Source organism: Arvicanthis niloticus, chromosome 29 (assembly GCF_011762505.2).
Source record: "Arvicanthis niloticus isolate mArvNil1 chromosome 29, mArvNil1.pat.X, whole genome shotgun sequence".
In the NCBI taxonomy this organism is placed as follows: domain Eukaryota; kingdom Metazoa; phylum Chordata; class Mammalia; order Rodentia; family Muridae; genus Arvicanthis; species Arvicanthis niloticus.
Genome location: NC_133437.1, coordinates 25516813 through 25654897, shown reverse-complemented (window position 1 = coordinate 25654897; position 138085 = coordinate 25516813). Strand labels below are relative to the sequence as shown.

Sequence of the window (138085 nt, the reverse complement as noted above, 5' to 3'; positions counted from 1 at the left end):
AAATCTTTTTAAAAAAAATCATGGGGCTGGAGAAATGGCTTAGCAGTTAAGAGCACTGACTGCTCTTCCAGAGGATCTGAGTTCAATTCCCAGCACGCACATGGTGGGTCTCAACCATCTGTAACTTCAGTTCCAGAGAATCTAAAATCCTCTTCTGATCTCCTCAAACACCAGGCACACAGCCACAAATGCAAGCAAAAACCCATATACATAAAATAATTTAAAACAAAATAACATGGAAGTTTCTAAAAAGTCTTCATTTTTTTTCAGCATTACATTTTTTTTTAAATTATGGTAAAAATACCCGTAAATAAAAATTACATTTTAACCATTTATCATTCACAGCAAATTATCCATTCAGTGGTATTTGGACCATTTATACTGTCAGCAACTGGCACCAGATGGTACCTTTCAGTACCTGAGGACTAGTCAACTCAGACTGGGCTGTTTTGTGATTTTATCTGTTGTCATTTGGTTTTGAGAGTCTCAAATACCCCACGCTGATCTTGAACTCTATGTCGTAGCTAAGGATGACCTTAGACTCCGACCCTCCTGCCTGAGCACAGTGCTGTGTTGCAGGCACGCATCTCCATACCCAGCTTACCTCAGCCTGTTTTCTCCTCTCCCAATACTCTTTGCTTTTCCTAAGAGTGATCTGAAGTATACTTACTCAGGAGAAAAAAGTCAGAAGAAATCCCTGCCTGGTTTTCTAGTTAACGTTTGCCCAGATAACAACATGGACAGCAACAGCAGTAACAGTAACACCTACTGTGGCTTCCTTCCAGGTCATGTGCTAGGTTGTTCTTTTGGGAGAAAGTCCTTTAATCCTCCAAGTACCCCTGTCAGATTAGAGTTGAGAAAACCGAAGCACAGAAAGGTCATGAGAAAGTGTAAGATACAGACCTATTTCTGCTGTGTAACCCAGGCTGGGGGTTTGCCCTCCCTGGGCCTTGGTTCCACTTTCTCTGGAAAGGCTTTGCTAATATGCAGCCAAGCAGATGGGGTGAGAGGACAAATGACCTGAGTGGCTGAGAAACAGGAACCAGGAGAAACAGCAGTAGGAGCAATAGCCTGCCCTCCCCTGGCCCAGCCCTCCAGCTGACTCACTTCCCCTCATGCCAGTCAGCTCATTTCCAAGCTCCCAGGATTCTTTGCTTGGAGGCCTGGGACTTTTCTGTGGCCTTGATCCGAGGGAGGAAGAGTGAATGCCTGCTGACTTCAGGGTCCCCTGGGAGTTTGTTGAATGAATGAGGGAAAGTTTTGTGGAGTTTCTGAAGATGTTGAGTTGGGGTCCAGTTCTGAAAAGAGGCAGTCATTTGTTCCAAGATGGGAGGACAGGCTTGGGACATGCAGGCTTGGGACGCACATCTTATGAAGCATTCCTGTGAAGTCCTTTGAGACCTCTGCATGCTACATCACCACCATCTCCGCCTTGTCCCTGTGCCCTCCTCCAAAGTTCACACAGCACAATTCCCCAAGATAGCTGTGGCATTTCTCAGGCCACTTCTGTACCAGACATGTGTCCAGTAATGTCACCTGCAGTGCAATGTCTGTCCCTTCTTACTTCCTTTTGGGGTTCAGGATCCCCAAGTCAGATAGTGGATGCGAAAGGGGGACGGCAGGAACATTTCTGAGAGAAGTTACTGGAATTCCTGTGTCCCCTGGGGATCTGGGGTGGGCAGCCAGGGGCCCCCTCAGTGGAAAAAGAGAGCAGACACTCTAACCCCAGCAGACTGGAGTCCACAGAAGCTGCTGGGAATTTTTCTGCTCCTTAAATATTTAGACAGTGAGATGGATGGAGGAGGCCAGGGACTAGAGCAGCCTGCCCAAGCCCTGGTTATTTTGAGAGAATCCTTCTTGAGAGCCACAGAGCCTTCGGCATCCCTCACCCTCTTCCCAAGGCTTCTAGCCACCATACCAAAGGAAGAGAAGCAGCAGCAGCCACCCCCAGACTTTGGGGATCAAATATGGGGTTTCCGCTATCATCAGCTGAGTCCCTGATCTTCTGGCTTCAGGTCCCATGACACCGGGCTTAGGATGGCATGCAGGACCAGCTTAGGTGTCAGCAGAGAGAGCAGGCAACCATGGCCTCTGTCTTGGATGGCATTCCCACAGAACAGCCGTCACCACCAGACAGAGGCACAGCAGTCAATGGTGCCACCTGTCCCGTGCCCCAGAACGACAGGGGCACCCAGCTCCCTTCCTTAACCTGGAGAGAAGTGGGAACCGATGGGTCTCTTCTCCCCGATGAGGGCCGGGAAAGGGGCGTCTGCAAATCCCTATGGACAGAACGGGCACACAGGCAACACAACCAGAACTTGAGGCGCTGGAAGACAGCCTTTCGGAAGAGAATGAAGACCCAGGGGTCCAGGATGGGGTTGAAGGCATTGAAGCGGAAAGCGTAGAGGTCCCCCATTTCTCTGCTGTCCGGGGCGATGGCCTGAGTGAAGCCTCGGATCTGAGGGGCAAGGCAGGTGACAGATGCATCATGGGTGGTTCTCCCCCATCCTTACACCCCACCTCCCACTTCTTACCCACAGGGATGAGGACTTACGCACTCAGGGGAAGGAAATGAGATAAGATGAAGAAAGATGCAGGCTGAGTTGCTAATGTGTGCAGGCATCCGGGGAGCAGAGGACAGGAAAGCCCCAGGAGACAGTTAACAGCCGGCAGAGGAAAGAGGGTCAGGCAGTGCATTCTCACCTACCAGACCCACTGTTTGCAGCTGAGGCAACTCCCCCTCCCCCAACCCCACCCCAGCCGGCACAGATGCCTGAGCCCTCTCAGGTTCCCAAAGCCTCATGTGGAGCCAGCCTTGGAGATGAGTTTGTCAGACTTTGTTAATCCTCAGAAGGCTTCAGCACCCCTAAATCCATCCCAAACCCTATTCCAGGACCCAGCGTAAAGGTGTGGCTAACCACACTGGCACTGGCTGCTATAGTGGGAGGGGACAGCACAAGGTCCCTGTGAGGCTGACAGGGTGTGGGGGACAAGGGCAGGGCCCGGGCTCAGGGAGTGGGTGGGGTGCTCATGGTTATACAGCCAGGCTCCGGGATGGGAGAGCCAGAATGGAGACTCAGCCCGTGTGATCTCAGGCAACACGCACTATCATCTTTCTATAAAGAGGGTGACAGGCCAGGACCTCAGTGTCATTTCCTGCCCAGTGCTTCTGAAATGATTGTGTAAGGTCAATTTGGAACTCATCTGAAGAGGCATTTGGAAGCCATTAAGCATTGTGTCAGCAGAAAGCAAGGGTTCCTGGAGTTGTGGATTCCGTTATCATCACAACAGTGTGTTTGATTGGGGAGCCACTGAGAGGTGTTGACAGGGGACAACTAAGGGCTGAGGTTTGTCTAGTGGAGCAAAAGAAAGTGGAGAGATTTCTTCCAGTACTCTGGAGTGCATGGTACAAAAAATCACTATCTGACCCTTTTTGCGCCTCAGTCTCCACATCTGCAAAATAAACACAGCAGGTGGAGAACAGAGATGGATGCTGCCCCCACTCCTCCCACTGCACCCCAGCTCCAAGGGACACTCACCGTGAGAGGCAGGGAGCACACTGCCATGGTGACCGTCATGAGGGCCAGCAGAATCAGGTGGTAAACTTCATCCTCTCGTGCAAAGGAGCTATGGTGGCGTCTCTGTTGGCGGTACATGTGACAGAGGCTGAGAGTGACGGAGCCGTTGCAGAAGAAGATGGAGGTCACCAGCAGGGCCATGAGACTGGCATAGGCCAGGGAGAAGGCACAGCCACCAGGCTGGGTGGAACGCATGCGGATAAAGCACCAGCTCCCGGGACAATACTGCTGATGCTCACCCAGGCCCAGCAAGGGCAGTGAGCAGAAGAGGCAGCAGAAAGCGTAGATGGCAGGCAAGGTCAAGCGGGCACAGCGGGGCCCGTCCAGCTGGGCGTACAGGTAGGGGTGACTGAGTGCCAGGCATCGCTCCACAGCCATGGCAAAGAGGATGAGCGTGGAGGCCAGGCCGAAGAAAGTCATGGCAAAGGCGAAAGTGTCACACAGCATTGTCCCACCATGGGCCAGGCCCAGTAAAGAGCTGTTCCGAGCATAGGCCACGAACACTGCAGGGCTCAAGAAGCACGTGCCGAGCAGATCCGTCACCGCCAGCCCAGTGACCAACACCGCAAAGGCCGATGGGTGTGACCTCCGTCGGGCTCCCAGGATGCCCAGTGCCAGCCCGTTGCCCACCACACCAGCCACGAACATCAGGGTGCTGGTGACCGGTCCTACCGAGTCTTGAACGTAGGTGATGTTCCAGCAGGAACCTGCCATGCCCTGCCACTCTCTGCCACCTGTAACGAGAGGGCTCCCGGGGGTGACAGAAGGGGGGCCACCAGGATGTCCGCCGCTGGCCACCATCCTCACAGCAGCTGGGGTCCGCCAGTCAATTCCCCGTTCCCCGTGTGCATGTGTTTCTGTCTTTTGTTTCCGTCTTCTCCAGTGTCTGTCCCTATCCTGTTTCTTTCCTTCTCTGTCAGGTCCTTGTCTCTTTGTGCCTCAGTGTCCCCTGTCCCCTCACCCCTGTCCTCTACACTTCTCTGGCACCTCCTTTACTTTTCTGCTTTCTGGACCCTCCAGCACCTCTGCCTTCTGAAGTCTGTCCCTCAGTCTCTCCTGTCCGTCTGTGGGTTTGTGTAGGTCTCTGTCAGCTTCTCCCTCCTAGGGCCCGCCCTCCTCATCTTGCCTCCTCGCCCCAGCTTTTTTCATTTCCTCTCTGCCCCGCCCTCCTCCCCCTGTGCTGGTCTCCAGAGGCTCCCTTGGGCTCCCTGCCTGCCTTCCCTGGCTTGTACCCCATCCCCTGCCCTGAGCATCCATCTTGTCTCTCTGCCTCTCCTCCTACCACCTCCTCATACAGTCCCCAGCACGGTCACCTGCTGCCACCACCACTTCACTCAGTCTCTGCTGTTTTTCTCACACACACACACACACACACACACACACACACACACACACACCACCCCAGCATCTCATTTCTGTGTCTGTCTGTCTGTCTCTGTGTCTGTCTCTATCTCTATGTCTGTCTGTCTGTCTGTCTCTCCAAACCCATTCATATCTAAGTCTCTATTCATGTCACCCAGGTTCAGAACCCCCTCCCTCTGCCCCACTCCCCCAAGAAAGCCAGACAGGTCCTAGTGCTGAGTGGTTCTCCAGCTTAGCCAAGGCCTGAGCTGTGTGTGAACAGCCTCTGAGAGCTATTCTGGGCTTCAGGCCCTGGGGTTAGGCTCTGGCCCTGGGATTGAGAAATGACCAGGAAATTCCTCCATGATGTACTGTTTTCCAGACACCACGGAGAGCCCTGGTCCCTGGACACAATTCACTCCTTCCAGGCATTGAGGAAGGAGGCCACCTAGCCAGACCTCATCCCTGAGCTCCTGGCTTAGGATCTCAGAATACTGTGTCGGGACGCACAGTCTATCCACGGTCTGCAGTTCAAGGTGCTTTGGTGACCCACCATTAAAGGCTAACCTTCACTTATCAGCATAGCACTTCCAGGCCTCAGGCCACGCGCTCAGGACACTGACCTCCGATAGTAACACTTGGCGATGGATAGGCTTCTCAGGCTCCAGCCCTGCTCCCACAGGCAAGACTCCATCCCACACACAAGACTCCATCCGTCCATACTCCCTCAGCATTCTCCCCACCAACCCGCACCATGCCTTCTCCCTCTGACCAGTGTCAACCCAGCTGTCAGTACAGAGGTGATGGGACCTTCGCTGACTCCACAGTTCCTGCTTGAAGGTCAGAGGGGACCTTAGAGACCTCACTCACCCTGTGTGGCTTTTTAAAAATCTGATCTTCCTGCTGCTGCTGTGCTATGTTTTTTTCAGACAGGATCTCATGTGGCCCAGGCTGGCCTTAAACTCTCAGCAAGTCTGTTCCCTCAGTCCCCAATATGCTAGCATTAAAATTCTGTGCCCCACCTACACACCCAGCCGTGACAGCCTTGTTTTTCAGGGAAACTGTTTTAGTGAAGAGGTTACACATCCATTTGACTTTTATTTCTGTACCAATGTGACCACCTTCTGATGCATTTTGGTCCTGGGCAAGGGGTGGCTTACCCAAATCCGTTCCTTTATGATATGGGTCCTAGGTATGTGTCTGAGTGTATCTAGCATCCCACCCACCTTGTAGCAGGGAAAAGGCCAGTACAGAGATGTTTCATGTTCAAGGGCAGGGGAGTTCCTGATGCAATGCTGGACTGTAGGCAGCTGCTGCCTTGCCCTCTCTGTCTCCACCCCCATAGTGACCACATCTTCCTATCACCCATGCCCAGCTGCCACCCAGATGGCATTCCTGGTTTCCGACAGGATGGATCCCCAGTTCCAGCTGCCCTAGGGATCCCCAGAAGACCACCCAGCCCTCCTTTGGGGAGTGAGGAGCCTGATGGGGTGAGGAGTAGGGATGGGAGGCTGTGAGGGGCAGGCCTGCAGGCCATGTGGTCCCTGTCATGAGCTCTGGTTCCCAAGCAGACCAGAGGGAACTCAGGAAGTCATATCATATTAATGAAGGATGATGCCTGGCAGGCTTGGCGTCCTGTCTCGGCATCAGGGGAGTTTCGAGGAGGAGGTGGGACCTCGGCTTCCCGGAGCTTTCTCCTGCTGACTTCCTGTCCCATCACCATCACTTACTATTGGGGAAGTCCCCTGGCTCTTATGCCCAGGGACCTCGGACAAGTCCTCATACTCTCCTAGGCCTCGGTTTCCCCTCTTACACCTCTAGGAGTCTTTACCCTGTGGATGCCAGCCTCTGCTCCTAGGTTAGAAGAGATAGCTTGGGGTATGGAGCTGTGCACTCCGGGAGTGTAGTTAAGAGGATCAGAAGTTCAAGGTCATCCTCAACTACACAGTGAGTCCCAGGTCAGCCTGGGCTGCACAAGACTCTCTCCAAAGGTCAGAGACTAAACAGAAGCAGGCAGGGAAACACCGGCCATAGCTCTCTCCTGAGGAGGGGACAAAGGGACCCTGGGTTCTATACCAAGGTTACCCATGGTTCTATGTGCCCTCTTGTCTGGTGCCTTCGTGTGAGGGGTGGGCGATCTGCACCGATCACATGGTTTCTGGGAACAGAGCACTGCCCTGTGAGGGTGAGTCAGCAAAGCTTTCTACCCACCAGGGACAACAGGACTCAGCCTCCCCAAGGGACCCCAGGGTTCTTCAGAAGAGGAAGGACAGGCCAGACACAACAGAGAATGGGGACTTACTCAGAGACACAGCTCTAAGAGGTGAGGGAGACAGGGAGCAGAGAAAGGATGATGGGAACTAGGAACTTAACATGGGAGATTACAAGTTAGGGTGTGAGTCTGTGTGTGTGTGTGTGTGGGTGTGAGAGAGAGAGAGAGAGAGAGAGAGAGAGAGAGAGAGAGAGAGTCTGCACAGCTTCTATGGGTACTTTCATTAGCTCTTCATTGGCCAGGTCTTTAGCTGGCTGTTTTCTATGAGGTGGGGATAGAGTATGCAGATAGGAGTCACAGGCAGCGGTGTGCCATGTGCCATGGCTAGATGGGTGGGCAAAGGTATAGCCAGGTATACAGATATGTAATTTGCAAAAAAAAAAAAAATCTATTCATTTTATATGTATAAGTGCTTCTGCTTACATATATGTCTGTGTACCCCACTCATGCCTGGTGCCCGAGGAGGTCAGAAGTAGATGCTGGATCTCCTGGAAGTGAAGTTATAGACCATTATGAGGCACCACGTGAATGCCTGGAGTCAAACCCAGGTCCTCTGCTAGAACAAGTGGTCTTATCTGCCAAGCCATTTCTCCTCCACAGATACATACACTTTTGCTACTGTGTGTTACCCACAAATAGGCACGTGTTTGTGAAGTATATGAGGACATTTGTACTTCCAGTTCATAGGTAGCTTTGCAGACATGTGTTAACATGTCATAGCTCACAATAATTTTATATATATATATATATATATATATATATATATATATATTTTTTTTTTTTTTTTTTTTTTGGTTTTGGTTTTTCGAGACAGAGTTTCTCTGTGTAGCCCTGGCTGTCCTGGAACTGGAACTCACTCTGTAGACCAGGCTAGCCTCGAACTCAGAAATCCGCCTGCCTCTGCCTCCCAAGTGCTGGGATTAAAGGCGTGCGCCACCACTGCCCAGCATAATTTTATATCTTATTCATTGAGTTTATGTATATTTTGCTCATGTGCCAAGGCATACCAAGATCAGAGGACAGCTTGCGGCTATTGGTTCCTTTCTTCCACCATGTGAGTGAGTCCTGGGGAATTAAACTCAGGTCCTCAGACTTGGTGGCAGGTACCTTTACAAGAAGAGCCATCTCCCCAGCCCCATCTCTCACCATTCACTGTGAAGTCCTGGTGCTCTTCAACAAATGTCCATGCATGGGGTACTGTGTAAAAGTAAGAGACTCTTCATCCTCTCTCGGGTAGCTGTTGGAGCTATTATTCATTCAACAAACCTAACAATCATTGTGTAGTAAGGCCAGAGGGACAGAGATGGGCTCAGAAGACACCTTACAATGACAGTGTGTACTGCCATGTGGTGTGCAGAGCCTGGGTAAGGAAATCCCAGCCGGGTCAGCTCCTGCTGCAGACCCCACTTGCCCTGACGCCTTGGTCCCTCCTTCCTTCCTGGGACCATGTTTGTGCCTCATACCACCCATGTGTTCCATATATGCTACCCACTGCCTGTGCCTGTTCTTGGGCCTGTCTTGTCTCACCCTGCCCTAGCACTGCTTCCAGAAGTTTCTAGACCCTTCCAGGCTGACCTTCTCCATTGGGCTTTGGGCTTTTTCGTTTCTCCCAGGTCTCCAGAGCCAGGCCAGCACTGCTTCAGGGGGCGTGGAGTGAAGAGCAGGAGAACTTGGACATGAGAATGGACAACCAGCGTACTGGGGTAGAGATTGGGAGGGGCACTTCCTTAGGCGTATACACACCCTGCCTCCACCTCTCAGCCTGTGTCTGACTCCAGCTAAATTCTGGCCCCCGAAGCTGACCTCAGAGCTGGGGGTGACCGGAAAGAGCTGGGGTGACCAGAGACAGTGCCACTGGGAGTTGTGAAGGTAATGAGATGAATTAATCAAGTGCTTCTGGTGTCTGGTGACGCTAGGACTAGCCTTGTCTCCCTGCCCCCACTTCAGGTTTCTGCCTCCTCCTAATTTCTGTCATTCCCCCTCCCCCATCTCCTGACTTCCCTCCTGCCAACTAGTCCCCAGAGCTTTCCAACAGCCTCCCCCAAACCAGCAAGGTACAGGAGGAAGTGGAGACCACACAGAGTCCAGTCAGGAAGGGCACAAAATTCCAACAGTCTAGGCCAATGGTTCTCAATCTTCCTAATTCTGTGACCTTTTAATACGGTTCCCAATGTTGTGGTGACCACCAACCATAAAATTACCTTCATTACTACTTCATAACTGTAATTTTGCTACTGTTACAAACAGTAATGTAAATATCTGTGTTTCCCGGTGGCCCCAAGGCAGGCAAGTGAGAACCACTGGTCTAGGCTCTCCAGGGTCCTTTCTCACAAGGCTGGAGGACTCTGGAATGTGAGAGCCTGGTGGAGTCTATACTTCTAATCCCAGCACTTGGGTGGGGGGGCAGAAAGATTCCTCTGAGTTCAAGGCCAGTTGAGCTACAGAGTGAGAAACTGTAAAAACAAACAAACAAACAAACAAAACAGATATAACAGTTTGTCTGTAATCACAGCACCAGAGAAGCTAAGGAGGCAGGAGGATTGCTAGGAGCTTGAGGCAAACAAAATTGATACTAAATTGGGATCAAGTAGCTTTGGGAAGCTACAATAGCTTTGGGAAGCTACAAAGCCAGATCCCAATTTAGGGGAAAAAAATTCCGACCTGTAATCCCAGCATTCAGGAGCAGAGGAACAAAAGGATCATCATGACTTCTGTGTTAGCCTGGGCTACATAGTGAGTTCCAGCCAGGGCTACATTGTAAAAGTAAGACCAGAGAGAAAGAGGGAGGAAGGAATGGAGGGAGAGAGGGAGGGAAGGAGGGAGGAAGGGAGAGGAAGAAAGAGAGAGAGAGAGAGAGAGAGATTTTAAAGAGCTAGTGAAATGGCTCAGCAGGAAAGGCACCTGCCACCAACAGTTTCATCCCCAGGACCCATGAGGTGGAAGGAGAGAATCAACTCTCACAAATTGTTCTCTGACTTCCATACACATGCACACTCCCACACACTCGCGTGCGCACACAAACACACACACACACACACGCACACGCACACGCACACACGCACGCGCGCACACACGCGGGTGCATGTTCCATCAAATGTAAAAAAAAAAAAAAAAAAAGGAAATAAACTGAAACTTGGGGTTCATCAGTTCTGGGAGCCCAGAATCTCTCATGTTCTAAGCTGTGAAGGGCTGGATTTGTGCCAATCCAGCAGCCTTGGGGCCTGTGCTCTGCCAGGTGTCCTTTCCCAGTCTTTCCCCTACCCCCAGCTCATCCTTGGCTCTCTCACTGTCCCCCTTTTCCCTCGGGGCTCCAACAGACATGATGCAACCAGACTGGAGCGGGCTGAGAGGTGGGAGCAGGACCGAGATGTAATTACAGCTGCTCTGGCCTCCATTTGACAGGAAGCTCAGAGTTGGGGCCCAGGGGACCCTAATCCGATGCAAATGCAGAGCACTTACCAGGCTCATGCAAGGCCTCCTGGGGAGGAAAGCCCAGTGAGCCACTTCAGGAGACAGAAAGTCCAGTCTCCATCAGCAAAAAGAACAGACTCTGAAGCAGGGTGGTGTCTAAGGGAGCCTGAGGAGGGAATGGGTAGATTTGAATTCAGTGAAAGTATAGATAACTAGATAAATCTCGTCTGATTTTCCCCTGGTTGTTTGTTTGTTCGTTTGAGATGCTGTCCGTCCCTGGGACCTAGGGCTTATGGATTTAGCTAGAGTTCCTGAGCAGCCAGTGTCAGCAGCCCCTGTCTCTGCCTCCTCAGCAGTGAGATTACAACTGAGTTTCACCAGTCCCAGCTTGTTACAAGGTTGCTAGGGCTTGAACTGGGGCTCCTATGTTCATGCGACAAGCACCTCACTGCCAGAGCCACTGCACCAGCCTCCTCCCCAGTTTCAATGGAAACATTTCCTTTTTCATTTCCACTGTAAGAAGTCCCTAAGCAGCCCCCAGGGTGAATGGCAACTCTGATTCCTTTCTACTGTTCCGTAGCTGTTTCTCCAACCCAAAACATTCTCCTCAGGAGGGCAGAGGGAGGCACATAAGACACAGGAAACAAAAGAAACTTTAAGGCCCAGGAAATTCAGAAAGTCTCAAAATCCATATGCACACACACACACACTGCATACCAGTATGCACACACACACACACACACTGCATACCTGTATGCACACACACACACACACACACACACGTACAATGTACAAACATGTACCTATGTACACATGATCGTGCATACACACTCAATGCAGCCACAACACACACAACCCACGTGTACACACAGGCACGCACACACTCCAGAGGAGAATGATTTATTTGTTTGGCGGTACATTTACTGAATCCAAAACCACCATTCAGTCCTCAGACTCCCGCAGTCCCTTTACAGGTGTGGAAGCAGTAAACAGTTGCTGTAGAAGACACTCTTCCAGGGAGCCGGGGGCTGGGAGCTCCAGGAATGCAGTTTTCCTGCATCATTAACTATCCTCGGTGGGCTTTTTGGTAATGTGGCTGCCTTTGAGTCACCAATATTCCTGTAAGTGACCTCAGTAAACTAATTGGGTCCCCAAGCTAGATCCGGGTAGAATCATTTCTTTCGTCTGCCATTGATAAACAAATACTTGCTCATGTGTGCCTCTCAAGAAAAAGTTATGCAACAGGGATGCAATAGGGCATTGTGGGGACACTGCCCAGCTGGAAAGCCCAGAAGCCTTATAAAATCGCAGGGAAGCTCAGGCTTGTTGGCATATACCAGTAATCCCAGCACTCAGAGAGGACTGAAGCAAGAGGATAGTGGGTCTGAAGCCAGCCTGGCTGCATAGCAAAACCCTATGTTAAAAATAAATAAATGAGGGCTGGAGAGATGGCTCAGGGGTTAGGAGCAATCCTAAATCTAATCCCCAACAACCACATGGTGGCACACAACCATCTGTAATGAGATCCTATACCCTTTTCTGGCGTGTCTGAAGACAGCTACAGTGTATTCATATACATAAATACATCTTTTTAAAAATTGCCTCTAAAAATAAATAAATATGAAATAAAATTTACCCTCAGGGAAGCCGGAAGTAAGGATGTTGATGAGAAGTCCTTTCTGCGTCACAACCAAATTAAGAACGTTTAAGCATCATCTAAGCCAAAAATAGCTTCCAAACCACAATCGCAAGCTACATATACACTGCTCTAGAGTGTGTACTGGGAAATAGAACAGGGGTCCTCACAGCTAAGAAAAAATGGCTGAATTGCAGCCCACAGGACCCCAAATTGAATTAGAGCCCACAGGACCCCAAATTAAGCTAGCAGCAGGAGGGGTGCAGAGGGAGCTCCTGAACATTGAGTCCTTCATTTGTTTCTCCCTCTGTCATCTAATGACAGGACTTTCTCTTTTGTGTTTTTGTTTGTTTTTGGATTTTGTTTTGTTTTTGTTGTTGTTTGGTTTTTCGAACAAGGTTTTCCTCTCTGTGTAGCCCTGGATGTCCTGGAAGAAGTCACTCAGTAGACTAGGCTGACCTTGAACTCAGAGATCTGCCTGCCCCTGCCTCCTAAAAGCTTGAATTAAAGTCAGGATCTCTCTCTCTCTCTCTCTCTCTCTCTCTCTCTCTCTCTCTCTCTCTTTCTCTCCCCCTCCCTCCCTCCCTCCCTCCCTCCCTCCCTCCCCCTCTCTCTTTCCCTCTCTTTCTGAACTCTCTCACCTCATCTCTGCCTGGTGGAGGCAGCATCTAGATCCCCAGAACCAAGGCTGTCTCTGCCACAGTCATATCCCCAGCATCGTCCAAGTCAGGAAGGCTCCAGGGATGTTTCAGAAGAGTAAATAGGTGGATGGATTAAGAACAAGGTCAGTGCTTGAAGACAGAAGTTACAGAGGACCAGGCCTGGTGCCACAGGCCTGCAACCCTGGCTTCTCAGTGAAACCTGGTCTCTACGTTAAGAAAGGAGCCAAATGTGGTGGCTCTAGCACTCAGGAGGCAGAGGCAGGCAGAGCTCTGAGTTTGAGGCCAGCCTGGTTTATAGGGCAAGTTTTATAGATAGCCAGGGTTACACAGAGAAACCCTGTCTTGAAAAAAACAAAAAGAACAAAATTAAAAAGAAAGAAAGAAAAAGTAATGTACAGTAAAATGTACAGTAAAATGACGACTGGTGAAATGGTTTAACAGGAAGCATCTGCCTAGAATCCCCAGTGAGGGGCTGGGGGCGTGGCTCAGTGGTAGAGCCCCTGCCTAGAATCCCCAGTGAGGGGCTGGGGGCGTGGCTCAGTGGTAGAGCCCCTGCCTAGAATCCCCCAGTGAGGGGCTGAGGGCGTGGCTCAGTGGTAAATTGCTTGTTTACCCTGGGTTCTAATCCCCAGTACCTAAAAAGGGGCATGGGGAAGCCAAGCACTCCAGAAGCAGAGGCAAACAGATTTCTGTGAGTTTGAGGCCAGCCTGGATTACAAAGCAAGTTCCAAGACACCTAGGGCTAGGAAATGAGAGCCTTTCACGGAGGGACATGAGGGCTTCGTGTTGGTGTTTCTGGAGAATTTGTTCAGTAGTTAAAAACACATACTGTTCTTCCAGAGGACCAGAGTTCGGTTCCTAGCACCCACATAACAGCTCAGAGTCCCTCTAACAATAGCTCTAGGGGGATTTGACACCCTCTCCTCTTCTGGCCACTCTGGACACCTGCATTCATGTGCATATACCCATACACAAACATATAAAAAAAAAATAAAAAGAAATCATCAAAAAAATTTGTTTTTAAAATAAGCCAGAGGTATGGGCAACACCATGTGAAACCTGGATGGCTTCTTCAGGGGATGAGCAGAGAGGCCTGTAAATCCCGTCCAGGAGGAAATGGAAGACATGAGGCAGCCGAGGCTCCAGGGAACTTAAAGTTGGTGCCTCAGTCGGGACCTCTCAGCTGTATAACTGAGAAGGGGACCTTCAGTTCTAACAGCAGTGAAATGGCTATCATGCAGATGTTCTCAAGCTGATGGGAAAATGAAAAAAAGAAGCAGGCTACATTACGTACTCATCTCGTGAGGGGCTGCAATGCTTCGCCATCCACACAGCTCTCCACACACTCTCAGAAAGAAAGAAAGAGAAGAGACGGACGCAGCCTCCCCACCAAAGCGGCCCCCACGTTCTGCCCGTGCCTCGTTTTCCCCTACAGTGCAGGCATCACCAAGTCACCAAGTTTATTGGATTCATACTTCTTCGGGGAAGATAAAGCTGTCTTGAGGGCTCAGAGCAGGGTGCAAAACAGTCGCTTGTCGCGGAAAGGATTCTCGGCGGCGGGGACAGGAGTCACCAGTGGGTCATCCTTAGCATGCGTCTCGCAGAAAGCCAAAAGCTCGGCTGCCGCCTGCGACACCTGCAGGCGAGAGATAGAGCTACAGTTGACCCGCCCTGGTTTGGTCCCTGGGGAGCGTTCAAATCCCCGCCCAGTGACCTAACCACGCCTCGACTGACCACGCCCCCGGCCCGAGCCCCACCTTCCCATCCCGAGTCAGTGCCACTCTCGGCCCTCAACGGAGCCTAAAGCAGACCCTCAACCTATTTCCCCATCGGTCTGTGCACCTTCATGCGATCGATGTTCACCTCCAGCTTCAGCTGCTCCACCGTCTTGCGGGCCTCAGCGATCTTGGCCATGTTGTTGGACATGGCTGCAGCAAGAAAGGGGTTAAATGCCTGGCAGGAGTGTGGACTGGGGGCTGGAACACTCTGGATCCCCCGGGGAGTATGTGAGAAGGGGTGGTGTGACCCAGTAACAGGAGAAGTGGTTGGGACTATGAGTGAATGGGATTCCAGAGACAGGTAGAGGAAAGGGTGACGACTCAAGAAGACAGGAGGATGGAGGGGTGCCCTGATGGAGGTATCACGAGGCTGCCGGAGGAAGAGCAGAGGGGCTGGGGAAGAAAGGAGGGATGGAGGCACAGGATGGGAGGCTGAGAGGCAGGTGGAGGAGGGAGGGCCAGAAGGACAGGGCCACAGGTGCTTGATCAGAATCTACTGATCCAGGTGCCCTCACCCCCTGGGGGATAAAGCCTGAGCCAAGAAGGGGGGCCCTTCCCCAGGCCAATTAGCAGCGACTCCAGGGAGAACTGAGAATTAAGATCTCGGCGGGAGGGGCACAGAGGAGGCCTCATTAGGGCCTCAGCAGCAGCTGCCCCCTCTGCCACCCTCAGGGACTCACCCCCTCCCCAGCCCTGGCTGCCTCAAAGGCTCCTCTGCTCATTAGCAGGCAGAGGAGAGGGTTGGGGCAAGCCAACCCAGCCAGCCATGCAGAGGGGCAGAGAGGGTGACAAGTGGAAAAGCCAAGGGAGGGACAGTGATAGAAATGACAGGCATAAAGAGGGAAAATGGACTGAGGATGCAGATAGAGATACTGGGAGAGAGATGATAAGGAAGAGGACAGGGGAGAGGAACAAAGGAGGGGTAGAGGGAGCTACCGACGGAGCAGGAACGCAGGAGATAGGGAGCCGGAGCCGGGAGGGGAGAAACCTGGACAGAGCGGGACATGGCAGGGTTAGAAAGGAAACGGAGCAAGGAGAGAGGAGAGAGATTGGGAGGCACAGACAGAAGGACAGAGGGGGAGATGGAGACACACGGAAGTATAAAGTCATTGCTTCTCTCATTCATCCATGCACTCATTCAATCCCACACAGACAGATAGTGGCCATCTACGCAGCTACTGGGACCCGGACAGGAGCCTCCTACCTACCTGTTGCAGCTCAGGGCTGGGATGGCTGGCGGGTGACAGAGGCTGACAGAGGCAGCAGCTAGTCCCCTTCCCAGCCCCGCCCCCTCCCCTGGGGTGCAGCCCTTCAGGACCGCCTTCTCCTCCTAGGCACCACCTGTCTCCATGCCCTGAGTCTGTCTGAGTCCTCTCCTTACAATAATGTATCTTCCCATCATCGTTCTCTCTCTCTCTCTCTCTCTCTCTCTCTCTCTCTCTCTCTCTCTCTCTCTCTCTCTCTCTCTCTCTCTGTTTTTCAGTCATTCCTGTTTCCAGCATGTCTTTCTCTGGAGTCTCTGTCACACTTGCACTAAAAGATGGGCCCTGCAGGTGTATACGCTCGGGCACACAAGCCTCTCCTCTTCCCATGCAGCCTCTCATTCCTTCACAGGCCTTCAAACCAGCAGCCTCACCCCATCACAATGACCCTCTTGCAGCACACAGACTCACACTCAAAAGTTGCTCACATAGGGATGCACTCTACTTTGCTGGGTCATTAAGTAATGCCCCCCAACACACAATGACAAAGGTCTCAATATACCTGCCCACTGCTGTCACTCATGATTTCTCACTGCAGAGCTGGCATCATTGCACGGTCAGGCAGGTATCTTAGAGAGTCAACTGTATACATTGTTACCTACAAGTGCAGTTTTAGCTTCTGAAGTTCTCATTCATACTATCTCCGAGTCTCACACATCTACATACTCGTGCAGCCTCTCTGCCAAGCGCTCCAGTGCCTAGTGTGACACAGAACCATGTGGTTTTCTTTCCAGGGGGTGCCTTTGTGTGGTCACATTTATTCCTGGTCAATTTCCTGATACACAGTGGCTCATGTTTTGCTTCCCCCTACACTGTCATATGTCATCACTGTCATAGCGGCACAGTGTCTTTTGGTGTCATACATTGTTGACATTCGATAGCATGGTGTTTTACACACACACACACACGCGCGCACACACACACACACACGCACACACACACCGTCGTGGACATAGCATTTGCTGGGCCTCGAAGTCTGTACCACAAACGCTTGTCATTCTCACATACTGTCTCTCTCTTCCTCATTCAGCATTCTGTCCCGCAGACCCTGTAACCTTACCTCTGCCACCCGGAAGAACCACACACCTTTGCACAGGCAGTCACAAAAGCAAGTCAATCTCTCAGCGTCACACGTGGTCACCCAGTTTCTCAGGACCCACCAGTGTGGCAGACACACTGTCTCACATCCACACAGTTGGCCACACTAGGTCCCTCGGCCGAGCCTCCCTCCTGCATTACTGACTCATTCCATCACTTGGGCATCCCAGCCTCCCCTGACTCACTCTGTTCCTGTAACTCGCGTAGCCTCCCTTACGTATGGTCAGATTTATTTACGAACACTCTTCAGGCAGTTCCTCTCTCAGATCTGATGCCAAACACAGTGGCCCACAGTCTCACCGCTAAACTCAAAGTGTCACATGGTTAGGCACACATCACACCTACTCTGACAGTCCCACTCAATCCCTTCTTGTCATTCCTAATCTCACCTTGTCACACAGTCACACGTCATCTCCTGGCGTCCCACACAACCTCTGAGGCGTGCCCTTACATTGGCGTGGGTCGCACCACCTCTGGATGTCGCGTGCGACACCACAACATCGCTTGCTTGGGCGCTCACCCTCGCCGCCATCAAGGCCTTCATGATGGCCGCATGGGGGCGCCCGTGAGCCAAAGTCGCTGGAGGAGCGCAAGCAGAAGCAGCGAAAACTAGGCGTCCTCGTCCGCTCTGCAAAGATAGAAACTGGAGATCTGAGGGACCAGAGAAAGATAAGAGAGGGAGATGGCTTCCTAGGAAGGCGAAAGAAGTGAAGGATCAGAGTGAAGAGGACAGAAAATGGGACAGAACTTCAGAGAGAGGTGAGAAGTGCAGGGAGAAACAGGAGAACTAAGTTCGGAGACAGACACGCAGGATAGATGGGATGCACACAAGGAAAGGTCACAGGAGACAGATACACAGATTGAGACTTGGAGACAGACTCTCAGAGACCGAGTCAAGCCGGCCAAAAGACAAGAGAGACAGAGGGAGCCTTCCCCGCTGGACCACACGGCGGTGGCGGTGCCTACAGGGAGCGAGCATGCTGTGGGTGTGGCCAAGGGCGGGGCTTTGTGGGGTGTGTTGGATGGGGCGTGGCCTGTAGGGTTGTGCAGGCGGAGTTTGACGTTCCTTTTCATTCTGGCTCTCTGGGATGCTGGAATCCTGGGAAGTGGCAGAGTAAGGAGAGGCGTTTCTTTTGCAGACAGCTCAACAACCCTAATTCGGTTTTCACAGCCTGGCTTGGGAAGCCAAACGAGTGAGGAAAAGATACTAGCCTCTGATAATTCCCACCTGCCAGTACTGGGGATAGAATCCAAAGTCTCACATGTGCTAAGCAAGAGCTCTACCACTGAGCTGCATCCCACGGCCCTCTTTTTGCTTTTTCATTTTGAGATTCTCCTATAGTTGCGCCAGACTGGTCTTGAACTTTCTCTGTGGCCAAGGCAGGCTTTGAACTTGCGACCCTCCTGCATCAGCCATTCCAAGGGAGCTGGGATGACAAGCCAGAGCCACCCTGATAGCTTTTTGGAGTTGGGAGTATAGAATTCTGGCTCCCTGCCCCCTCCCTCGTGGGCTCACAGGGCCAGGTTGGAAGAACACGGCCCACATCTGGAAAGTATCAGGCGCGCCGGACGTGCCAGGGCCCGGGGCCGGGGCTGCGGGAGGGGGAGGGGAGCCAAAGAGCAGTGTCTGCCGGCGCCTAGGAGGGGCCTGGGCGCGCGCCGAGCTCGGCGCCTCCCGCAGCTGGTTTTCATCCCCGGATCTGGCCTAGGCCGCCACTGGGGAAGAAACCCAACTTATTTAAAGCTGGAAAGACAGGGGTGACGACCCCGTCTCGCGACCAAAGGCTAGAGAAAGGAAGATGGAGGACAGACTGACACGGCCTGGGTAACCTCCAGCTCCATCCTAATCTGCAGACCTCAGCTGGCTCTTTATTATTTAAATATATATTTACGTTGTACTTATTTATTATGTGTATGGGAGGTGTGTGCCTGTGCCACAGCCTTGGTGTGGAACTCGAAGATCACCTTGTGAGCCTCGGTTCTCTCCTCCTATCATGTGGGCGCCAGGGTGGAACTCGGGACCGGAGGCTTGGTGACAAAGGCCATCTTCCAGCTGAGCCATCTCCAAGTCCTTAATCATTAAGCAACTTAAAGCAAGTCCAGAATCCAGTTTCTTCCCACAACCTCAGTCCAGCCTCACTATTTTCCTGGCTTCCTCATCTGGCTTCTGCGTTTTGTCTCTGACCCCGCCAATATGTTCCTTGTAGAGAAGTTGCCAGGATTTTGTCCAAAACCAAGTCCCAGGGTACCTGTAATCTGGGCAACTGGGGATAATGAGCCTGGAGGACTGGAAATTCTGGGATAGCCTGTACTACAAAGAGAGTTCCATCTCAACTGGTGCTGTACAGTGAAACAGCCTAAAAGGGGGAGTGGGGGAGGGGAGTGGGGGTATATTTTAGTTGGTAAAGGGATTCCCATTTACAGGTACCACATACCAGTAATTCCAGGATTCAGCATGGGGCCAGTCTTGGCTACATACCAATTTTTTTTCACTTTTTAAAGATTTATTTTATGTATATGAGTGTTTTGCTTCTCTGTATGTATTATGTATGTGCACCATACAGGTATCTATGAATGGTTACGAACCATCATGTGGGTGCTGGGAACCAAACCCAGGACTTCTGCAAGAACAGAAAGTATTCTCAACCACTGAGCCATTCTCCTATCCCCAAAGCTTAATTTTTATTATTTAAAACATGGTTTTTATTTTATGAGTGTGTTTTGCTTGCATTGCATGTCTGTCTGTGCACCACTTGTGTGCCTGGTGACTGCAGAGGTCAGAAGAAGATGCTGGATCTCCTGTAAGTGGAGTTGCAGATGGTTGTGAGCCACCATGTGGGTGCTGGAAATCAAATCCAGGCCCTCTGCAAGAGCAGACAGTCTTAACTGCTTAGCCATATTCCCAGCAACCACAGCAAGTTTAAGGCGGATGGGAACCGCCGGGCAGTGGTGGCGCACGCCAGCCTGGTCTACAGAGTGAGTTCCAGGACAGCCAGGACTACACAGAGAAACCCTATCTCAAAAAACCAAAAAAAAGAAGAAGAAGGAAGAGGAGGAAGAGGAGGAGGAGGAGGAAGAGGAGGAGAAGGAGGAGAAGGAGAAGGAGGAGGAGGAGGAGGAGGAGGAGGAGGAGGAGGAGGAGGAGGAGGAGGAGGAGGAGGAGGAGGAAACCAGGAAAGGTCCCATGGGGCTGGTGAGGCCCAGTTCCCCAGCCCTGCAACTCGTCATGTAGTCTAGGCCGGTCAAATTTAAAACAATTCTTCTGCTTGTCTTTTGAGCACTGGCACAACAGGTACGTTGATCATGCCTAGCTGCTGTCCTCAAGTTTCCTCTCAACTTTTAAGTCACCCCCACCCCTGCCCAAAGATCTCTTCCTGGAACCAAGGAAGAGATGAGCATAGCAGACATGTTGAGAAAGGCAGCATTAAGGGTATGGCCATTAGCCAGGTGTGGAATGGGCACACAGCTGCAATACCTCAAAAGGCTGAGGCAGGAGGATTGCCTGATCAATGCCAGCCTGTCTACAGGATGAGACCCCGTTTCAAAGACACATATATAAAGAGAGAGGTGGGGAAGACATGCTTAGGGGTACACACCTACCATCCCAGATCCCACCACAAGGAGACGGAGGTCAGGGGGATCAGGAGTTCAAGGCCATCCTCAGTTACACAGAGAGTTCAGAGCGGCTGGGACGGAGCAGAATAACCATTCCCAGTTATCTCGAGCATCTCTAAGTGCCTGTGGAGCCAAATCCCTTCCCCCTTCTGACCTCAGCCTCCTCCTGGGTGGAACAAATATCCCCCAGGGACCAACAAGGAAAAACTTTTGAGACTAACATGGAATGCACACCCTAGTGCTGAGGAGAACTGTTCTGCTTCAGAGAGGCACCTCCAGCTCCCAGGCTCTCAACACCCATCTATCATCCATGTTCTTAGTTACCCTTCTATGAGTTTCATGTAGCCCAGGCTAACTCCAAGCTCATCAAGTAACAGAAGATGTGCCTCAATGTCAGATCCCCTTGCCTCTACCTCCCAAGTGCTCAGATTACAGATGTGCAGGCCACACCTGGTTTCTGAGTGCCGAGCTGGAGCCTAGGCCTTCATTTATGCCACACATATGCTCTACCCACTGAGCCACACCCCATCCCATCATTCCCTATTGTCTCCTCTGTCCCCACTACAGTGGGGCAGGGACTCTCTTTTGTTCCCTACTGTGCCGTCTCCCCCCACCCCACCCCCGTCCCAAGCATGTGCTAGAGACGAGCACAGATCTGGACTCTTTTCTCTCAGTGTTGTAAGGAACATACCCAGACAGACACACACATCCCACTCTTCTCATTGTGGAAGCAGGCAGAGGTTGGATCCAAACCCTGACTGTCCTAAGGCCTTGTGACCAGAGCTAGGAATGACCTCTCCAGGTGTCTATTTACCCAATGAAATGGGCATAGTCTCTGGGATTAACCAATAGCAAAAAACGTGGAAAGGCCACAAAGAGGCAATTCACATTAAGAGGAAATTCAAGGACTAAATCCCACACAGAAGGATGTGCCTAGGCAGAGAAATAGGAACTAGAGAGATGGCTCAGTGGTTAGAGCACTGGCTGCTCTTTCAAAGGGCCATAGTTCAGTTCCAGGAGATGACTTCTAGCCTCTGTAGGCAACAGGCATACATGCAGACAAAATACCTGTACACATAAGAATAGAAAGTAAAGGGGGCTGGTGAGATGGCTCAGCAGTTAAGAGCACTGACTGCTCTTACAGAGGTCATGAGTTCAAATCTTAGCAACCACACGGTGGCTCACAACCATCTGTAGTGAGATCTGATGCCCTCTTATGGGGTGTCTGAAGACAACTCTAGTGTAATTGCATACAATAATACTAGTAATAAAAAAAAGGCAGGGCGGGAGCAAGAGAGAGAAGGAAAGGGGGAAAAATAGACACAAAAATAACACAGCCATCATCCCCCTATCTCCTGCCATGAAGGTGACTGGAAGATACATCGAGGCAGGCCTGTGTTTCCAAATCCAGAGGCTGAGGCAGGAGGACCTCCGGCTCCAGGCCAATGTGGGCTACATAAGTTCATGGCCAGCTCAGGCTGCTCAGTCACCCCGTCTCAGTTATACAGGGTGGTTGTTATTATTTATAAATGTTATTTTGAGACAGGGTTATGCAGCCCAGGCTGGCCTGGAACTCACTATGTAGACCAGGCTGGAGATCTGCTCACCTCTACCTCCTTGGCTTTTCCTAGGTGATCCTCGTTCAGGTCTTCATGCTCACACATGATGACTTCATAACTATTTAATGTGTATGTGATGTGTGAGGTATGCACAATGATTCATGTGTGGAGGCCCGAGGATAATCTAGGGTGTCGGTCCTGGCCTTCTACCCGACCACAGTCTGTTGTTTACCACTTCAATTACCAGGGTGGCCGGCCTGGCCTTTGCGCTTTCAGGGAGTCTCTTGTCTCTGCCTCCTACAGCTCCATAGGCACACATATGAACACTAGTGAGTTAGGCTTTCCAAGGGATCTGAGGACCAGCACTCACGTCCCCACCCCTGCACAGCAAGCGCTTGACCCACTGAGACATAGCACCAGCCCTGATCTTGACTTGCCCTTCTTAGGAATACATAACAACGTCCAAATATAACCAGAAGGTCAGAGTCGCTGAAAAAAATAAAAGTGGCCATGGAGTGACGTTCCACTACCTGGCTCTGCTCACTGCCAGAGCAAACATACATGCAGGTTGGAAGAAAAGGGGACAGAGCTCCCATTCAATGCAGAAGGAGAACCCAGGGGATATGTAACATTGTGCATTTATTTACAAAGAGGTTAGAGAAACACACAGGATCTGGCCCCCCACGCACTGGGGAGTCACCATTGTCATAATAAATACAGTAATTTTTTTTAATCAAAAAAAACAAATTAAAAAAACCCACTGGATTGGAACAGCTGAGGGTCATTCAGCCTCCCCCACTCCTCGTGGGGGAGAGGCACGAGATTGAAACCATCTTCCTTGCTCTCTCTAACCTCCCAATCCTCCATGACTGTCCAGGGATGGAGCAGAAAGAGTCCTTTCCAGGTGTCGGCAACTCCTACTTGACCCTCAAAGCCCCTAAGACAGTGCCACTTCCTCTTCCAGGGCACTCTGTAGGCATAACCTGAGTCAGATGGTCTCTGACTTGAGGGCCCCAGGGGATATCCTAAGGGTCCAGGGACATGGAGGGGGCACTTTGTGAATGAGAAGGGAGCCCTATCTGGGCAAGGAAAAGAGGAATGAGAAGGCTATGTGAGAGAAGTGGAGAGAGAACAGACTAAGCTTCTAAAATTAAAACGGGGTGGGAGAGGGCAGACCCGAACGGAATTACTGCATTTGCATACATGGACACCCATTGTACAGATGGGGAGAGTGTGACCCACGGAGGGGCGCCTTCTGGTTCAAGGCTTTGAAAACCAGCGGTACTGGAACAATCTGGGCGCCTCTCAGTGCAGGGAAGACGGGCAGCCTCTCCAGGAAGGCTATGGACGGCGGGCAGTGAGTGAGAAGGGTCTTTGGAAGCAGAGAAAACCGGTGGTCTTTGGAAGGTGGGTATGGAGGGGGTTGGAGGATGAGAAGTGTAGGGGTGCGGAGGCCATGGAGGTGAAGTTCAAGCCCATCCCTCCCCAACTCACACAGTTGTCATGACCTTCAGAGAACCCGACCGGAAACGGAGGATCTTTTTTTTCAGCGCGTGTGATGCCTTGATCTTCACGAAGACCTTGGCGGGACCCGCGGGAGTCCCCCCGCCCGCAGCACCCCCGGGCCCCGTTGGGGAGGCCCCGGCGGCCGCCACCAGCTGCTGCGGCCACACGAGACCTCCGCTGCCGTCGGAGTCGCTGGAGGCAGAGCTGAAGGCGGGCGACTCGCCCTCGCTGGCGCTCGACTCGCTCTCGCCATAGCCTCCGGGTGCGCATCCAGACGGCATCCGACGGCCGAGCGGCACGGGCCGCCCTGCCGCTGAGCACTCGGAGTCGCTGCCTGCACAACCGTACAGCAGCCGGCGCGGGGGCGCGGACGGTGAGGGTGCGGGGCCGCGAGGCGCGGGCACGCGGGCTCGGGCGCGGCGGCCATCCGGCGCGTCGATCTCAGCCGTGGAGCGCCACCGACGGCAGGCCTGGACCGTCGGCGTGGGCGCTGGGCCACGACGGGGCCGGGGCGGTCGGGGCTCGTCTCGCTCGGCCGTGGGGTACTTGGGCGGCGGAGCGGCGTGCGCGCGGCCCAGTAGACTGGTCTCAGACTGTGAGCGCGCCGCTTTGCGCGCCCTCGGCGATCCCCGACGCCCTGACGGCTCTGCTAGGCGGCCCCGACGGCCCGCAGCGCGCGGCCGCTCCCTTGGCGGGGACTGCTCCACGCTGCGACCTCGCGTGAGCGGCGGGGCCCGGCGGCGCGCGGCGCGGCCCGGGAGGCCCCTGGAGGCCGTGGGCGCACCCGGGATGTACTGTGCCTTCACGAGGCGGCCCTCCGCCGGACTGGAGGGCGGCGACGTGGCGGCCGGAGGCGCGGGTTCAGGTGGAACCTCCGCCTCCCACGCCGCAGCCCAGGCGCGCTCCGTCGACGGCTCCCGCGCGGGTCGCACGCCGCCGGGGGGCGGGGACGCTTCGGGCGGCCGCGGGCGCGCGCCGTTCTGGCGCCGCACGCCCCCGTCCGCGCCCCCCGGACTTGTGCGCGGTTGGCCCGCCCCCCGGCGGCGGCGCCTGCGCAGGAGCGCCGAGATGTAGCCGTCCAGGGGCCGGCTGGCCGCCCCGTCGGGGGAGCCACATGGCACGCGTCCGCTTGGCCGTGGGCTGCGCAGAGCCACCGCGTGCAGCGGGCTGGGTGTCAGGAAGGGCCCGGCACGAGCCCGCCGTTCCGCGGACGAGCAAGTTTCAGCTCCCGCCGCTGCCGTTGGATAGGGAGCTGAGAAGGATCGAGGCACTGCAACCCGGGCACTCACGGACTCGGGAGCGCTGGGACTGGCGTCGCCTGCAGAAGAGAGGCAGAGGAAGAGAAAGGAGGGATTCTCAAAGGCCTTTTTTAGCCTAGAATTCGAAGTAGCTGAGGATCACCTCCAGTCCTGGGCCAGCCTGAGCTATGTAGCAAGTTAATAGTGTAAAATAAATAGATTAAATAACAGACTATGTGGTGAACGTCTGTGATCTATCACAAAACTGAGATGGAGGCCATGCTCAGTTACTCAGCATGTTGGAGACTCCACCCTGGCCCCCACTCCCACCAAAAAGAGAATAAAACAAGTTGGGCATACTGGTACAAGCTTGTAGTCTCAGCACAGGGCAGATGGAGGTAGGTGGATCAGGAATTGAAGGTCGCCCTCAGCTACATAGCAAGTCTGTGGCCAGCCTGAGCTACGTGAGAGCCTGTCTCAAACAACAGTTAAGTTGGGTGTGGAGACCCACACCTGCCAACACTTCCAACACGGAGAGACTGAGGGCAGAACTGCTGCAAGTCCAGGGCCAGCCTGATCTACACAGGGAGTTCAGGTCAGCCAGGGCTACATAGAGACTAGAATAAAATCAAGGCTTCTCTCCCCTCCCCACCTCACCCCGGGCCTGGATAGGACAAGCCACGCCCCTCCCACCCCATCCTCCCTGAAGACCCACCCTCACTCATCCCCTCCTACATGGTTGATGACAAAATCCCTTCAAGTCTCCATTACCTGTCTTGCTTTGACCTCTGACCCACTGCTTACACTGCACATCCATATCCCTATATCTGTAGCCACATTGATCTCCTAGATGCCCAAAATTGCCAGGCTCTGGCCCCAGGGCCTTGCATTTGTGATTTCTGCTTCCTGGCCTGTTCTTCAGAATGTCAGTTTGGCCTATTCCTCTCATTTCCCTCAAACGTCAGGGGTCAGGAGCTCAGTGAGGCTTTCTAAAACAACCCCCTCTTGAGACCAGGCTTGGTGGTGGGAACCTTTAATGCCAGCACTTGGGAGGCAGAGACAGGTGGATCTCTGTGAATTTGAGGCCAGCCTGGTCTATATAGTGAGTTCCAAGACAGCAGGGCTATATAATAGAGAGGACCTGTCAAGAAGAAGAAGGAGAGAGAGAGAGAGAGACAGAGACAGAGACAGAGAGACACAGAGAGACACAGAGAGACACAGAGAGAGGGAGATTAGGGAGTCTCGGTGGCCTGGAACTCGGAGCTCTGCCTGCCTCTGCCTCCTGAGTGCTAGGATTAAAGGTGCAGACCACAATATCTGGTGATGTAAACACTCTTAGGACCCATTAATTAATTAATGGAAGGAAGACACTAAAACTCCACCAAGACTGACAGTTCCAGCCAGAACTGGGAGTCCAAATTGGACCCAATTTTATGTTCAAAGCTATCTTCTGTCACAGGGCCCACCCATCTGCCGTACCTAAGGACTTGGGTCTCTCGCTGGCATAGATGCCCCGGGGGTCCGAGGGACCCAGGCGTCCATAGGAGCCAGATCCAGAGAAGCCACTGTCCCCGCAGAAGGTGGAGGGTGGTGAATCTGGGCCTCCTGTAGAACTGGGGTCTTCATAGAAGCCTGGAGTCCAGGAAGAAGCTGAGACAATTAGGGGGCTGGGGTGGGGAAGGGAAGAGATTTGTCTGGGAGAGAGGGACTGCAGAGATAGAGGATACTGAGAAAAACTGGGGTGTCCTGGAGAGACCCCATCCCCTCACCTGAGCTGCGCCCACTCTCCTGGTCCAGGCCACCAGACTCCAGAGTCAGGTCTCCCAGCTGCTGGCCCAGGTCCCAGATGAGCCCAGGCAGAGCCTCCTGAAGCACAAGGAAAACGGCTGTGAGAAGGCTCCAGAGCCCACCTGCCTCCTATTCATGAAGTCCTGACAGAGATCCACTTGGAAATGTCAGCCCCCTATCCCTCATCTCTGTTGGGAAGTCCTGTCTAACTTCCTGCCTTCATGCTGTAACCCCATCTATGTGGGTTAACACTTCAGAAGCGCCCATTGTTTGTTCATTCTGTTAGCTATGCCTGCATCTGCTCCCTAAACCCTGTTAGAACAGTCTCCTCCATTCTCACTTCACATCTTTGTTCCTTTTGTGTTTTGAGGGGGCATCTCTCTCTGCAGCCCTGGTTGTCCAGGAACTTACTCTGTAGACCAGGCTGGCCTCAAACTCACAGAGATCTGCCTGCTTCTTCTGAATCCTGGGATTAAAGATGTGCACCACCATGACTGGCATCTTTATTGATTTTTTTTTTTTTTAAGGTTTTTCGAGACAGGGTTTCTCTGTGTAGCCCTGGCTGTCCTGGAACTCACTCTGTAGACCAGCAGGCTGGCCTCGAACTCAGAAATCTGCCTGCCTCTGCCTCCCAAGTGCTGGGATTAAAGGCGTGCACCACCACTGCCCAGCTCGATTAATTAATCAATTTAATGGCTAATGAATTAATTATATGTAGATAGGTATTTTGCTGAATGTATGAACATCATGTGTATGCAGTGCCCTAGGAGACAGGAAGGGGGTGTTGGATCCTCTGGAACTGGAATTACAGATGGTTTTGAGCCACAGTGTGGGTGGTGGGAATCAAACCTGGGTCCTCTGCAAGAGCAGTCAGTGCTCTTAACTGAGCCATCCCTCTAGTTCCTTGTTTGTCTCTTGGGAGAGACTGAAGCATCTGTGATGAAAATGGCCTACCAACTGAGTTTAGGTGTTTTTTTTTCCCCCAACAGGATTTCTCTGGGCAGCCCTGGCTGTCCTGGAATTTGCTCTGCAGACCAGGTTGGACTTGAACTCACAGATCTTCCTGCCTCTGCCTCCTGAGTGCTGGGACGAAAAACATGGTCCACCACCACTCAGCTCTTTTTAAAAATATATCTTTTTCTTCATAATTGTTTTTAGGTGCATTAGTGTTTGGCTTGCATATATGGGAGTGTCAGATCCCCTGGAACTAGATTCACAGACAGTTGTGAGCTGTCAGGTGGGTGCTGGGAATTGAACCTGGATTCTCTGGAAGAACCACCAGTGTTCTTAACTGCTGAGCCATCTCTCCAGCCCCTGCTATCTTTTTATTTAGGGGTGGGACAAGCAAATAATAATCAGTTGTCTTTCTCATTGACTCTCCACATTATTTTGTGTGTGTGTGTGTATGTGTATATGTGTATGTGTATGTATGTATGTGTGTGTGTGTGTGTGTGTGTATGCATGTGGAGGTCAGAGGACAGCTTGTAGGAGTCAGTTCTCAGATCCTTCTACTGTGTAAATCTCAGGGATTGACTCAGGTTGTAAGGCTTGGCAGCAAGTGCCGTTACCCACTGAGCCATCTCATTGGCTACCCCCCCCCTTTAAAAATTTTATTCCATCACTCCCACACACGTTTTTACATGCATGCACGTTTTGCCCACACCTGTGCCCATGCACCATGGGCATGTCTGGTGCCCTCGGAGGATAGAATAGGCATTGGGTTCCTGGGAAATGGAGTTACAGACACACGCGAGTCACCTGTGGGCTAGGAATGACATTCAGGTCCTCTGGAAGAAAGCCAGGGGCCCTGGCCACCTCACCATCTCTCCAGCCCTGTTTGTATGTTCACTTATTTATTGAGAGAGGGTCTCACCATCTAGCCTTATCTAGCCTAGAACTCCCTTTGGTAGACCAGGCTGGCCTTAACTTGAAGAGATCCTCCTGCCGCTTTCTGAGTTCTGGGATTAAAGTTGTATACCACCATGCCCAGCTCCCTTATTTTTTAAAATGTATTTACCTCTGTATGTAGGTGTGTGTGTGTGTGTGCACGCGCGCATGCATGCAAGAGACGCACGAATGTCTGTCTCTCTGGGTGTGAGTGTAGAGGTCAGAGGAGGGATGTCAAATGTACTCACTCTGTCTATTCCTGTGAGGCAGGATCTTCCCCTGAACCTGGGCTTCAGTTGCCCCAACTTTCCTGTCTCCACCCTCTTGAGAGCTGTGGTTAGAGGCATATATGTAAGATACTGCTTACCACGTGGTGGTGGGATTCAAACTCTGAGGGTCCTCATGATTATATTGCAAGAGCCCCCCCTTTTTTAAAAAGATTTATTTATTTATTTATTTTATGTGAGTACACTGTCACTCTCTTCAGACACCCCAGAAGAGGGCACCAGATCCCATTACAGATGGTTGTGAGCCACCATGTGGTTGCTGGGATTTGAACTCAGGACCTCTGGAAGATCAGCTAGTGCTCTTAACCACTGACCCATCTCTTCAGCCCCATTGGCCTTATATTTTGAAGCAGGGTCTCGCCTGCCTAGGCCAGCCTTGCTCTTTGAGCGCCACAGTCCTCCTGACTCTCCCAGGCTCACCCCAGCCTTCTGCCTGGCTCCTTATGTGGGTACTGGAGACTCAAAGTCAGGTCTTCATGCTCAATTGGCAGACACCTTATTGAGACAAACTCCCTAGATGTACCTCAGCCCCTTTTTGAGCCAGAATCTCACTTGCACAAAGCCCAGGCTGGCCTCAAACTTGGTCTGTAGGGGGGACATGACCTTGAACCCCTGATCTTCTTGCCTGCACCTTCTAGTAGGATGTTGCTGGCACATGACACACTACACGATCGAGCGCTTTAAGTCCAGGTCTTCTTACTGTGGGAGAGTTCAATGGTAAAGGGGCGTGTGCAGGAGCAGGCAGATCCAAGGGTGGCCGTGAGGCTGCCTCATCAGTTTTGACCCTCCTTTCTGAGGTACTATACTCTCCCTGGCACAGTCCTTTATCTCCAAAGGGAAGTTCTTATGGAAGTCTCCTCTTAGTGCTTCCTGCTGCAGCAGCAGACTGGCTATCTCATATCACACACAAGCAGTGCAATTCATACCCCTCATTACACCCTTCATGCCTCCTGCAAGTCCCTCTATAAACCTAGCCCTCCTGGTGTCCTCCGCAGTCATCACAAACCAAGATGCTCAGGACTGGGGTGGGCGGTGGATCTAAGCTGGAACAGTGATCACCTATCAGGAGACTCTGAGTTTAGTCCCCAGTATGGTATAAAAAACCTGTAGTCCTGGCACTGACCAGGGAGGCAGAGGTGGAAGGATAAGGAGTTCAAAGCCATCCTTGCCTACCTACTGAGTCTGGGGGCAGCCTGGTCAACAAGACACTGTCTCTATGATTTAAAAAAAAAAAAAAATCCAGGATTTTATCTTATTTTGGAAGCCACAGAGGCAGGGCCAGGGAATGTCTCACAGGGGACTCAGTGAGACCAGAGGTAGCGGCTGCCAGGGGCAGACAGTTGACCCTCAGACAAAAGCGGCTTGTCTGGATGCTGGCGGGAGGGCGGGACCAGCACCCAGCCCTGCCTATTTAGGGCAGAAAGACTGGCCTAGCTCTAGGCGGCAGCCACAGTCCTCCCCAACCCCCAGCCCTCGGCTCCTTCAGGCCTGGCCTCTTCCCCTCCAGAACGGAAAACCCCCATGTGGCCCTGTCTGTGCAATGAAGGACAACACATGTCCCCCACTCTGGGTGTGTTTGGATGCCCATGGCCTAATCAGTCAACCTTAATTAAAAAGAAAAAGAAAAGTCCGTTCATATAGTATCAGGAGGCATCCGAGAAAAAAAAAAAAAAAACAACCCACAGGCTGCCATCAACTGCCTGTGTCCTGTTCCAAGTGGACCACACTGGTCTGCTGCCTGGTCCTCTGGCTACCACCCCACTCTGTGCAGAGTGAGCTCTGGGCTTCTGCCCCTACCCCACCCCCACCCTGTTTGGGCTTTTCTAATGTGATCTCCCATCCTCCACCTTTTAAAAATAATCCCTTTGCCATTCTGCACCCTGTTGCTGTCTTTTCTCCTGCTTCCTCATGCACACGCACATGCACACGCACATACACACATGCACATGTATATCAGTATCACTTGTTTATTCTGTCTCTCAATAGGAAGTGATTTCTCACTAAGACAGAGGTTTTTTTTTGTTCACAGTGGCACTCTCCTCCCTTGGGCTTAGAGCTTGGGAAATGTTTGATGAATGAATGCCAGAATGTTTGTGGTGGAATACTATACAGCTGTTAAGAGGGAAGATTTTTTTTTTCCTGTGATGCAGCACTAAGCAGAAAAGAAACATGCAGGGGAGGGAGGAAGCCAGAATCACAGTCATAGGGACACATTCTTAGAAATGTGTCATCCTGTAACTTCATCATGATGGGGAATAGCAGATTTCACTTAAGTGAAGATAATTACATGCCATCATCCTTTTTGGGTCTGGAGACAGTCTCAGGTAGCCCAGGCTGACCTTAGACTCCCTATGTAGCCAAGGATGAAGGTCAACAAATAAACAAAACTTACTTCCAATCTTTCTGCCTTCACCTCTGGAGGGCCAGAGTGCTCAGATGAGAACCCTCCTGAGTATAGACCCAGTGGTGACAATCTAATGGGGGGGGTGGTGCAGCACCATTCTATATGAATGCACTGTTCATGGCAGTAACTAAACATGGAGGATCTTCAAAATCCAAAGTCACTCAGTCCCAGCTTGTGAGCTTCTGGGAGTACCATTTCCACACCTTGTGTCACTTCTGGCTGGAGGGGGTCACATTTTGAGGACCATGGGCAAAGCCTTGGGACCTTACCCAAGAAATTAGACTTTTTAAAACAGCAAAACCTCTGAACAGGCCAGGTCTGAGATTCTTCAGTGCTCTTGGAAGTAGACAGGAGCATGCAAAGTTCAAAGCCTGTCTAGGAATCAGAGAAATCCAGTCTCAAAAAGAGGGATAGGGACAGACAAAACAGCAGAAGCAGGTGAACCCTGTGACTTCCAGGCCAGCCAAGGGTTACACACTGAGATTTTGTCTCAAAAACTGAATCTAAACTAAAACCAAACCTAAACTAAACTAAAAACGAAAATGGAGGAGGTAGAGTGCCTACCTAGAATCCCCCCTTCCCCCCCCCACGTGAGGGACTGGGGGCGTGGCTCAGTGGTAGAGCCCCTGCCTAGAATCCCCCAGTGAGGGGCTGGGGGCGTGGCTCAGTGGTAGAGCCCCTGCCTAGAATCCCCCAGTGAGAGGCAGGGGGTGTGGCTCAGTGGTAGAGCCCCTGCCTAGAATCCCCCAGTGAGGGTCTGGGGGCGTGGCTGAATGCTATAGCACTTGCCTATCCTGCTCCTTACCCTTAGTCCCATCCCCTGAATTGTAAATAAAAAAGCAAAGCTTTGCGGGGTACTCTCCATTTCTTTCCTGGTATGCAAACTTTTTGAGAGTAGATATGTTAGAAAAAGTCTGAACAAGCCAGGCGGTGGTGGTGCACGCCTTTAATCCCAGCACTTGGGAGGCAGAGGCAGGCGGATTTCTGAGTTCGAGGCCAGCCTGGTCTACAGAGTGAGCTCCAGGACAGCCAGGACTACACAGAGAAACCCTGTCTCGAAAAACCAAAAAAAAAAAAAAAAAAAAAAAAAAAAAAAAAAAAGTCAGAACAGACTCAAGCCAAGCCAAAGGGTAGTGGCCTTCTCAGCGTAGAGGATCAAGTGGAAGTTGAGGTGAACTGTGTGGGCCAATGAATATTTAAGGTGAGACTTGCCACCCAGTGTCAAGATTCAATCACCTCTTCCACTGCCCAGCTGTAAGACCTTAGGTGGGTGTCTGGACCTCTCTGGGCTTTACTCTCCTTATCTGCAATATGGCATCACATAACTTGGTCTTTAGCTCCCAGTTGAAGCTAAAAGGAGTTGAAAGAGCAGTTTCTTTTACAGCTTCATCAAGGCCAGTTTACACTATTATAAGAAAGTATCTCACAAGGAATAATTTCTAATACTGCTTGCATAACTAAAATATATGTAAAACGATGGACTTTTTGAGGGGTGATGGATTCCACAACTGTCCTTTCAGTTTTTCCATCAGGGGGAGGAGTCAAGAGTTGGGGAACAGACAGCCTGAGTTCATCTCTAAATATCTGATGTCTCTGGAGGCTTCTTTGCCCAAACTTTCGGATATCTTTTTTCCTCTCCTTACATTCCAGTGCCCTTTCATCAATGTTAAGAAGTCCTTCTGCAAGTCTAACCCAAGTCCTCCTTGCTGGAAGGGATCTTTTTCCTTCCTCGAGCAAACAGGGCCCCTCTATACACAATAGCCACGCCCCTCTCTGCAGTACCTCCACTCTGAATGTGACATGCCCACATCATGTCTCACAGAGTCACCAAGTCTAACTTTTGGGATTTTTTGTTTGTTTTTCATTTTGCTTCGTAGGGAGTGTGTTTCTGAGGAATGGATGGAGATGTAGGTTGTCTTATAACAGGATTTTCTAAAATCAGGGGTGACCCCACTTCCTCTTCATAAAGACCCAGGAACCCTCAACCCCAGAGGTGTTTATATTTAGTACTTTTCTACTCCTCCATCAGCCAGGCTCCTGTCCCAGTCTGCCACCGCCTCCTCTCTGAGGCTGAGCTGAGTCTTGACTGCTTACAGTGGGGAAGGGGCGGAGTGTGAGGGACAGGTCCTCTCTCCCATCACCACCTCATGCCAGCCAGGAGTAGTAAGCACTGAGAAGAGGGGCAGAGAGTGAGGAGGGAAAGAGGCCAGACCACTACAGGTCTGCAATAGTGCCTTCTCCCACCCTCTCTTAGTGGGACGGACGAAGGGGTCTGGCAAAGCCCAGGCAGCGTAGGACAGGGGAAGCTGCTGAATACCTCCCCTCCTCTGGCCCTTTTGGAGGGGGCGGGGCCTCCCACAGCTGTTTCTGCTTGGAGAAGAATGTGTAAGGTCCCACTCCAGGCCGGTTGGGGGTGGGGTTGGGCGTCTGGCCTCAGCCCCTTTCCCTATTTCCCATCTGGGGAGGGGGCAGCCGAGGTCAGCAACAGACAGAGCCCCCTCCCCACCCCCACAGCCTCGGCTCAGGTTTCCCTAAACGGGAAGCTTTGACCACACACATGTACACACATAGAGGCTTAGGGACCGAGATGGGGATGGGGATGGGCCAGGGGAGTGGGCTGGGGGAAGGGAAGAGAGATGGAGACAGACGTTAGGCAGAAAAGCAGTGAGGCCTGGAGACAAGAGCACGACCCCATCTCTAATCTCCCCTAGTTTTGGAAGCTTTACAGGTCTTGGAAGACAACAGAGACAGGGGCAGGGTTAAGGAAATGAAACAGATGCTGTGGTATGGAAAGGTTGGGGCAGCAACCGGAAAGGGTCTCCAGACTCAAGGAGTGATGCAGGGAGGAAGAGCTGGGGCCTTTCAATTTGAAAGTCATCTTTAGAGTACCACGGAGAATCATGCTCTCTCTCCCCTCACTCAACTACCTCCACCTGGCCTCCCCATGTTACTGAGCCATGGGACCAAGTAGAAGAAAGAAGTGTCATAGGGTCGATCAAAATGCCCCTGGGGGTCCTCAGGGAATGTAAGCTTCTCAGCAGCGGGTCTCTCTCTCCAGAGGCCTGAAGATTCCCCTTCCCCCAACCCGCCCCCTCCAGGGATCTCCAAGCACCCCGGAGACTTAAGGAAAGATAGATCACTTAAGAAAAGATGGATCCCGGGTAGCAAGGCCCAGAGGCAGGTTATGTTTGAATGCCGGCTGTGTGACCTTGGGTGAGTCTCTTCCTGTCTCTAAGTCTCAGTTTCTTTCTCTGTAAAATGGGGACTTTCAAACCCTCATGAGATGGGAAGACTGTAAGAAGCCGAATGTTCGGTTTAACACACACTAGGCGTCCAGGACGGTTCACAGGGTCCATGCTGAGTCCATCGGAGGCCGTGCATCCCCCCTATCAGCTCTATTTGGGGGTAGGGGAGGCCAGGTCTCCAGTCTTATCTCTTGTTTCCCCCCCCCTGCCTGCTCCCCTACCCTAGGACCGGTGTGCTGAGTATACACTACCAAGATAGTCGGACGCACAAGCAGGGAGGTGGGGGAACGAATGGGGGAGGGAGGGATGCATGGATGGACACACAGACAGGCGACCCCTCACCAGCTGCTCCTCCAGGGCTGCCGCGGCCCTGCGCGCCGCTGCCGCATCCTCGTCCTCCTCGGCGTCCTCCTCGTCCTCAGCCTCGGCGCCCCCCATCCCGGGCTGGGCCAGCCGCAGCGCCTGCTGCACGCGGTACTCTTGCCTCTCTCGGAGCCAATGCAACTCGCAGAGCCCGGCCAGGCTGCCTTCCAACCATCCCCGCAGCCGACCCCGCTCCGGGCTCACCGGGAACGAGAAGGCCCGGATCATGGCTGCGGCCCCCCGCCCCAGCCCGGCCGGGCCCCACGGCCGCCCCTCGCGCCGGTCCCACCTCCCCGCCCCAGCAGCCTGCCCGCCCGCTGGCCGGGCTGTCACCGTCTCATCTGCATAGGCGCCCGCCCATTGGGCCGCCCACCCGCGTCTCATCTGCATGATCACGCCCCTGAAGGCAAGACAACGACCTGCTATTGGCTGCTGCCTTTCATGACGCAGGGCTCCGCCCCGCCCCGTTTTTCCTTCTTAACGCACGCGGGTGACTACCTACGGGGTATCAGACTCGCCACGCCCCTTTGTGCGGCGACTGGGGCTGTAGCGACGCCTTTTTTATGTCACAATGAAACAAGCCCGCCCTTGCTCCAATTCCATTGGTGCTAGCCGCTTGGTTCTAGAGCTGGTTCCGCCCCCTTGAGGGCGAGCTCTGGCTGCCATTGGGCTCTCCAGGTCGAGGGAAGGGTGGTCTATAAATAGAGACTGGATCCACGTGACAGCTCCGCAGCTGCTCTTGCCGCCCCTCCCGAACTTTCAGCTTTTGAGTCTGCGCAGAAGGATCATCGGTGAGGCTTGACTCTATGGCTCGTCACCTCCTCCAGGCAGCTTTCCCAGACCCTCAGAAGTAAAACGGACCGAACAACTTACGGTTCGGTTATGCTTTTAAGCAGGACCAGCTCAAACCGGCTCTGTAATTCCATCACAGAGGAGGCTGAACCAGGAGGAGAATCGAGAGTTTAAGGCCAGCCTGAGCCACATAGTGAATTTCAAGCTAGTCTGGATTACACAGCGAGTTTCTGTCCATCAAAACAGCACATTTATGGAATTACAAGACCCTGGGTGAAATATTCTATGATTTGACCAGAAGAGAATCTGAGGTCTTTTTTGTCTTCCAGGTGCGGTGGAGCTGAGCTCGCAGGGGCCTTTGTTCCCGGTTCTGAGACGCTTTGTTCTCAGTCTTCTGAGATGCTCTGTTCTCAACGTTCTGTGGTCCTGAATCTGAGCCTCCCAGCTTTCGAAGGCTGCATCCTGCCTCCCCTCACTGGGCAAGAGGGGCTAGCGCCCCATCATGCGGCCAGCATGTGTCACTACACCCGGTGTGTCGGCAACGTTTGTGAAATATAGCCCATTTCTCAGACGGACCTTTGGCTCCTTTTAAAGGCTCAGAAGATCTGTAAGGGAGGATAGGGCATGAGAATCGCGGTGAGTTCGAGGCCAATATGGGCTAACTATGGGAGCCTGTTAGAAAATGACAAACATAGCGTGAAATTTTCTTTTATAATTTTTTATGATCGTCTGGCAGTAACCAACCTTGATGTGGTGAGTTTCTGCTACTTTAAGGCTGAGTAACACTAGGAAACGTACTTAGTCTCTCTGTGTTCTTCATCTGCATCTCAGAGTTATTCTGAACGTTAAATAAGTAATTATGTTTTGCTTTGCTTTTTGAGGGTTTCACTAAGTAACTCTGGCTGACCTGTAACTATGTAGACCAGCTGAGTTCTGGGCCTGGTGGGTCATGTCTGTAATCTCAACACTGCGGCTGGAGAAATGGCTCAGCGATTTAAGAGTGTTTGTTGCTCTTCCAGAAGACCTGAGTTCATTTCCTGGCACACAGAAGGAAAAAGAAGCTCACAATCCCCTGTTAACTCCAGCATCAGGGGATCCAGTGCCCTCTTCTGGTCACCGCAGGAAACTGCACTCTAGTGTGTGCATGTGCACGCATGCGGGCCAGTGAACACACACACACACATACACACACACACACACAATTTGAAATATTTTAAAAAGTCTTTTAAAAATTCTCACAGTGCCAAGAGTGGTGGCTCAGATCTGCCACCCTAGTGCTCTAAATGATTACACAGGTCTGGGCTAGCCTGGACTACATGGCAAGACCAAACAAAAGACTGAGGATGAGACTCAGTGGTTGAGGGTTTGTCTAGAATCCTACTAGTTTCAACCCCCAGCACATCAGTAATCATATCAAATGAATCATCAGTTTACTCTCAGCTGTTGGAGGGTTGAGCGCTAAAAGTCAGGGTGACCAAGCAACTGGAGAACTGGGTCCTGAGTTTAAAAGGGCAGAATGGTGACACACACCTTTAATCCCCGCCCTCAGGAGGCAAAGGCAGGTGGATAGTAAGTTCTAGGCCAGGGAGGGCTAGGTAGAGAGACTCTGTCTCCAAAAAAAAAAAAAAAAATTCTTTCCCCACAGCCTCAGGACCGAGATGGGAGACACGGGGGTCAGGTGCTCCCTACATGCATTGCCCATGCTCTCAGACTGCCTCAGGCTGCCTGATTTCCCATGTTCCCCAGCCCCATCCATCCCTTCTCTGCCTACTTGGGACTGTCCTTAGGACTTATCTGTGTGTCCAAGCAATAGAAGTAGGGCCTGAGGTGTCATGGTCATCACCGCATACCCGGAATCACTCAGCACAGTGACAGAAATGGACAGGGGTGAATGAGTTCCTGTAGTGTGTCAAGAAGCCATTGCAATAGAAAACACTAAGGCTGGGAAGGCAGCGAAACTAGTCCAGTGCTCGCCATGAACACATGAGGGGCTGAGCTCAGATTCCCAGGCTCCATGCAAAAGGCCAAATGGAATGGTTCCACAGTTGTCATTCTCGTGCTGGGGGACAAACACAGGGGGAAGCTTGATGGCCAGCCAGTCTAGCCAGTTAGTGCGCGTGAGGGTCATCAAGAAACCCTGTCTCAAAAAACTACCTGGATAGGTCGTCTGGAAAGATGGCTTTCAGTGGGTAGGAGACCTTGCTGCTGAGCCCAAGGTCCTGAGTTCTATTCCTGGTACCCACGTCCATATGGTGGACAGAGATAAGTGACCTCTGCAGGCATGACACCACCATACACACCCTGCCTCCAAATTAAATATACAAAAAAGCAAGGTAGAGAGGGTAACAGATGAACACTCAAAATATAGACATTTTCATTTTCTTCCAAGACAGGGTTTCTCTGTGTAGCCCTGTGTGTCCTGGAACTCACTCTGTAGACCAGGCTGGCCTCGAACTCAGAGATCCGCCTGCCTCTGCCTCCCAAGTGCTGGGATTAAAGGTGTGCAACACCACCGCCCGGCACGATATAGACTTTTTGTCTTCATGAGTGCACACTATACACATACAAGCTGTACTCAGTGACACTTGGTGGTAAAGGGCTTGCCTGCTATTTGTAAGGGCTTGGGCTCCATCCCCAGGACCTCAAATGGAAGGACAAAAAGGAGGAAAGGAAGTTTTGACATCATCATGATGCAAAAATAGTTTTAAAAAATTACCTGGAGGGCTTGCTCAGCAGTTAAAGAACTTGCTGCACAAATACAGGAATGGTACTAGGATCCCCATGTAAACAATGTACACGGAAGCCTGCCTGTAACTCCAGCACCTTGGAAAGCAAAGCTAGGATTCCTGGAGCAAGCTGGCTAGATAGACTAGCCTAACAGGATAACAGGGAAGTTCTGGACTCAACATATCCTGCCCATGGCTATGGGCTGGAGAGACGATTCAGCAGGTAAAGGAACAGGCCAGCAAACACACTGCAGAGCTCAGAAGTGGTTTCAATGTGGGTTCTAGGGATAGAACTCAGGCTGTGGGGTTTGGTGGTAGGCACCTTTACCCTTTGAGCTGTCTCTCCTTTCAGTATACTGTTGAAAGAAGGGCTCGGCTGGGCAATGGTGGCACACACCTTTAATACCAGCACTCAGGAAGCAGAGGCAGACGGGTCTCTGAATTGGAGACCAGCGTGGTTTACAGAGCCAGTCTCATCAAGACCCTGTCTTGCCTGTCTCGAAAAACCAAAAAAAAAAAAAAAAAAAAAAAAAAAAAAAAAAAGACCCTGTCTTGAAAAACAACAACAACAACAAAGAGGTGGGGGGAGGGGAGAGAGAGAGGAAAGAATGGCTGATATATCCCAGCCTGCTCTTAAAATATAATTAAAAAAAATACTTGTAGTTAAAGATGATATTGAATTTTTTGCCTCTCTCTCTCTCTCTCTCTCTCTCTCTCTCTCTCTCTCTCTCTCTCTCTGTGTGTGTGTGTAGGAGTAGGGGGTTGGCTGGCATGTGTGTGCTACACTGATATGGAGGTCAGAGGACAACTTCCTGGAGTCTGTGCTCGTCCCCTCAGAGGCTGTGTTGGAGCTTGAATTCTGACTTCCTCTGCAAGCACAGTTATTCCCTGAGCCGTCTCCTCTGTCCGTGAACCTCAATCTTCTAATCCTCCTGCTCTTAAACCTGCAGTGTTGTATGACTGCAGGCGTGCGGCACACACAAATTACTTTTCATAGTGCGAAATATTGGGTCAGTGGCGCTGACATACTAGACAAATATCCAATGGCTAACCCTAACCCCCAGCCCCTCACTGGTGGGTTGTAGGTAAGGGCTCCATCCACTGCCCCTTAAATGCACTTAGGACTTAAGATAGGTTTCTCCATCTTGAGAAGTGTACCCACTCATCTGTCAGGGTGCTTCCTCCTCATCCCTCCCTTCCCCCTCCCCTCCCCTCCCTCCTTCTCCCCCTGACCCTCCCGCACTCACAGAGATTAGGGCTAGGATTAAAGGTATACACTCTAGGCTACAGGTACTTTTTCCTTTCTTATTCTCCAGGAAGTCCTCTTCCCCAAACTCTTCCCCTCCGCCTGTCTTCCTTTCTTATTTTTGAGACAGGGTCTTAACAGCCCAGACCGGCCTGGAACTCACCATGTACCTAAGTATGACCTTGAACATCTGGTTCTTCTGACCCCACCTCCCAAGCACTGGAATTACCCAGCACAGAAAAAGACTTGTCTTTTTTTGAGATTCAGCAGCCCTGGCTGGCCTTGAATTTAAAGCGACCCTCCTTTCTCAGCCTCTCCAAGTGCTGGGATTATAGACATACATCACCATGGCCAGTGGGAGCCTCATTTGTTATAAAAAGAAAAAATACATTTATTGCCTGTGTTTGTGTGGGCACATGTGGTGGTCAGGGGACAAACGGCAGGAGTCAGTTCTTCAAACCGGTTCATCCCAGGGATTGAACTCAAGTTGTTAGGCTTGGTAGCAAGCGCCTTTACCCGCAGAGTCAACTCTCCAGCCCTTATCACTCCAAGGTTGGGGCATCAGAGACTAAGATCATGGCCCCGGGAAGAAGAGTCTGTTGGGAAAGACAGAGGGCCCTGGCCCTCCTGTGTAATGCCCCATCCAGTCTGTACAGGAAGCTGCTTCCTCTAGAACAGTTCACTTTTGGGATGATGTGCAGGGCTCCAAAGAAAGCAAGCAGCCCAGTGGGGAACACTGGCCTAAAGGATGCTAATCCGCTCAGCCAGCCCCTGCATCTCGTGGTCCTGCGGCAGACAGGCGCCTCCCAGGTCCCCTTCTGCAGGCGTCTCATGGCGGTCTGCCACAAACTGATCCCAGCGTGCATCGTCGCTCTCATGGGTGATATATCGCTCGCCCATCTTTCCCTCTAGCTCTCGGAGGTCAAGCCACGTCTGGTACTCCTGTGCCGGGAAGAACTGGGTTAGCTCGGGGACCACAAGCTGGGCAGAATCCAGCAATCTCAGCAACAGCCCGGATTCTGCTGGGACCAATGATGGCAAAGCACCACACCCCACAACCTGCTCAGCCAATAGCGGTGTAGCCCCAACCCCAACCACAGCTCAGCAACAGGCGAGTCAATCACATTCTCACTCGCCCAGCCAATTAGAGACCTAGCTCTGCCGCTGTCTCCTCTAGGCCCCCCTCCCTACGTCACCTGTAACCATGGGTGGCTGAGAGACTTGTCCACGCTGTAGCGCTTGCGCATCTTCACCTGCAACAGGTTGTTGATGAGGTCGATGGCTGCGGGGGAAGGAGACAGATGAAGCTCTGATGGATAGGCGGCCTCTTCCAGAAGGTCACCCCATCCTGACTGTCACAAAGGCATACCTGTAGCACTGGCCCAGGTGACCAAACTCCTATGCTTGCTTTTCTCATTAAATTGCAAATCTTGCCACTCGTGGTAGCTGCACTGGAAATTCCAGTATTTGGGAGATGGAAGTGGAAGATCAGGAGTTCAAAGCCAGCCTGGATTACACCTGGCAACTGCAGGGATTTTAAGTATGCACTGGTGTGACTAGCTCTAATTTTAAAACAATATTTTACTTTTGGATTGATTATGGTAGAAGAAGCCTATATTTAATCCCAGCACTCAAGAAGCATATGGGTTTCTGTGAATTCAAGGACAGTCAAGGTTACATATTGAGACATTGTATCAAAAAACCAAACCAAACAAAATATATTTTATTTTGTGTGTGTGTGTGTGTGTGTGTGTATGTGTGTGTGTGTGTGCGCGCGTGCACGCGCGCGCGCACACATGAAGGTGCCCTCTTAGGCTAGAAGCAAGTATTAGAATCCCTGGAGCTAGAGTTACAGATGCTTGTGAGCTACCAGGCAAAGATGCTGGAACCTAACCCTCATCCTCTAGAAGAGCTCCATGCTCCCTTCTACCTCCAGTTTTTAACAGTATACCTTTTGGGGGGAAAACACATTTATTTCAAATGTTATATGACATTACTGTGATCAGTAGGGAGCTAACAATGATGTGCCATATTGTCAAAGGGCCACACACTGAAGCCACTGGTGCCTGCAGAAGACCCAGAGAAGGAAGCCTGGTCTTTGTGAAAAGGAGGGTTGAGTACCAGGTGTTCAAGCCGAAGCCCCACTGAGGCTTTGTCAATGGCAGCACATCTTGAAGGACAAGGCTTCACTGTGTGGGCCTGTGCTAGCCTAGGGGCAAGATCTGCAGGGGTTCCATGGATATCAAACTCCACAGATGCTCAGTCCTGTACAGAACTCAGCAGAGGATTTGCATACAGCCTCCACATATTCTCACTGCTTTTTCTGAACCATTTCTAGATAACTTATAATGGTGTTCTGGTTACACTGCTTTAGAGGGAACCTAGCACCCTGGTTCTGTACTTGTCCTAGAGTCTCAAGCCACCATGATACCAAGATCAGGCCACTGACCAGGCCAGAATGCCCGCTTCTCAGGACAGTTTTCTAGACATGTGTTCCAACACTGAGCCATACCTGCACCCCTCACTGTAGGATTCTCGGACAAGGAGCTGTATCACTGAGCCACGCCCCCAGCCCCTCACTGGGGGATTCTAGGCAGGGGCTCTACCACTGAGCCACGCCCCCAGCCCCTCACTGGGGGATTCTAGGCAGGGGCTCTACCACTGAGCCACGCCCCCAGCCCCTCACTGGGGGATTCTGGGCAGGGGCTCTACCACTGAGCCACGCCCACAGCCCCTCACTGGGGGATTCTAGGCAGGGGCTCTACCACTGAGCCACGCCCACAGCCCCTCACTGGAGGACTCTAGACAAGGGCTCTAGCGCTGAACCATGCCTGCAGCCCCTTCTTGGGAAGCTCTGGGCAGGGGCTGTACCACTGCCCTGTACTCCCACAATAGATTTCTATACTAACACAATAGAAATGTTATACAAATAGTTGTTACATTGTTTTCAGGAAACAATGGAAACCAAAGCCTTACAGACCAGCATTTGGGATGTGAAGGCAGGAAGATCAGGAGTACAAACACATCCTCAGCCACACAGTCCAAATCAATCAAACAAGACCACCCCAGCTCTCTGCCTCGCAAACGTCTGTGTCTCAGTGCTGATCTCCCAGGCCCAGTCACCAGGTGACATCCTTGTCTTGAGACCCAGGGCCACTGTTGAGCCTCTGATGAAAATATCAAAATGTCTGCCCAGCCCTGGCTGTTTCCCTCCCATCTCCATCAGGTCCTGGATCCCCAGAAAGTATCTCTTTTCTGGATCACCCCATAGCACACCCCTAGGTTGAACTGCCTTCTCTCGGGACACATTTCCAAAGCTGCAGGCTCATCTCTGCTCCATTCATAGAATTAGGCTCCTGTCCCTTCTAGAGAGGCTCTTCCTCCATGTAGGCCACTCTGGCTTCCTCCGGTCCTATTCCTCTCAGGATCCTGCTTCTCATCTTCAAGGCCCCATGTGTCTGTCTCGGGAATTCCAAACCACATACTATAGTTAAAACATGAGTCTCAGCCAGGTCCGGTGGCTTCCAGGCCTGTCATCCCAGCTACTGTCCAATGCCTAATTGAACAACAAGATGAGTTCAAAGCCAGCCTGGGCAATTTAGTGAGACCCTGTCTCAAACTAAAATACAACAAAGGGGCTGGGGATACAGCTTAGTGGAAGAGGACTTCCATCCATCCTGCACGAGCTCTAGGCTCAACTCCTACACTGATGCAAAAGAAAAACAATACCAAGGCACCAGACTTGGGGCTGGAGAGATGGCTCAGTGGTTAAGAGCACTTTCTGCTCTTGCAAAGGATGTGGGTTCAAGTCCCAGTACCCACATGGTGGCTCACAACCTTCCAGTAAAAAACTCCCGTTGTAAGGGATCTGATGCCCTTTTCTGACCTCCTCTGTCACCAGGCACACATGTATACATGCAGGCAAAACACTGATACACATAAGATAAACAAATTAAAGAAAGAAAGGAAGACAGACAGACAGGCAGAGCAGCTGACCTAGGACTGGAAAGATGGCTCAGTGGTTAAGAGCTCTGGCCGCTTTTCCAGAGGATTTGGGTTAAGTTCCCAGCACCTCCACGGACACAGATAATTGCCTGTAACTTTAGTTCTTGGGGATCTGATACCGTTTTCTGGCCTTCAGGACCACATGAGACACATACATACATGCAGGCAAAATGCCCATACACACGAAAGAAAATAACCACAAAACAAAATTTTAAAAAGAGAAAAGAAACTAGAAAGCTCAGTCTACCCAGTTCCCTGGTTCTGTACTTACCCTAGAGCCTTAAGCCACGATGACACCCCTAAGTATCAGGGTCTATCTACAAGACCCTCCCGGGTTAACCTTCAGAAGTCTACTCACTTCCACAGCCTTGAAGGTCCTTCTCTTTCAGCCCCACTCACATTTTGACCTGGGTCCACACCCATCCTTCATAGTCCCGCCCACCCAGGCCCAACTTTGCCCAATCCCTTACAGCCTCACCTACTAGGCGTGGCCTTGCCCTGATGTACTCTCAAGCCCACGCTTACTGCCCCATGAAATCTGAGGCCACGATTCTTCCCCACTCTCTTGCCTCCTTGTCTTTCCACAATGGCTCACCTCCAGATGAGATGTGGCTCCAGGGGCTGGCCGGGTACATAAAGGCTGCATTCTGTATCTGGTCATTGATGTCCTCGTCCTCATTGAAGGGGAACGTACCACTGAGACTCACGTACATGATCACACCCACGGACCACATGTCCAGGGAGCGGTTGTAACCCTGGTTGAGCAGAACCTCAGGTGCCAGGTAGGCGGGCGTGCCCACCACTGAGCGCCGGAAGGACTTCTCGCCGATGATGCGAGCAAAGCCAAAGTCACATAGCTTCACCTGCAATGGTGACACGTGGAGGTTGTGCGGGATGATGACGCCACCTCCCCCGCTTGCCACTGCGTGTCCACACTAACGCCACATCCATATTCCAAACAATATTGAATGATGGTTCAAACCTGGGATTTGACACTCACTAGCTGAGTGATCTCAGGTGAGCACCTTTCCCTCTCTGGACTTCAGTTTCCACATCTCTAACACCTGTCTAAAAGAGCTGTCAAGAGGATGGTGTGAGTTAATCCATATGCAGCTCCTGGACTGGGTCCAGTATGAAGAAGTCACTATTCAATGCTCTCTGCAGCTGTCTGTCTGTCTCCTAGGATGGGTCTCAGCCTCCACCTGACCCTATGTTAATGGTCCCTATAGGACAGGTGGGTCCTGGAAGGGGAACATAGGCAACATTCTAGAAGTCCATTCCCGTCAGAATGGGCCTATGATTCCATCATACTGGGGGTGGGCTAATGTCTAAGACCTTCTGAGCATTAGAGGACCAGGCATGCACTGGTGCAGGCAAGTGACCTCAGCTACTGGGAAGGCAGAGCTAGCATCACACATACAAGGCTAGCCGAGACAATACAACAGTTCAAGGTTAGCCTGAGCAACTCTAGTTAGTTAGTTAGTTTTGTTTTCTTTTGTTTTTGATACAGGCTTTCTCTGTGTAGCCCTGGCTGAGTACCGGGATTAAATGCATGTGCCACCACTGCCTGGCAGATTTATTTATTTTTTTTAATGCAGAATAAACACAGATTAAGAAAAATAAAGAAAACCTGAGCATAAGATAGGGACCAAGGAAGAACTATTGAGACTTTGTCTCAAATAAAAATTAAAAAGCTTAATGGTAAAACACTTGTGTAGAATCCCCCAGAGAGGGGCTGGGGGCGTGGCTCAGTGGTAGAGCCCCTGCCTAGAATCCCCCAGTGAGGAGCTGGGGGTGTGGCTCAGTGGTAGAGCCCCTGCCTAGAATCCTCCAGTGAGGGGCTGGGGGAGTGGCTCAGTGGTAGAGCCCCTGCCTAGAATCCCCAGTGAGGGGTTGGGGGTGTGGCTCAGTGGTAGAGCCTCTGCCTAGAATCCCCCAGTGAGGGGCTGGGGGTGTGGCTCAGTGGTAGAGTACAGGTCTAGGGTAAAGAGGGCCCTAGGTTTGATCACTAGAAGGTGAGAAAGACCAATGGGATGTGAGAGAAGTGTGGGCCACTTTCTCTACTACCTCAGCGAAGGAAGGGGATGCATATATTTCTTGTACAGCTTGTCTTTTTTCCTTTGTCTAGCTAGACTATGGACCATGAAGGCACAATAAAGCTGTGTTAAATGTAATAGCAGGAAAGAGGGTGCCCAACATGTAGTAACTTTGTAGCCCCAGAATGCAGTCGGGGTGAGAGATCAAGCCCTTGTCTTATGAAGCCAAGTCACCTAGGGTGTGAAGCATCTAGGCATTAGTTACTATCCACCCCCCTGCTGTTGTTACTTCCTCCCCTCCCCCCCTCCCAGGAGGGGACATAGCAGACCTGAGGAAACGGATCAGCTGATGCCAGTAACACATTCTCCGGTTTCAAGTCACAGTGGACGATGTTCTTGAAGTGCAGGTGTCTCAGTGCCACCAGGATCTGAGCAGAGGAGGCAAAGCCAAGTGAGAAAGGAAGGAGAGGGTCAGGCTAACGTGCGCACCCCCAGGGCCCACCCAGGTCTTTCCCTGCATCCCTAAGGATGCTGCCTAGGTGAGGAAGTTGTTAAGGAAGGGATCTCAGAAACAGTACAGCCCCTTACTCTCAAATAAAGAGCACGATACAGAACTCTAGAAAGGCTGGGCTACCATGGGGAGGGGTGGGAAGACAGAGCTTGGAACCCTAATGAGCCATTAAAACAGCAGGCACTCCCAAGACACTGCCTTCGTGTGCTACAATTAAAACCATTCTTACATTGAATCCCAGCTCTGGAAAGGCAGAGGCAGGTGGACCTCAGTGGATTTTTGTTTTCTGTTTTGTTTAGTTTTCTTTGAGACAGGGTTTCTCTGTGTAACTCTGGCTATCCTGGAACTTGCTCTGTAGACCAGGCTGGACTTGAACTCGGAGATCCACCTGCCTCCGCTTCCTGAGTGCTGGGGTTAAAGGCATGCACCATCACCATGATTTCAGTGATTCTGAGGCTAGCCTGTTCTACAGAGTGAGTTCCATGACCTCAGTGAATCTGAGGCTAGCCTGGTCTACAAAGTAAGTTCCATGACAGGCAGAGCAACACTGTAAGACTCCCCATCTCAAAAACAAAACAAAACAATAGCTAACAATGGCAAAATTTGTTTTGTTGGCAAGATGGCTGAAGAGGTGGAGGAGCTGGCACTAAAGCCAGTGACCTGCGTCCAATCCCTGGAACCCACATGGTGGAAGGAGAGAAGCAAGTTACCCTCTAATTTACACATGTGGACTGTGACATACACCCTTCCCCACCACACATACACAAACATAGTAAGTTTAATTTTTAGAAAGTATTTAAAAACGCTTACCATTTAAAAATCTGTACTACTAGGCCAGGTGTGGTGTGGCATGGTTATAACCCGGGCAGTACAGAGACAGAGAGACAACAAGGACAGTCTGGGCTACATAAGAGCTAGGCTAGCCATGGGCGACAGTAGGAACCTGTCGGTTTTTTGTTGTTTTGTTTTTCAAGACAAGTGTTTCTCTGTGTAGCCCTGGCTGTCCTGGAACTCGTTCTATAGTCTAAGTCTCAAACTCAAAGATCCGTCTGCCTCTACCTCCCAAGTGCTGGGATCAAAGGCATGGACCACCATCACCCAGGAGAGACACTGTCTTAGAAAACCAAATAAATAAATCTTACAATACAAGGTGATACAATCAATAAACAATGTAAGCATGACATGGGTAATGTGTCAAATGTACCCGGCTCTGTGTCTCTTCAATACAGTTCTTCTTGTTGTGGTGACCTCAACAATAACATTATTTTTGTTCCTACTTCACAACTGAAATTATGCTACTGTATATCTGATATTCAGGATATCTGCTATGTGACCCCATGAAAGGGTCCTTGGACCCTGGAAGGGGTTGTGACCCACAGGTTGTGACCACTGGTCTACTTGCTTAAGTAGAAAACCTGATTCCATAGATTTAGACAGATTGTTGCATCTTTGAGTGTCAGTTTGTTATTCTGTAAAATGGGAGTGATAATGGCACTGTTAAGGGGTTTATGATATTTATTTAGCTACCTATTTACATAAGGTCTCAAATTCAAAGAATGGACTGACTTTGTGATACCCAAAATGACCTTGAACTCTTGATCTCCCTGTCTCTACTTCCCAGTGCTGGACTTATAGGCATGTGCCATGATTCCTGGTTTTTGTGGTGCCAGGGATTGAACCCAAGGCTTTGTGCATGTCAGTTCACTAACTGAGCCACACCCCTAGACCCCTGTTTGGTTTATAAGACTGGGTTTCACTCTAGCTCACACTAAGAATTTCCTTTGTTTTGTTTTAATTCTGTACCTTTTTATTTCTTTTTTTTTTTTTTTTTTTTTGAGACAGTGTCTGTCTGTGTAGCCAGCCCTGGTTGCCCAGGAGCTCACTATGTAGACCAGACTGGCCTTGAACTCACTGAGACCCATCTGCCTGTCTCCTGAGTGCTGGGGTTAAAAGCATATAGTATCATGCCTGGTATCTGTTGTTTAATTTTTAAGACAGGGTCTTATGTATCCCAGGCTAGACCCAAACTCATTATGTAGTTGAAGCTAGTCTTTAACTGATCCTTGTACATCTTCCTCTTGTGTGCTAGGGTTACAAGCCTGTGCCACCATGGCCTCTTGAGCACAGGACTTAATGGTGCCTACCTGGAAGAGTATTTGGTGAGTTCTAAAGTTCCTGAGGCAAAGAACTGGACCCAGTACTTAGAGGTGGAGCAGGCAAGAGCCCTGAGGACAGAAAAAAATCTGCAGAGAGAAGAGGAGAGAGAGAGAGAGAGAGAGAGAGAGAGAGAGAGAGAGAGAGAGAGAAGAGAGAGCAGGCTGAAATGGAAGACCAGAGAGAGAAACTGTTTTGGCTGCTGAAAGTACTCAGCTCCTGCGTCCATGCAGTCAGGATATGGCTGTCCCACCTCCCAGCATGCCCAGCAAATCCAGGCATTCTGCCGGGTGTTGGGAGAGGTCAGAGCAGCAGCAAAGTACAGCAGGCATGCTTTGCAGCCAACAGAAACAACCTAGATTGAAGAGAGTCTCAGCCGGAGGGCAAGCCTTTCCAGGAAGGATTGAAACTCAGAACACACCAGGGAATGTTCAGCACCACAAAGGTTAAAATTCTATGGAGAACGAAAGCCAGGCTGGAGTGATGGCCTAGCTAGCATGCACAAAAAAGTTCCATCTTAGCACTGGGGAGGTACAGGCAGGATGATCAGGGGATTCAAGGTCCTCTCTAACTAGATGGCAAGTTCAAGGCCAGCCTAGGACACAGAAGACTAGGTCTCAAATGACAACAATAAAAATAAGAAGAAAGAAAGGAAGGGGGAGGGGGAGGGGAGGGAGAGAGAGAGAGAGAAGCTGGAAACAAATATTTGGATAAAAAAGGATTGAAGAAGCCTGCAGAGATGGCTCAGTGGGTAAAGGCTCTGGCCAGCAAGCCTGACTTCCATCCCTCGGACCTACATGGTGGGAAGGAGAGAACCAACTCCCACAAGTTGTCCTCGAGCTCTGTCCGTTGCTACGGCACTCAAGCTGTGGCGCATGCACACCTACTCATGTATACACATTCACACAGCAAATATAATAAAATATTAAATAGCACAAAGGAGAAAAGACCTCACATCCATCATATATGAACGCACTTATAATGCAATAAGCGTGCTTGGTGACCCATGGCTGCATGCCCCGTCGTTTGACGGTGTAGACAGAAGCACTGCTGTGTGAGGTCAGCCTTGTCTAAGTAGAGAGTTACAGGCCAGCCAGGGACACAAATTAAGGCCTTCTGTCCAAAACCAAACCAAACCAACCAAACAAACAAAAAAACAGAAAGCCAAAAACCAAACCAAAACAACAAACAAACAAACAAACAACAACAACAAAACCCCAAAACAAGGGCTGGAGAGACAGTTCAATGGTTAGGACCACTATCTGCTCTTCCAGAGGACCAGGGTTAAAACTCCAGTTCCGAGAGAAGGCTGGTGCCCTCTTGTCCACAGGTATTGCATACACACATGTGGTTCATATCCACGCATTAAGGTAAACACTCATACACATATGAGATAATAAATCTCACATGTCCTTAATCCCAGAACTTGGGAGGCTGAGGCAAATGGATCTCCATGAGTTCCAGGGCAGCCTGGTCTACACTGTGAGATCCTGTCTCAAAATTAGTTTGTTTGTTTTTCAAGACAGGGTTTTTCTGTGTGGCCCTGGCTGTCCTGGAACTCACTCTGTAGACCAGGCTGGCCTCGAACTCAGAAATCTGCCTGCCTCTGCCTCCCAAGTGCTGGGATTAAAAGCGTGCGCCACCACTGCCTGGCTTCAAAATTAGTTTTTTAAAAAGTAAAAAACTGATATAAAATACAGACCAAAATAACTTGAGTGTGTGGACTTTCTGACTCCAGCGTCAGAAAGGATGATACAGGAGAATCACACAAGGCCAGCACTGAGTGCATGAGACCCTGTCTCAAAAAGCCAAAAGGCAGTAAAAAGAAATTTCCTGGGGCTGGAGAGATGGCTCAGCAGTTAAGAGCACTGTCTGTTCAATTCCTAGCCACCACAGGGTGGCTCACAACCATCTGTAATGGCATCTGGTGCCCTCTTGTGGCCTGCAGGCATACGTGTGTGGGCAGAACGCTGTATGTATAATAAATCTTTAAAAAAATTTTTTTTCCTGAGCCTGGCAATTATTTTTATGCAGTATTAGTAAGAAGTGTGAAAACACGCATCTTCCCACTCAGTTGGTGGCAAAAGAGAAAAGGTTTTTGACAATAAAAGTTGTTTTTTACTTTTTGAGACAGGGTCTCATGTAGACCCAGCTGCCCTTGAATTCACTACATAGGCAAGGATGGCCTTGAACTCCTGATCTTCTTGCCTCCCATAACAGGCTGTTCCATTATGCCCATTTTATACAGTGCCGAGCTCCTACCCAAGGCTAGAAGCATGCTAGGCAGGCAAGCATTCTATCAACAGAGTTAAGGAGTCAGCTGCTTAAAGATGTATTCAAACTGTCCTGCAGCCCTGAAAAGCACTGGCCTCACAGCCAGTGAGAAGCTAGGCATGATGGAGATATGAGTGTATGTGTGAGTGTGTGAGTGTGTATGTGTGTGAATGTGTGTGTGTGTGTATGTGTGTGTGAGTGTGTGTGTGTGTGTGTGTGTGTGTGTGTGTGTGTGTAAAGAGCTCTGCTCTTCCAGAGGTCCTGAGTTTAATTCCCAGCAACCACAGGGTGGCTCACAGAAAATGCATGTATACACAAAATGTGTGTATACAGAAATGTGTGTATACTCAAACATTAGGGGGTGTGGCTCTGTTCTCTCTGTGGAGCCCACAAAGCCCTGAGTTTGAATCCCAGCACTGCATAAACTGAGCACGGTGGCACAAGTCCATAATCCCAGCACTCAGGAAGTGAGAGTCACGAGGATCCCAAGTTTAAGATCATATTCATCTACACAGTGAGTTCTGGGCTAGCCTGAGCTACACAAGAACCTTTCTCAAAAAAGAAAAGGAAGCCAGGAGTAGTGGTGGACACCTTTAATCCCAGCACCAAGGAAGAGTATTAAAACAGTACCAATAATAGCTATTACTATGAAAGGAAAAAATCGGTTCCCCTTTCTCAGTCTTTAAATCCTTCACTAGGTTATATAACTAACACTCCCCCAGATCGAATCCATGCTTGTCCCAGGCTGGGGAGTACTGGAGATACAGTGGTGACAAAGATAGCCTTGGATGGTGTGTACATGATGGGCAGGGCTGCCACAGGGAGACTATAATAAATAATGTCATAATATTTACTAAGCCCCAATTGTCCTTTTCTTTTCTTTTTCTTTTTCTTTCCTTTTCCTCTTTCTTTGTCTTTTTTTTTTCCCCCAGCTTCTGACAAATGGATCTCACAATGTGGCCCTGGCTGTCCTGGAACTCACTATGTACACCAGGCTGGCCTTGAACTCAGAGATCCACTGCCTTTGCCTCCCAAGTGCTAGGCATACAACCCCACACCCGGCTTCTGTCTCTCTATTTTTTATCTCTTATTGTTATTAATAAAATTTCCATCTATTTTCTAATCTGCCCTCTTGAGTGCCCAGGAGCCTCTTCTGCACGCCTCCGCCAGGGGGCGCCAGAAGCCACGGCGCTCAGCGCACCTGCGTAATAAGGAACTTGGTAAGGCGCTCAGGAAGCCGGCCCTTCTCGCTGGAGAGGATCATCTCCAACATGTCCCCGTGCAGTTTCTCCATCACCACGAATACCTTCTCAGGGGTCTCAAACATGCACTCGAGGTTCACGATCCCGGGGTGCCGCAGACTCTGTCCGGGAATGGGGGAAGAGGGATCAGGACTGAGGATCAGTATGGTAAGAGGTTGTGAACTAATGGGAAGGCCTGGGCGGCAGGAGATAGCAGGAAGCTTGGGAAATTAGCAAGCTGGCACTGAATATGTGTAGCTTCGGTTTCTATTTGTTTTTCTTCTGGTACTCATGCATGCTAGGCAAGCGCTCTACCGCTGTTGCCCTAGCCCACAAACTCCTCCTATGGCACCCTAGATACCTTTAGAAGAAAGCTACTGAGTGTCTCCCCACTCTCCTCCCTGGTCTCATTTCTTCTGACTCTGGGGTTCCCTGTCACCTGCACAGACTGATCCTTGTCCCTCTCTGCTCAGAACGCCCCTCAGTTCCAGCATGTGTATCTTCTCTTCCAGAAAGACTAACTTGATCACCCCTAGACTGTGGCTCAGGCTGTACTTAAAAGGAGTAAGCAGGGACATGGCTGAGTCGGTCCCTTCGTGTCACCTGGAGAATGGCCACTTCATTCCTGAGCTGGCTCTCCTGCTTGGTGGGGAAGCGCAGTTTGTCAATGACCTTTACTGCAACGTCTCTGCCAGTCTTCCTGTGTTTTCCTGAGGGCAGGGCATAGGGAAGACAAAGGATCAGTGATCAAGAAGGCCCAGTTCCTTCCCCTCTATGGAGACCCAGATGGAGCTGAGCAACAATAGTGGAGGTCTTCAAGGTTTCTCTGAAGAGTTCTCAATATGAAGGATGGGATGGCAGGGCTGGGGAATAAAAGTGGAAGAAGAGGGGCTAGAGATATGGTTCAGTGGTTAGAGCCCCTGCCTAGAATCCCCCAGTGAGGGGCTGGGGGCGTGGCTCAGTGGTAGAACCCCTGCCTAGAATCCCCCAGTGAGGGGCTGGGGGCATGGCTCAGTGGTAGAACCCCTGCCTAGAATCCCCCAGTGAGAAACTGGGAGCATGGCTCAGTGGTAGAGCTTCTGCCTAGCATGCAAGCTGCTGTGACTTTCAACCCTAGAAAAAGGACAAAGAAAACTAAGCAAGCCTGGCATGCTGGTGTGATTTTATTATCCCAGCATTTGGAAGGCTTGGATCACAAGCTTGAGGGTGCCTTGGGCTGTAAATTAAGCTACAGAGAGGATTTCAAGAAGGGCAATGGATAACTACACTCCTAACCAATCAGAAGCCAGAATGTACATCTCCTATTGATAACAGTCAAGAAGCCCACTGATTTTCCTAATGGGAAAAGGAACCTGCGAGTCCCTGCACCTGGGGTCCAGCTTCCCAAGCCAAACAAAACAGGAGACAGGTACCAAGGAGGCCATGATATCCCCTGACCCTGGGTAGCCTCTGCGCCAGGCCTGCAGCATCCTTACCTCCATAGACCACTCCAAACTGGCCAGAGCCCAGCACCTCATCTGGGAAGATCTGGTAGACAGTGGCGATGTCCTGTGAGGCGGAGACAGCAGGGGTGAGGGCGCAAACCGGAAATAAGAGAGGGTCAAGGAGTCAGGAGCCTGGGAGGTTGGAGGTTGGGAGACAGGTGTGATAATTTTGTCAGCTGAGAGATGGTCCAGGTCAGGCTGGCCCGGGAGGGGTTGTCATGTAATGAATGTGGAAAGACCCAGGCTGCCGGTAAGTAGCACCCGCGCCCTGGGTCCTAGACTGTACAAAAAAAGGAGCGACTGACTGCAGATGTGGCCAGCTGCTTCAGGGTCCTGCTGCCTTGAGTGCAGTGCAGTGCACCTGCAGTGATTCACTGTAACCTGGGTGAGGTCCTCAGGCTGGAATTACAGGGGGTTGAGAGCCACCCAGTATGGCTGCTGGAAACTCAACTCAGATCCTCTTCGAAGCAAGTGCTCTTAACTGCTGAGCCATCTTTGCAGCCTGCCACGTTGCTCTGAGCAAGGTATTTCATCATAAACTAAAATGAACGAAATTAAGACAGAAGAAAGGGGTCCTGCGCCGGCAGGAGACTTACCACATTCTCTTGGATCTGACTGTTGGACACGGAGATACTCAGAGAAGCTTGTCCTAGGAAGAGGGGAAGACACAAGTGAGCAAGCTCTGGGCTCAGCACTGCTCTCATCTGTGCCTCCCAAGGCTACACCTGGAGTCTTAGTTTCCTCATCTGAGAAATGGAACACAAGAACCACCAAGGGAGTAAACCAGATGTACCCAGAGACTCCATATAGGACCTCACAATCCTATGCCTAGCATTTTACCCAGTATCCTCAGTGCTGTAGAATGGAGACAGGCTGATCCCATTTAACAGAGTAGGAAACTGAGGCTGGGAGGGACAGTCACAACAGATTTCAGCAGCTTCCCCCAAACCTAGCCCGTGACATTACAAATCCGACTGAAGCACTTACAAAGTCCTGTCTTTTCGGCCACTCCAATGCCTCTCTTCCTCTCCCACCCCCAGCTTCCTGCACTCCCATCTAGACTACTGTTCCCCAACCTTCACCTACAGCTTAACCCAGATGCCTCTCTGTCTCCTAGCTCCAGCCCTGCCCTTTCCCCCTCCTTTGGTTTTACTTTTATGCACAATGCTTACAAGTACAGCTGTCCACAGAGAGGCCGGGAGAGGGCAGAGGATGCTGGGAACTGAACTCACCCTTTGCAGGAGTGGCAAGCGCTCTTACCACTGAGCCATCTCTCCAGCCCCTTTCTCTCTTCCCTTCTTTCCTCTTCCTCCCTCTCTGACTCTCTCTTCTTTTCCAGAGTCTTGCTGTCTAGCTCAGTCTGGCTTTGAAATCATTGTGCAGCTCAGGCTAAACTCATAGCAATCCCCCTGCCTCCACCTTGAGATTGCTGGAATGAGCAGTGTGTGTTGCTATGCCTGGCTCAATTCTGTCCTTTTCTGTATGAACGTCTTACTTCAACAAAGCCAGAGGGGTCTTATTAAATACAACCCTGAGGCTGAGCACTGACTGCTCTTCCAGAGGTCCTGAGTTCAATTCTCAGCAACCACATGGTGACTCACAACCATCTGTAATGGGATCCAATGCCCTCTTCTGATGTGTCTGAAGACAGCTACAGTGTACTCATATGCATAAAGTGAATAAATAAATCTAAAAAAAAAAAAAGAATCCAACCCTGACTCTGTCCCTCCTCTACACTCTTCTCTGCCATAGCTCTCCAGTACCCTTGGGAGGACGCTCAGGGCCCTCTAAGACATGTAGGCTGATGTAAGCCTCATCTATCTGAGGCTTCAACCCACTCCAGTGTGTTGTGTGTTCCTGACATATGGCCTCCCTCTGGTGCTCATGCCCAGAAGGCTCTCTCCTGCCTCCTCTCTTTGGTCCACACTGTGCCAGAGATTTACTTTCTCCAGTAAGGTGCCCCACCTTCCCAGCTTCTTCGTCCCAATCCTGCCCTACTGACTGGCACAGAACAGGCATTTAGAACATCTCAGAGGCTAGGCTCAGAGATAATATGCCCAAGGTCAGGAGTTTCATAAAGACTCCAACCCAGGCCCAAGCCCAGCCCACAGCCTGCTTTCCTCCAGGCTTGTTCATTACCCAGGATGCCCATGAGTCTCTAGTGCCACCTCTAGCATCCCAGGTGGGGACTTACTGTGTGGTGTGTGGCCTGGGGCACTGGGTGCATCTTGGAGGATAACAGGCATCAGTGCTTGGCGGATGGCTGTCTCCCAACCCCGAACGGCCTCTGTTCCCTGCCCACTCGGCCCTCCCGGGGCCCCGCCAGGTGTCTCGCCCACAAAGTAGGTAACATTGGCCGTGATGATCTCGAAGCAGTGTGGGTTGGTGCCCGGAGGTACGAGGCTGAAGTTCTGAGCCGGCTCCACTGCGAGGATTTCAGACAGTGGGATTTCCTGGCAAGGGATGAACTGTCAGTGTAGACAAACCTATTGGGCCATCCCTGCAGCTCCCCTGTTCTCAGGGCCGCATTAGAGCCAGAGTCAGTAAGGACAGATCTGGTCTACATAGAGAGGTGGGGAAAGGCCTCCCAGAAGTACCCATGCTAACCATTAGAGCATCAGCTGGCAAGGAGAGCATGGAACAGCATGTGAGAAGGCCCTGAGGATAGCTTGCTGTGCCCATCACATGGGACAGTGTCTGGCATACTACAGGCACTTGATAAATGTTTGACGTATAAATGAAGGACATGAGTCTACACAAGGACATCGGGCCACAAAGAGAAGGCTGGATTTTGTATAAGGGCTCTATCTAGGGAACCACGGAAAGGTTTGGAACGAGGAGGTGCAAGTTTATGGCTCTGTGTGGAAAGTCCATGAGACAAAATTAGATCAAAACAGTAGACACGAAGGAAGCTGTAGAAGAGAAAGTGCAGGGACTGCAGGGCAGGCAAAGTACTGAGAAAAGAGGAAAGAGAGGAAAGCTACAGTCCTATTCACAGGGAAAGCTGCAGCAGAAGGATCACAAGTTCAAGGCTGGCCTAAGCAACTTGGTGAGACCCTCCTTCAAAAATAAAAAGTAGAAAGAGGGGTGGAGATAGAGCCCCTGCCTAGAATCCGCCAGTGAGGGGCTGGGGGCGTGACTCAGTGGTAGAGCCCCTGCCTAGAATCCCCCAGTGAGGGGCTGGGGGCGTGGCTCAGTGGTAGAGCCCCTGCCTAGAATCCCCCAGTGAGGGGCTGGGGGCATGACTCAGTGGTAGAGCCCCTGCCTAGAATCCCCCAATGAGGGGCTGGGGGTGTGGCTCAGTGGTAGAGTGCTTTTCAGGCCTAAGTTGGGCCCTGGGTTTGAAACAGTGACTTATGCAACAAGCTCTATGGTGAGACAGAGTTATGGAAAGGTAAGAAAGAAGCAGGCCTGGGCATGTCAAGGAAGACATGGTGGAGGCTGGGGAACCTGATCTCTATTTCCTAGATCAATGGAGTCACTGGAGCTCTGATGACTTTATGTATGTGTGTATTTTACTTTGGAGACAGGGCTCATGTAGCCCAGGCCAGCCTTGATCACAGATACACGTAATCATGTCCGGCTGACTCTAGAGTTTTTAGTAAGGACTCCTGGGCTCCAGAGAGGAGCAAAGTCACACTACAGAGACTTCCATCAAGAACCAGGGACAGTGAGGGTAAGACACTGCCCCACGGGGGAAGCTGCAGAAAAGACAAGCTATAGGCCACCAAATAACTTGAAAGTAATAACAGGCTGGCTGGGCATGATGGTAGTGTCTTTAATCCCAGCACTCAGGAGTCAGAGGCCAGCAGATCTGAGTTCCAGGCCAGTGCAGCTACATCATCAGGAGCCTCGTACATGTCAGGCCCTGAGATCATTGCTTTCTATGGATGCTTTCTGAGTTTTCACACCGGCCTTAGGGCAGAACTTTTTTTTGAGGCTTTTTTTTTTTTTTTTTTTTACAGGTGAGATAAAGGGGTGCAGAGAGGCTAAGGCACCTGCCTGCTCCCCTGACAGGAAAGCACGGAGGTGGAACCAAGTGGGTGGTACTGGCCGCACAACTAGAAGCAGGGAAACGGTGGGGTGGGTGGGAGATTGTGGGAGTTGTAAGGATTTGGGGTGGCCATTGAGACAGGGGGAGGAGAGAGGGGACATAGGCCCACCTTGTAGTATCTGTTGGTCGTGTTGTTCTGGAAGAGGGTAATGCATTTACAGTCTAGGCGCCAGTAGTGCCTCTTCCTCTGTCAGAAAGATAGAAACAGGGTGAGCTTGACAGCCAGGTGGTTTGCAAGAGCAAACCCAGCCTAGCTCCTTCCCTAGCTGGCTGTGGTTCTTCTTGGCCTCACCCACGAGCCACCCCGCCCTCAACCCGACGGGCTGTACATCCCGCCCAGTCCCCTTCCTCTTAACACACCCTCTATTCTAGCACTGCCTACAGAAACCCAGCTCCTCCACCTAAGATACCTGAACTTTCCTGGCCTTCCCCCTCTCTATCCCTGCCTTCCTAGATCCTGCCCATCTGGCCACTGAGTATTCCATCTGCTCAAGCCTTTTCAGCAAACCTTTAAATGTAGTCACACCCAACTGGCCTCACCTGCCCACTTTCCCGGCCCACCCATAATTCTGGCCACGCCCACCCAGACTTATGGGTCCAGGCCAACTCAAGTTCTTCCAGCCCACCCTGCCCACTTGTCATCACCCATCCTGAGAAGCCCTGGCTGTCTACACATGCATCCCCCAAACTCACCAGTGTGTCCTTGTTACTGTAATGAACCACCCAGCCCTCCCGCAGGGTGGTGCTAGATTTCCGGGTTGTGTGTCTCACAGACTGTACCACACGCATCAGGGGGATGTATCCCAGCGAGCTGCAGGGAATGGGTGAGATGTTATAAGTCACATGCAAAACTGATGTCCTGCCTGGGGCTACAAGAATGTCTTTAAGCAGTCATGTGAGAATGCTGCTTCTTTCCCCACTGAGTTTACAGACTTGCATAGCAAAGAAGACTCTTGCTTTTTAATTAAAATGTAGGAGCTATGGTTACAGGTCATATAAGCCTCCTGAGATGGGTGCTGGGATTTGAACCAAGTCCTCTGCAAGAGTTTAAGTGCTCTTAACTACTCTCTCCAGCCCGCTTTCCCTTTAAGGATTTGTTTTACTTATTATTGGTGTGGGGTGGTGATGGTGGTGGTGGTGGTGGTGGTGGTGGTGGTGGTGGTGGTGGTGGTGGTGGTGGTGATGGTGGTGGTGGTGGTGGTGGTGGTGGTGGTGGTGTTCTGTACCAGCTGTAGACTATGGAGGTGGAGGAAGTCAGTTCTCTCCATCCACCTTCATGTGGCTGTAGGGATCAGACTCAGGTTAGCATGCCTTCTCAGGAAACACCTTTACCTTCACAGCCATCTTGATAACCTGGCTGTGCTTCTTTTCGATTTGTTTATGAGGTGGAGAGATGGCTCAGCGGTTAAGAGCACTGACTGATCGTCCAGAGGTCCTGAGTTCAATTCCCAGCAACCACATGGTGGCTCACAACCATTTGTAATGGGATCTGGTGCCCTCTTCTGGTGTGTTTGAAGACAGGGACAGTGTACTCATATGCAATCAATCAATCAATCAATCAATCAATAAAATCTTAAGAAAAGATTTGTTTATTTTAGTTGGGCATAGCAGTGCATGCTTTTAGTCCCACTACTTGGAAGGTGAATCTCTGAGTTTGAGGCCAGCCTGGACTACAGAGCAAGTTCCAGGATAGCCTGGGCTGCATAGAAAAAGCCTGTCTCAAAAAAATATAAAAAAAAAAACAAAAACTTATTTACTTTATATTATGTGTCTGAGTGTTTTGCTTGTACAGCACGGTGCCTGAAAAGAGCCAGAGAGGATGTCAGATCCCTTGGCCATGAGGGTGCCGGGATCTGCACCCAGGTTCTCCGGAAAAGCAGCTATCTCTCTAGCCCCTGGCTTTGCTTTCTGAGACAGTCTCATGTATCCCAGCCAGTACTGATTTTCCTGCCCTGCCTTCTGAGTACTTGACTGCAGGCGGGCTCTGCATCACTCAGTTTATACAGTGCTGGGGTCAGCCAGGACTTCCTGCTGCCTAGGCAAACACTGTACCAACTGAGCCTCTTCCCCAGCAGGAAGAGGACTCTGGAAGGGGCCAGGTTGTGAAGCTACCTACAGGCTTAGGCTTGGGCTCTGGCCTGGAGGTGAGCACGTGTCTACCACACAAAAGGCCCTGGGTTCCAACCCCAATACTATATCATTATGACATCAGGCCCATAGCCGGTTACTTTGTACCTCAGTCTCCAACTCTCCAAGGACTTTGGCACAGAGCCTGGCTTACAGACCTGTAGTAAGTGCTAAGTAGCATCTAATCCAGCAACTGTGGGGCTCAGGGACTTAACAGCTGGGAAGGCCAAGCTCCCCTTTGACCACATAGCTGCATGTTCACCTCTGTCTCCGAACCAGCCACCTTTCTTGGAGCCTTGCTCAAACTGGCATGGCACCCTCTCTTCTCTCCCAACCCCCCACGGCAGCAGCTGGGATGCACAGTTTGTCTGTGTTGTTTTTCTTTCAAACACTGGTAAATCACCCTTGAACTTTAAGAAGAAAGGAAGCAAACAAGACCTTCTTAATGATTGAGGAAGAATTCAATTTTAAGTCGGCCATTTACGAGCTATGCTGGCACACCTGTAGTCATAGCACTTGTGAGATAGAGACACATGCAAGAGTTTAAGGACAGCCTGGGCTACTTGAAACTCGGTCTTGAAAAAGCCTAAAAGAGCGCTATGCTTGCCTGGCATGAATGGAGTTTGACCCAGCACCACATAAACTGGGCATGGTGAGTGATTCAACCTTCTAATCTCAGTCACTGGGAGGTAGAGGCAAGAGGATCAGAAGTTCAAACTCAGGTTGAGGACAGTGTAGGTCATATGAAACTAAGCTTTCGAAAGAAAAGAAAAAAAAAAAAAAAAACAAACACAGCAATGAAGAGACGGCTCAGTGGTAAAAGCATGGACTGTTCTTCCAGAGAACCTGGGTTTGGTTCCCGTCACCTGCACGGAGGCTCACAACTGTCTGTAGGTCCAGTTCCAAGGTACCTGGTACCCTCTTATGGTCTCCATGGAAACTGCACACATGCAATGCACAGATGAATATATACACACAAAACATCCATACATCACCCACTACACAAAAAGCCCAGGGTCTCTCTGTATAGCCCTGGCTGTCCTGGAACTCACTCTATAGACCAGGCTGTCCTTGAACTCAGAGATCCATCTGCTTCTGCCTCCCAAGTAGGATTAAAAGCCTGCTCGGCTCACATAACATTTTTTAAAAAAACAAACAAACAAACAAACAAACAAAAGAGAAGCAAGAGAGAGAGGACCCCAAGAGAAAAAGTTGGGGCTCAGGAATCTAGAACATTTACGATCATACACTGATATCAGCCCAGCTTAAAAATGGGGAGGCACAGGCTTGCAGCCTCCTGAAGGGCCCCTGGGTACCTCTGGGCCTTTCGTCCCTCGCCTTCCTCTTCCTCGCTGGCATGGAGCGCATTCTCTGAGTGGGAGCCTGGGATGACACCAGAGTCCTCCAACTCATCGGAGAGGGAGCTCTTATCAGCTTCACTGTAATCAGCGGCTTCCTCCATTGGCACATCTGCAGGAACAGGGGCATCAGAAGGGCCTCCATCCAGCCGGTCCCACCCTGTCCCTCTTAGATGTTAATTACCTCACCTCCATTGATGAGCGCCTCCCCAAGGCAGTCGTTAGGGACACGGGTAGCACAGCGCTTGTGACAGTTAAACTTGCAGTCTGAAGGGACGGGGATAAAGGGATGGGCAGGAAAGGAGAGTTACTATGTGCATGAAAGAATATGTGCATATGAGACTGGGCCCCACTACGGAGCCTAGACTGGCCAGCAGCTAATGCCTGGCAATCCTCCTGCCTCAGCCTCAATAGTGCTAGGATTAAATGTGCACTCCATGCACATTGAGGACGCGGCCCCATGGGTAAGAACCACAAGGCTAGCTCATTTGCTTTGTTTGTTGTTTGACACAGGGTCTCAGGTAGTTCAGACTGGCCCAGAATCTATGTAGCCAAGGATGACCCTCCACTCTCCAGGTCCCAAGTGCTACTTTTACAGGCATGGGCCACCAGGTCAAACTTTTGTTTTTAAAGATTTTTTTTTTTTTTTTATGTATATGAATCTACTGTAGCTGTCTTCAGACACACCAGAAGAAGGCATCAGATCCCATTACAGATGGTTGTGAGCCACCATGTGGTTGCTGGGAATTAAATTCAGGACCTCTGGAAGAGTAGTCAGTGCTCTTAACCACTGAGCTATCTCTCCAGCTCAAGCTTTTTTTATTTTTAGTTATATGTACTTGTGTGTGTGCACGTGCACACACATGCACATGTGTGTGTGAGAGCATGCATGCACATACGTGCCATACCGTGCATGAAGACATCAGAGGCAAACTTGTGGAAACTGACTCTTTCCTTCTACCACACGGGGCCTGAGGATCGAACTCAGATTATGATGCTTAGGGGCCTTTTTTACCTCTCCTCTCTCCTCCAGATATTACTGTTGTTCTTTTGAAGGTCTCCCTTAGCCCAGCTTGGCCAGGGACAGGGTAGGGCAGAAGGTGACTTAACTCCCAGGCTAAAGTGATGAGATTACAGGCTTGTGCACCATTATAGGGCTCAAGGTGAGTACTGGAATGGGAACCTGGGGCCTCTGCTATGCTAGGTTGGCACACCACCCAGTGAGCTACATCTCCAGCCCTTTCAGAACATTTCACGTAATTCAGGCTGGCCTCAAACTATATAGCTGAGGCTAGTCTTAAATTCCTGATCCCCCTGCCTCAGCATCTCAAAAGCAGGGTGGGATTATGGGTGTATAACTTCAGACAATTCCAGAAGTCTTGACTCTTACACTCCTAAGTCAGATTCTTGGCTTTTATAGTGAGAATTCTATTCTGTCCTACAGATCTAGATTTCCAAGGGTCTAGAGTTCCAGAACTCTAAAGACTTCAAGAATGGCTGGGACTCAGTCCATGGGTTGGAGATCCTGCGTTCCTCTGGGGGGAGTTTCAGACCCATAGTCTTCCCAGTGGGTCCCACTAACCTTTACACTGCAGGCCCTGGCGGAACAGACCCTTGAGCAGTTTCTTGCAAGCCTGGCAAACGGTGGGCCGAGTATAGCTATGGATAAGGAAGGTGTGTGGCACCTTGACCTTGGACATCAGCATCTTGTCCAGCTCAATGGGTCGGCCTGTGTAGAAGGAAGAGGAAGAGGAGGAGGACGACGACGAGGGTGGTCGGCGAGGAAGGAGGTCGGTGGTGCTACGGCTCTACCCAGCAGAAGGAACAGATCAGTGTATTAGCACCTGCCTGGTGCTATCAGCCCTCAGTCTTCAACCCTCCCCACTCTCCAGCCCCTCACCAGCTCTTCGGCGGTGCAGGGTAGGGACTCGGAGCTGCCGAGGCGCACAGAATGGCCACTGGCCAGAGATGTGGATGACAGGCGGCGCTTTCGAGCACCACTGCAGTTGTTCGGGATACTGAAGGCACAGCGTTTATGGTAATTCAACCCGCAGCCTATAGAGGGCACAAGACCATCAGAGCCAAAGTCTGCACCCACTCTTAGGTGTGTCCCCTATGCTACCCCCACCGGTCTTAAACAGCTCCCTGGCTTCATGCACACATGTCCTGTCGCCGTCAGCAAAAGTGGTTGGAACACCCCAAGATTTGCTGTTGCCGCTGCAGGAAATCTGTGCACTGGATTTGAGTCTGTATCTCGATGATTCTAGCCTGGTTGATAATTGGGCCTGATTTTTCACTAAACTGGAAGCTTTAAAGAGACGAGATTCCCAGATGATTCCCAGATGGTAGAATTCTGCCTGTGGCCAGGCAGCTTGCGCTTGAGATCCCCACCAGGCTGCCTGGCCAATTCCTTCAGATAACTCGTTGCTATTTCTCTCCTGTTCTGTTTCTTTGCTTCATCCCTGATTAACATGGAGCCAACTTCATGCAACATTTGTGGTCCAACAGACAAACATTCAGGCAAAACATCCATGCATATAGCATAAAAATAAACAAACAAAAATAAATACATCTCCACCATAAGAGTCCTATCTGTCTAAGCTATATCCCCATACCTGAACTCTGACTCCTCCCCTACTCTGCCCAGGAGCCCTTAACCTTACTAATACCAAGGATCACCTCCTAGGCTCTGCACCCACTCCAGAGCCTCTCCCTATTTCCCAGACTTTGTCTGGAGTCCTAAGTTAGCCTATCAGCTCCATGCCCAGGGCTCCGCCCACAGACCTGAACCCCAACCTCCTCCCAAGTTCTCTCACAGAGCTAATGCCACTTACTTCTAAGCTGCACTCCTTGACATTAACCCAGCCCCAGCCTTTGCTAACTTTGCCTACCATGCTCCAACCTCCCAGGCTCCGCCCAGTCCCTTGGCTCTCACCATCGCACTTGAGGCCCTGGCGCACGAGACCGAAGAGCATCTCCCCGCAGTGGTCGCAGAAGGCGGGTGCGCGGTACGAGTGCACAGTGAGAGCATGCGGACGAATCTGGAAATCCTCAAAGGTGGCCGAGGCTGTGGTCAGCAAGGAGGGTGAATACACTTGAGCCAAGAGGGTGGGTGGGTAGGTGCCTGGCCTATAGTTAGCCGGGGCTGCACAGAGAAACTCTGTCTTGAAACACACACACACACTGTAAAACAGTTGTGGTGGCTGACCGTATAGACCTCCCATAGGTACAGTGTTTGCCTAGCACGTGAAGTGTACTGAGTACCACAAAGGGAGAGGGCTACCTAGCTGCGTGTGATGCTCTACATCCGTAATCTCGGTAGTCCAGAGTCAGAGGCAGGAGGATCTCTGTGAGTTCCAGGTCATCCACAGCTACACAGTAAGATCTTTTTTGTTTGTTTGTTTGGTTTTTTTGTTGTTGTTGTTTTGTTTTTTGTTTTTTGTTTTTCGAGACAGGGTTTCTCTGTGTAGTCCTGGCTGTCCTGGAACTCACTCTGTAGACCAGGCTGGCCTCAAACTCAGAAATCCACCTGCCTCTGCCTCCCAAGTACTGGGATTAAAGGCATGCGCCACCACTGCCCAGCTACACAGTAAGATCTTATCTCAAACAAATAAATAGATAAATTAGCTACTTTTCCCAAGATTTCTATGAGGTACATCTCTTGGTAAGCCTCTCCTCCTCCTCTTTTTAAGATACACTGATTTTTTTTTTTTATGCATATGGTAGTTTGCTGGCTTATATGTCTGTGCCTATGGAGGTCAGAAGAGAGAGTCAGATGCCTTGGGACAGGAGTTACAATTTGTGAGCTGCTGTGCCTGTGCTGAGAATTGAACCCCAGTGCCTTGAAACAGCAACAAGTGTTTTTAACCGCTGAACCAGTTGTCCAGCCCAAATGTTTCACTCTTTAGCCCAAGCTAGTCTTAAACCTGTGCCTCAGGAATGCTGGGATCACAGGCAAGCCCCATCATACCCACCCTCTGCCACCTCTCCCAGAGGCTCGCCCCCGGGACCGAGGCCCCGCCCCCGGGTTGACGGCAGCTTCTCACCTGACAGAACCACCTCCACCAGGTCGCCCTCCTGGATATCTGCAACTGATCGCACCAGCTGCAGGAGGTTGGCCGATGTTGGGTCATGTTTGAAGAGCAGGATCTTGTCATACAGGCCGTAGAAGCCACACTCTGGGAACTGAGGGGCAGGAGAAGAGGGGTGGGGTGGCAACAGAAAAACTCAATACAGGCTGCAGCAGCTGCAGCCTACTGGAACCCTCTAGGGGCAGGACTGGCTGTTTCCCCCGGAAACTGAGACCCTGCAGCCCACCGCTTCCTGCCTGTCCCCTCCCAACCCCAGCTAGAGCCATCAGGATGCCTGAGCCCCAGGTGTGCTAGGGAGCCGGGCTCTGGCCTGAGTCTGGCGGCGGCGCGGGGCTGGCAGGGGAGGGGCTGAGGGGCAAAGGAGGGTTAGAGGCTCCAGGAGCAGAGTGGACATTTCGAATTTTCCAGAGCTGGCAGGACACTGAGTGATCACCCCCTCCTCTTTCGGCCACATCTCCACCCCAGCTTCCTTCCTGAATCTATTGTCCCTGTTACCTGGCTCTTAGCCCAGCATTGGGGCAGAATGAAACAAGAAGGGAGGGGGTGTGGGGGGACTTTTGGGGGAGTGCTTAAGATAGCTGGAGGTAAGGCGAACTCCCTCGTTCAAGTCTCCAAAGACCCAGGTGTCTGGGTGCCAGCTTGGAAGAGGGCAGGAAATGACACAGCGCCGAACAGAAAGTGAAACTGCCCAGGTGGGGCACAGGGAAGGAAGGCAGGCAAGGAGACCAAACAGCACCTAAGCCCCCAGAAGAGCAGAAAACAAACTAGGTTGAGCCCGAGGGGGGGAGGCTGGAGATCTGAACCGTAATACAAAGAATTTCACTCCACGCACCCGTGGAGTACAAGAGCCCCAGGCCCGCTTCCTACAGGCGGGCTGGGCTTACTTAGAAGTGGAAGGGGGCTGGGCTAGACTCGGAGAGCTGGTGGGCACAGCCTCCCTTGATGGTCTATAGAGATCAGTACTGCCTCGCCCCTGATGGTGGCTTGATCTAGATTCTTCTTTTTTTTTTTTTTTTTTTTCCCTTGAGACAGGGTTTGGATATGTAACCTAGGTTGACTTAAAACTCCTGATCCTCCTGCCTCTGCCTTCTCAGTGCTGGGAGCTGGGATTACAGAAGCACAAGAACTGGGAAATCTTTTTCTAAACTAGTTTTATCCGATGGGGAAAAAAAAACCAAACAAACAAAACCCAGGGAGATGGCCCTGTTCCTGCTGCTTCCCCAAAGGCGAAGGATCCATTTCCAGAAGCATGAGAAAAACCTAAATCTGGATGTTTGGGGATCCCAATGTGCTCCCATTATAAGATTATACATTCTGGGCTCCACCTGCAACTGTCGTATTATCAGTGTCATCTAGGATCCTGATGATGTGGCAACATGGTAAACTGAAGACTCTAATATTTGAATGCTTTAGTTAATACGAAAATGTTTCAATATTCAACTACCCAGTACGCAGAACTTCTCACATGTTCACCGCCAGGCACTTGACTACTGAAAAAGCATCCTCCCTACCCCCTGAGGTTAGGGGATGAACCCCAGGGGGCTTTTGCTTCCTAGGCAAGTGTTCTGCCAGCTGGGTTGTAAATTGTAGCCTTCCTAGGATTTGGGCATCTAGTCTTACTTGCTTCCTTCTGACCATGGTACTTCAGAGGAGGAACCTGAATATCCAACTCTAAGAGCAGCAGGAGGGGGATTGATTAGAAGAGAAGAAGGAGTCTGCTCTGCGGGATTTTGGGGAGTGCCAAGGAGGTACACAGGAGTGCCTTGCTCCTTCACACCCCATCTCAGGCCCGGGAAAGGATAGGGATTGCACCGCGAGACCTTGCTTGCCCCTGGCAGCTTGTCCATACACCCACACCCACACATGTCACCCGATCACCATGGCCAGCATGGCTTCAATTTCTACTGTTTCCAAAGACTGGAGGCCCAGGATGGGCCCATTGAAAGAGGTCTTCCTGATCAGCTGCTCCCACTTGCCCCTTCCTCCCTACTCCACACCTGGTAGGCCCCTCCCTTCCTCCCTGCCCGTTGCAGAAAACAACAAGCAGTGACACGCAATTTGGGGAGGCCTCTGGGGCACCCCACCCCTATCCGGGCCTCTTTCAAACCGGTGGTGGAGTGAGGACACGACTAGGGTATAGTGCCCCTCCTCGTCTGTCACCTAGGCCCCTCTCTCCCTCTCCCAACAACCTCAGGCCACCTCTGAAGCCTCCTCCCTTTATCACCAGCGGCCCCGCGCCCTCACCTTCTGGTCCACAATAGAACAGGCTAGTTGCTTCACGTGAGCCAACTCTGAGGCGGCCGGCAACAGCACGAACTCTCGGGTCAATCCGATCTGGATGTGGAAGGAGACCCCCGAGCCTGGAGCCGGGATCTGAGGCAGCAGAGGTGGCGGCGACTGGAGATCCAAGCCACCGGGGGGCGGAGGAGACCCGGGCCCCGGAGAGCAGGGGAGTCCGGCGGGATGGGAGGGGGCGGCGGCCATGGGGGCCAGACCCGGACCTGCCGCCCAGAGCTCACCGAGGAACCTGGGACCTAGATCCGAGAGCTCTCGTGCGGTAGTGGTAAGAACGCAGGCATTTGAGAGACAAATCTGTCAGGTTGAGAGACTCGAGGATGGCGGGATCCTGGGCAATGAGAGAAAAGGACTCCAGTGGGTCACACGCCGGGCCGGGAGTCAAGAGAGCAGAGCTCAGAAAGAAAAACAGTGGTTTGGGGCAAGGTATCCAAAGACTGGAAAGTTGCAAGAAACCAGAAAATAAAGTCGGGCAAGGTCCCTGGATTCAAAAGACACTGCGGTCCAAGGCCCCTGGAGAAAGGTTGAGAGCGAAGCAGGGGGAATCCCAGGATCCAGTGAGTTTGACGGCAGGACCAAACTCAGAGCAGGCCTGAGGATGCTCTGCCTTGGGGGTAGAAAACAGGAGTCTGGCCAGGGATCTAGTGGATCGTAGGGACCCGACTGGCTCAGGGATGAGGAGAGGGGTTTCCAGGGCCAGAGCTGAAAGAAGAAACTCTCACAGGTCGCGAAAGTTGGAGGAAAGTTAGATCGGGGGCAGCGGAGGAGGGAGCGTTACCGAAGGCGGGGCGGGTCGGGGACAAGGGAGGGTCGCACAGCGCGGGTAGCTCTATTTTTTCCCCCTTCAAAGTTTAAGTCGGCGGCGGCGGCCCAGAAGGAAGTCTCAGGAGCGATGGCGTAGCTGGCCAATCAACGCAGGGCACCGTGACATCACAGGGCGGGCCTTACTGAGACGGAAGGGGAAGGCGGGACCCTGCACCAGGGATTTGGGGGGAATTTGGTGGCTGGGGGTAGGAGGGCGGAAGGGTCAGCGCTTCCTCTGCACAGTCCAGCCTGAAAAGTTGACTTTTTGCCGCAGTCCACCGCGGCACGCGGGAGGGGCAGGCGCTTAGTCGTTGAAGGAGTGAGCTGTCAGGCTGGTACGCATCCGGCGCCCACCGCAGGAAAAGGGTCGGAAATCGGTGTCAAGTCCGGTGGCTTTACAGTTTTTGCTCTTATCCACCTCCCCCAACACACACACACACACACACACACACACACACACACACACACACACACACACACACACATACACACACACACACGGGAAGTAGTCGAGGCCTCAGGATGCACAGGAGAGCTTAGTCTCAGGTTTGTCTCCAGTGAGCTGAGGGTACGAAGCCTATCCCCCCAACCAAGGTGGCATGCCAAAGGACACCACCACTTGATAGACCTCCGGAGAGACCAAGTGCCTACATCTTTCTGGCTGTGTAACTTGAGGTATGGGCTTCTCCCCTGTGAGCTTTAGTTTTTCCGTAATGAGGCTGTATTCCATTTCTGGAATACAGGTGGTGCCTGGACACTGCTGAAGTTGAGTTGATGTGGCTGCCTTTAATTTTTGCAGAGAAAAGGGAAAGCACAAAAATCACTCAGGGGCGTCTGGGTGGGTGTGTTAACCGAATCATCCAACATGTGGCTGGTGAGATGGCTCAGCGGGTGAAGGTACTTGAAGCCTTGCTCACTGGCCTGAGTTAAGTCCTGTAGACTCACATAATCAAAGAACCAGCTCTTTGGCTGTTTGACTGTGGGCTGTCCTGACCTCCACCCTTCTCCGAAATAAATAAATAGTAGTGCAATAACAGGAAATCTAAAAAACTAACATCCACTGAGAGCCTGTGAGCCAGGCCTGTGTAGTCAACCCTAACTCATCATCAGGAGCAGTTCTGACTTCTACCCAATAGTCAGGCAGTGGCTACCAATTATTTTCACGTCCAGGATACTGGAGCTTTAGAGAGCAGCGACTTGTCCACAAGAGCCCCCCTTACTGGTTCAGTGCTGCTGGGGGCAGCTGAGGTAGGTACAGTGCTGGCTGTCACCACATCCGGGGGCCAGGGGCTGGGGAAGGAAGTCTGAGGCTGGAGTGAAAACCCAAACTACCACCTGGGGAAGCTGCAAAGAGCTCAGAAGGCTGGGGGGAGGCAAGGAGGCCACGTGGAGCTCACAGCCTGGCGGATGAGTGTCCCCTAAAAATCACATGCCTACATGTGCCTTCCCTAGATAGGCATGTCCCCAGCATGTTCGATGGCCTGTTTCTGGGACTCACAGCCCTTTTAACCCCTTGACCTTTGTGGCAGGGCTAGAAGGTGGAGGTTGAGGGGCATGCTGTGCCTGCTGTTTGGAATATCACCAGAGAGCCCTTGCAGACCCTCCACTCTCTTGCTCTGTAGTATGGGACGCCCAGTCCTACCCCACTATGTCTATGAAGACAGTGAGTGAATGAAGACCTAACCCCCAAAAGTTGACATTAAATATGGGGAAGGGGAGGGAGCTCTGCACTGCCCTGAGGGATAGGCACCTGCACATCCTGTCCTCTGCCTGGGTCACTGGTGGGCCTACCTTTCTGTTGTCTGTCAGTCCAAGAGTGGGCATGGGGCAGGAAAGGGATTGTTGTTCTTCGGGCCCCTGAGCAGGCAAGAGGTCTTTTTTTTTTTTTTTTTTTTTTGGTTTTTTGAGATGTAGACCAGGCTGGTCTCGAACTCAGAAATCCTCCTGCCTCTGCAAGGTGTGCGCCACCACCGCCCAGCCCGCAAGAGGTCTTCAACTAAACTGTGCATTGCTACATCCCAGCACTGCTCACTCACTCACTGCCCAAGGGGAGTACATGCTGAGGACAGAGGAGAGGCTCAAGGAGGTTCCGCATGTGCTCCCACTTCTGCCCTTCCACTGATATGTCACCACGTTCCCCAACCCTATTCTAAAACAAACCCCAATCCACCATATGTCCCTCTCCCCAGACTCCACTCAACCAAGGCAGAGGGAGTGGCCTTCCCCTACTGTCCACTATCCCCTTGACAGACGGCCGGAGAAGCTATCTTACTCCAAAGGGTTTATTGAGACATTTTTTTTTTCACATACAAGTTGGGGCAAAAAGGAAGGGGCTTATAAACAGGAACCTGAAAGGGGAACCAAGGGCATAAGGTGGGACCCAAATAAAGAGTGAAATAAATAGAGGCCAAAGTGTGGAGCAAGGAGGAGACCGACAGACTATCACACAGTGATAACACGGGGTGGGAGCCATTAAAATCCCATTCCTTTATACAGATATACAGTGAGCTAGGGGCACAGGGCCCACTCCACCCTCTACATCTCAAGGAGGGCCTGTGGAGACAACAATGCCCTGGAGGAGTAGAGACCCTCCCCAGGAAGGCCAGGCCCCAGAGGCTTGGTTAGTGTTGGAAAGCAAGAGGAAGGGACTGAGGTCTAAAAGGACACCCTGGGGCCCACAGAGGAGGGCCCCAGGACATCCCTCTCTGTACAGCCCTTCATCCAATGGATGAGGGAGGGTGGCACTCTAGGGTGGAGCCTGGCACCTTCTTTCATCTTGGATAAAATCAGATCCCAAAGGACACTCAGCCTGGGCTCTGTCAAACTCAGAACAACAGCTATGTCAGGAGTTGGGCATGGGGCATGAGCAGAACCCTAGAGGCCATCCTTGAGGGGTGATTCCCAGGGAAGGGCCATTAGCACCACCAGGCTCCAGGAAGATCAAAGAGGCCAAAACTCAGAGCCTCTAAAGGGAGGCTGGGGGCTGCCTGTAGAGACAAAGGGAAGGCAGTTGGTTAGGATAGTGACCCATTCTAGCCCCCATGCTTCCTGACTTCTCAGGGAAGCCTCAGTTATTCTCACAGGACTGTGGGCTTTGGCACAACTCAAACTGACAAGCAAGTGGATCATGGGGGTGGGTCAATATAAGGGTGTCTTCTGGGGCAAGGACACTGGGTGTCTGCATTCCTATCTAGAACACAAATGGCCCTGGTCCTTACCTCAGCCCCACTGCCTGGCCCCGCTCCCTGCCACTGTGCAGCCAGGGCGAGGCCAGGTGGGATCATACGAAGACCTTGGCTAGGGCATCAGCACCAGCACTGGCAATAAGTGCCTTGCTGGGATGGCAGGCCACTGCATGGATGGCCTCCTCATGCTTCTTGCGGTGGGCCGTGATCTCCTGCACACATGTCTTGTTGTCTAGGCTCCATAAACGCAGAGAACAGTCATGGCCTGCACAGGTATGGAGCAGAGGAGGTTGTTTCAGCCCAGACCTGGGGTTTGAACCCTTTACCTGGCCTCATGTAAAGTCCTTGGGGGCAGAAGCAGCTCAGCTCTCTTCCTCCCACTCTGCCCTAAAGCTAGCCTTTCTGGCCCCATCCTGTCCACCATTCTGCTAACCAACAAGTATATGTAAGGAGTCTGGGAGGAATGCTACACACAACAGGCAGCTTGGCCTGCAGGGAGACTGAGCAAGAACGGCTCGAAGTGGTAGGGCGTGGCTTAGCAGCTGTGTACTGGCCTGGCCAACCCAAGGTCCTGGGTTCTATCCCTAGTACAACAAGGAAAAAAAAAAAAACAGCAGACACTAGCTCCAGGTAATGCGCTAAACAACATGGCTTAAGGAGGGAAGCCTTCCAGGTAGAGAGATGGCCAACAAGGGCCTGGAGCAGGAGCCAATGAGGAAGATGGCTGCAGGGAATTGAGGGTGGAAGTGACACCAGCACAGCAGCCTAGGCTAGGGCCTTTGCTGGGCACTCGAGGGCCTGACTGGCCTGAGGCTCTGCTCCTCAAGTCAGCCCAGCTCCATGGACTCAGCCCAGAAAGCAGAGCCTCAGATCTTAAGATGGTGTCAGGAGTGGGTCTAATACCATTTGGCAGGGAATAAGGAGACCTGGGGTGTGGCTGCTCAGCCAGCAGTACATGGCATCATCAGGCTGAGCAAGCTGTGATTCACCCTAAGCCTCCCCACAGCCTCCACTACCACTGCCTGCACACCTACAAGCACATGTACACACACTCATTGCAGCTGACACTGGTTTGAGGGACCTATCCACCCATTCTAGAGTAGATGCAGCTGAGCCTGTATCTGAAAACAGAGACAGATCAAGTACTCAAACTCTGATCCCATCACTGCATGCCTGCAACACAAGAACAACTCCACCACCCCCAACCCAAGGCAGGGCTCCTAAGGACAGTCAATGGGGCTGAGGCAGGAACTTCTAGCACATTCAAGAGTGGAGTTGCCTGTCATGGCTGGAGCTCCTCCTCTTTGCCCCAACCCTCCAGGGGAGGGAGCAGCAAGAGATACCCAACTTACTTCCTGACATCAAGAAGACGCCATTTGGGTCCACAGCTAGGCAGGTGACTGCATCCAGGTGGGCCACCATGGAATGCACAGATTTACCTGGAGGGAGGACAGAGAATGGCTGGGAGTCCCCCACAACGACTTGTCTTATCTGGGAAGCTAATGTACTAGGAGAGGGGAGACTGAGAGCCTATAAGGTACACACCAGGATTTGGTAGTCTGAATGTGCTCTGCCCTTGTCCCATACCACCCGCACCCCAAAAATCGCAATGAAGGAACAATTAAGGCTGGGCCTCACCTGTCCGATTGTCCAGGAACCGGATGCCCCTATCATCGTGCGCAGTGATGGTGAGAGGCTGGTTTGGGTGACTCACCACCTGGTTGATCTGTGTTGGGCCTGGAGGGTCAGTGGGAAGAGGGGGAGAGGACTGAGGGGGGAAACAGGACTGGACAGAGGCAGAAGGGGCAGGCCACTTCTGCAATTGGGGACATGCTACCCAGTCCTCTGTATCAAGCTAGCTGGCTACCACTGAGCCTTGTTTCCTTCCTGCTTGTGGCATATGGGTAACATTCTCATCTCACTGATGGCTAGGTCCCCAGAACCATAGGAGGAACTGAGGTCCTATGGGCATTCAACCCCTATCTTATTGGCTTGCCTGGCCAAGGGCCCTTACCGCTGCTCCCTCGGGACTCCAATGTGAGAAGGGCGCTGCCAGCTTCCAAGTCATAAAGAACAGTGTCACCAGAACGAAAGGAGGCCACAACATGGGCAGGTTCGGTGCTGGTGAAGGCCACTGAGGTGGGAATCCCATGTTCTAAGAGCACAGGGGAGGAGAGAAAGCTACTCAGAGGGCCAGTCCTGCCCTGTGTATCCTGCTTGTGAGACACTGGGGTCATAACTCACCTCCAGCCATGGGGAAGGTACAGAGGCAGCTTGACCCACTGCTGCTGGGATCCCAGATGCGGACGGTGCCATCAGCGGAACAGGATGCTAGGCGCTGGGAGGTGGGACTGAAGGCCAGACCCCACACAGCATCCCCATGGCCTTCCAGGACGTGGCTCAGCACACTTGGGTCTGGGCAGGCCAGGAGAAAATAGACAGTCAGGGACACCAGCTATACCGAATGGCCCAAGGGCTGCAGCTCTGCTGGGACCTGGGTGGCTGCCCACAAGCTCCTAGGTTCAGGAGCAGCTCAAGAGCTTAGGTCAGCAGCTCAGGGCACCAGTGGAGCATGAGGGAAAGGCTGCCTCTGAAGACCAAGTAAGCTCCCTTTTAGCTCAGCCTCTGCTGCTCAAAGGACCTTCTGTGGTCTCTCTAGCTGTTGACTCCATATGGTTTGGGTCAAGTCCAGCTGACACCTGAAGTACCGCAGTCCACTTAGGACTGAGGCCTGGCCTTCCCAGATGACTATTAATTTGACAGTAAGTACAACTCTGTATTCTGCCACAACACATTTAGCACAAGGCCATGTTCAAGAGTAAAGCAGCACTCAGGAGGCAGACACAGGAGGATCTCTGTGAGTTTATGGCCAACCTGGTCTATATAAAGATTTCCAGGATGGTTAGGACAACATAGTGAGATCCTATCTTTTTAAATAAAGGGGTGGGGGTGGGGTTGGAGAAATGGCTCAGTGGCTAAGAGCTTTTGCTTTTATGTCAGGCTTGGTTCCCAGCACCCAGACAGTGGCTCATGACCATCTCTAACACACAAATACATGTAAAAAGAGTTCACCAAGCAAGAAGCTAGGCAAGGGCACTGAGTGGAAGGGGAACTCTGGGTTTCTGGGTATTTCTTCACATAAAAAAAAATTAACTACTTAAAAATTTTTTAATTTTTTTTTTCTTATGGTCAGCAATGGTGGTGGCACACACCTTTAATTTTAACAATCAGGCTGGGCGGTGGTGGCGCACGCCTTTAATCCCAGCACTTGGGAGGCAGAGGCAGGTGGATTTCTGAGTTTGAGGCCAGCCTGGTCTATCAAGTGAGTTCCAGGACAGCCAGGGCTACACAGAGAAACCCTGTCTCGACAGGCAGTGCTACAGAGAGAAACCCTGTCTTCGCCTGTCTCAAAAAACCAAAGTAAACCAAATAAGAAACAAAACAAAATAAAAAACTTTTTTTACTTAAGCAGAGTTAAAGTCTATTAAAAGACATTTCTTCTCTTTCTTTTTTTCCCCCCTTTGAGAAAGAATCCCACTGTGTAGCCCCAGCTGGCCAAGAACTCACCATGTAGACCAGGCTGGCTCAGTGAGCTCTGCCTGTCTCTGCCTCAAGTGCTGGAATTAAAGGTGTACATGACTACATGCAGCCTATAAGACATTTAAAAAAATGTACTTTTCTTAAAATATATTGTGATCATCCTCTTTCCGTCCCCAGCTCTTCCCAGTGTCCGCCTCCTCACCTGCCCAACCAGCTTCACACACTCTCTCTCTCTACAAGACTAGGACTAAAGCACAAGATTATTTTTAAAAAAGCCAAAAAATAAACAAACATAAAATTTACCCCAACAACATGGAGTCTATTCTGTGTTGTCCAACCACTCCTGGGCATGAGGCCTGCCCTGGAGTGTCATTGATGGACCCAGTGGCACTGGCTCAGAGACAACTGATTTCCCTTCCTCAGCAGGAATCCAGTGCAAATAGCATCTTGGTGAGAGATGGGGCTTCATGTCTATTTCTCCTAGTAAAAGACTTGTTTGTTTGCTTGGTTTTTCAAGACCAGGTTACTCTGTCCTACACCGCACTTTGTAGACCAAGCTGCTGGCCTCGATTCCAGGTGTGTGCTACCATTGCCAGATACAAGACTTCTTTAAAACAGACTTAAAAACTGGCCTTAAGATGGAGTAAGACCTTGTTTCAGCCCATCACCTGACCACTTGCCCGATCATCTATCCAGGTTTTTTTCCCCCCAGACAAGGTCGCTCTGTGTAGTCCTGGCAACTCTGATACTCACTCTGTAGACCTGGCTGGTCTCAAACTCAGAAATCTGCTTGCCTCTGGGATTAAATCCTCTGCCAAGTGCTGGGATTAAAGGTGTGTACCATTATGTCTGGCTGCTGCCCAGCACTTTTACTTGTGTGTGTGTGTGTGTGTGTGTGTGTGTGGTTCCTATGTAGTGTGTTATTTTGAGATAAGACCTTGCTATGTAGACCAGGCTGACCTGGTCAGGCTGATCCTCCTGCCTCAAGACTCCTGGGCATTGTGACTATCATTTTAGCTTGATTGGTATATGGCATGGCAGGCCTGAAACCCAAAACATAATCAAGCTAGTCTTGAACTTGTGATTGTGGTTATCCCTCTTGTCATTACTGCTCCATTACAAGACGAACCAGCATTTTTTTTTTTTTTAAATGAGACACTATGAAGCTCTAGCTGGCCTAGAACTTGCTGTGTAGATCAGGCTAGCCTTGAACTCAGAGCTTTGCTTGCTTCTTCCCCGAGTGCTGGGATTAAAGATTTATGTCTTGTTTTGTTTGTTTGTTTGTTTTTGAGATATGATCATGTAGTCCAGACTGGCCTCTAACTCCCTATGTAACCCACAATGACCTTAGAATTCTGGCCCGTCCAGCTCACGTGGCTCCTGCGGGATTGGGATGGATGGGACCCAGGGCTTACTGATCCCCAGCTCCAGCTCCCCCACTTAACTCTGAAAGGGCTAAAGGACAAAGCCTAAATTCCCTGCCACGTATGGTGCCATCAATGCCTCTCAGCTCATCTCCTGTTTCCAACAAACCCCTGACCCACAATAAGACCTTAGCTGGTCCCCATCATACTCTACCAAGCTGACCAAGCCCATTCTGGCCCTAACTCAGGTTAGCCTCTGCTTCCCCAAAAGCCAGCTCACACTGACCCTCAAATGCAGCCCAACTTTCCTCTCACCAACATGGCTCCTGCCTTATCTCCCTCTGCCCCACCTAGTAATGCTAATAACTCACGACTAGGAGCCCTACAGCGCTACTTCCCAGAGCTGTGACAGGAGGTGGGAGTGGCAGGGTCTGTCCTACCATAGCCATCATATGGGTCCATGTTGAGGTCAGGAATCTTCCAGCTGTGGATCCTGGCATCAGCCCCACCACTGTAACAGTACTCGCTGTTGCTGCCCATGGTGACTGCCAGCACAGGGCCCCTGGAGGGTGCAAGGGTGAGGTGATGCAAGGCAAGTAAGGCTCAAGCCTTCCTTGCTCATAAGAGCTTGAGGATTTCTCCTAGCTTTTAGTTTGTTTTTGTTTTTTCAAGGGTTTCTCTATGTAGCCCTGGCTGTCCTGGAACTTGCTCTGTAGACCAGGCTGGCCTTGAACTCAGAGATCTGCCTGCCTGCCTCTGCCTCCCAAGTATTGGGCTTCAAGGTATGTGCCACTATCCCTGGCTCATCTAGCTATTTTTAAACATCATTTAAATTTATTTATTGTCATATATCACAATGCACACGTGGAGGTCAGAGGACAACTTTCTGGAGTTGGTTCTCTCCTCCTACCACATGAGTCCTGGGGATCAAGCTTAGGTTGTCAAGCTTAGTAGCAGGTACCTTTACCCAGTGAGCCCTCCCATCAGTCAATCTCCTGTCCTAGGTATATTTTAAGGATGCCATGGGAAATTTGGCATCTTTGCTCTGGGGGCCCCAGTGAAACCACAATGGGAATCAACATGGCCCCTGAGTAAGGGGTGTGTCCAAGGCTCCACTGTATGGAGGGTCTGGGAAGGAGAGTCTTGACTGCTCCAGGTCTCCAGGGCAGCAGGAAGCAGCCTAGTCTATGCTGCTGGGTCACAGGGCTTAGATCAGGCTCAGATATCTCCCTACCTGTGAGCACGGAAAGCATGAATTGGCTCCACATCCAGTGCAGCATTTCTGTAGGAAACAGAGGAAATCCCGTCACTAGGACCCCAGGTCCTAAGGCCCCACACCCTCCAGGGTAGCACCCTTACTTCTTGGCCGTAACTGCCTTCTGCAGGTTCCACAGTTTGAGAGTGCCATCCTCAGAGGCAGTAAGCAGTGCTGACTGGCTGTGGTGGAAGGCCAGGGAGCGGATGCCATCGTAGTGTGAGCGGAGGGTAAACTTGGGGTTCCATGTCTTCTTGAAAGCATCTTTGCTGTCAGACAGCTGGGGATGGGGAGCTGCCTCAGTGTCCTCTTAGATGTCCCAGCATTCATGTAGACACTGACAACCACCCCATTTAGACTGGAACTGACTGGCCCCAGCCTGACATTTCTTTCTGTGTGCCTCAGAAGAGCCCTTCACACATACTCAGAAGGCAAGGGAGGCTCTGGAAGGGCCAGGGAAACCTGACTCTTTGGGGCCTCACAGTTCAGAGGCCCCTAGGAAAGAGAAGCAGATCATTCCTAAACACACAGAACCAGAAACTCTTAAGTATGAGGAAGGGACACCAAGGCACCCTAGCCTCCTGTGCAGGGACCAAGAGGCTCTCATAAAGTCCTGACAAATATGTAGGTTTTAACCAGAACCAGGGAAGGGGAAGGGGAAGTTTAGAAACAAGGCAAGTATGTAAAGGCCCTGAGCCAGGAGACAGCAAGGCTGGGATACACAAAACTCAGAAGCATGCCACACAAGAGGAAGCCAGAAAGGTCAATGGCAGGCAGAACAGTGGGTCCCATCTAGAAAGCAGCAATTTCTTTTGTCCTAAATAGAGCCCCAGAGTAATGGGAAGCCACATGAGGCTGCAGAGCAGTGGAATGACAGTTGGTCCTGGCCTCTCTGAGGAGGCTGGGATTGGGGGTAAGTCAGAGATAGGTTCCAAAGCTACACAGTCACAGGAAACAACCCTTGACTATGGAGTAACCCTTGACTATGACTTGGGAAACAAGTTCTGGGACACAGGAGTCTGGGGAATAGAGCCCTCAGACCCTGGAAGGATGCTTTGAAAGCATGTATCCTGCAAAGTGAAGCTGCTCACTCTGAGTGGAAGGCCAGGTTTGGGAGACACCATGAGCTGTCAGAGAAGCCTCAGCACCCTCAGACCCCAGTCACCTGTGCTCAGCTGGAATTTCCACCATGATTCTTAGGAACTAGATTTGTGCTCAAGTGCATTCCCCTATCTCTGAAGGGCCACCCCTTGCTGTCTCCTGGCTCAGGGCCTTTACATAACCTCTGTGGGGCAGGTTGAGGAACCCTGCACTACAATCCCAGGTAGATCCTGCCCAGCCTCTCTTCTACATTCTCCACATGTCCCTAACCTCACTGGGGTCAGTAACCTGATCTTCTGCCCAGGAAAAAATGCATTCGAACCCACCCCAGAAAGTCCCAATGACCCATCCAAGGTCCATGGCACAGAATGCCAATCACGAAGCTCTTCATCCCAGCCCAGCTGTTCCACTCAAAACAGAGTGCCCTGAGTGGGGGGATCATGGCTGCCAATCATCTCCCAAAGAGGGAGGGCATGGAGTGAAGACCTTGCACCTTGGTGAGGTCTTCCCCAGGCACCCTCTAGTAAGGCACGGTGTGCTGGAGCTGCCCACTGAGGCTGTGGAATGACCTCTCACAGTCCTCACAGGAAAGGACAGAACCCAGGCTGGCACATGGTCAAAGCTGAGCCAAGGACTGATGGGGCACCCCAACAACTTACATCACAGCTGAGGTCGTTGTCATTGGTGACGGTGAGATCTGCCAAGTCCCCCAGGCTCACCTCCCCGCCCCCGATAGTGTCCATGATGAAGACGTCTGAGGAGAAGCCAAAGGAACCTGGTAGGGGGGAGGGGTGGGTGGGGCAGACAGGGCCAGGGAAAGAGAAAGAGGCAGAGAGAGGCAGAGAGGATGAGGAGCAAGGAAGAAAGGCAGGAAGACAGGATCAAGAATCGAAGCTGGAAAGGAAGACAGGGACAGACAGACAGACAAGGGAGGACAGACAAAAAGAGAGGGAGACAGACAGACAGACGACCTTTTGGGACAGGGAGGCTGCAGACTGGAGGCTGGGCCTTACCTCTGAGGACACAGAAGCCCCAGGTTTAGCTCTGCAGCTTCCCTCTGTCATGGACCCCAAGGGACTGGAGTGTGGGGCTGAAGATTACCTTCATGAGGCCGGGGCTGGGGTGTGCCAGGAGGTGGGACAGTCACTTTCGGGGGCAGCCCATCCACATCCCGGAGGTCAGCAAGAATTCCCTGGAGTTTGACCCGACGGCTTTCTGCATGGAAGAGGGATGAGCAAGAACTGACCACCAATTCTACCCACTCTCTCAGGGAAGGCCCCCTCACTGCCACTGCCTTTCCTGCAACAGGGGAAGCTGTAAAGCCCTGACCCCAGGAAGGGACAGACTGAGAAGACAGACTGGCAGGGTCCCAGTGAGAGGTAGCAGGCAAATCCTGGCCCTGCCCTAGATGCAGTGGACCCCGAGGCCCTTCTGGCCAGGAGTCACAAGACAGGAAGACACAGCCCATCCCCCTCCTTCACCATCAGTTTTCATCCTGCCCTCTGTTTGAACTACAGGCACTGGTCACCTGCTGTAAGGACCGGAGCTTTACTTCTGGCAGAGCTGCTTGAATACAGCTTGCAGGGACTTTCCAGGGAAGAGTAAGGGCCTGGCTCTGACTTGGAGCTTGAGCTATCCTTGACCCACCCCGGGAAGTATATCCGTCCGGGCAGAGCCTGGACAGGAAGCAGCTGAAGCATGCAGGGTCAGATCCTGCCCTAGCCTAGCCAGGCTTCTCAGTCAGTCCTCAACTCACCCAGCTCATGGGGATTCCCTTCTGAAGCACAGCGTCGAGGATCTGGAGACCCCTCTCCATCCTCTCCTGAGCCCAGGAAATCAAACTCATTGATGGCATCTTCTGAGTCATCTTCTTCATCCTCATCCTCCATTTCAGGCACTAGGGCCTTGGATGGGAGCTGGGACAAGAGAAGAAGTGGGGATAGGGGTTGGAGCCCGGAAATCAAACCCACCTGGTTCCCAGGAAAAGGGGATCCATCAGCTCATTTCCCAAAGCCTAGATCTAGACACTATATGGTGGGCCCTCCTCTACCTCCAGCACTGGACACTCACACATCTCTCCTCACAACGCTGAGGCCCTCCCCAGCACATGGCTCTCAGGAAATCATATGGTACAACCCCTAGGGGTATACAGAGACACACAACTGCAGGCAGATGAACAGAAGCCTGTATCTCCATTCTGGGCATAAACCTAACAGCGATAACACCCTTGTCTCCAGGCAGTGTGTTTGAGTATGATGAGCACGAATCAGTGACTCATGGAAGGAGCTTTCAGACAGGGCTTCACTCCGCCCCACAGCCCTGTGAACAGTCACTCGAATTACACCTCTTCTCCCATCTTATGTGTGTGGGAACAAGCTGAGAAGAATAAAGCCAACTGCCCCAGGTCCTCAGATTCAAACTGGACCCAAACCTTGGGCAGCACCAACAGTGCTTGGACAGTGGCACCCCACAGCACAACTGACTCCCCAGGGTGGAACAGGATCTAGGTGTCCACACAAGTGAGCCCCTGGGGCATGGGGACAAGTATAGTGAACATGACAGGCCTCAACAATATACACTAGTCAGGGACAAGACGGGTGTGAAGGCCCTTGCCTGAACTAGTGCTCCAGGAAGCCAGACTGGAGGCTTATCAGCAAGCCCAGGTCTGTCTCAAGAAGACAAGGTAAACTGGGTATGGTGGTGTAAGCCTTTAATCACAACACTCAGGAGAAAGAGGCAGGAGGCTATCTCTAAGCTTCAGGCCATCTTGGTCTATATATCAAGCTCCAGGATAATCCAGGACTACATAGAGAAACTCTGTGTCAAAACCACAATAAATACACTATGACAGCTACCATTGGTCAACTTGACTACAACTGAAATTAACTAAAACGCAAACAGCCGGACACACCTGTGAAGAATTGTCTTTAATTAAATCTTTTGAGGTGGGAAGACCCACTTTTAATCCAGATATTCTGAGGTGGAAAGATACACCTTTAAATCTGGGCCACACCTGCTGACAGTTTATAAAAAAAGGACATGAAAGAAGGAAGCTTGCTCTCTGCCCGTTTGCATCATTAGCAAGCCTATTTCTTCAGACTTCAGAAGAGCCTACTTCTTCAGGAGTCCGATATATACTGAAGACCAGCTGAAACATATACTGACTTCAGCATATACTGAAGACCATATACTGAGACATCAAGTCTTGTGGACCGAAAAACTACTAGAGTCTAGGACCTTTCATTGGGAGACAGTCATTGCTGGACAATCTGGAACACAGCCTGTAATCTATTAATCTATCTATCTATCTATCTACCTACCTACCTACCTACCTACCTACCTACCTACCTATAGATTTATTCAACCAGTTCTCTTTCTCTAGAGAACCCTGACTAACACATACATACATTCAAAAACTAAAACACCCAAAATGAAAACAAACAAACAAAACAAGAAACCGCAGGACAGATAGATCTTGAGGAAGCAGACCTCTGGCCTCCAGATGAAGTAGCTCACACACGAACACACACAAAAAACACACCATACACACATATCCATATCCCCCCCTTACACACACACACACACACACACACACACACACACACACGAAAAAACAGTCCTGAGTAGGGGTTGGGAGGAGCCGAGGATTCCAGCATCTGACCCAGGAAGCCAGACCACACACTCAAAGAGCCCTTTATCCTTTTGCCTCCTTCAGGATTCCAGGTCTGTGTATTTGGCTCCCATCAGACTCCCACAGGACAGGACCCTGTGCTAAGTCATGCTGAGAACCCTAAAGACACAATGGAAGCCAAGCCTCCCCAACACATACCCTAAGGGGTTGTTAGGGTCTGGAGAAGGGAACCCAGAGCAAGGCAGAGAAGGGGTGTCTGGATGGAGTGGGAAAGGGCCACAGAAGCTACATCAGGAAAAGTGGAAAACTGAGGTCTTCCCCACAGCTGGTGTCTCTGCTTCCCCCTCAGCACATCCCCTCCCCTCCCCTCCCCTCCCGTGCACCCCGGCCACTACTGATCCACTTGTGGTCTGGACCTGTGCCTTCTTGACCCATACCTGCTCAGAGCTGGGCTGTAAAGGGCTCAGCAGATGCTCAATGGGCAACTAAGGCCACACCCATGACCAAAGACAAAATTCTGAAGAAGAAGAAAAAAAAGTACAGAGCCCAAAAGGTACAGCCACACTGGGCGCTGGGAGCCAGATGTGAGGACATGCTGATAAGCAGGATGCTCCCAAGGTCACTGTCCACAGGCAAAGGTCCTGATCACAGTAGCAGACCAGAATGCCCCAGATCACACTGACTCCCCAGATGTCACCCAGGCCTGAGTCCAGGCACATTTGGACAAAGGCAGCCTAAGTGGGTCAGGGCACTGAGCTGGCCTGCAGGACCATAAATAGGAGGGTAGGATGGGGCATTATTTGGGGCCAGAGGGCCAGAGCAGAAGTCAGTAATGGAAGGCTCACCCTCACACGTTGCTTCTTATGTTGCACACTGTCCAGCTCATCATCCTCATCGCTGTCTTCGTCCTCACAGTTCTGCAGGAAGGGTATCTGCTCCAGTACCGAGCCACCCAGGCGCTCCTTCCCATCTTTGCCCGCTGCATTCCTGCAAGACGGGGAAGGAGACAAGAGAGATACCAGGTGCTTGCCAGGTGACAGAACCCAGAGAGGGAGACCCTCCAGATGTACCTGAGCTCCTAGGCTCCAAGGAGCCTTGGCTTTGAGCATGCACAGCCTCCTACCAAGCCTCTGCGTGTACCATCATCCCTGGAACCCTTGTACAAACTTAAGGCTATGCCTCCCACAACACTGAGTTCCAATTGTGGTGACAGAGCAAGCCCCCAACCCTCAACATTCCCGTCCACATATGGACAACTCAGATATAAGCTGGCTAAGACGTTGTCCCTGCCCAGCAGCCCCCTGCCCTAATCAGCCAGAGGCAGCAGCCACTCTGCAACACCCAGTCACCTCCAACCCTTCAACCATCAACTAACATGGACATGGAGAGAGAGCCTTGCCCCACCATATAGGCAACATTCCTCCTCTGTCTGTCTCCCAGGGGAGCCAGACCCCAATACCAAGTGCAGGTAGCACAGATATTCAGATGCCCTCTCTCCTGCTGTCCACTGTCACACCAGAGCTGTGAATCGCCAAGACACAGTTACTGCTTCCCATGGAAATCAATGTAGAGCATCCTCATGCCATTTCAAAACACTTTCTTTTGAGGACTTCCTCCTTCCACACCCACCTCTGCCTCCTCGATGGCTGCTTCCTCCTTTAGCTCTTTTTGCCAAACTCTTGCCTTAGGAGACCTCAGGATGTGCAGTTGGAGCCCTTCTCAAACACATCAGTGTGTGATAAACTAGAGATCTTTAGGGCTCTTGTAGACACACAGCATCTTACCCTCCACACAGCTGCACAACTGCTGATCAGTTCCTGCTGTTCCCCTCTGGTTCCTGACCTCAGGAGGTGCCAGTCCATTTCCCACACTTCTTTCTTCCTCTCTCCCTCCCCCTGCTCCCCAAGCCTTTAAAAGTGCACATTTCTTACCTGTCCATTGCTAAGACACACCAGCCCTGGCCTGGATCGCACAGTGAGCCCCACCTGGCCTCCCTGCTTCCTCAATCTCTCCTCGAAGCAAACTAAGATGTCAAATGATATACCTCTGCTGGAAAGCATTGGCTTCCCACAGCCCTGTGGGTAAGCACCCACTGTTTATCGTGGCCTAGGAGGCACTCTGTGATCTGCCTCCTGAGATCTGGCGTCACCACAGACCACAGGCCACAAGGCTCATGTGTTTACTGCAGCAGCCATGCAGCATGGGTCTCCTGCTCTCCACACGCACTGAGCACTCTCTGTCTCCAGTACTTCCCTTGCCTAGAGAACACTCTTCCTGCTACTCTCTGGACAAATGCCACCCCCACAAAGTGGTCCTCCCTCCCAGCCACCAAGAGGAGCATGACTTCTGTTACATTTTTTTTTTTTTTAAAAGAAAGGGTATCATGTAGACCAGGCTGGCCTCGAATGTGCTCTGTAGCCAAAAGTGACCTTAGTTCTGGGATTACAGGCATGAGCCTGCTTTCGATGTCTGGTTTATACAATGTTAGAGATGGAAACTAGGGCTTCATGCCCCCATCTTCTTCTTCTTCTTCCTCCTCCTTTTTGGCTAGGCTAGTCTCTAATCCTTGGGCTCAAGCAAGTCCTGCCTCTGCCTCTTGAGTAGCTGTGACCCCAGGGGCATACAATATCTGGCAATCTCCTGTCACTCTCTTCACATGCTTCATAGCACCTAGCATCACCTAATGACATTTCTGCTTCTGATGGGTACCAACTACTGGTGGGAAGATGAACAAAATGAGTCCCTAAGACAAGAGTGAAGGCCTCACATGTTGTTATCCTCTGCAGCCAATCCTCCCCCACCCCATCCTACCCTACCCCAAGGTCTGTCCTCAGCTAGAAAAAGAGGCCATGTGACAACCTGAAGGGGAAGCACACAACACAATCTAGAAGGGCTGGCAGACTAGCTGGGAGCACCTGACTTCCTGCCCAGCCTTCCCCAGGGGATAGAAGAACAAAGGATGAAACAGGGTCTCACCTCTTGATCTGTTCCTCAATCTGTTTTACTAGTAGAGACTCGCCACCGCTAAGTCCCCCAGGGCCTGGTGAAGCCCTGGGGGCCCCCTCGACAGGCTCACCAGCCCCATTGAGCTCCAGCGAACGGCCCAGAAGGGAACGCACACGCTTGGACCGCATGTCCAGGATGGTATCTGTGTAGCCCACCTCTTCCAGGTATCTGTGGGAGCAGAGCCATGGCAGGTAACACATGAATTGAGCTGCTTCTGACTGCTGGGGCCACGCAGAAGCCAGCAGCCTTCTGAGGGGCCACCGAAGAGCAGATGGCGGTTTTTCAGAAGCAACCCCTGAGCAGCAGCTTTGCTTCCGATACTTATCAATGGAAGCCCTGGTCCCCATGCACGCTGCTATGGCACACGGTGTCCCCAACATGTAGGGGAGAGCCCACGTGCAGGAACAGCCAGATGTCCACTGATGGACGCTAGGCAGAAGGTGACAAGGCAGAGTGCCACAGAGAGATGGCTATGATCAGCAGCACAGTGAACATGGTGGATGTTCCATGTTCCCATGGGATCCCGGGTTTAATAAAGATGGAAAGAAGAGTGTGATGGTGTGTGTATGTTGTCATCACACACAGACACACCCTTGTGCTTGCTTCCTGGATGCCTAGAAGACAGACATAAACTGAGCAACAGTGACCTCTGCAGGGGAGGATACAGGACACAAGAGTACACTGTTTTTTCTGCAGTCCTGGGGATGGACCCCAGGGCCTTGAGCATGCGAGGCAAGCGCTCTACCGCTGCGCTACATCCGCAGCCTGTGGTCTACTTACTTCTACACCTGAGCATTTATTACTTCTGCAACTTAAAAAACTGAAGCCAGCTGAGACTGGCCTAAAGGAAAAAGAAAAAGAAGAGAAGATCAAAAAGTCAATCGTGGGTATCTGCGGCTTCCACAGTTAAGGGACAACACTGCCTCGCTGCTCTGCTGCAGGACCCATTGGATGCCTGTGCCCTTCTTTTTCTTGTCCTACCTCTGCAATGCCTGTGTGTGGCCCAGGCTCTTATTCCTCAGGGAACAAAAGAGATAGAGATGCCTGGCAATCTGGAATGTGGGCTCTAGGGGTGACTGCCTGAGATCTCACTGTGGCCCTCTATGCATTTATCAAATGGTGTTGGCACCAGTGAGAACCAGGAGCAAGCCAGCTATTACATAATACAGGTACTATGGGGTACCAGAGGACAGGGAGACATGAGTATAATGCCAGGCCCATGCTCCCATTATATTTGTTTCACAACCCTCTGGGGTTATTTGTGCCCACTTAAGCTACCAGTGGTTTGCATATATTGAGCTGAAGACAGTAAAGGTCAGCTTCCTGAGGTCTGTCACTCATCTTAGACTTAAGTTTTAAAGTAGCTCTCAGTACAACACCTCTTTGGCTTTCCAGCAGGGTACCTATTACATAGTGGTGATTTCTGTGGTGCTGTAGATGGACCCCAGGGCCTGGCCCACAATAACTAAGGGTTCAGCCCTTAAACCACACACTCCACTCCATTAAGTTCTTAACATTATGTAATCTAGCTAATTCATATGTGGGATTTGACAATACTTAGTAAAAGCATTACAAATCACAGGGACAGTTAAAAAAAAAAAGCATCCTGACTCTTACACAGCATGGAGCACACCACTTGAGGGACTCACAGTACCTCTCCAAGTAGTAAGACTGACACAAAGAAGAACAGGGCCACATTTCCTCAGAAATAAGATTATTTACTTCTCAGATATCCTAAAATGCTAAAATCTTTATAGTAATAAAAATCCAGATTTGGTTAGAGGCTGGAGGCCCACTCATTCTGTGTTTGAGGCCTTTCTCCAGTCAGGAGGCAAGACAGCTCACCTCTCAGAGGGCAGGCCAGCAGAGCTTACCTTTTCTGTATTGAACCCACAGCACCCCGGTACTACTACTGCTATAATTTAACTTCACTATGTTAAAAATATTTTCCCCCAACATTACTCTTGTAAAAGGAAATACCAGAGAGGCATATAAGATCATGTTAGGGGGGTGTGTGTGTCAAGGGGTACCCCCTACTCCAAACTTCTGTCTATTTCCCACTGGGTGACAGGTCATTCAGGCTCTGTCTGGGTGGAATGGTGATCATGTCCCAGGGGGACAGGAAGGACTGTGGATTCCTTGGGCCTATCTCCTGAGCCAAGTATGCTGCGAAGTCTCATGTCCCATCCTGTCCCTCCCCTCCCATCACTCACTGTCGCAGAAGCTGTCGCCCCTCCTTCCACACCAATGGACTGTTCTCCAGTGTGACCGACTCTACAGGGCCATTGGAGACTAGAGAGAGAGAAAGAGGAGAGAAGGCTGTCTCAGTCAGGGCACGGACACCCTCCCGTCACCCCTCCATCTTCTCACATCAAGTCTGAATGAATCTGCCACCATCACAGGCCTGTCCCCACTTCCCAAGTGCTCTCCACCCACACTTCCCCTCTGAGTGACTCCTCTCCTGGAAGCTCTCCTCACTGTTAGGCTCTTGACTGGCCCCTGTCAACCACCACCAAGAATAGCAGAGCAGTGCCTCCACATGCATGGCTGGTTGCTGCTTTCCTATGCAAGGAGTGGGTAGTCTGGCTCTAGAAAATGAGCAGGCTGGAGTCCAATCAGCTGTGCATTTCCTGAGGCTGCTGTGTTTCCCATGCTGAGAACCAAGGGGAGTGGCCAGACATTTCACCTCTCAGGCTGAGGTGAATTTGGCTGGGAAACCAACTCTCTGCATTGCTCATCAGGTATCCACCGGACCTCTGTCCATTAAGGCCTGGCTGGATGCCTGGGCCACCCCAGCCAAGAGTTTACATCTCAGTAGGAGAAGCATGGCATGAAGTGAAGACCTCCCTTAGCCCTGCAAGCAAGAATTCCACAGAGCCCTGGAACCAAGCTCCAAACATCACTGGCACAGCCATGCACACTTGGTACCCTTGCCACTGCGGCCTCCTGACTAGACACTACTAGTGCTTCACCTGAAAACATTCCCTCACACCCATGGACATCTGTTTCCTCCTTCCAGAAGCTTAAGCTGCCAGTGCCCACAGAACAAGCACATGTCTATTCTGCTCTCTGCTGTGCCCTGCTCTGTGACAGGAAGCCAGCACCTCACATATCAATTGGGGTGTGTGTGTGTGTGTGTGAATGACTGAATGACAACCCAATGCAAACACCACCTCTTCAGTTTTCTCCCTACACTTTCCACAGCCTACACTCACTCTCCTAACAGAAGGATGCAGGAGATGCATGGCCATCCATTGGCCATCCATCATGTCCTTGGGAGGACAACAAGATAGCAGACAGGTAAGACTGGACACAGTCTGACACAGGAGTGGTGGGAAGAGACCCTGAGGATGCAACTCTGCCCCACCCCATGGCCATCTGCAACGTCTCTATGCCAAGCAGCTGCTCTGCTGGGGGTGGCCGAGGGAGGATGCAAGGGTGGGTACCTTGTTCTGACAGATCTGCCTTCTTCTCCCCCTGATTCAGGTCTGTACCAAACTTCAGTTTATGATATTTGGCCCTAAAAGAACAAATAACAAATGAGTAGAGAGAGGAGAGTAGACAGGGTAAGAGACCACCTCAGGAAGCCCAGGGCCTCCTCCATCAGCTCCCTGACCTACAAGCTCTAGGATTCTCAAAGGTGTCCTCCCTCCTCCTGAAACCTCAGTTCCTTGCCAGAACCACAGCCAGCAATATCATCAGACAATGGCAAAAATAAGCAAGGTAGCTGCTGTCCAGAACTAGAGCACATAGTAGGTTTGCCAAAGCCCTAATGCTGCTACTGGCATCTGAATCACACCCACTACAACCTGCTTTACACACTCCTAGGGATGAAGAGGACAGTAGAGAAACTTCTTTCGCTGGCAAAGTGTAGTTAGCAGCTTGCCAGTGACCTCTCTAGCAGGGGCAGAGCTCACCTCTCCTGCTTCAGTGCATACTCCAGCATCTTGATCCGGCGCACCAGGTCCGTCTTTAGATTCTCTTGCCCTTTCCTCTCGCCCTGGAGGAAAGCCACCTGAGCCTGGGACAGAAAAGAAAGGAGGACAGCAGTTTCAGGGGCTGTCTCCTTCCTTATTCAAGCACAGTTTTAGTCCCTCCCCAACAGCAATGCCAGGGTTCAGTGAAAAGAGATGACATGCTGAACCCACCTCCAGGGTCTCTAGGTATGCCACCCATAAAAGAGCTCAGTCTATAATCTCAGCATTCGGGAGGCTGAGGCAGAGGGATTGCTATTAGTTCGGGTCCAGAGTAGGCTAAGACTCTACCAAAAAAAAAAAAAAAAAAAAAAAGCTGAGGAGTCACCTTTGACCCAGGAAGTTCAAACAGGGACAGCAGGGCCTGACTTGGCTGTAGCCTTCTGAGGAGTTAGGTCAGGGATAGTGTTGGGGGTGTTAAGTATTAACAGCCCTGGACTCCTTCCCACCCCCATCAGCTGTTGTCCCTATGGTTGCTAGTGGAGGTGGTGTCCCACTATTCCTTCAGAGCATCAGTTGCTGGGAAGCGTAGGAAGCTACTTCTGGCACTCAGGGACAAGAGTAGGAGGCTGGGCTCAGCTCCCACTGCAATGCAGAAGAAGCTGTTCGAAGCTTTATGCTGCCCAAGGCATGAGAAGATGTGCCACAGACATGGCCTATGGTTCCCGTCAAGCTTGGCTATCTGTCTGCTAGCTTGGGCTGCCCCAGTAGGCTCCAGTCTGTCACCATGTCATTTAGAGACACTGGACCAACTGCCTTAAGACAGAATCCTGTGGCTCCCCAATCATGTTTGAAGGCCTTCTACCAAAACCCAGAGCCTGGCACTATTGCTGACTTTCTCAGAGCAGCTTCACTGTTCCAGTCCAAGGCAGCCTAAGAGCCAGGCCTGCGTCCTGCTGCTTTGCTGCAGACACTAAGTAGTTCATGGGGTCTTCCTCTGCTAAGAGGATGGAGCACTGTGAGCACTGCCTCTCATATGCAGCTCCAGCCTGCATGAGGGGTTCTGTGTCAGTACCTGTCTCTGCCTCTCTTCATTTTCTCTCCCTGTCCACAATTCAAAAACCCATCTAGCCAAGGGACCTAACCCTTGAACCAAAAGAAAACAAAACAAAAACCCATCATCAGGAAGAGAGCTTGGAAAGGCAGGCCCTTGCAGATGTCTGTCTTCCTGGGACCCCACTTCCTGAACATCACAGATCTGCATAAGTGCTTCCAGGGCTCCCCCAAAAGCCCACAGGCTGACTTGGCTGGCTCCAGGCAGTGTTCAGATGTCCAGCAAGCTGCTCTTTGTGCTAGCAGGGCCCTGACCTATCTCCCCTGTCCTTGTGCTCCAGGCTTGCTATCTCTCATCTCCATTTTAACTTGGGACTAACAGAGAACTGAGGCTGACCAGAAGCTAGTTGAGGGAGGAAGAGAGTTGCAGGCAGAAGACAGAGACAACAGGGCAGGGCAGACTGAAGATACTCTTAAAATTGCATCAAGGCTGCATCAGAATGTGAACCAGGATTAGTGAAGAAAGTACGTTGAGAGGATCATGGCCACCGATCATGGCCACTCCTGCTGCAGACCTTCCAGTTCTCCAGCTCCCATTCAGTGTGTGGCCTGGAGCCTATAGGTCACAAAACTAGTAGGGAGAGCTTCCACAGGAAGTGGAGGGGAAGATGATGAACAAGATGTCTACTGGAGAAGCACAGGGAATCCACAGAAGAAAACTACAACCAGGTGTGCAAGTTATCAAAGTCATACAGCTACAATGTGGAGAACCAAGTGTGAAATTAGCAAGGCTCAAAGAAGAGGCACCCCAATAAAAGGGGCAGAAACCCTGGGACTGTGCTGAGCATGGTAGCATGTTGGCCTAGCATGCATGAAGTCCTAAATTTGATTTCCAGTACCACATAAAATTGGGTATGGTGGCATTAATACCCAATAACACATGAGTGAAAAAAATACAATGAAAACTTTTTTAAAGCCTGGAAGAATGGCTGAGTGGGGGCCTCACCAACACCCTCTATTCTGCTGTCCTTTTCCCAGTTCCTCTGGTAGAGAAGAGGAAGGAGAACCAGGAAGACGTGGCTGAAGTGTCTTGGATCAGTGGAATCCCACCAAAAATGGGAAGTGCTGGCACTAGCCTGTCAGTCTCTTCCATGATGACAGCAGAGCTGGGGAGCTGGAAGTGCCATGCCCTCCATCCACAGGATTCCCACACCGAGATCTGCCATCTCTCTCAGATTCTCCTCTCTCTAAGGCAAAGTCCTAAACACAGAGCCACTCCTGCTGCAGACCTTCCAGTTCTCCAGCTCCCATTCAGTGCGTGGCCTGGAGCCTATAGGTCACAAAACTCCTGGCAAGGAGAGCTTCCACAGGAGGTGGAGGAGAAAAAGGGACTGCACAGTCCTTTTTCCTTGATGTCTGCTCTCTCCATCTCCAGAGCATCAGGTTGAGACCTCTCCCCAAGGGCTCCCTTCTCAGAAGCACACAATGGAGCCCCACAATTGACTTTATGCATGAGTGCAGACAGTTCTCTGCAGTCTCCTAAGTAAAGCAGCTCTTCTGCTGGTCTAGAAGCTTTTAAGGGGCAGGAACCACCCATCCTAACACATTTCCACTTATATCACAGCACACCTCCGCCTCTTTTCTGCTCTCATCTCTGCAGTCTCTGGGCCAGCCCTCTTCCTCTGGTGTCCTGGGCACTGACTGCACAGTGAGCCTCTTATCAAAAACAGTCAGGGCTAGCTCCTCAGTGCTGACACTGCCCAGTCATGAAGGGTCTCATGGACGTTGCCCTTCAGAAGTGTGAGTGCTGAGTGGAAGAAAGGTAGGTGAGAAGAGATGCTGTCGTGAGATGTGTTGGTGCACACCCATTACAAAGGATGGGGTTACACCTGGAATGGTGCACGACTGTAATTCTAGCACTCCAGAGGCTGAGGCATAAGAATTGTGAGTTCAAGGCCATCCTAGGGTACAGAGTAAAGACCTGACTCAAAAAAACAAAAAAAGGCCAGATGAGGTAGTGAGTACCTCTAATTCCAGCCCCCAGGATCCAGAGGTATTGCGGGTTGGGATGGGGATGAGCCAAAGGGAATTTAAGGCCAGTCTAATCTACCGATCTACATATGGCATTTCAATACAGCCACAGCTATATAGCAAGATCCTGCCTCAAAAATAAGCAAGCAAATAAATAAATAAATAAATAAATAAATAGAAAGAGGTGTGTGGGCCAAGGAGCTTATTCAGAGAATAAAGATGCCAGCTGCCAAGCCTGCTGCCTGAGTTCTATCTCCAGATCAACATGGTAGAAGGAAAGCATCAACTCCTGCAATCTGTCATCTAATCTCCACACAGTGCACACCTTCAGTGCCAACACTCAGAGGAAGAGGCAGGATCTCTTTGAGTTTAAGGCCAGCTCAGCTTGTTCTGCATAGTGAGTGCCAGGATTACAGTGTGAGATCCTGTCTTGAAACGAAACAATAAAATAAATAAAATAAAAATGTAAAAAGAACAAAAGACAGAGGGATCATCATTTTATAAACACTCCCTCTTCACTATTCCATGCCACTCTCACAGGATAAACGCTGTCAGCAAAGCCATATTTTGTGTTATGTGTACATGTATGTGGAAACACCATTCCTCAGGACCCTCCACTTTGTTTTGGAGACAGGGCCCCTCACTAGCCTGGAGCTAGCTCTCTCTCATGTGTGTTCCCGCCATCCCCCTTGGGAAGGATGACTAGCCAGTGTGCGCCAGGAACCTGCCATACTGGATTACACATGTGTGCCACCCGGCCTGGCTTTCTCAGGTGGGCTCTTGGGGATCAAACTCAAGTCTGCATCCTTCACGTCACGAACTTTAACAACTGAGCTGCTCTTGAGGCCTCAGAGACATTTCGGGCAGGGGGAAAGGTGGAAATAATCCTGAAAATCCATTGACAAGGGTCAAATTAAATAACTGTGGTGTAAATACCCAAGGGAATACTACCCAAGTTATCAAAAGTAAGTACTCTCTGTGCTGATGGGGAAAGGGAACCAAATACTCGACTTAGGAAGTGTCAAATGCGGCATATTCTAGCACATTCTGGGGGTGTGTGTGCACATGTGTGTGTGTGTGTGTGTGTGTGTGTGTGTGTGTGCATACACTTATGTTTGACTTATAATGAACAAAAGTAGCAAAACCATGAAGTTGGTGATGTTGGAGCCTTACAGAGTATTCTCTGTGATTCCACAGAAGGTTCCTAAGTGTGTGGAAAGACCTCTCATTTGGAGGTAGCACACCTGTAAAGTCTGAGTGGAGTCTGGGCTACACAGCAAGGACATTACAGTGGATGCTGTCAGTTGTGCTCCTGTCAAGCTCCAAAGGCTAAGACTCAGCCTGCCCACTCTGCTCTGGTGTCTTGGGTGACCTGGTGAGGCCTCTAAGCTTCCCTGGAGACTTTTCTCACCTGTGCTCAGTGTCAGAGAGGGAAAAGACACAGGTGAGCACTGCCACCACTGCTGTGACCCGCAATATCTCCCTCTCCTGCTTATTAAAAACAGAGGGGTACCATTTCCGCTCTCAGAATGCCACAAAAATTAAATGATAGCATGTATCATAATACTTAATACAGTGTCAGGCACATAATATGCCCTGAATAAATAGCAGCTGCTGTCATTATTACTGAGTGAGGTAATGACATTGGTCCTGCCTACATAATGGGGCATTGAGAAGGTCTGATGAGATGTATGCTGGGAGAGAGCCCGAGTTAGAGTTGGGCACGACATGAGGAGCACTTACATAAGGATTTCTCTCTCAAGGGTGGGAAAAACACAACAGCCAAACACTCTCGGCATTCATCTCATGGACAAAAACTGAATCAGTCACTTATCTGGGGCCCTATTTCAATTTGACAGGAAAGAGCACATTGGAAACAGAAAGATGGGTTGCCAGAAACCAAGCACTGACTGTTTTTGTTAATAACATCCCAGCCTAGGAACCATTTGACTCCCGGTGGCCCACCCCTGAAGGCCCTGAAGTGCTCACCCTTCCTGACTCCCTACATCTGGAAGGCCACTATCCACAAGCAGTACCTTGCTCAAGGTCACAGAGCCCAGCCCAACTCACACTCCACGAATTATCACCTGACAAATTCTTCTCCACAAACCATCGGGACCCTTTACAGGACCTTACACAAACACTTCCCTCATGGAGTCCCTCCTCACGCTGTCTTTCCCCCTTACTCATCACCCAAAGGCACATCTCCATTCCTCTCCACCGTATGCATCACGGGCGCTCCTGCTTTCACACTGGATATACTCAACAAACGCCCCTACAGTTCAGGGTTTTCTACCTAACATCCTCAAATCTTTCATACCGGAACCTAATCCCTTCAAGCACCCAAACTGTCGCTTCCTACTCTCAAGCTCTCCTAGCGGAGCCTAAAGTATGTCCTCTGCCCTCTCCGCGATTCCCCTCAAACGATCCCCTCCCCTACACTGTACCCACACATGGCCAAAGTGTCCTTCTTGACAGGAGGCCACACACTTCATCCTGGGACACCTCCCATCAAGCTTCCTCCCAGCCTCTGAAGCCCTCACACAGCCAGCCACCTTTCAATTGCTCCAGGCCAGCCACTCCCCCAAGGTCCCCCATCCCAGCTTCCAGTCTTCCTCTCTCCACTCCTTGCACCCAGTGGATGCTACGAACGTGTCACCCCACTAGACACCTACTCCATCCTACCCCGACAGCCAGCTTCTGGTTCGGATCCGGAGGTTAGGTGTAGCGCATTTATTCGCCCAGACCCCATCCACTTTCTCAGCACTCTGTCCCCGAGGACCCCCCCAAGTCGCATCGCTCAGACCCTCTGGGCTTAAGCCCGTCACTCCTACTCGCGGCTCCCGGCCGACCCGTCCCGGCCCTGTCCCGCCCCGAGGCCCCGGGGACCCCGCCGCCGGCCCGTCGCCGGCCCTGCCCGCCCCCTCCCGGCCGTCCCGGCGGCCATTGCTCCAAGATGGCGGCGGCGGCGGCGGCGGCGGCGGGTGAGGCGAGGCCGGGCCGGGCAGGGCTGGGGCGGGGGGCGCGGGAGGGCGGCGGCGGCGCTCACCTGCAGCTCGGCGCGCTCGGCCTCCCAGCGGGCCTTCTCGGCTTCGAAGCGTGCCCACTCGTGTTGGATAAAGTGCAGGATCCCAGGCAGGCTGAGGGGCTCCGGGCCCGCCGTGGAGCCCGGGCTGCCTCCGCCACCACCTCCTTTACCTACCGGGCCGGGCCCAGGAGCCGGGCTGGAGGCCGGGGCCGCCGCTGTCGGGTTGGGAGCGGTGCCCGAGCCCAGAGGGCGGCAGGAGGAGGCGGCCGATGCGACCGCTGCGGCCGCTCGCTCCTCCATCATGGAGGCCCCGGGGCCGGCCCGCGCCCGCTGTGCCTCGCGCGCCTGCGCGAACGCGCAGCTTCGCACTTACACACCCCCGCCTCGCGTGCGCGCGCGCGCGCCCGCGCTGGGAGGGCGAGGGGAGCGGAGACGAGCACGGGGCTGGGCGCGAGCCTCGCCCACAGGGTCGACCCCGGTGGTGCGCGCGGGCGGGGGTGCTGACAAGGAGGGGGAGGGGCTGCCTCAACGTAGGCAAAGGACCCAGGGCCCCTCGCAATTGTCTCCTTTGCAGGAGTGAGACCAGACCGGACTTTTTTTCCTGCCTTCTCCCCAATGTCAGAGTCCTATCCCCTCCAGATGTAAATATACCCCATCTCTTTCACTTACTAGAAGAAAGAAAGAAAAAAAAAAAAAGACCTGGGGTGAGGAGTTGGCTCTGTCCCGAAGAAGTCGGTTGTCATAGTAACCCCTATCCAACCTGGAGGCCCCTTCCAGCCCCTTCCCATTTTGCATATGTGGAGTCCCAAACCTCTACTATCATTGCACTAGGAGGAGGTTGCTAAGGTAACCCAAGTCCCAGGTGGTTCTTCTGACCCTAGCCTCTTCAGTTACTATAGCAACCTCCCCTCACCTAGTGCTCAGGTAGAAAAAAGACCCAGCCCTAAAGACATTCCTCTAAGAGGAATGCCTCTGCCCCACTCCTCCCCCAGCCAACCCAGTTGGCATTACCATGGTAACCATCTCCCCTTCCCATATGGGAGGTCCATAGACAAACCTACCAGGTGTTTTTATTTAGAAGACAAGTGCTGCTGTGGGACAGTTGCTATGGTTACAGAGCCTGGACCATTTCCAGAGAGATGAGAAACAGTCAAAGCCATGCCCTGGTTACTATAACACAGCAATCTCCCACTGTCTGGTGATCCTAGCAATCAGGTCCAGTAAGATAGGGGGTGTTTAGGATTAGCTCCAAAGGATGCATGTGTCTAGGGAAGAGGTTGTCATGGTAACAACTGCTGTCACTTCTGCCCTATGGCTACCATTATGGAAGAGGGATAGTTATAGCTCACAATTGATGACTCCTACCCACCAAGCCACTCCTGAGACAACTGAAGTGATAACCAAGCTTATGGACTTCAAACGGACAAAAAGAGAGTCAGTGACTTCATAAGCTACTTTCATGGGTCGAATGAGATTGCATCTTGTGAGGAGTTGGCTCATTTGATGTTTTCTGGTTCCCCTCTCAGCAGGGCAGATGACTCAAGGTGGAACCTCTCTTCTTGATCACCCTCAGCCTGAAACCTAGGGAGGTAAGAGTCCCTTGATGTCACAGTAATTACATGGATAACTGCCCTTTCTGTCCTTAAAGGCTTTCCTAAATAGGTCTCCTTTTTGTACCTACTGTGGTTGATAAGGCTCAAGCTAATTCCAAGTGATACACTTACATACACTTAAATGTTTTCACTTGTTCATTTGTTTATTGTGTGTATATGCATGTGTGGAGGTCAGAGGACAGCTTGCTGGAGTTGATTCTTTCCTTCCATTGTTTGGGTCCTGGAGACTAAACTCAGGTCTGGCTTGGTGTCGAGAAACTGCTGGGCCATCTTTAAGCACTGTTTTGTTGTTGTTTGTTTGTTTTTTCTGACAGTCTCATGTAGCCCAGGCTGGCCCCAAACTCAAGCAGTGGTCAAGGATGACCTTGAATTTTCAATCCTCCTGCCTTCACTTCCCAAGTGCTGGGATTACAAGCATTTAACACCAGACCCAGCATATATAATGTGTGGGGGGAAGGAACGGAAAGCCAGGAAGAGCTCAGCTTCACTCTTCCCTGACCACTTTTCCTAGGCAAAGCCCCGTGTTACTCACTCCTGCCCTGTGCTGCTCTCCTACCTTACCACTAAGTTGTACTGGTGCACCTGTCTTCTCAGATCTGCAGAACCATAGAGGCTGGGGTTGGAGCTGAGGAGACAGCTCGGCTGGTAGTGAATGATGGTGGTGTATGCCTGCAATCCCAGCCCAGCCCTTGCCTTGCAGCAATCATCCCTCAACTGCATACCTAGTTCAAGGTCAGCCTGGCCCACATTAAGACCCTGACTCAAAAACAAACCCAAAACACCCTGCCACAAAGTACCTACTTGCTGATATGCTGACTTTCGGCTGGTAAGTCATGTGCCATATTCAGCTTTAAGAGCACCCATCAGCTTAGCTGTAGTGTTAAGAGTTGGGATATGTGATTGCAAAAACAAATCAGTTGGGTGGACAGTGGCATACACCTGTAATCCCAGCAGTCAGAAGGCAAGAGGTTCTTAGTTCAAAGCCAGCCTTCAATACTTAGTGAGACCCCATCTCAACAAAACAACAGTTTCCTAGGGTTTTTTGGTTTTAAGACAAGGTTTGTATACACCAGGCTAGTGTTAGAGTCATTGAGATGCCCCTGTTTCTGCCTCTGTAATGCTGAGATTAAAGGCAAGTGCTATTGGCTTACTGGTTTGAAGCAGGATTCAGCAACTAGCTTCTTGCATCAAATTTCATGTCCCTCTTCTCAGATGTATGACTTTAAGCAAGTGACCTCACCTCTTGCTGCCTCAATTTATTGTTATTTAAGAGTATGGGTGTTTTGCCTGCATGCATGTCTAGTGCCGACAGAGACCAGAAAAGGGCACCAGAGCCCCTGGAACTGGAGTTACAGATGGTTGTGGACAGCCATGTGGTTACAGGGAATTGAATTCCAGTCCTCTGGAAGAGCAACAATCGATCTTTATCACTTATCGCTCCAGCCCTGCTTTGTGTTTGTTTGTTTTCCCCTTCTTCTTGACTGTATTGGTCAAGGAGAATAAGGTATCTTTTCATGTTATACAATTATGCCACTAAAAGCCACCACCCCAGGGGACCCCTTGATGGTTAGACTAGCCCTCTGTCTTAGTTAGGGTTTTACTGCTGTGAACAGACACCATGACCAAGGCAAGTCTTGTAAGGACAACATTTAATTGGGACTTGCTTACAGGTTCAGAGGCTCCGTCCATTACCATCAAGGCAGGAAGCACGGTAGCATCCAGGCAGGCATGGTGCAGGAGGAGCTGAGAGTTCTACATCTTCATCTGAAGGCTGCTAGCAGAATACTGACTTCAGGCTGCTAGGCCGAGGGTCTTAAATCCACATCCACAATGACGCGCCCACTCCAATAAGGCCACACCTCCTAATAGTGCCACTCCCTGGGCCAAGCATATACAAACCATCACATCCTCTATTGCAAAGCCCTGCCCCCAGCCCTGTTTTAAATGGAAAAAAAAAAAAAAAATCACCTATATCCCTGGCTATCCTAGAACTCACTCCATAGGCCAGACTGGCCTCAAGCTCATTGAGATCCACCTGCCTCTGCCTCCCGAGTGCTGGGATTAAAGGACAGCTTCTGCTGTTGCTTCCCTTCTCTTCCTACTTTTAGATTTTTGTGTTTTGGTTTGGTTAGGTTGGGTTTGGATTTTTTGAGACAGAAAGTCTCACTATGTAGCTCATGCTTGCCTTGAACTTCCCATCCTCCTCCCTCTTCTGAGGGCTGGATTACAGAATGTACTATGGCTTTTAAAAACTGTGATCCAGGGCTGAAGAGATGGCTCAGTGGTTAAGAGCACTGGCTCCTTTTCCAGAGGTCCTAGGTTCAATTCCCTTGATGGCTCATATCTCATCTCTAATGAGATCTGGTGCCCTTTTCTGGGCTCCAGGCATACATTCAGGCTGTATACATAATAAATAATCTTTTTTTTAAAAAAAATTGTGATCTACTATACCTGGCATCAAATCTATCACCTTAAACCAACCTCTCGCACACAGTTCAGTAGTACTGAGTACATGTACAACTGTGAGCCACACCTGTAAACCCAACATCGTACATAGTTAGCTGCACAAAGACCAATTGTCCAAGACTGGCCTCTGCTGTGTAGCCTGGGATAATGTGTCAAACTACAGTCCTCTAAACACTCTAACACTGTTGGGCAAATAAGGAGCCAGAAGTGTTTCACCTTGCAAAACTAAAACTGAGTGTGTGTGTGTGTGGGGGGGGGGGTGCTTAAACTACCTTCCTGGATCCACCAGTGGCATGTGGCTTAGTGGTAGAGCATTTGTCTAGCATGGGTAGGGCCCCAGGTTCAAACAGTCCTCAGCTCTCAATCCACCCTCTGGCAGCAACCAGCATTGTTCTGTTCATTTGCAGGGGTGTTGGGTTCAATTTGGGGTTTTAGTTTTAAACGGGCCCTCACACATTAACTTAAGAACTCACTGTGTAGTTGAGTGGGAGACAGTAACCACCTCCCCTACCCCAGGTGGTCTGCCAGGGCAGGGGCATGAGCCAACCTAGGAATTCCTGGAGGGCCTGAAATCAGATCCAGGAAGAGGAACTGACAGTTCGAAGGTAGGGAATGCTGACAACTTGTGCCACACTCTCTTTTCATCCTGTCTCCCCAGGATGCCTGGGCCCCCGGGCTAGGGTCTGACATCGGGGCCCCATGCGGCTCACCCGCTGTTGGGCTGCCCTGGCAGCCGCCATCATCCTCAACCTCCTCGTCTTCTTCTATGTGTCATGGCTACAACACCAGCCCAGAAACTCCCAGGCCCGGGGCCCCCGCCGGACTTCTGCCACTGGTCCCCGAGTCACAGTCCTGATTCGGGAATTTGAGGCTTTTGACAACGCTGTGCCAGAGCTAGTGGATTCCTTCCTGCAGCAGGACCCAGCCCAGCCTGTGGTGGTGGCGGCCGACACACTCCCTTACCCACCCCTGGCCTTGCCTCGCATCCCCAACGTTCGCCTGGCCCTGCTCCAGCCAGCCCTGGACCGGCCAGCAGCGGCCTCGCGCCCGGAGACCTACGTAGCCACCGAGTTCGTGGCCCTGGTGCCTGATGGAACTCGGGCTGAGTCCCCAGGCCACCTGGAGCGAATGGTGGAGGCGCTCCGGGGGAGCAGCGCGCGCCTGGTGGCCGCCCCGGTCGCCACTGCCAACCCAGCGCGGTGTCTAGCATTGAACATTAGCCTGCGGGAGTGGACTGCGCGCTACGGCCCAGCGCCCAGCGCGCCCCGCTGCGACGCTTTGGATGGCGACGCCGTGCTGCTAATGCGCTCCCGCGATCTCTTCAACCTCTCGGTGCCCCTGGCGCGGCCGCTGGCCACCAGCCTCTTCCTACAGACCGCCCTGCGTGGCTGGGCAGTGCAGCTGCTGGACTTGACCTTCGCCGCGGCGCGCCAACCCCCGCTGGCCACCGCCCACGCGCGCTGGAAGGCGGATCGCGAGGGGCGCTCACGGAGGGCGGCGCTGCTGCGCTCGCTGGGTATCCGCCTGGTGAGCTGGGAAGGCGGGCGGCTCGAGTGGTTTGGCTGCAGCAAGGAGAGCCCGCGCTGCTTCGGTACGGTGGCGGGCGACACACCCGCTTACCTGTACGAGGGCCGCTGGACACCACCTTGCTGCCTGCGCGCACTGCGCGAGACTGCGCGCTACGTGGTGGGCGTGCTGGAGGCGGCGGGCGTGCGCTACTGGTTGGAGGGCGGCTCGCTGCTTGGTGCAGCCCGCCACGGCGACATCATCCCATGGGACTACGATGTAGATCTGGGCATCTACCTGGAGGACGTGGGCAACTGCGAACAGTTGCGGGGCGCCGAGGCCGGCTCGGTAGTGGATGAACGGGGCTTCGTGTGGGAAAAGGCGGTGGAGGGCGACTTCTTCCGAGTGCAGTACAGCGAGAGCAACCACCTGCACGTGGACCTCTGGCCCTTCTACCCCCGCAATGGGGTCATGACTAAGGACACATGGCTGGACCACCGGCAGGATGTAGAGTTCCCAGAGCACTTCCTGCAGCCACTGGTCCCCCTGCCCTTTGCCGGTTTCATGGCACAGGCCCCTAACAACTACCGTCGCTTCCTGGAGCTCAAGTTTGGGCCTGGGGTCATCGAGAACCCGGAGTACCCCAACCCTGCACTCTTAAGCTTGACAGGCGGCTGAAGTTCTGGTGCCTGCATCCGGGGCTAGATGAACAGCAGGGTATAGGAATCTGTTCTTTGCCTCGGTTGCTGTATGGATCTGAACCAGTTTGTAATTGGGCAATGGGGCTATGCACTGGAGGGGGGTGGGGGGAGGAAGATTGGAGGGAGCCCACAGGACAAGTCCAGCTTTGGCAGGAAGCAGAACCTGAAGACTGGAGCAACACATAGATTCTTAAGCCTCGAGATGGGTCTATGTGTAGAGCCCTCATAGCCCATCCTCTTCAGAGAGCAAAGTGGTGGCCTTCGATGGAAAAGCCCAGGGATTTGAGTCCAGTCTAGGGCTCTACGTAGTCTCTGCCCTTTGTTCCAAGAGCCGTAGGCCCTTGGAAAGTGAGGTCCGGAGAGCAGACCAGCCAGCCTCAGTCTACCACATACAGCTTAGGTAGCCCTGGACCAGTTAGTTACCCAGTCTGTGTTTCATTTGAGATACTGAACACCTCCATTTGTGTTTAGGATCCTCAGAACCCTTGGCGCTAGTGCTTGCTTCCTCCACTAGAGGGCGCTTCGGTCCCGCTCTTCATGTTTGATGAACGCTCGCGGCTCTGCTTCATCCTTTTTTGTCTCTGGTTTTCTTGGAGTGGCTCTGGGAGGTAAGACAGCACTGGCCACCTCCTCTCCTCGCTGAATGTGGCACTTTTCTTTGAGAGTGCTGCTTGATGTATCTGCTGCTTCTAACCCCATCTTACTCTTGAAGGACTGACTGAGCTCTGGTTTGGGATCTGGCCAATATATTACCTCTTTATTTCACTCCTCTGCACCTGTTTCTCCCCACCCCACCCCCACCCCCACCCCGCTTCCAGGAAAGGATAAACCTTCGCCATAGCTCACATTTACGAAGACCTAGCAGGCCCAGGCATACACATGGAAGTGACCGCTGCTATTACATCCATTTTCCGGGGAGGAAAACTGAGGCCAAAATGAAAGTTACTTGCCAATAATCAGATAGTTTAGGAAGTGGCTAGTAAGGGACTTGAACTCAAGTCACAGTTTCAAGGTCCACACTTCACTTCCTCCTTAGGTCCCGCTGTAAAAATAGTGCCCAAGTGGAGCTTTGCGGTGGCTGTGCCATTTAAATGTTTTTTTTTTTAAATCTCATTTAATTATGCATATAAATTATGTTCAAACTGCTACTACCAGTCTGTATACTGTTAAATAAGGCTTAAATTATGCTACTTTAAAGTTTAAAAATTCAAGATGAATAGAGCCTTTTGTTTTCTTGCTTGTTCCACACACTCTCTGGATGTGCTCCACCCCCTGCACACTCCATTCACTTCACTGGGAAGAGCAGAAGTCCAGCCTGGCTTCAAACTCATGGTCCTCCTGTCTCTGCCTGTGGAGTGCTGGGATTACAGGTGTGCACCACAACATCTGGTCCAAAGGAGGATTTTTGTTGCTGGTCTTTGGCCAACATCTGTCCTTGCTGTGGATCCTAGGTTGGCCTGCAAGTCAGAGTCCTCCCACCTCAGTCTCCCAGGTGCTGGGATTATAGGTCTGTGCCATCACACCCTTGTCCTGGCTGGGTTTTTGTTTGTTTGTTTGTTTGTTTGTTTGTTTTTGTTTTGTTTTTAGCACAGGACAGGGATACAGAGATGTAGGTCTCTAGCCAGCACAGGCCCTAGGCTTGATCACCTGTACCACAAAATAGTAATAGCTAACTATTAAAGCGCAGGATGCCAGGCACAGCTTGTCCATTTGTGATCTCAGCTATTTAGGAGGCTGAGGCTGCAGTATGTCCAGCCTAGAATGTGAAGGCCAGTCTTCAACACAGCAAAATGTCCTCTCAACCAAACTAAACAAAACCACCAGGAGTGGTGGTTTATACACAACCTCAGCTCTTGAAAGGTGAAGACAGGGCCGGGCGGTAGTGGCGCACGCCTTTAATCCCAGCACTTGGGAGGCAGAGGCAGGTGGATTTCTGAGTTCGAGGCCAGCCTGGTCTTCAGAGTGAGTTCCAGGACAGCCAGGACTACACAGAGAAACCCTGTCTTGAAAAAAAAAAAAAGAAAGAAAGAAAGAAAAAAAAGAAAGGTGAAGACAGGAGGATTGGGAGTTCAAGACCATCAACTTTATGGAGAATTCCAAGCTACTAGCCTGGGCTACGAGGGTCTCAAACAAACCATAGTGGGGACTGCAAAGATGGCTCAGAGGATAAGAGAGTTCAATTCCCAGCAACCACATGGTGGCTCACAACCATCTGTAATGGGATCTGATGCCCTCTTCTGGTATGTCTGAAGACAGAAACAGTGTACTCATACATAAAATAAATAAATCTTAAAAAAAAAAAAAATCATACTATTGGGCCAAGTTTAGTGGTGTGCACCTTTAATCCCAGCAGAAGCAGTAGGATCTCTGTGAGTTCAAAGTCAGCCTGGTCTACAGAGCGAGGATAGCTGGGGCTACACAGAGAGAGACCCTGTCTCAAGAAAAGGAGAGAGGGCAGTCCCAACGGGTAAAGTGCTTACTGACAGCCTGTATCAGGGAAGCAGCCAGTGTAGGAGAGAAAGAGCCAGGTGTGACGTTCTTTTGAGAGCAGGAAAATGTGGTGTGTGGGAGCTTGACTATGAGACCTGAAGGCAGGAACTACAGCTCAGTTGGTGGAGGGCTGCCTCAGTGCACAACAGCCTGGGTTTGCTCTTCAGGGCCACATATAACTGGGCACAATGTAACATGTGTGTAATACCACCCAGATGATCAGAAATTCAAGGTGGCTGGGCAGTGGTGGTGCATGCCCTTAATCCTAGCACTTGGGAGTCAGATCTCTGAGTACAAGGCTAGCCTGGTCTTCAGAGTGAGTTCCAGAACAGCCAGGGCTACGCAAAGAAAGCCCTATCTTGAAAAAATAAAAACCACACACACAAGAAAGAAAGAAAGAAATTAATTCAGGATCATTCTCAGCTACCTAGTGCCAGACAAGCTTGGGTTAAATAGGACCCTGTCTTGGAAGAAATAGGAAGGAAGGAAGGAAGGAAGGAAGGAAGGAAGGAAGGAAAGGAAGGACAAGAAACCCTTCTGAGTCAAGCATGGTAATGAGCATCTGTAACTCTAGCACTCAGGAGGCTGAGGCAGAAGGATGGAAAGTTCAAGACCAACCTGAGCTACACAGCCAGAACCTATCTCCTATTCTCTCTTCTCACTATGCTAGAATTTTGAAGCCTTGATGTAAAGTTATTGTCCAACCATATCACAGGATTCAACCTTGGGATTGAACCCAGGACCACAGGCTTGGTAAGCAAGCTATCTACCACTGAGCTAAATCTTCTGCCTACCCCTCACCTGAGAGGCAAGATTTGATGTAGCCTAGGTTAGCCTAGAACTCACTATGTGGCCTAGCACCCCTGAGCCTCCTACCTTCACTTCCAATTATATTCCCAAGTTCTGGAATTATAGGTGTGTCCTACCATGTATATACACATACACATACAGACACACACACATGCGCAGAGGAAGTGGCAGTCAGAGGGCAATACGCAGGACTTGGTTCTTTCCTTCATTCTGTGGATCCTGGGGATTGAACTCAGATCATCAGGCTTAGCAGCAAATACCTGTACCCACTGAGTCATTTCACTGACCCTAGGCTGTTATTTTGGCTTTGTGAAGATTTTACGTGTATGAGTGTTTTGTTCATGTGTATTTGTGTGCACTGTTTGTGTGTGTGGTACCTATAGAAGCCAGAATAGGGCCCAGGTCCGCTGGAACTGGACTTACTGACTTTTGTGAGCTGCCATTTGGGTTCTGGGAACCAAACCCAAGTCCTCTACAAGATCAACCAGTGCTCTTAACCACTGAGCCATGTCTCCAGCCCCTCCCACAGCTTTTGTTTTAAGACAGAGTCTCATTCTATATTCAAAGAAGGCTTTAAACTCCTGGCAATCCTGGCTTAGTCTTCTAAGTGCTACTGTCTCAGTACTTTCTCTGTGCGGCCCAGGGCACCCGTGTGCTAGAGATCCTTCTACCTCTGCCTCCCTCATGCTGGAATTACAGGCACAGGATACCCAGCTCTGTTTAAAAAAAAAAAAAAAATCCTCTTACACTCTTATTACCACTTAATAAGGATTAGGACATAACAGAAAGCATTTAAGACATTGATTCCATAAAGACTCAACAATAAGCTCCTTAGTAGTGTTTATGTATGCCACAGGGTGGGGCACGGAGTCAGGTGTAAACCATCATGACCATGGGGAGTAGCAACCAAAATCATCCTGAAAACTCAAGATTCCTCCATGCTAAGACCCAGGAAGATCCAGGAAAACAGAATGAGTCGAAGGAGCAACCTAGGGTGGGGAGGAAACCGGTGCTGGACTGCAGCGTAGCTCACAGCTGCACACACGGGAGGCTGAGGCCTTAGGATCCAAACACAGCAAGACACTGAGTGCCATAGCAGGGTTGGGGTTTCCAAGACAAAGGAGAATCAGAGAGCAAATCAAAGTCAGGCCAGTGGCTGATGCCTTCAGTTCCTCCACTGGGGAAGGCTATGCAGGACGGCTGCTTTGTTAGAGGTCAGCCTGGGGTACATAGGAAACTCTGCCTCAAAAATCCCAAAATGACGGTCGGAGTTAAAAGCGCTGGCTGCTTTAGCAGAGGATACAGGGTCCGATCCCAGAACCTATATGGTGACTTACAACCATTTGTAACTCCAGTTCCAGGGGCTCCAGTGCTTCTTCTGAACTCTGTAGGCACCAGGCACACATGCACACGGCGTCCATGCATACGTGCACACAGAACATTCATACACATGAAGTAAATCTAAAAAAAAAATTCACAGAAGATGGGGCTGGAGAAATGATGGCTTAGTAGTTAAGAATATTCGTTGCTCTTGAAGACAACACAGGTTCAGTACCCAGCACCCACTTCAGAGTGTTAACACCTATGTGTAACTCCAGTTCCAAAGTAGCCTCTACAAGTGCATGTGTGCACGCTTACAAACACACACACACACACCGTAATCCACACAGACAGAGACACATATATAAAATGAATCTTAGGCTGGACATGGAAGCAGAAGCAGGCGGGTCTCTGTGAATTCAAACCAGCCAGAACTACATAGAGATCCTGTCTCAAAATTCCAAAAATAATAATAAAATAAAAATAAATTAAAAACAAAAACAAAATAAATTTTAGAGATGGCCCAGCATTTAAGAGCACTGGCTGCTCTTCCAAAGGTCCTGGATTCAATACCCAGTATCCACATGGCGGCTGACAACTGTCTGCGACCCCAGTTCTTTGGGATCTGTTGGCTTCTTTTGGCCTCTGCAGATACCAGCCATGTACATGGTACACAGACATACATTCAGGCAAAACCTGATTTAAAAAAGGATTGTAGGAGCTGGAGGGGTCACGGACACCACAATAAAACCCACAGAATCAACTAGCTTGGGGCTCACAGGGATTGAACTGCCAACCAGGTAACCTGTGTAGGACTGACCTAGGCCCTCTGCACATATGTTAGTTATGTGGCTTGGTCTTCTCAGACTCCTAACAGTGGGGAAAAAAAGCTGTCTCTGACTCTGTTGCCTGCTTTTGGGAACCTCTCCCTCTGCTGAGTTGTCTCATCTAGCCTTAATAGGAGAGGAAGTACATAGTCTTACTGCAGTGTGATACGCCATGGCAGCTTAATATCCGTGGGGAGGCCTGACCCTCTCTGAAGAGTCAGGAAGGGTGGGAGGAGAGGGGCAGTGGAGGGAAGGAACTGAAAAGAGGGAAGGTAGGGAAGCTGTGGTCTCGATGTAAAAATTAATTTAACTAACCAATTAATCAACCAATTAATTAATTAAAACATGCTAAACCAGACTTGGTTTCATATACCTTTACTCCTACCACTCAGGAAGCAGAAGCAGGAGGACTTCTGCTAGTTCGTGACCAACTGATGCTACATAGAAAGAATCTGTCTTAAAAAAAAACTGAAAGAACAAAGTTATTATATGAGAAATGTTTGGACAGTGAGAGTTCAGGCAGGAAGTTATAGTGGTAAATGAACTTTCTAGAAGTTGTACAAGACAGCCCTACCACCCCAATGCTAGGGTGAAGCCAACAACCTCATGCATATTAGAAAGGCTCTACCACTGAGCCACACCCCCAGCCCCTCACTGGGGGAGGATTCTAGGCTGGAGCTCTACCACTGAGCCACGCCCCCAGACCCTCACTGGGGGATTCTAGGCAGGGGTTCTACCACTGAGCCACGCCTCCAGCCCCTCACTGGGGTATTCTAGGCAGGGGCACTACCACTGAGCCACGCCCCCAGCCCCTCACTGGGGGATTCTAGGCAGGGGCTCTACCACTGAGCCACGCCCCCAGACCCTCACTGGGGGATTCTAGGCAGGGGCTCTACCACTGAGCCACGCCCCCAGCCCCTCACTGGGGGAGGATTCTAGGCAGGAGCTCTACCACTGAGCCACGCCCCCAGCCCCTCACTGGGGGAGGATTCTAGGCAGGGGCTCTACCACTGAGCCACGCCTCCAGCCCCTCACTGGGGTATTCTAGGCAGGGGCACTACCACTGAGCCACGCCCCCAGCCCCTCACTGGGGGATTCTAGGCAGGGATCTACCACTGAGCCACGCCCCCAGACCCTCACTGGGGGATTCTAGGCAGGGGCTCTACCACTGAGCCACAACCTCAATCCCTCACTGGGGGATTCTAGGCAGGGGCTCTACCACTGAGCCACGCCCCCAACCCCTCACTGGGGGATTCTAGGCAGGGGCTCTACCACTGAGCCACGCCCCCAGCCCCTCACTGGGGGAGGATTCTAGGCAGGGGCTCTACCACTGAGCCACGCCCCAAGCCCCTCACTGGGGGAGGATTCTAGGCAGGGGCTCTACCACTGAGCCACACCCCCAGCCCCTCACTGGGGGATTCTAGGCAGGGTTCTACCACTGAGCCACGCCCCCAGCCCCTCACTGGGGTATTCTAGGCAGGGGCACTACCACTGAGCCACGCCCCCAGCCCCTCACTGGGGGAGGATTCTAGGCAGGAGCTCTACCACTGAGCCACGCCCCCAGCCCCTCACTGGGGGATTCTAGGCAGGGGTTCTACCACTGAGCCACGCCTCCAGCCCCTCACTGGGGTATTCTAGGCAGGGGCACTACCACTGAGCCATGCCCCCAGCCCCTCACTGGGGGAGGATTCTAGGCAGGGGCTCTACCACTGAGCCACGCCCCCAGACCCTCACTGGGGGATTCTAGGCAGGGGCTCTACCACTGAGCCACGCCCCCAGCCCCTCACTGGGGGAGGATTCTAGGCAGGGGCTCTACCACTGAGCCACAACCTCAATCCCTCACTGGGGGATTCTAGGCAGGGGCTCTGAATCTGAGTCACCCTCACCCCTGTACAGGATTTGTAAGTAGAATACAGAACAAAATGCACCAGTTTTTACAAGCACAAGCTCATGAATTTTTCCAAAGGTAATGCATTATTCATCTTATCTAAAAGGCTCTAGTATTGATGTCACCAAGCCAGTATCAGTGATGGTTTCTAGCAATAAAAATTTAAGTATAGTTGAGTGTAGTGGTACATGCCTCTAATCCCATCATTCAAGAAGACGAGTGGATTTCTGTGAGCTTGAAGTCAGTCAGAAGTACACAGTGAGACCTTGTCTTTAAAAAAGAAAAATGCTGTGGGTAAGTGGAGTTCAGAAAACAATATGGCAAGGTCAAGTCTCTCCCACCTTCCTTGGGATCCAGGGACCAAGCTTACATTGTCTGGAACTAGAGTTAGAGATGGCTGTGAACCAGCCGGGGAGGAGCCCAGGCTCTCGAGAAGGGCATCCAGTGCTCTAACTGCTGAGACATATCTCCAGCCTGGTTACTATACATACGTTTGTTGAAATTGATTACTTTATGTGTAAGAATGTTTCATCTGCCTGTATGTGTATCACATGCATGCTTGGCACCCATAGAGGTCAGAGGAGGGCATCTGATCCCATAGGACGTTATGGATGGTTGTCAGCCACCAGTGTGAATGCTGGGACTTAAACCTGAGTCCTCTGAAAGAGCAGCAAGTGCTATTAAATGGTGAGGCATCTTTCTATCCCCTTTATTTATCTGCCTATGTGAGTGAGTGTGCACAAGTGTGCAAGTGACCACAGAGGTCAGGTGTTACATCCCTGGGAACTGGAGTTACAGTTGTAAGCTTCCATGTGGATGCTGGGAATGGAACCTGTCTTCTGAAGAGCATAGTGCTCTCAAGTACTGAGCCACATTTCCAGGCCCCCTCTTCTCCCATGTGGGTCCCAGGGAGGGAACTCAAGTCCACCCTTTGCAGCAGGTACCTGTACCCCCTGAGCTGCTTTACCAGCTCACAATTCCACAGGGTTGTGTCTATGGGGGTCCTTGTTTGTCCTAGAATTTGGTTTGTAGATCAGGCTGGTCTCAAAGTCAGAGACTTCGAGACCAGTCTCCCAAATCCTGGGATTAAAGGCATCACCACCACTGCCTGGACACAATGCTTTCTGATAGTCAAGTTCAGTGAAACCTAAACTTGACTTTGGTGTTGATATCATTTTCGTATTTAGTCAAAATATTAACAATGTTTTTGGAAATATGTCTCACTATGTAGCACTGGCTGACTTGAATCTCACTGTGTAGACCAGGCTGGGGTCAAACTCAGAGATTTGCCTTTCTCTGCCTCTGGAGTGCCAGGATTAAAGATGTCTGGCACTGTATCCACCTAAAAGCCCAGGCTGGCCTTTAGCTCCTGGTTCTTCGTCCTGTCTCCAGGCAAGAACCTCGAAGTTGCTTCCCAAATGCTGAAACTAAGGGTGTGTGACAATACACCTGGTATTACTCAGACTCTAGGGCCATGGTCAATATATTTGACACCATTTATTTTATTGCTAAAAAATGTATTCTGGAGTGACATTTATTCTTGGCTTTTCCTCAGGGTTCATAGGAGTGTTAGTTGTCATGGAGGGACTACTAGGAAGGTCACAGCAAGTGGCCACGCACGTGCTCGCATACATACACATACACACACTCACACACCACAGCTAGGGACATTAAGATAGTATTTCATTACAATACTTTTGCCTTCAAAGGGTAAAGAACGCTACAGGGCAATCCATTTCTGAGATGGTTAGGCCAGATGGCTCTGGGTGACAGAGAATGCCATTCTTTGAATGGGGGACAGGATGGGGGGAGACTTGCGGACACATTTGTGTATAAGCACATGCACTCCAGCAGTGAGGCTCCCATTAGCCTCTCCAGGAAGGAGATAGGAACCCCTAGACTCCCAGAGTGTGTAAACAGCCCACCCCTAGCGCCCACTCCATTTCTCCAGCTCTCAAGACCCCGGTGGCTTCCAATGTGAAGTCACCAGGGCACAGAAAGTTCCTCCTGATATTCACATGACAGATTCCTTTTCACATGTGGCACTGGAGTCCCCAGCCGGTCCCCGGTACTGTTTCAGGAGGGGGTTCCCTTCCTCTGTGGCGAGGGGCAATGGATTCAGAGACACCTCATTCTTCACCTGGATCAACTCAGGCTCTGAGCTTGGCATCTTGGTACGATCCACGTAACTCTGAAGCAGTCCGGCCCCAAAAGCATCTCCTTCCACATTGAGCACAGTACAGGACCTGTCCCTAAAAGGGGGCACACAGCAATGTGAGATGGAAGGAAGAGGAAACAGGAGGCCAGGGCCCAGGTGGCCTGCCTTCACCCACTAGAAGAGCTGCTTTAGGAGACAGAGTCTCTCTACATAGCTGTCCTGGAACTCAGTACATAAACCAGACTGGCTTCAAACTCAGATTCTCCTGCCTTGGCCTCCCAAGTACTGGAATTAAAGATGTGTAGCATCACACCTGACTTCCTGACTTTTTGTGACAGCGTCTCTCACTGAACTGAACTCAATCATCAATCAGCTAAACTGGCTGGCCAACGAGCTCGGAGATCCATCTGTCAGCCGAGTCTAGATGTCATAGAGGTGTTAGAGATCCAAATCCACGGCCTCATCCTTGTGTAGCAGGCACTTTATTACCTCCCCATTGTACAGATGGGGAAATTGAGGCACAGGAGGATTGAGTCACATAGCTAGGACAGAACTGTGCTTAAGCTGCTCAGCCTAGGCGTCATGATCGCAAGCTGCAACGGCTCACTGCATTCCTCGGGTTCCTTACAAGACTCCACAGACTGACCAGGCACATGACTCACACATGTATCTCTAATGCCATGGAGTCTGAGGCAGAAAGGTTTGAGGCTGACCTGACTACAGGGCAAATGCCAGGACAGTCTGGGTTATATAATGAGATCCAGTGAGTGTCAAACAAAACAAAACATAGAACAGAAGACACACCCTAAAGCAAACAAAAAACCGGTAGAATGGTCAAACGGGTGCTTATTGTCTAAGACTGGAGGCCTAAGATTGATCTCCAGAACCCAAACAAAGGTGGAAAAGAAACCAAACACATCATGAAACATGCCCTGTTCCCTGTCATGAACACACAGATAATACATCACTTAAATTAAAAATAAATAAACAACCAAGCCTGGTTGTATAGGCGTTTAATACAAGTACTGGGTGAGCAGAGGCAAGAGAATCGCTGACTTTGAAGCCAGCCTGGTCTACATAGTAACTTCTGGGCTAGCCAGGGCTTTATAGTGAGACCCTGTTTTTTAGAAAAGAAAAAGAGACGCCCTGAGTTGCTAACTATGTATGGGAGGATTAAGTTCTCATATGCTCCCTCTTGACCTGTCTTGTCTTTCTTACTGTGTGTATAGGAGTCCTCATGCCCTTTCCTGGGAGATTCCTCAGTCCCCCAAACTCCCAAGGGCCCACTCACACTAGCCAGTCCACAGCCAAGATCCAGGAGATGTCCTTGACCGGGAGGCTGACTGCTTCCAGGATGATGGTGAGGGTCAGGACGCCCCCTGCAGGGATACCCGCAGCCCCGACACTGGATGCAGTGGCTGTGACCCTGGAGGAAAGAAGGAAAGAGGTGAGGTAGCAGAATCATTGGGGGGCGGGGAGGGGGGAATCCTGTTGCGGCACCCAGCACTCACAGGATGGTGATGATCTTCACGAAGTCCAGGGACACCCCATTTAGTTGTGCGATGAACACCGCCGCCACACACTGGAACAGCGCCGCCCCGTCCATGTTGACCGTGGCGCCGATGGGCAGGATGAACCGGCTGATGTGCTTGGCCACGCCATTCTTCTCCTCTACACACTTCATCATCAGGGGCAATGTGGCAGAGCTGATGGAGGACATCACACTGAGTGAGCCTGGGCGAGCACTCCAGAACCAGCACTCCTAGACCACAAAGGCTAGGTCCGCTCACCCACCAGCAGCACCGGGCCACGCCAGCTGAGGCAGTCAGGGACACTCAACCCTACCCACACCATCCAGAGTCCCTGCCCACATCTCCTTTTCTCACACCACCCTGAGCTTCTAGCTCTCCAATGTCTTTCCCTTCTCAAAGCAGCAGGCTCGCAGGATCCTGCACAGTACTAGGAGTGTAGTATGCTACGTCTGCAAACACCCACAGAAAGCTGAATGTACTAACAGGAGCTTGTAAATACCTGGGAGGCTGAGGACCACGTTTCTTTGCATGCATGTGGGGTTTTTTGTTGTTTTTTGTTTTCTTAGAGACAAGGTCTCACTATGTAATCAGCTAGGGCTGGCCTAGAACTTGCTACGTAGACTAGGCTGGCTTAAATAGAAATCACACCCACCTATCACTGACTCCCAAGTGCTGGGATTAAAGCACCACCAGGCCCGGCAAGGATTCCAAGATTGAGAGCAGTCTAGGCTAACCCAGTGAGACCTTGTCTCAAAATGAAGAGGGCTGGAATGTAGGTCAGTGGTCAAGCCTGTGGTTAGGACCCACCAATGAGGGCTGATGGGTGTGGCTTCATGGCAGGGCTCATCCTTAGCATGCACAAGGTCATGGTTTCAATCCAAAACACCAACAAAACATAAAAAAAGTAGTCTTAGGTGTTTGCTGCAAGCCTGAGTTCAGCCCCTAGTGTAGAAAAAGAGGACAGCCCCAAGCTGTCCTCAGATGGCTCTCCATGGATGTACAAATACAGACAAGAATAAGTGGTTTTTTCTTTGGTTTTTCTAGACAGGATTTTTCTGTGTAGTCCTGGCTGTTCTAGATCTCACTCTCTAGACTAGACTGGCCTAGAACTCATAGATCTGCCTGCCTCCGTGTCACCACTGCCCAGCTAAAAATAAATGTTAAAAAAAAAAAAAAAAAAAAAAAAAAAAAAAAAAAAAAAAAACAGCCGGGCAGCTGTGGTACCTGCCTTTAATCCCAGCACTCCGGAGGCAAAGGCAAGTGGATCTCTGGGAGTTCAAGGCCAGCTGGGTCTACAGAGTGAATTCCAGGACAGGCAGAGCTGTATAGAGAAACCCTGTCTTGGCAAACAAAAACAAAAACAGCTGGGGAGATGGCTGTAGTTGTACAAACATGAGGACCAGAGTTTAATGCCCCATACCTACCTAAGAGTCAGACATAGCACAATGTCCGTAATCCTTAGCACCCCCACTGAGAGACGGGAGAAAGGGACCCCAGAAACACAGGAAAAACAAAGACAATCTCAAACAGGTAGGAGGTGAGGACACCTGCAGGTATCCTGACTTAAACACACACACACACACACACACACACACTGCACTATGAGCTCACACATGAAGAAAAGAGAAAAACAGAAAGAAAAAAAAAAAGACTAAGTCAGTAGCTGTCTCACTTTTTGCAAGGGCAGTGCAATCCAGGACCCCAGGACACCGATAAAGGGGGCTAGAAAGATGGCTCAGTGGTTAAGAGTGGTGACTGCTCTTCCAGAGGTCCTGAGTTCAATTCCCAGCAACCGCATGGTGGCTCACAACCATCTGTAATGAGATCTGATACCCTCTTCTGGTGTATCTGAAGATAGCGACAGTGTACCCACATACATGAAATAAATAAATAAATCTTAAAAAATAAAATAAAATAAAGACACCTGTGTCCACATCAAATGACTCCAGTCATAATACAGGTCTTCAAACCAATACCCACATCCAGTTCCCTTTGTTACATCTGGTAACAGGGCTCACCTAGAAGAGGTGCCGAAAGCTGTGGCCAGGGGCGTCATGATGCCCCACAGGAATCGATAGGGGTTTTTGCGGGCGAAGAGGAAGTAGATGAGAGGCAGAACCAGGAGCCCGTGGATGGCGTGGCCCAGCAGGCAGCACAGGATGTATTTGCCGAGTCTGATGAAGAGCTGGCGGACGTCTTTCATCTCCGCAATCTTGCTGGCCACCAGGAACAATATGCCAATGGGGGCGTACCTGATCATCACAGGGACAGATTGCTGCTGATGATCATGGGACTGTCACAGCCACGCCCTGTGCCCTGTGCGCAGCACTTCGGCTGACCACACTTCCCAACCTTTCCTAGAAATCTGGACTTACCCAGAGCACTATTCCAAGACTGTCTGCTGAGAGCCTCGGATAATTGTAGTCGCGAAGATTGCACAGGTAGGCCATAAAAGCCTGCGCATGCGCACATGTTCCCATCCCTACCAGAACAGCGACCTCAGATGTAGACTTAATTAGAGAAAGAAGCACCCACCACCGAGTCATTTGCTTTCTGGATTTGTTTGTTAAAGCAGCTGCTGTCACTCTCAGTATTATGTGTGTGTGTGTATGTGTGTATACATATATTATAATATATAGAGTAACAGAAAGATAGCTAGATAGCTAGATAGCTAGATAGATTCAGGTCTGTGGCACTTGAGCCTTTGATCATGGCTGACTGACAGCCCACCATGCACTTAGGAAGTTAAGCTATGAGGACTGAAAGTTCAAGGCCAGGGGCTGAAGAGATGGATGGCTCAGCAGATAAGAGCATTGGCTACTTTTCTACAGGACCTAGGTTCAGTTGGTGGCTCACAACAGCCTGGAACTCCATTTCCAGGGTATCTGATGCACTCTTCTGACATCCACAGGCACTGAATACACATGGTGCACAGACATACATGTAGGCCAAACATATATACTATATCTATATCTATATCTATATCTATATCTATAGATAGATAGATAGATAGATATAATGTTATATATTATATATTATAAATATATATAAATTCAAGGCAATAAAACCCTGTCTTAGAAAGTAAAAAGACAGATATGGCTCAGTGGTAGAGCCCCTGCCTAGAATCCCCCAGTGAGGGGCTGGAGGCGTGGCTCAGTGGTAGAGCCCCTGCCTAGAATCCCCCAGTGAGGGGCTGGGGGCGTGGCTCAGTGGTAGAGCCCTGCCTAGGATCCCCCAGTGAGGGGCTGGGGCGTGGCTCAGTGGTAGAGCCCCTGCCTAGGATTCCCCAGTGAGGGGCTGGGGGCGTGGCTCAGTGGTAGAGCCCCTGCCTAGGATCCCCCAGTGAGGGGCTGGGGGTGTGGCTCAGTGGTAGAGCCCCTGCCTAGGATCCCCCAGTGAGGGGCTGGGGGCGTGGCTCAGTGGTAGAGCCCCTGCCTAGAATCCTCCCCCAGTGAGGGTCTGGGGGCGTGGCTCAGTGGTAGAGCCCTGCCTAGAATCCCCCAGTGAGGGTCTGGGGGCGTGGCTCAGTGGTAGAGCCCTGCCTAGAATCCCCCAGTGAGGGTCTGGGGGCGTGGCTCAGTGGTAGAGCCCCTGCCTAGAATCCCCCAGTGAGGGGCTGGGGGTGTGGCTCAGTGGTAGAGCCCTGCCTAGAATCCCCCAGTGAGGGGCTGGGGGTGTGATGCAATGGTAGCTCAAAGTCCTGACTTTAATCTTCACCACAGAATAAATAAAGAAAACACCAACCAGGCAAGGTAATGCTACTAACCTCAAGGAATTGCCACAGGATGAAGCGAGACACTAGCCGGGAGGCATTTTTACACAGTCCCACTTCTGGTGTAACAACCCTCCCTTGTCCTACCAGCAAGGACTCCCATGATGCACTTGCTGTTAGCCAGGTTTCCCAATACTCTCCTGTCTTGCAGCCACGGCTGGTTGTCTCCTCAGTTCCTAGTCATTTACACAAAAGAAAGGCACCAGTTCCCAGCCACCTGTGCAATAAGGGAGGGCCAATTGGCCAAGTCACTCAGACGTGTCCAGGAATTTTATAAGCACAAATGCTTAAATAAATATTTGCCATTGTTTACTCTGAGCATGGGACAGAGCAGGCACTGGCCTGAGAACGTGAATTAACCCTTTTGTGACCTCTAGAGCAGCTGTCACGGCAGGCACCACTTTCTGCGGAGAAAAACTGATGCATAGGAAGTTAAATCTAACTTAGAGTAGCACACAGAGCTGGGAAAGGGTAGCACTGGGGGTGGGGTGGGGACGGGGAACCAAGCTGTCTTGAAAGCTGTTCTGATCCTTGTGACATCACCTCACCTCTGCAGCACAAGGGCAGGGATGTGGCTCAATGGTAGACCCTAGAACCCCCAATCCAGTGAGGGGCTGGGGGCGTGACTCAGCCAAAGAGTATTTAGCAATTACTTGACTCTGGGCCAGATTGTCAGCACCCCCCGCCCCCCCAGCACTAAATGTGGTGGGTGTTTGTGTTCCTATCACTTGGGTCCAAGAGTAGGGAAATTCTGAGTTTTGGGCAAGTCTAGGCTACATAGTGAAACCCCATTTCCAAAAATCTACAACAAAAAGGCATACCCAGTGAGCATGGCTGGCTTTTGTTTTGGCTTTTTGATGCAGGGTTTCTTTGTGTAGCCCTGGTCTAGCCTTGAACTCACAAAGATCCTCCAGCCTCTGCCTCTCGAATGCTGGCATTAAAGGCATACACCAAAATTTGGCATTTTTGTTTTGTTTTCCTTGAGACAGGGTTTCTCTGTATAGCCCAGGCTGGCCTTAAACTCAGAGATCTGCCTGCTTCTGCCTCCCAAGTGTTGGGATTAAAGGTGTGGTCACCCCTGCTCTGAATTTTTTGTTTTGTTGTTTAGGACAGTGTCTTACATTTTGCCTCACTGTTTGGTACTGGCTATGTAGAACAAACTAACCTTAAACCCACAAAGATTCATCCACTTGCCTCTGTCTCTTGAGTCTTGATAGTAAAGGCACATACCACCACACCTGGCTAGGATTTCCCTATTTCATTCTATGCGTGTGAGGATTTTGGCTACATGGATCATGTGCATATCTGGTTGTCAGTAGAGGGGGTCTGATCCCTGGAACTGGAATTACAAATGAGTACCAGCAGTCACATGGATGTTTGAAATCAAACCTAGGTCCTCTGGAAGAGCACTGAGTGCTGTTAACCCCCAAACCATCTCTCCGGCCACTGGAAAGTTACTTTTTATAAAAGATTCATTTTTATTTTATGTGTTGGGGGTTTTGCTTGTATGGCTGTGTACCACATGAGTGCAGATGCCCATACAGGCCAGAAGGCGGCAACAGAGTCCCTGGAACTGGAGTTAGAAATGCTTGCAAGACACCATGTGCATGCTGGGTATAAGAAGCCAGGGCTCTTTAACCACTGAGGCATCTTTCCAGCCCCAAGAAAGTTCTATATGTTGGAATCTGGGGAGTTAGTTATTGTTGTTGTTATTATTACTCTTTCTTTCCTTCTTTCCTTCTTTCTTTCTTTCTTTTTTTTTCTTTTTTTTTTGGTTTGGTTTTGTGTAAGTAACCATCTTGTCCTTTCTCTCAACTTCTGATCTTTAGATCCAGGACAGGTGGGTGGAGTCGATGTGAGACCAGTGGAAAGCCAGAGGCCCCTGTATGTGGTTTTCGCTTTCATTTCCTGAAGTCATTTATGAAAATCTGCAGGACAGTACTCACACCAGAGGCTGCTCAATAGTTAGAACCAGGCACAGGGAGGGATAGACCAGAGGGCGCTCACAGTGCTTGTGAGGCAAGCACTCTCTGGCTGAGTGATACCCTGGCCCCAAATACACCTCTTTCCTGTGCTTCTGTGGTTCACCTATACTCTGTGGTAACAGGGTAAGGCAAATGTATCAGTACTAACACCACGAACTACAGGATGGTCACTGTTTACAAATGGGGAAGCTGAGGCACAGAGAAGGCAAGTCACTCACACAAAGTCACACAGCCTGGGAATGGTGGACACAAGATCTGAATGCAGACCCCCCTCAGGCTCTAGGAAGCACACTGGGAGGCTCCCCTCCCCCACAATCACACAACAGACATGCCCACGTCTTGTCCCCAACACCTACCACATAATCCAGGAGACGAGGACCATGGTGGCATCATTGAAGGAGTTGAAGAAACGAATGAGCAGCTCACCCTCGGGCCCCAGCTTCCTGAGAGCCACACCAAAGACGATAGCGAACATCACCAGGCCCAGGATGTTCATCCCCTCCACCTCGCGGCCAAACTTCAGTAAAGAACAGAGCAGGGTGTTGGGAGAGAGCATCAATCCATCTGCACAGTCGGTGAGCACCGAATACTGACAAGCGGGCCTGGAACTAACCAGTCCTGGTCATTTGTTTATTTATTTTTGTCAGCTTTACACAAGCTAAGTTCTTCTTGGAAGAAGGAACAACCTCAACTGGGGGAAAAAACCTCTCTCTGATTGGCCTGTAGACAAGTGTGGTGGGGGTGGGGGTGGAGGGAGGATTATGGGGATAGGAACCCTACAGGAAGACCAGAGTCCACTAACCTGGACCTTTGGGGCTCTCAGAAACTGAACCACCAACCAAAGAGCATGCAAAAAGGTCTAGCCTAGGCCTCCTTGAGACCAGGCTGGCCTCGAATTAGGAGATCTGGCTGCTTCTGCCTCCTGGGTGACTACCATCCTTTTTTTTTATTTATTTATTTTCATTTCTTTATTTATTTACTTTACATCTCGATTGCTGCCCCTCTCCCAGCCACCCTCTTCCACAATTCTTCCTAGTTCCAGGACAGCCGGGGCTACACAAAGGAAAGCCTGTCTTAAAAAAACAAAAAATATGTAGATGTGCAGCTCAGTTGTCATGTGGGTTCCAAACGACTAGAGCAGGAGCTGTCCTGTCCCTAAACCTGTTGACTGTCTGTGGGATATGTTCTTCTAGCTGGGCCGCCTTGTCTGAAGATTTGTACCAGGGTTGGGGGGATACCCAGGGGGTGCCTCCACCCTCTCAGAGAAGGGAAGGAGGTCGGGGGGGGGGGGGGGGGAAGGATTGTGGGAGGAGGTGACTGGGAGGGGGCGGCAATCAGGCTGTAAAGTGAATAAATAATAAAGAAATAAAAAAGAATGAAAAAATTGATGTGGGAGCCAGGCATGGTGGGGCACACATTTAACCCCATCACTCGGGAGGCAGAGGCAGGCAGATCTCGGAATTTGTGGCCAGAGCAAGTTCCAGGACAGCCAGGGCTACACAGAGAAACCCCGCCTTAAAAAAAAAAAAAAAAAAAAAACCTGATGTGGGAGGGTGCAGCCCACTTCAGTCAGAGCACCGCCCAGGTCAGAAAGCTCGCTGAGCAAACCAGTAAGTAGCATTCCCCCTGGGCCGCCGCCTCAGTTCCTGCCTCCAGGTCCCTGCCCTGGCGTCTCTTCTTGCAGATGGACTGTGTACAGTGCTAAAGTGAAACAAACCCTTTCCTTCCCAAGTTGCTTTTTGGCCATGATGTTTCTCCCAGCAATAAAAAGCAAAATTAGGAGGGTACCCAAGCAAGGAAGCCCTGAGAGGAGGTGTCAGCTCGGAGAAGATGGGGCTGGAACGGAACATGGATCCCAGCATCCATGTCACCTACAAACACCCACAAACGCCTACAAACACCTCTAACTTCAGCTCCAAGGGTCAACCCCTTTTGGCCTCTGTGCACAAAAGCAACACACATCAGTCTTTTTTTTTTTTTTTTTTTTTTTTTTTTAAGGGGGTGGAGGGTATGGACATAGCTCAGCAGGTAGTTGCTACCAAGGCTGATCACATGGTGGACGGAGAAAACTGACGGCCACAAGTTGTCCTCTGATGTCTACATGTGCACACGCTCAGGAGCACACACATTTACACAAGGTCCTAGAGAGCAGTGCCCAGAAATGAGTAGAAACTCAGCATTCAGACAATGAGAAGAAACCTAACCTGCCTCACAGGAAATGAACGAGGCGCACGGGGTACAAGATGAGGCTGAGGGGGTGGGAAGTAAGCACCTTATCCACAGGGACTCTAGAGAGAGGGGGACATGGCACTGGGGACTCTGGGCAATGGACAGGATCAGATCGCCACTGTGGACAGACTTAACCACTGAACCATCTCTGGATCCTGCCCTTACACTATACGTTTTTTGGGGGGAAACATGAACAGCAAAGGGTGGGAGGCAAACTGAAAAGCCACAAAGGGCCAGTGGTGTGGAGCTTCCTAAGCCCCCTTGTCTTGCTCACCTGGATCATGGTTACATTCTCTCTCTGTCCTGTACAGGAGCAGGTTTCCTGCAGACAGGATTGGAAGGATTAGTGTCAACTGTCATCATGGCTTCCCCCTACCATGCTAGAAACAGCAATGCCCAAAACCTGCTCCACTCTGGCCCCGCCTAACCCCTCCATCCCCAACTTTTAAGATAGTCTCTTGTAGCCCAGGCTAGCCTAGAACTCCCTATGTAGCCAAAGATGACACCGAGCTCCTGAAATATCTATATTCCTACTTATTACTGGAATCACAGCCCGCATGGCTGGTTTACATGGTGCTGGGGATGGAACCCAGGGCTTTGAGCCAGAGAGGCTAGCTCTCTATCCACTGAGCCACACAAAGATTGCATACTAATCCCAAATTTAAATCTAAATCCACACTAACCTTTTGGAAGATTCAAAAAACAATGAGGGGAAGGGGTGGGCAAAACTGAAAACCTACTGTAGTATTCCCGATGCATTTTTGGCTTGGTACATACGAGGTAGAGAACTGCAAATGGGGTGGGAAAAATAAATCAGTGTAAATTGTCACCACACTGAGAACAAAGCCCCAAGAATCCCCCTCCCGCCCCCCCCCCCCCCGTCCTTTCCCTTTTTAAAGACTCGGTGTCTTGTAGCCCAGGCTGACTTCTAGCTCCCTATGTAGTCAAGGGTAACCTTGAACTCCTGGTCCTTCCTCATCCACTTCCCAAGGAGATACTGTCTCCTTGTGTAGCCTGAACTCTCTGCTCAACCTCAGCCTTTCTGAGCTAGGAGGCTAGAGGCTCCACCAAGCCTCTCCCAGACTCTCATTTCTTTCTTTTTAAAATTTAACTTTGTCGGGGAGGAGGGAGTGGCGTGTGCACACACTCACTCATGCACGTGTGCACATGCACCCCTGAATGTTGGAAGTCGGAGGACAACTATGTGTTCTGAGAATCGGATTGAGGTTGTTGGCTCACACAGCGCATGGCTACCTGTTGTCTGGCCAGCCCCCCAGAATCTCATTTCTTAGTGAGAAAGTCATGGGTGAGTCTCAGTGGCAAACCCAGAACTCTCTTGGCAAGCTCCTACATGCATTTTTCCTTTTCTTGTCCATCGCCACCCCCCAAGCCCCAGGCACACCCCAGAGGACTCACAGAGCGGAAGGCAGCAGACACCAGATTGGAGGGGAAAATATTCCTGCAGAAATAGAAACTGGTGTTAGCTACTGTCATGGGAGGGTAGAGAGGAGGCAGACAGGCAGAGAGGGACAGGGCTGGCCTCCTGGAGGCTGGTGAAGGAATCTCTCTTGGTTGCTTAAGAAAGGGGCTCATGAAGTACTAGAATTACAGTCACATTCTTCACACACGCACAACCCCACCTTACATATAATGGTTTTTTTGATAGTCTCACTATGTAGCCCTGGCTGGCCTTGAACTCACAGAGTTCCACCTGCCTCTGCCATTGTGCTGGGATTAAAGGCAAGCACCACCTTGCCTGGCCATAAACATTTAATTACTAGGGGCGGGGAGAGTATGTGTGCAGGAGTCTGTTTTCTTCATCTATTGTGTGGTTTCCAGAGAGCAACCTCAGGTCATCAGGCCTGGCAAAAAAAAAGTGCCTTAACCCCAGAGCCCTGACCCCCACCAATTTTTTATTTATTTATTTATTTATTTTTTTGCCATAATAGAGGTAGACTGCAAGGACCTTCCTTGCCCACTCTATTACTGAACTACATCCTCAGAGCTATTTTTTTATATATATGTTTTTTTGAGACAGGGGTCTTACTAAGTTACCCAGACTAGCCTTAAACTGTGTAAGCCCAGGCTTGCCTCAGACTTGTGAATCTAGGGTAGCTGGAGGTACAGACAGTCTAACACCAGCAGGCCAGCACACCTTTTCCAGGATGTGGGAGGTTCAATTGCCCTCTTCTGGCCCCAGGAAGTTGGTGTTTCAGAACCAAGGGATTGTGGGTTAGGGAAAAGAAAAAGAAAAAAAGAAACTAGGCTTTTGAGAGGCAGGCAAGGGCAGGGTCACACCAGGCCCCAGCTCCACCCCCAGCAACCATTTAATACCTTGGGCCTTGCATCAGCTACTTCCTGGAGGGCTAAGGACAGGGTGATCCCTAAGGAGCAGGCTGGTGGGTCGGAGTGCATGGGGGAGGACCTGGCCATAATGGATCCTGGCTTGAAAGGCTAAGCCACAAGGGACGGGACTGCTGTTCCGGTCATGAATATGCATCTGTCCTTGCATGGCCACTTGTGCGTGGCGTGTGTCTGGCATATACCAGGTGGCACAGCTGCTGTTTTACATAGCCAACTCCTTTTTAACTGAAGGGGACTCCAGCCAGGTGTGTTGGTGCAGGCATGGGGACAGTTGCAAGGACAGGGTGATGCAGTATGACCCTGTCTAAAAACCCAGAGATAAGTAAAGGGAAACTGAAGCACAGAAAGGCAAGAAACTTTCTGAAAGTGAGTTTGTCCTTGTTCTTGGGGGTAGGGAGGTCCTTGTATGGCCCAGAATGGCTTAGAACTCTTCATCTTGCTTCCACCTTACCATGCCGGGGCTTGGTGGTGTGGGCAGTCATGTCTGACCTGTACTACTGACCCTCTTGAACTTGGGCTCAAGCATTCACATGGCCGGGGCAGGACTGAAAGAGGCACTGGGGGGAGGGGGGGCAAGAGGCAGGTGCATCTCTATGAGTCCCAGGAACAGAGAAATCCTATCTCTCCCTCCTAAACACACACAAACACATACACACACACACACACACACACACAGGTCCAGCTAAGTGTGCTAGTGCAGGAGACTTGGGGGTCAGGGTAGCTAGATAAAGATTCCCAGCATACATATGGCAGGTTACAGCCATCTCTAACTTCAGTCCCAGGGAATCTTTCGGCATCTGCAGGCATCAGGCACACATGTAGTGAACACACATACATGCAGGCAAGACACTCACACACATAAATAAAAATGTAATGAGTACCTAGTCCCTCGTGAGTACCTCACAGCTAGTTTAAGCCCACTCGGGCTTCTGAGTGCCCATGTTTACCTGCCTGAAAGCCGAGTGTGAAGTATTCTGGCTAAGAGAGTGATCAGTAAGCCAAGTGTGAGTTCCAGCTGTTTTGAGCTTGTGTGGGAGGAAAAGCCTCTGCTCGTAAGCAGCCTGAAGGTGGGTGTGCCTACTTGCAGCCCAGGGCAGGGCCCAAGATCCAGCTAATCTCTACCAGCCAGAAGGTATCCTCAATATGGACACCAAGTGCTCAGTCCTCCATGTCATCCCATACTATGGCCCAGAAGCAGAGGATGCCCCGTTTTCTGACTCACTGTTTCCACATCTCCCCCCCCGCCCCCCCCCCCCCCCCCCCCGCGCGCGCCGGTTTTGCTTCCTTCCAGGAAGTCCACAATCTGAAGATACTGAATCAGAGATCCACATGGCAGGGCCACGTGGACCCGGAGTGAGTCCTCCAAAGTGGGGTGGGCACAAGAAGAATAAATTCCGCTTTGGGGGAGGCACGGAAGGGGAGCATACAAGAGGAAATGAGACGGTAGGGCAGGGAGGGAGCAGGCGGCGCGGGAAGGCTGGCTGGCTGCCTGGCTCAGGTGAACTAAGTAGAGTTAGAGAGAGTGAACAAGCTGTGTCTCAAAAAAGAAGAAGAAGCTGTGTCCCGGTGACTACGAGGACACTCCCATCACTGGGCAGTCCCTCACATCACCACTGGGCTGCCAGCGGCCGATAGGAGTAAAAAGGTCCCAGAACCTGGGTCCAGGAATCCTTATCCAGGAGGCTCATCTCTGCTCGCTTTGCGGCCCACAGAATCCCTCCCAGTAGTTGTTTGTTGTTGTTCTTTATACCTTTTATTTTAGGGGGAAGGGGCGGGGCGGGGGTGTGGCTCTTCTTAAGACAGACCTTGTATCTCTTATAACACTTCGCTGGCAAGGCGAGGAAGGAGGCTGACGCAAGGAGAGCAGTCTGAGCTACTTGTAGCAGACTTGTTTTCAGTAAGCAAACGATGCTCCTTCATCCCAGCCACCACTTGGGTGACGGAGATAGGGAGATCAGGAGTTCAAGGCCATGGTTGGCTGTACGAAACCCTGCACTCTGTCTCCAAAAAGCATAACAGGACTAAGAAGGTTTACTATTTTTCCTTCCTCTTAAAAGCCCTCCCATGTCTAGGCCTGCCCACAAATTTAGAGAACTTCCGTAAAAGTTCACCCTTCCAAGATGTTAGCGGTCCTTCACCATTACCTTGTTTCCCTAAACTCTAGAAGGCATGTCTCATTCTGGAGTACCCAAGCCTGGTCACTAGTGGCAGCACACACGTGTAATCCTTGCACTCCAGAGGGGTAAAGCAGAAAGCTGCACACTTGAACTGGCCCCTTCCCACCCCGCTGCCTGGCGGAAACTCACCTCACAAGATCCAGAAAGGAATCCAGCACCTCTTTGGTGGGTGCATTGTGGCCACAGGTATCTACAACAGAGTCGTTCCCGGCAGTAAAGGCGGCGCCCGGCTTCAGCGCCAGGGCCAAGCCCACGCCGAGCGCCGACGCGAGCAGTGTGGTGACCAGGAAAAAGAGCAGCGCCCAGGCGCCCACACGGCCGAGCGCGCTAGGGTCCAGACTGGCTGCACCTCCGATCAGGCTGCACACCACGAGCGGCAGGATGATCATCTTCAGCAGACGTAGCAGCAGCTCTCCCGGGAAGGCGAAAGCCGTCAGGCGCGCGGGGCCCAGCGCGTCAGCACCGCCCGCCGCTGAGACCCCCACCCCTAGCACCACGCCAACCACCACCGCTGCCACCGTGAGCAGCACCAGCAGGTTGGCGCGAAGGCAGCGGCGCACCTGGTCCTGGGAACTGCAGCAACCACCTGCTTTCGCACCCGGGTCCTCTCTGGATCCCAGCGTGGGGCCACCGTTCGCGGTGGAATCCACTGCCACCACCCCTTTGGGGTCAGCCTTAGGAGGATCCACTGCCATACTGAGCCGCAACAAGGGGGTTCCTAAGGCACCCGGAGACTGGGTGTGACGTCCTTAAGACGGAGAGTGGAGGCTGAAACTTTGCAGCGGTCCTCGAAGTTGTGCGTCCACTGGATCTCGGAGACTAGAGGGTCCTAAGCTCCCTGGGCTGTGCGCAGAGATCCCTTTATTTTTCCCGGTGATGTCGAATCCCCGAAAACTGGGAGTTGAGAGAGCCTGAGTAGCTTTTCTTTTTTGTTGGAGTGGAGAACGTTCTTCAGACCAGGACGCTTAGGGGTCTTTGACTCCCTCAAGGACTAAGGTCGCTCAGGTAGCCGAGGTCTTCAAGAAGCTCAACCCAGGAGACCCGTTATCCCGGGTCTCGAATTTCGGACTCTTGGGTACTGGAGTCCTAGAAGGACTGAGCGTTTCGGGCTCTGGAGAGAAAAATCAGATTTCCAGATGCAAATAGGAAGCAGCCGGGGGATATGGAAAGTGGCGCCAACAGGGAAGGAGACACCCAGGCTGTGCCGCGTGGCTCTAAGGCTGCTGGACGGAAACGACCAGGATTAAAAGAGGAGGGCGGGACTTGAAAAGGCGGAGGCCGGCCCGCAAGCGCTGATTGGTTATGGAACATTCGGCGCCAGGTGGCCAGCGAAGGGCGGAGCCAAGATCATAGAGGGCAACCAAGACTGAATAACAATGTATAGTCAGGGGCGGGGCCGGGAAGGGGGCAGGGCCAGAGAGGGTGCAAAGGCTCCAAAAGGGGCGGGGCGTTGGGAAACTATCCAACCCACTTGGGAAACTACCCATAAGAACCTAACCCCCACTTCCCCCAGCCCCCCCACCCCGTCAAAAGAATCTAATTGTGGGAAATATCTAATAATCCACAGCAGGACCCCTAGAAAGGGCAGGCAGATGAGTGGTGCACACCTTTAATCCCTGCTCTCAGGACGCAGAGGCAGGCAGAATTCGGTGAGTTCAAGAAAAAGAAACAGTCTGTAGAAACATTTTTTGAGACAGGGTCTTTCACAGAATCTGAGCTCATTAATTTTGGCTAGTCTTGGGGCCAGCAAGTTCATAAGGTCCTCGTGTCTTATCTGTGTCCGCCAGCAGCAGAGTTAGTTATAATCATTCACTGCCATGTCAAGCTTTTACATGAATGTGGGGGATTCGAACTCAGGTTCTCATGCTTGAGCAGCAAACCAGTCTCTTTCCTCAGTCACAGAATGGGTGCTCCCCACAGGAGCATGGCACATGCAAAACACACACACACACACACACACACACACACACACACACACACACTAAACAAATATATAAATAAATGTAGCAAAAAATTTTTTTAAATGGCCAATTCACCACAAACTCCATTCCTTGTCTAGACACTGTTACCCTCGAAGGGTAAGAATAACAGAGTTAGAGAGAAGGAGGAGGAAAGAGGCCTCCTGAACCCAGAATCTTTGGGACGTTTAAGGTGAGTCTGGGCCAGGAAAATGAGGTTGAAGTTTGTGGATCAGGATTGGCTGGAAGTGTTCTGCCCTGCTGACTGCCCCTAGTAAGAGAAATACTCAAACTGGTTTCAGCCAGCTCTCTTCCCACTGGCCCAACCTCCTACCCGGATTCCTTCCGATTTCATCAGTGGGAGAAAGGCTTGGGGCTTCCCAAAGGGTGAAGCGGGGCAGTGAGAGATTGGGCTGAGACAAGAGGAGAGCCAAGAGTCCCTTCCTGGGCTCTGGTGACCACCTGGGAAATGCTCTGAAGAATGTCTCTTTTGGAAAGTCTGGTGCATACTCGTAGGTGGAGCAGAGGAAACTACAGGGCTTGGTCTGTTCTACCAGCCTTTGGGGAGGACCTCACCTGCAGCTCTCAGATCTGCAATCCTAACTTTGGAAGGATTCCAAGGTCATGACCAGCCTGGGCCACAGAAAACGGCAATATCGGTAGTAAAGACAAGCATGAGGTTGGAGGGAAAGGCTAGCCTGAGAGAGGTCAGAGGGGGGTTGTTGGAGGAGCAAGCAGGATTTCTCTGTGTGGCTCTGGCTGTCCTAGAACTCGCTCTGTAGACCAGAACTCCAAGATCCACCTGCCTCTTCCTCCCTGTGGGTATTAAAAGCATGTACCACCATCACCACCACCCGGCTCCATAATAGCTTTTGAAGGATAGTGTAATCTACTGAAGTCCCAGCACTCACAAGGCTGAGGCAGAATTGTTGTAATGCAAAAGAAGCTACCCTGGGGTACCTGGAGTGAGTGGCAGGCCAATCTGGGCCACACCGTGACACCCTGTCTCAAACCAAAAAAGTATATGGAGGATGTATGTAGGTTTTATGAGAATGTTACATCATCTTTTCATCATTAAAAAGGCTTTTTAAATAACATTTCTTTATTTACTGTGTGCGTGTGCATGCTCACGAGTGTGTTGAAACCAGAGCACAAGTTGCATTTTTAGTGGGCTCTCTCCTACCATGTAGGTCCTGGGAATAGAACTCAGGTCTTCAGGCAAGGCAGCAGGGACCTTTATTCACTGAGCCTTCTCTGCCATCCTGTTTATGTACTGTCTTCTGGCAGCCATGTTTTCCTGGCTTGGTAAGAAAAGCAGCCCTCGTCCACACATAATTCTATTGTGTATTTGTTTCAGTTCCCACCGTTCATTAGGTTGAACCCAAGTCCACCCACCCGACTGTACACACTTCAGCTGCCAAAGACACTGGAGCTAGGAGTTAACAACATACAGGATCCTCCCGTTTCCTGCTTGCCTTTCAAACCTGCCTATTCACTAGAAGGTGATTCTGGGAGACAGCAAGCTCCCCCCACCACACCCCCCAGTAGCCACAGGGTTCCTGCAGAACTCTTAGGTGAGTTTGCATACCGACAAAACGTTCGAATTCTGCAACCATGGAGAATAGCCGAGGAATGAGAAGTGAGGCTGGAATGTGGAATCCATTCCATTTCTACCGATATTGAGCCATTTTGCCAATTTTGAACCGCTTAAGAATATAACTACACATACTGTAAAAAAAAAAAAAAAGTTTTCTTCTCTCAAGGAAGGGAGGGGGGGAGGAGGAGGAAGGAAAGAAGCAAAGGAGAGAAACAGGACAGATCTATCAGACTCTGGACAAGTTATACAACCAAGCAATAAACCTTTGCTTCTGTGTTTTATTTTGTTTTATTTTATTATTTTACATGTATGGGTGTTTCACCGGCATCTGCGTATGTGCACCATATACTTGCCTGACGTCCCTAGAGGCTGAAAGAGAGCATTGGATCTGAAGTCACAGATGGTTGTGAGCTGCCATGTGGGTGCTGTAAAGTGAAACAGGGTCCTTTGGAAGAGCAGCCATCTCCCCAGCCTTGAAACCCTGTCTTTGTAACCCAGCAGGAAGTCAGGCCCCTTTGTGATTGCTGTGGAACTTGATCCGTACCCACTGAAGCAGCCTGACGGGGAGGGATGTAACCACACGGGCTTCCCCTAATTTCACAAAATGACAACTCTGAGACTGAATTATTATGAATAGTTGCCTAGGCCAAAAGTTTTGGCTTGTTCCCGCTAGCCCCTAACTCAGTTATCATGTTTATCTTCTTCTAAGTGCTGCCCTAAGATTACTTATCTCTTCTCAGGCTCATGTGACCCTCTTCCTCAGAGTTTGGGGTGAATCTTTAATGCCTGACTCCATCCCAGAAATCCTCTCTTGGTACAGAACTTCCACCTCCCCATTTCTTGCCTGAGCTAACAGGCCAACCACATTTTATTGACAGGTGATGCTTCCATTCATTGCATAAGAGATTCTCTTTTTAAATACATTTGCATGAGTACACGTGTGCGTGCGTGTGTGTGTGTGTGTGTGTGTGTGTGTGTACCTGTGTGTACACACACATGTATGTGTTCACACTGTATAGAGAGGACAGAGGACAACTTGAAGGAGTCATTTCTGTCCTTTACCACATGAGTCCTGGGGATCAGGCTTGGTGACAAGTGCCTTTGCCACTGAATTCTCTCACTGGTCCTTTTTTTCTTCCTCACTCACTCTTTTTAAAACCTAAACAAACAAAAACCCTGGGGTCTTTCTATGTAGCCCTAGCTGGCCTTGAACTTACTATTCTCCTGCTTGTGCCTCCTGAGATTTTGGGAGTGTACCACCAAGCCTGCTTGCAGCCCAGCTCTAAGGTTCGGCTGTGGACATGTCTGAGATGTGGTTAACAATGGCCTCCTGACTCCAGCCTGTATGACCCAAGCCAAAAGTCTGGACACATGTATTTTCATTCTATTAGAGTTATAAACTAGTTATTTCTATAAACACTTGGGAGGCTGAGGTGGGAGGACAGACAGAATCTAGCCTGGGCTACACAGTGAGCTATAATCAAGCACTTGGCAGACTGAGGAGAATGGACAGAGTCTAGCCTGGGCCTACACAGTAAGCTGTACTTAAGCACTTGGGAGGCTGAGGTGGGAGGACTGACAGAGTCTAGCCTGGGCTATACAGTGAGCCTTTTTTTTTTTTTTTTTTTTTTTAAATAAAAAATAGGGCCAATAAATACAGCTCAGTGACAGAATGGATGCTTAACATGTGCAAGGCCCTGCTATCTATATCATCCTTGGTACCAACTAAATAAACAGCTAACAAAGAACCAAAATAAATAAAGAAAGAGGCTACTGTTTTAGACTAGGCTGTTGCTCTGGGCCCCAAAGACCCAAGAATAGAAATGCAGTAACAGGCTAAAGAGATGGCTCAGTGGGTAAAATGTCTGCTGCTCATTTGCATGAGGACTGAGTTCAATTCCAAGCACCCAAATGAAAATGTGCAGAGCAAGACTGGAGAGATGGCGCAGCAGTTAAGAGCATTGGCTGCTCTTCCAGAGGTCCTAAGTCCTATTCCCAGCACCCAGATGTCAGCTCACAAGTGTCTGTAACTTCAGTTCCAAGGGATCCATCTCTTTCATGCAGGTAAAACATACATGCACACAAACTAAAAACAAATAAATTGCCGAGCGGTGGTGGCACACGCCTTTAATCCCAGCACTTGGGAGGCAGAGGCAGGCGGATTTCTGAGTTCGAGGCCAGCCTGGTCTACAGAGTGAGTTCCAGGACAGCCAGGGCCACACAGAGGAACCCTGTCTAGAAAAAACAAAAAATAAAAAAATAAAAAAAAATAAAAAAATAAAAATAAAAAAGAAAGAAAAAAAATTATGGGACTGGTAGTATCCACCTATAATCTCTCTACTGGGAAGGCAGAAAGCCCTTCCTGGGCCAGGTCAGTGGCTTTCGGACCAATGACAGACCCTATCCCAAAACCCAAGACAGTGGTTCCTGTGGAACAACACACAAGGTGGACCCCTGTCCTCCACACTCACACACTTGCACAGGCATGCACAGAGAGCATCTGGCAGACCACACCCCTGGCCTGCCCCCTCACCTGGTCACACCACTCTCTGCCGCTTCATTATCTTCATATTCCACTCAGTGATCCCGAGTCTCCCAGCGCCTAGCCTACAGCCCTCCAGCAACCTGGACTCCCCCATTCCTACATTACTCACCCTGGTTGCCCCTTTTAGAGGCTGCACCTGCCCCTTTACAGGTCTGAGGGTAGGGGCTCTTTCTGCCTCCTCTGTGTCCCTGACATGGGCCAACAACTGGATAGCTACACAGCAGGGACTCCTGGGATATGTGATTTAGCAGTAAGGAAGACAGGTGTGGTAGTTCAGAATTGTAATCCCAGGACTCTGGAGGCTAAGACAGGAGGATTACTATAAATTCAAGTCCAAGCTAGGTTGCACTTTTTTTTTTTTTTTTTTTTTTGCTTCTACATTTGGTGGTGACATTCTATAATCTCAGCACTTGGGAGGTCAAAGCAGGAGGATCAGGAGTCCAAGGCCAGCCTCAGTGGGTTGGAATGCAGTCTGTGACTCTGTGGGGCTGGAGCTCAGGTGGTAGAGCGCTTGCCTAGCACAGAGTGCCGGGTTCTGCGTACAGCACAAGTACTGTGTAAAACTAGCATGTGCCACATCCCCTTTAACCCAGCACCTGGGAGGAGGAGGCAGGAAGGTCCAGAGTTCAAAGTCATCCTTGGCTACGTAACAAGTTGGAGGTCATGAGAAAGGGGTGGGGGGTGGGGAGAAAGAAAGAAAGAGAGAGAGGGAGAGAGAGAGAGAGAGAGAGAGAGAGAGAGAGAGAGAGAGAGAGAGGAAAAGAACAGAACAGGAGCAGAGGAGCATTAGGGAGGACCCTTGGTTTGCTTGTTTGCTTGAGGTGAAGGCAGGGAGCTTCCTGCCCCTGGTCTGGCTGGCCTCTGCATCTGGAACTGGAGAAGGTCCCACACTGCCCTTCCTACCTTCCTACTTACTTATTTACAAGCTGGCTTGTACAGCACCCTGCAGTCCTCTCCCAGCTGTAGCCAGTCAGAGCCGGTGGTTTGTGGTATAAGTTGTCTGTTATTCCTTTCTAGGCCTAGAGGCCCAGCACTGGGGTGTCAGGTGTTGCCCTCCCTCCTACCACATCCAGCATAGACAGTGGGGAGAGAGTTTCCTAGGGCACATGCCCTCGCCACCGCTCCATGCCCAGGATTGGACCCCATAGGTGTCTCCAGGCTCAGATGACCTGAATAGAGAGACATTTGATGCTTCTGAGACAGGACACTACAATGGTAGAGGAGTGGGGGTCAGGCAGAGGGATGGGCCCTCAGACTCCTCAGGGATCTTGGTTGAGAGGGATTTGCTGGAGCTTCTCTGGTCCTTATCCGTTTGACTCAAGAAGATTCAGTACCTGCCCCACTCAGGAGGCTGAGGCAGGAGGATTCCTGGAAGTGTTAGAGCAGCCTAGACTATAGTGACATGCTTTTGTCTTCAAAAAAAAACAAAAACAAATGAAAAAACAAAAAACAAGACAAAAACAACAAAAACAACTGGGGGCTGGAGAGATGGCTCAGTGGTTAAGAGCACTGACTGCTCTTCTATCTTCTAGAGTACCAGGGTTCGATTCCCAGCCCCCACTTTCTCACAGTTGCATGTAATGCCAACTCTAATACTCTCTCTGACCTTCAGGGGCACCATACATACAAGTGGTAAACAGACAAACAAGCAGGCAAACACTTATATCTAGAATATCAAATGAAAATTAAAATAAAATTAACATCAAAACAATAGAAAACCCAGGAAGCTTGAGAGTTGACTTGGTGGTTTAAAGCTTGTAATGATTTTCAGAGGATTTGAGTTCAGTTTCCAGCACCCAGATCAGGCAGCTAACAAACACCTATAACTCCAGCTCCAGGGAATCCGATGCCTCTAACTGCTATGGACACCTACACTTGTGTGTATATACCACCCCCACCCCCCCAGACACACATACATAATTTAAAATGAAATTTTTATAAAATGAAACAAGCTAAAATCATTACAAATATCCCAGCCTTCAGGTCTGAAGACATGGTTCCGTAGGTAAAGGGGCTTGCTGCCAAGCCTGAGGACCAGAGTTCGAGTCTCAGAACCCACATGGTGGAAATAGAGAACTAACTCCACAAGCTGTCATCTGATCTGACATCTTACCTGTGGCACACATGCACTGAACAGACAGACACAAACTAAATAAACAAAAGCTGACAGACAGACAGACAGACACTAAATGAAGTTCAAGAGCAGCTGAGAACTCACTCTGAGCACCTCACTTCAGTACTGGTGAAACTGCCACCATGCCTTTGGCTAGAGATGTACTCCACCTATCACTGGAAGAGAAGAAGAAAAACCATGAGAAGAAACGGCTAGTTCAAAGCCCAAATGCTTACCTCGTGGATGTAAAATGGACCCGGTCGCCACAAGAGTGCCAGGGTTTGCAGCCATGCATAGACAGTGGTTCTTTGAGTAGGCTGCACCAGCCCAGAAGGAGGAAAAGCCGACAAAATGCCTACGGCTCCAGCTCCAGGGAATCCGATGCCTCTGGCCTCTGTGAGCATCTGCACTCCCAAGTATATACCCGCCACATACACGTAATCAAAAATAAAAACCTTTAAAACAAAAACCGTTGTATGATCTATACAACTTCCTGACTCTGTATTTTCTCACAGAAAGCCTTACCACTAACTTCAGCCTCTCCGTTGTTACAGTATGATTATTATGTTTGTTTTTATAACACACACACACAAAATACAAATACATAGTTGTAATAAAATTAACTTTTTGTAAAAACAAGGTTCTGTAGTTTCTCGGTTACAAGGACGTTGGCGAGGGAAGAAGTCAGCGTCTAAATTTATTTCAGCCTCACTCACGGCTGTGGTTCCACCCACTCGACGCTGTTCAGAGAACAGACTGGAAAGCTGTGAAGAGACAGAAACCGCTCCCTAACTTTCCTTCTAGAGAGCAGGGCATGGTGGCACATGGGAGGGAGTCAACCTGGGCTATGTATGAGTTTGAAACCAGCCTGATTAAAACGCCCCCTAACCAACCAACCAACCAACCAGCCAACAAAACAACCAAACGATAACCATTTTCCTTTAAGAAGCCTTGTTCAGAAGCAAGTCAGGCCATACCTGGGGGACTCAGAGAACACAGGCAGCATTGTGACAGGTGTTAAGGGGGAATAGAGGACAGCCTGGCTCTGTTCTGGAGATTCTGAAGGAATGTAGGCACCTGCCCTGAGGGAACTCAAGGGCTATAACCTTGTTGATTCAGAGAGTAGACATCAAACCAATTCAAAGTAACCATGTAGGTGTTTTCCCTGAGGGTGTCAGGCCTGAATGAACAACCAGGACCACGTTTTCTGTCTGGGAAACATTTCCCTTAAACTAAGACAGAACCCCGGGGTAAGATGTAACTGCTCTCTCTCTCTCTCTCTCTCTCTCTCTCTCTCTCTCTCTCTCTCTCCCTCTCCCTCTCCCTCTTCCTTTCCCTCTCTCTGTCTCTTCCTCTCTCCCTCCCTTCCTCCCTTCTCTTCCTCCCTCCCTCCCTCCCTCTCTCTTCCTCTCTTCCTCCTCCCTCTCTTTCTCTCCCTCTCTTTCTCTCCCTCTCTCCTTCTCCCTCTCCCTCTTTCTCTCCCTCCTCATCCCCCTCCCTCTCCCTCTCTCTTTTCCCTTTCCCCTCTGTCTTCCTTGTGTGTATGTATGTAAAAATGTTGTGTGTCTATGTGTGTGTTAAGGCTATGCCTGCATGTGCACAAGAGGAGGCTGAAGGAAGGCATCCTGTGTCATTTTATGCCAAAGTTTATCTTTGAAGCAGGGTCTGTCTCCCTGAACCCGGAGTTCACATTTTTTCTGGTTAGATTGGCTTCCAGCAAGCCCCAGCAACTTAGCTTTCTCTGCTGCCCCACACAGTGCTGGGCTGATAGAGATGAGCAAGACCACACCCACCTTGCTATGTGGGTACTGAGAGTGAAATTCAAGTCTCATGTTTGCTCAGTAAGCGATTTTAAACACCAACTTATCTCTGCCAATATGTCTGTCTTCTTTCTGTCTGTCTTTTTCTTTATTTTGGGGGAGGGGACAAACAAAACACAGCATATCTGTAAAGGTCAGAGGACAACCTGTAAGAATCAGTTCTATCTTTTCAGTCTTTGGCTCCCAGGGATTGAGCCTAAATTGTCAGGCACCTCTAACCTGCTGAACCATGTCACTGATCTCACCAGCCCCTCCTTGCCTCCCTCCCTTCTTTTCTTCCTTCTTTTCTCTCTTTCCTCTTCCTCCTCCTGTTCTTGAAATTGGGTCTCATTATATCAGCCTGACCTTGCTATATAGACCAGGCTGGCCCATAACCAAGATCATTTGGGCTGGGAAAATCCATCTCTAATCTGGGCCACAACTTCTGTTGGACGATGTGTAAGGACATGGAAGAAGAGAGCTTTTCTTCTTCGCCTGCCTGCTCTTGCCTTACTAGTAAGTCTGTTCCTTCACTGGCATTACAGCCTATGTCTTTGGTATTCCAGCATATACTGAAGACCAGCTGAGGCATCCAGCCTTGTCGACTGAGCAACTACTGGATTCTTAGGCAGCTATTTTTGGAATAGCTGGTTCACACCCTGTACATCATTCTAATAAATTCCCTTTCTACACATATATAGAGAGAGACTCATTCTGTAAGTTCTTTTACTCTAGAAAAAGAACCTTGACTAATTACACATGGTTTATGCAGTGCTGGGAACAGAATTTCGTTTAAAAAAAAAAAAAAAGATGTATTTATTTATTTTATATGACTAAACTATCACTGTCTTCAGACACACCAGAAGAGGGGATTAGGTTCCATTACATATGGTTGTGAGCCACCATGTGGTTGCTGGAAATTGAACTCAGGACCTCAGGAAGAGCAGCCAGTGTTTTTAACTGCTGAGCCATCTCTGCAGCACCTGGAATTCAGAACTTAATGCATGCTGGGCAAGCTCTCTACCAACTGAGCTACCGCACTACAGTGTTAGCATGCTCTCTCTCTCTCTCTCTCTCTCTCTCTCTCTCTCTCTCTCTCTCTCTCTCTCTCTCTCTTTCTCTCTGTGTGTGTGTGTGTGTGTGTGTGTGTTTGTCTGTGTCTGTCTCTCTGTCTGTCTCTGTGTCTCTTTCTCCTGTCTCTGTTTCTCTGTCTCTTTGTCTCTGTGTCTCTATCTCTCTTTCCCTCTCTCTGAATATACAGGATATTATGTATCCCAGGCTGACCTTCATTTTTTTTCATTTTTGAGTTAGGGTCTCATTCTGTAGGCCTGACTGACAGGGAACTCACTCTGTAGACCAGACTGACCTTGAAGTTTTGATGATCCTCCTGACTTGGCCTCTCAGGTGCTGGCCTGGGGCAGTAAGCCAGGCTTCCATCCTGCTTTCTAAGGGGGAGGAAGGCTAGGAGAAGATGGGGATGGATTTGAAGAGTTACCATTTTCACCTCAGCCAGGGAAGGGTACAGCCCAGTGCAGACTGAGAGCCCTGAGCAAGGTCCTCCAGGTCCACAGAGGAGGACACAGAGGAGGAGTGCCAGCATTTTGCCATAGAGAGGGGACAGTGAGGAGAGGAAGCCCATGACATGTCACCTGGGGGCACATACAAACCAGCGGGTCAATAGTCTGCATTCATACAAATGGGGAAACTGGGTGCCAAATCTCACTGTGCATTCAGAAAGAGGCCCAGAAGAAGCCATGTGTCACAAAGCCTTTCTTCTTTTTTTTTTTTTTTTTTTTTTTGTTTGTTTTTTTGTTTGTTTTTTTGGTTTTTGTTTTTTTGTTTTTCAAGACAGGGTTTCTCTGTGTAGTCCTGGCTGTCCTGGAACTCACTCTGTAGACCAGGCTGGCCTCGAACTCAGAAATCCGCCTGCCTCTGCCTCCCAAGTGCTGGGATTAAAGGCGTGCGCCACCACCGCCCGGCAAAGCCTTTCTTCTTTAGCCTGGGCAAGCCCTGGACAGGGAGGAACAACAGAAGGGGCGTGAGCGCCCCAGAACAGCAGAGAGGTCACACAGCCTGAGCAGGATGTCCATGTACATTCCAGATTATTGGTATTGTGACAGATTTATTTTATTTTGTGTGTAAATGTATGTTACACAATAGACATGGCCAGTGCCTGCTGAGGTCAGAAGAGGGCATCAGATCACTTGGGACTGGAGTTTCAGAAGATTATGAGTTGACATGTGGGTGTTGGAAAGAGCAGCAGTGGTCGTCACCACTGAGCCATAACATTGTTACCACCACCATCATCATCATCATCATCAACAACTTTTTATTGTTTTTCAAGACAGGGTCTCACTGTGTAACCCTGGCTGTCCTGGATTCCCTTTGTAGACCTGCTTGAACTCACACAAATCCACCTTCCTCTCCCTCCTGAGTGCTGGGATTAAAGGTGTGCGCCACAGTGACGGGCTCATCATTATTAATTTGAAAAGACATCTTGTTAAGTTGCCCAGAGAGGCCTTGGACTCCTGGGTACTGAAATGATTCTCCCATGTCAGCCTCAGCCTACCCAGTAGCTAGACCCACAGACCCCTGACTATTATATTGTATTGTGTTTTTTCTCTCTCTTTAAAATTATGTGGTGGTGGTGATGATGATGATGATGATGATGATGATGATGATGATGATGTGCATACTGGCAAACACAAAGTCAGAGGGCAACTTCTGGGAGTTGGTGTTTTTGTCTTCTACCAAGTGGGTTCCAGAGACTGAATTTAAGTTACGTGTCCTTCTTTCTCTTTTTGTGTATGTGTGTATATATGTGTGTGAGTGTGTGTGTATGTGTGTGTGTTTGTATGTGTGTGAGTGTGTTGAGTATATGTGTGTGTGTGCACATGTGCATATGTGTGTGTATATGTTATATGTGAGTGTGTGAGTGTGAGTGTGTGTGGTTATGCAGGTGCTCTAGTGCACACGCAGGTGCAGGTGCCTGTGAAGGC

General features: G+C 50.8%; 7 protein-coding genes and 1 long non-coding RNA gene across 19 annotated transcripts in view; 2 read left to right on the top strand and 6 right to left on the bottom strand.

Moving 5' to 3' along the window:
- Nucleotides 1–4687, bottom strand: part of Ptgir (prostaglandin I2 receptor) — a 5795-nt gene extending 1108 nt beyond the window's left edge. Inside the window, exons 1-3 of one of the 3 annotated variants that reach the window (XM_076927376.1) lie at nucleotides 4251–4685; nucleotides 3540–3641; nucleotides 1–2458 (exon numbers count right to left, since the gene is read on the bottom strand). The exon at nucleotides 1–2458 is cut by the window's left edge and continues 1108 nt beyond it. In XM_076927376.1, coding sequence (XP_076783491.1) covers nucleotides 2063–2458; nucleotides 3540–3641; nucleotides 4251–4379 — 627 coding nt within the window. In that variant the 5' untranslated portion in view covers nucleotides 4380–4685 and the 3' untranslated portion in view covers nucleotides 1–2062. Of the gene's footprint in view, nucleotides 2459–2786; nucleotides 3454–3539 lie in introns of those variants that run through there. The other 2 variants (XM_076927374.1, XM_076927375.1) reach the window with 2 other exon arrangements.
- A 9656-nt stretch (nucleotides 4688–14343) lies between these two features.
- Nucleotides 14344–18012, bottom strand: Gng8 (G protein subunit gamma 8). 3 transcript variants are annotated; one of them, XM_076927373.1, is made up of 3 exons: nucleotides 17428–18012; nucleotides 14743–14828; nucleotides 14344–14536 (listed from the first exon to the last, which is right to left on the bottom strand). In XM_076927373.1, the coding sequence occupies exons 2-3, from the start codon at nucleotides 14824–14826 to the stop codon at nucleotides 14408–14410; spliced, it is 213 nt and encodes a 70-aa protein (XP_076783488.1). In that variant the 5' UTR covers nucleotides 14827–14828; nucleotides 17428–18012; the 3' UTR covers nucleotides 14344–14407. The 3 variants fall into 3 exon arrangements, with proteins under 3 accessions (XP_076783488.1, XP_076783487.1, XP_076783486.1); XM_076927372.1 differs by lacking the exon at nucleotides 17428–18012 and adding an exon at nucleotides 15887–17421; XM_076927371.1 differs by lacking the exon at nucleotides 17428–18012 and adding an exon at nucleotides 15615–15633.
- Nucleotides 18013–22834: 4822 nt separating this feature from the next.
- Dact3 (dishevelled binding antagonist of beta catenin 3) lies at nucleotides 22835–35234 on the bottom strand. Of its 2 annotated transcripts, none has more exons than XM_076927369.1 (4): nucleotides 34910–35234; nucleotides 26726–26822; nucleotides 26436–26606; nucleotides 22835–25036 (listed from the first exon to the last, which is right to left on the bottom strand). In XM_076927369.1, the coding sequence occupies exons 1-4, from the start codon at nucleotides 35156–35158 to the stop codon at nucleotides 23703–23705; spliced, it is 1851 nt and encodes a 616-aa protein (XP_076783484.1). In that variant the 5' UTR covers nucleotides 35159–35234; the 3' UTR covers nucleotides 22835–23702. The 2 variants fall into 2 exon arrangements, with proteins under 2 accessions (XP_076783484.1, XP_076783485.1); XM_076927370.1 differs by having other exon boundaries at nucleotides 26436–26588; nucleotides 34910–35230.
- Nucleotides 35235–35562: 328 nt separating this feature from the next.
- Nucleotides 35563–38940, top strand: LOC143440487 (uncharacterized). Its single transcript, XR_013108151.1, has 2 exons — nucleotides 35563–35721; nucleotides 36052–38940. It is a non-coding gene; the product is annotated as an uncharacterized LOC143440487 (long non-coding RNA).
- A 1128-nt stretch (nucleotides 38941–40068) lies between these two features.
- Nucleotides 40069–68239, bottom strand: Prkd2 (protein kinase D2). Of its 2 annotated transcripts, XM_076927367.1 has the most exons (19): nucleotides 68103–68239; nucleotides 67274–67655; nucleotides 64985–65123; nucleotides 63874–64005; nucleotides 62839–62993; nucleotides 62521–62746; nucleotides 61128–61205; nucleotides 60897–61050; nucleotides 58147–58264; nucleotides 57563–57640; nucleotides 55594–55852; nucleotides 53996–54048; nucleotides 53391–53463; nucleotides 52519–52625; nucleotides 51876–52037; nucleotides 46065–46163; nucleotides 44295–44562; nucleotides 40891–40976; nucleotides 40069–40636 (listed from the first exon to the last, which is right to left on the bottom strand). In XM_076927367.1, the coding sequence occupies exons 2-19, from the start codon at nucleotides 67511–67513 to the stop codon at nucleotides 40436–40438; spliced, it is 2628 nt and encodes an 875-aa protein (XP_076783482.1). In that variant the 5' UTR covers nucleotides 67514–67655; nucleotides 68103–68239; the 3' UTR covers nucleotides 40069–40435. The 2 variants fall into 2 exon arrangements, with proteins under 2 accessions (XP_076783482.1, XP_076783483.1); XM_076927368.1 differs by lacking the exon at nucleotides 68103–68239 and having other exon boundaries at nucleotides 67274–68096.
- Nucleotides 68240–70392: 2153 nt separating this feature from the next.
- Strn4 (striatin 4) lies at nucleotides 70393–95606 on the bottom strand. 2 transcript variants are annotated; one of them, XM_076927359.1, is made up of 18 exons: nucleotides 95258–95606; nucleotides 89128–89231; nucleotides 88657–88730; nucleotides 87424–87502; nucleotides 85181–85378; nucleotides 83050–83191; nucleotides 80330–80489; nucleotides 79675–79788; nucleotides 79233–79348; nucleotides 77577–77752; nucleotides 77452–77499; nucleotides 76658–76779; nucleotides 73558–73728; nucleotides 73328–73468; nucleotides 72952–73050; nucleotides 72666–72752; nucleotides 71347–71578; nucleotides 70393–71115 (listed from the first exon to the last, which is right to left on the bottom strand). In XM_076927359.1, the coding sequence occupies exons 1-17, from the start codon at nucleotides 95537–95539 to the stop codon at nucleotides 71409–71411; spliced, it is 2283 nt and encodes a 760-aa protein (XP_076783474.1). In that variant the 5' UTR covers nucleotides 95540–95606; the 3' UTR covers nucleotides 70393–71115; nucleotides 71347–71408. The 2 variants fall into 2 exon arrangements, with proteins under 2 accessions (XP_076783474.1, XP_076783475.1); XM_076927360.1 differs by having other exon boundaries at nucleotides 79233–79327; nucleotides 95258–95580.
- On the top strand, nucleotides 95144–102739 carry Fkrp (fukutin related protein). 5 transcript variants are annotated; one of them, XM_076927362.1, is made up of 3 exons: nucleotides 95144–95192; nucleotides 96763–96825; nucleotides 99974–102739. In XM_076927362.1, exon 3 carries the CDS (start codon nucleotides 100015–100017, stop codon nucleotides 101497–101499), a length of 1485 nt encoding a protein of 494 aa, XP_076783477.1. In that variant the 5' UTR covers nucleotides 95144–95192; nucleotides 96763–96825; nucleotides 99974–100014; the 3' UTR covers nucleotides 101500–102739. The 5 variants fall into 5 exon arrangements, with proteins under 5 accessions (XP_076783477.1, XP_076783480.1, XP_076783479.1 ...); XM_076927365.1 differs by having other exon boundaries at nucleotides 95145–95192; nucleotides 96766–96825; XM_076927364.1 differs by having other exon boundaries at nucleotides 95167–95187; nucleotides 96764–96825.
- A 7600-nt stretch (nucleotides 102740–110339) lies between these two features.
- Nucleotides 110340–126376, bottom strand: Slc1a5 (solute carrier family 1 member 5). Its single transcript, XM_076927361.1, has 9 exons — nucleotides 125204–126376; nucleotides 121950–121992; nucleotides 121274–121321; nucleotides 120808–120855; nucleotides 118661–118821; nucleotides 114566–114799; nucleotides 112527–112721; nucleotides 112307–112441; nucleotides 110340–111109 (listed from the first exon to the last, which is right to left on the bottom strand). Exons 1-9 carry the CDS (start codon nucleotides 125767–125769, stop codon nucleotides 110872–110874), a joined length of 1668 nt encoding a protein of 555 aa, XP_076783476.1. The 5' UTR covers nucleotides 125770–126376; the 3' UTR covers nucleotides 110340–110871.
- Nucleotides 126377–138085: the final 11709 nt, after the last annotated feature.

What these genes read in the sequence shown, in the direction of transcription:
- Gng8 (XM_076927373.1), bottom strand. Translation starts at nt 14,826, where the DNA reads ATGTCCAACAACATGGCCAAGATCGCTGAGGCCCGCAAGACGGTGGAG. An exon ending in TGAACATCGATCGCATGAAG is followed by an intron (nt 14,537 to 14,742) that starts GTGCACAGACCG and finishes TCTCGCCTGCAG; the next exon opens with GTGTCGCAGGCGGCAGCCGA.
- Dact3 (XM_076927369.1), bottom strand. Translation starts at nt 35,158, where the DNA reads ATGATCCGGGCCTTCTCGTTCCCGGTGAGCCCGGAGCGGGGTCGGCTG. An exon ending in CAGCCCTGGAGGAGCAGCTG is followed by an intron (nt 26,823 to 34,909) that starts GTGAGGGGTCGC and finishes CTTGTGCTTCAG; the next exon opens with GAGGCTCTGCCTGGGCTCAT. An exon ending in CGAGAGACCCAAGTCCTTAG is followed by an intron (nt 25,037 to 26,435) that starts GTACGGCAGATG and finishes TCTCTTCTGCAG; the next exon opens with GCGACGCCAGTCCCAGCGCT.
- Prkd2 (XM_076927367.1), bottom strand. Translation starts at nt 67,513, where the DNA reads ATGGCCGCCGCCCCCTCCCATCCCGCCGGACTCCCCTGCTCTCCGGGG. An exon ending in GTTCTATTGTGGACCAGAAG is followed by an intron (nt 65,124 to 67,273) that starts GTGAGGGCGCGG and finishes CCTGCCCCTCAG; the next exon opens with TTCCCAGAGTGTGGCTTCTA. An exon ending in GTTTGGAGTGGTCTATGGAG is followed by an intron (nt 52,626 to 53,390) that starts GTAAGGATGCTG and finishes CCCTGCCCTCAG; the next exon opens with GAAAACACAGGAAGACTGGC.
- Strn4 (XM_076927359.1), bottom strand. Translation starts at nt 95,539, where the DNA reads ATGATGGAGGAGCGAGCGGCCGCAGCGGTCGCATCGGCCGCCTCCTCC. An exon ending in GGGCGACAGCTTCTGCGACA is followed by an intron (nt 85,379 to 87,423) that starts GTGAGTGATGGG and finishes CTGCTCCCACAG; the next exon opens with ATACCTGGAAGAGGTGGGCT. An exon ending in AGGGAATCCCCATGAGCTGG is followed by an intron (nt 79,789 to 80,329) that starts GTGAGTTGAGGA and finishes TCTTCCATGCAG; the next exon opens with AAAGCCGTCGGGTCAAACTC.
- Fkrp (XM_076927362.1), top strand. Translation starts at nt 100,015, where the DNA reads ATGCGGCTCACCCGCTGTTGGGCTGCCCTGGCAGCCGCCATCATCCTC.
- Slc1a5 (XM_076927361.1), bottom strand. Translation starts at nt 125,769, where the DNA reads ATGGCAGTGGATCCTCCTAAGGCTGACCCCAAAGGGGTGGTGGCAGTG. An exon ending in AATGCATCGGGAATACTACA is followed by an intron (nt 120,856 to 121,273) that starts GTAGGTTTTCAG and finishes TCCTGTCTGCAG; the next exon opens with GAAACCTGCTCCTGTACAGG. An exon ending in GTGAAGATCATCACCATCCT is followed by an intron (nt 112,442 to 112,526) that starts GTGAGTGCTGGG and finishes TCTTTCCTCCAG; the next exon opens with GGTCACAGCCACTGCATCCA.